At 38.1% G+C, this 121,896-nt stretch overlaps 1 protein-coding gene across 1 annotated transcript; it reads left to right on the forward strand.

Annotated features, from left to right (window-relative positions):
• Positions 1 to 21,575: 21,575 nt before the first annotated feature.
• Positions 21,576 to 101,113, forward strand: ARHGAP29 (Rho GTPase activating protein 29). The gene is made up of 23 exons (XM_068965629.1): positions 21,576 to 21,665; positions 40,067 to 40,303; positions 51,504 to 51,638; positions 61,677 to 61,773; positions 62,143 to 62,215; positions 64,326 to 64,374; positions 64,809 to 64,946; positions 66,082 to 66,146; positions 66,578 to 66,688; positions 66,812 to 66,892; positions 67,097 to 67,285; positions 68,046 to 68,183; positions 81,884 to 82,041; positions 82,508 to 82,644; positions 82,912 to 83,016; positions 85,668 to 85,766; positions 86,945 to 87,084; positions 87,367 to 87,555; positions 87,817 to 87,954; positions 94,545 to 94,777; positions 95,978 to 96,308; positions 96,439 to 96,547; positions 99,020 to 101,113. Exons 2-23 carry the CDS (start codon positions 40,099 to 40,101, stop codon positions 99,907 to 99,909), a joined length of 3,810 nt encoding a protein of 1,269 aa, XP_068821730.1. The 5' UTR covers positions 21,576 to 21,665; positions 40,067 to 40,098; the 3' UTR covers positions 99,910 to 101,113.
• Positions 101,114 to 121,896: the final 20,783 nt, after the last annotated feature.

Consider the following 121,896-nt stretch of genomic DNA (forward strand, 5'->3'; position numbering starts at 1 on the left):
ATGGGTAGTTGTCCAGGAATCTATTGTGGAAAACAATTTCTAAGAAGGCTCCTGATGATCTCCACCTATGGTAGTCATGCCCTTGTATAATCTCCTTCTTTTGAGTGTGGATAGGACATAGCGGGGCTTCCCTAGTAGCCCAGTCAGTAAAGAATCTGCCTGCAGAAGACCTGGGTTTTATCCCTGGGTTGGGAAGATCCCACGGAGAAGGAAATGGCAACCCACTCCAGTATTCTTGCCTGGGAAATCTCATGGACAGAGGAGCCTGGTGGGCTACAGTCCATGGGATTGCAAAAGTTGGACACGACTTAGCGACTAAATCACCAACACCAGGACACAGTGACTTGCTTTTAACAAACAGAACACAACAAAAATGTGGTATCATTCCTAAGACGAATTTCAAAACTGCTGGTTTCCATGTTGCTAGCCTTCTCGTAATTGCTCACCCTTATAGAAGCCAGCTGCCGTGTTGTTAGTTATCTTGCAGAGAGGCCCACGTGGCGAGGAACTGAGGGAATCTTCTGGCCAACAGGTGGCCAGGACCCAAGGCCCTCTGTCCAACATCCTGTGAGAAACAGTTCTCTGAACAACCACGTGAGTGATCTTGGTTGTAGGCCCTTCCTCAGTCGAGCTTGAAGAGACTCCAGCTCGGCTGGAATGTTGGTTGGCACCACGCGGGAGACGCTGAGGCAGAGGATCCAGCCAAACCACATCCCATTTCTAACCCACAGAAACTGTGAGAGAGATGTTTTAAGTTTCTAAGGTTTAAAGTAATTCGTAATGTAGCAATAGATAACAAATACACTTTCTTATCTTGGGCCATTTCTTCTTCTTCACAAAGTAGACAATTCAGGTGTGTTGTTTGCAACTCTGCCTGTGGGGAGGATTTTCTTTCTTCATTCTCTTTCAAGTCTGTTCCTGAGGGTGGCTGTAACGTCGTTGGTGCCCATTTTCAGCTTGCTTCCATAAGCAAAGCAGATTCATCCATAACTCAAGCTCAAGATTTCCCCTCTATTTAAGCTAGTCATAGAGGGACCCCCTCCCCTCTTAAGGCATAGGTAGGGGAACCTGGAGGAAGAGACGCTAGTGTAACTGTGGTTGGTGACCTGGGGCTCTAGACTATCCGCTCAGGGAGCTTACTTGTCTTGTGGGGCTGCTTGGCCTTAATCCTGGATGAACCAGCCCTTTCTTTTAATGGACTACCCCCAATTTTATCTGACTTTGTGACTTGGTGGGCCCCAAGTCATAAAGTCAGTATAGTCAAAGCTATGGTTTTTCCAGTAGTCATGTATGGATGTGAGAGTTAGACCATAAGGAAGGCTGAACGTCGAAAAATTGATGCTTTGGAACTGTGGTGTTGGAGAAGACTCTTGAGAGTCCCTTGGACTGTAAGAAGATCAAATCAGTCAATCCAAAAGGAAATCAGTCCTGAATATTCATTGGAAGGACTAATGTTGAAGCTGAAGCTCAAATAATTTGGCCACCTGATGCAAAGAACAGATTCAGAAAAAACTCTGATGCTGGGAAAGATTCAAGGCAGAAGGAAAGAGAATGACAGAGGACGAATTGGTTGGATGGCATCACTGACTCAATGCACATGAGTTTGAGCAAGCTCTGGGAAGTGGTGAAGGACAGGGAAGCCTGGCATGCCTCAGTCCATCAGGTCACAAAGAGTCGGACACAACTGAGTGACTGAACAACAGCAACAACAAATAACCCAACTCATGGATAATTATGGTACCTGGTGTCCCAGGGTCAAGCATTCTGTCCACCAGGGCTCAGCAACATATCAAGAACTATTTTTTCAATTTTATATTTTTATTTTTTCAAAGATATATAATGTGTGGCTCCAGGTGGCATGGCCATCTCCAGAACTCGAGGGGTCTCCACTGTGATTCTCCCACTGGGACTTAACTATAAATTCCTTTTTTCACCACTGACAACTTGACCAGCATGGGTTTGCTGGAGCGTATGGCCCAAGCGACCAAGCTGCTTGCAGTGGCCCTACTGCAGAGCCCCTTTACATTCAAAGCTGGCAATCTTTTCTGACACCAGTGTGTGGCTTGCCACAATATTCCTACGTTGCTTCCAGAACCCCAAAGGCTTCTTTCTTTGTAGTAGAGAATGTAAGATGCAGTAATGTTTCTTACTTTGGAGGCACATTCTAGCACACTCTTGACCACTGGACCCTGAAAACTTCATTGATATGGCAGATTTCTGAATCCTTGCAGGTTTTATTGCCCACCCTCTGGTGTGTATGTATCTGAATAAGATCTCCAGCATACTAACTCTCTTTGTTGCTTTTTCTTTTTTTCCCCTGATCAATATGATGTTATCAAGGTAACTACGTACTGAGAGAAGTCCAGCTCTCTTCTTCAAACCATATCATGACAAGCAGGGTAGTTAACAAAACGCTGGAGCAGAATTGTAACATTACTGCTCATCCCCTTGACTTTCTTTATCTCCAGCTTCAGTGTTTGTCAACATCAATCGTACACTTGAGAACAAGAGAAATGACCCCACTTAGATCCATGAATCCAACGGACCCACTGTAAACTGGGCTTCAGCTGGGACTTTAATCACAGTTATCTACCTATTATTTGTTCCTTTGTTTATTTCTCTGCTTTATCTCTTGTCGTTTATTCTGCAAAGAATATGAGCTCTTTGAGAGCCATGACTTTGCAGGCTTTAGTCTCTGCGGTATCTGCAGCAACTTTAACATGCCTGGCACACAGTAGGTACTCAATAATTGACTAAATCTATTGAATTATTATTTTAATTTGTATTGCTTTAATTATTATAGTAAGATTTTATTTCTTGTTCTGTAAACTGCCTTTTCTACTTAATTATCATTATCACTAAAAATGTAATATTACTAGTAATAGTAATAATGATAATAATATAGTTTTCCCCCTCTATTCTGGCCACAAGCAATGGCCATTTCCGAGCAGACAAAGGGCTGATCTAATCTCAAAGATTTGATTGTCTAAAGGTGAACTGGGCAGCAATCTGGGTTATTAGAGACTGTGAATATATCCTAACCTTTTGTGTTCCTTTAGCATCCTGCTGTCAGCTGTACAGAGGCACTTATACTTCATTATAACTGCCTTTTTACTTGCCCATTACTTTGCTAACATTATATTCCTTGAAGGAATGAACTTTCTCCTTTTATCGTGTATTACATCATATATAACCAGGAGCTAGCACAATGCCTGACAAAAGGCGAGAATGAATAAGTTAATTAAATGAATGTTCATGAATAAATGAATGTGCATGAATAAATGAATCAAGTCGGTCCACTAAGCAGCAAGAAGCAGATTATTTAGGTAAAATATATATTCCTTCTGAGCTTTGCTCTAAACTGATGCTCCATACTCAAGTACCAACATGGTAAATGATTCAGTTGTCTGACTGGATCATGGCCAAAACTGAACTCAATTCTGGGAGTTTTGAAAAGGAACTTTTTCTGGACTTTCACCCCAGGGTATTTATTGCTCTGTAGGATATTTGAAGAAACATCTATGTCTTTTGAAATAAACGTCTCAAAATAGAAAAAGAAAAGAAAAAAAACAAATATACTCTGTTGACAGACTTAATAGTTAATGCAACAAAAATTACCTTCTTACATATGTGGATATGCGTGCATTTATGCGTATCACCCATGCATAAATATATGGATTTCCCAGGTGGCGCTAGTGGTAAAGAATCTGCTTCCCTGGCTTGGGAAGATCCCCGGGAGTAGGAAATGGCAACCCACTCCAGCATTCTTGCCTGGAAAATCCCACGAACAGAGGAGCCTGGCGGGGTACAGTTCATGGGGTCTCCATGAGCTGGGCACGACCGAGCACACACGCACGTGAAAAGACAGAAGTTAGTGACTCAGGGATTTGTCTATACTTCTACCATAGAAGATAATCCTTTGGTCGTTTAAGTAGACCTACTTTAATTAAATATGCCAATATATGTATTCAACAAACATTCAACTGATATTGCCTGTATTTGCTGATCTTTTACGATATCCCAGGCACTGTAATAGGCACTTGGGATATATTAATGAAGAGAGAGAGAAAGAGGGAAACCCCTATCCATGTGGAAACATACAATAAACATAGTAAAATTAAATAGTATGTTAGATGATAAGTGCTATGGAAAAACAATTGTGCAAGATAAAGTGGTGCAGGGTGGCCAGCGTGTGTGTTGGTGGGAGGTGGGTGAGCGTGTGCGTGGCAGGACTGAGTGAAGGTGAAAGCTTGCAGAATTAAATGGGATGATCAGAGTAAGCCCCGTTAATAAGGTGAGATTTGACCAAAAATTTAAAGAAGGGAGGGGAATTAGTAAAGTGGAAATTTTTGAAATTAACATATCAAATGTTGCCTACAGGTCTTGCCATTTAATACAAATATTTTTAATTAAACAGAGTTTGAATGTTATATTCAAAACGAATATCTGAATTGACAGACATAACTAATTAAAAAATCAAAGTATTAAACAAAACTATAACTTGTGAAATTTACTAATCATTCTTTTCTGTTTGTCAGAAGAAGCCTATGTTTTATTGAAGCTTATAGAGTGTAAAAATAATTAAAAGAGCTGGAGAAAGAGGGACAAAGTAACAGGACAAATATCAACATTGCCAATATGCCAAAGAAATGCTGTGGTTTCATCTAATAACCTGAATATTCAGGCTCTTATTATATCATGAATTGAGGTAGTTTGAAGGGATACATTTGCTATTGGCCATACCCAGGGTTAATCCTTTTTCATGGATTATTTTTATAATTATTTCAAATAATACTTATTTTATGAAGAAGAAAATCCGATCTTGGAGAGATTATATAATTTGCCCAAGGTCACACATTTAGCAAGTGGCCAAGTCAAGATATAATTCCAGATTGGTTTGACTTCAAAATCTACCATTTCAGGCTTTACGCTGAACTGCCTCTCTACTACATTTTACTATTATATTTGTGTCTATGATGGGAGATAAAATGTAGGTGAGTTAAATATTCACAGGAAGAAGAAATGTACACAGGATTTGATAATCATCCCATACTTTTACCTCGTCCAAGAATTTAAGAAAGGGTTACTCAAGGTACAGGATAACTGTGATCCACATTCGAGCACTGTGACATGACAGCCACTGGAAACCAAGGCTGTAGAGCCACAGCAGAAGTGAGAACACACCGAAACACACTTCCCCGCTTCGGGATTATCAGCACAACCTTTCAGGATCTAAGATCCAGTTGCAGACTTTAGCAGGCTTTATTCTGGCAGAAAGACAGAAAGAAAATGCTAAACAGGCAACTGACCTATTTCTAAGCTATGGAAGTAATGTCAAGTCAAGAGAGGGTTGTGTCAGCCAAAGATGAACAAAGTTTTAAGGAAGGCACGACAGTGCAATGGAAAGATTTCCTGGACTGAAGCCAGAAGATCTGAGTTCTTGTCCTAGTTCTACCATTAACTCATGCAACCTTGGGCAAGTCACGTCACATTTATGAGACTTGGTTTCCTCATACATTGGATGCCCAGTGCTGTAAAGCCTACAGGAGGCCGATGAGTGCACTTCCTCTAAGAGCTAATGATTGTCACAAATAATTTATTTGTACATGTGTCTCTGGAACCACAAAGTTTGATTCAAAAAGCTTAGAATGGGAAACTCCACAGCACGGGAGGTTATGAACACTAAGAATAAGTTATTATGAACTTAGTAACTAAATGGCTAACAGATACTCCATTGATTCCAAGAATCCTCTTTGGAATCAGATTTATTTTATGGGAACAAGTTGGTTCTCCCAGACCCTCTTCGTTTTCTATACCCTGAACCCCACCATAATGTAGATGAAAAGAAGCAAAGTCCGCAGCACTGAAGGGCATTCTGTCCATGAAGTGTGGAGGAGAGAAAAGTGGAGGGGAAAGAGAAGAGAGGCAAGGAGATATCATTAGCTCTTAGGTGGGCACAGTAAGCACAATACTCAGGAAAATTTAGTCCCTCTCTAGCAGAAAGGGAGAGAGCCTCAGAATCCTATTTGAAGCTCTGATTACTCCTCACCATAGTTTGGAGGAGAAAGAATGCAGACTCTGTGGAGAGCAGTTTCTAGAGTAGCATGAGCTTCAGAAGGTCCTCATCTCTGTATGGGGAGGAGGGAGCCCAGGAATAAGCATGCTGGTGAAGGAGGACAATGACAATGCCCAGTGTCCCTTTGGCCTGGCCTTTGAGCCTGGCTGACTCGCTCCCCTGGATGTGTCAGTCAATCTGCCTGTGGAACCCACCGCTCTGCTAGTTCACCTTAGAGGGGCCAACCCCTCCTCTTATTCCATTTTCCTGAACTCTGAGGAGGTTTGGGTTTCTCTTCATCAAAAGCAGCTTGATCAGAGAGAATGCCACCGTGTGCCTTTCCTGTGCTGTGCTGTGCTTAGTCGCTCACTCAGTCGTGTCCGACTCTTTGCAACCCCACGGACTGCAGCCCGCCAGGCTCCTTTGTCCATGGGGCTTCTCCAGGCAAAAATACTGGAGTGGCTTGCCATGCCTTCCTCCAGGGAATCTTCCCAACCAGGGATCGAACCCAGGTCTTCCACATGGCAGGTGGATTCTTTAACGACTTGAGCCTGCTGGCTCATAAAATAGCCCAGAAACAAGAACAGTGATTTTCCCTAAAATCCCTACATCCACAGTCCTGCTTCAGTGCCAAGTCTGTAACAGCTGCTAGCGTGGATAGAGAGAACCAGACTCTCCCCGTGGATTTGGATTTGGTTTCACAAACCAAGAGATATCACCCCAACCTCTTGGTTGAGGTGTTCCCCATTACCTCTGGTGAACTAGCCCAGCCTTGTTGCACTTACTAAGGACATCAGCCATTCCACCCCTGAAGCAGTGGAACTCAGTCAGTTGCAAGTTTAAGGAAAAAGTCACTGGGGCTTGGGGAACAGGCAGCAACAGCAAGGAGAGGAGATGCCAGCTGTGTGCTGAAAGTGCTGTGGTAGCTCCCAGTAATTGATGATGTGGACTTGGGTAAGACTATCCCACAGGAGGATGATCAGGGCATTCTAGACAATGACTGATGGTTTGTTTCTTAGAATTTCTTTAGATCTGAGGGGCTGCCACTGTTTTCCACATTCCTTTCAAAGCCACGTCCCTGGAAAGGGTTTTCTATAAAAAGCTGGTCTGAGCCTGAGCTGCCCATGGTCAAGTATTAGCCCTTAACTTTTAGGGAGGAAACTGAAGGGGTTAAAATAGCCTATCTACATAACTTCTAGAGCAGGGTCAGAGCCAGGAAGAAGGCAGGGCCCTCAAGAATGCCAGGTCAGCCCTGCCCAGGCACCTTGTGAATACAGCCCATGGGGAAGCCAGACCATGCTGGTAATGCCAAAGCAGGAGGGGAGAGCCAAGGAGGGAACAAGGATAGCCTATGGTGGGCCAGGGGCCAGAGGGAAGGTTAACCAAGATGCTGATGCCAGAGAGAGACCCTTAACAAATGGGAGGCAGGAAGGACCACATGGAAGTTGAACAGGGAGAGGATAAGCCTGAGGAGCGAAATAGGGATTATTAAGATGAAACTGGCAAACTGCCACAGCCCTTCGGTGTACATTTAGTACACTCCCTTAATATCCTGGAGCAAGGCCTTGAAGTGTCAGTTTCTCACTAGACTTGCAGTGCAAGGGCCAGAGCTTGCTGGAAACAGAGAAGAAGCCCTGAGCCAAAGTGATAGAAAGTTGCCAGAGTCAGGGGCAAAAGTAGGGCAGAGGTGGCAATCCAGAGAAGATGATGGCAACAAGAGGCCGAGAGTATAGAAAATATTGCCCTACTTACCAGAAGTCGAAGTCAAAGGGCCAACTAACACAGAAGGGCAGCTTAAGAGAACGGCCTCACAGGCTCCCGGTTGAGATCATGAGTATGTGTGTGTGTGGAGGGGGGTTGGGAGGTGGGATAACGGATTAAGGATGGAGGATTGTGAGATGTAATGCTAAAGCTTCTAGGGAAATCTATCCAGTAGAGGTAGAGAAGAGTGAGTGGCCCAGCCTCAGGAAATGGGACAGGCAAAACATAACGTAGGAGGAGCGATCCCAGCTTGATGGTGGGGACAGGGTGGGACTCCCTTGAGCGAACTCAAAAGCCCATGGGAAGCAAGTGGAAGGAACTACAGAGGGACATTAGGGAGAATCACTTCCCAAAACCCCTGAAGCCCCTGCATCTCATATTTCAGCCAGTAAGCCAAAGATCATTCCAGACCTCCACTGACTAGTCCAGCAAGGGCCATTAATGTTCTTCCCAAATGGAGCCTTCTCAGTCTCCAGACGGAAGGGGCAGCTTTGGATGTCTGGGTACCAATTACAAATGGTGGAGATGAGATGAGGATGATGATAGAATCCAACAAAGAAAGATTCAGAGAGGAGCCAGCAAGAATTCCTGAGGCTCAAAGCAACTAATGGTAACACATGGGAGAAAGAATTCAAGGGCTGCTGTGGTGAGATGGCAATTCTGATATGCTACTGCCAAGATTATGAACAGGTATATTCTTTCCGAAGCCCATTTGGTGATATGTAGAAAGATCCATAAAAATAGGCCCACCCTTTGACCCAAAACTCCACTTCTAGGGATTTAATCTAAGGAAAAGCTGATGTGGGCTCAGCTTTACATGCAAGGAGGTTCACCATTGTGTCATTCATACTCAAGGAAAATTGGAAGAAATGCAAACATTCAAAGACAGAGAACTGATCTGGCAAAAGTAAAGAACTTCAGGAAAACGTACTATTATGTAGCCACACTACACCATGCTTCTGGCGAATCCAAAACGGCAGGGGAAAATAAGTATATTGTAAAATTTAAAGTGGAAAAAAGCGAAAACAAAATAAGTAAACAGAAGTAGAAAGTCGTAAGTTTCAAGAACAGGGACCCACTTACTTTAGTTAATGGGGAGTCTGAGGGTGGGGATACAAAGATGGTGTCTTCTAGGGATGTAGAATGTGAGAAAGGGAACACTCTTAACAGCTGCACAGCTGTGCTTCAGGGGCCAGACCGTCATTTAAGAACTCAAAGCCACTTTAGAATATAATGCAGCTTGGGTTATCCCGGCTGCCTGCAAACCTCTCAGCCTGACTCTAATGCTCTGCAAGCTTTATAGTGATGCAGCTACTCCAGGTCTCTGTTTTTACTACTCCTGCCACATCCAACTTCCTGTTTTCTTTTCTTTATCTCCTGGTTTCTGCTCCCTAATGGCATCTGCTACCTCATGGTTTCTGCTTTCTCTGTGTCTTTTCAACTTCTGTCCGTACTACCGACAGCAGGGGCTCTACAATGACCTCCTATTGAAACTATCCAACATAGGTCTTCTCGCTGCCGTTGCTTACCCTAACCCTCACTGGGTAGAGTTCACTTGCCAGGTTGCTTAATAGAACGCCAGTAGGCCTATGAATGGGCTGGTCTGGGATGAGACATCCAAATTTGGTTGAATCAGCTGAGATCAGGATGTGGGAGCTGTGACTAGCTTTCCTCTGAAGGGAGCAATGGACATTTCAGTACTCAGAGGATAAGAGATTTCTTCCCAATGCAGAGAGTCCATCCAATTTGAGGCAGATCCCAGCCAGAGGTTAGAGTAAGGCAGGGATTTACCCTTGGAGAAATGAAAGCTGGTGATGTCAGAATCCCAGGAGAGAAACTGAGTCAGACACCAATCAGATAAATAGGGTACACGTGGCAAAGAATGGGAAGAGACTGCTACAGAATGCACACGCCAATGCCTGTGACTCACCTCAGCCATATCAGATTTCAGGCTAGCACAGTATGATTAATGGTATTAGATTGGTAGAAGGATTCCCCGTTACAGCTAGTCTTGGTCAGGATTAGCTCAGAATTGAGCCATATTGAATCAACAAACTGGATGCCTCTGGTCCTCTGTAGAAATTCCACAGATGCTTTTGCATTATATAGGGAGAGAACTTTTACTCCCTGAATAGTTTGTTCTCTAACTAATGGTGAGTCATAAAATATTTCTTGAACTTTTGACTTATGAACTCTGAATTTAAATATTCAACACAGATTCCTCTGTTGCATCCTGAGAGGGAATTACAGTATTCAAATGGTTTTCTTTATGTGTATTAGTTTCCTGTGGCTGTTGTAACAAATGACCGCAAACTTGGATGGTTTAAAACAATAGAAGTGTATTCTCTCACAGCTGTGGAGGCCAGAAGCCCAAAATCAAGACACTGGTGGGAACATGCTCCCTCTGAAAGCTCTAGAGAATAATTCTTCTTAGCCTTTTCCAGGGTCGGATGATTGCCTGAAGTCCTTGGTGTTCCATGGCTGACAGCTGCACTGCTCTAATTTCTACTTATCTTTATATGGCCACCTTCACTATGTATTGGTCTATATGTCTCTTTCTCTTCTTATGTGGATTCTAGTCATCAGATCAGGGTTCTCCCTAATCCAGTATGACCTCATTTTAACTAATTAGATCTGCAAATACCTTATTTCCAAACAAGGTCACATTCTGAAGTTCCAAGCAGAAACGAATTTGGGGGAGGTGGTTATTCAACCCAGTATAGCATATTAAACATTTCCCAACCTCTGGCCAAATTAATAATGGAAAGAAAATCCTATGCTTTTCTTAGTCCCCATTAGATGAGGTCTGTTTGTTACTTGTATCTCTAAAATGGATACCAAATACAGAGATGACTGGGGTTATGCAACCTTAAATCTTTGACCAGCTGCCTAGCACCACTATAGATTCTCAAAGGGTCTGAGTAGAAGGTACACCTGGTAAATGAACAGTGCTTATGACTAAGTGGGACTTTGGCTCTAAACTCCCTTGTGGCCCCCCATTCCCAGAGATTTTGGCTGAACCACTGGACCTCTGACCTAAAGCCCTAAATAAAAGCAAGAAATTGTCTTCTTACAGACCCAGTCAAGAGTATAATTTTCCATAAAGACAAGAGGTCAAAAAGGGTTTATTCAAATGAAAAATGTCCCAAGGGAAAGAGAAAGTTGATCTTTCCACCTTGGGAAAGCAGCAGACACAGAAAAAAGACATGGCCTTTGGAGCTTTGGTGTTAAGTTTATTAGAAGTTCAGACCCTGGTTTCACCACTTACGAGTTGGGTGACCTCGTTCAGACTAATTAGTCACTTAAGTCTCAGTTTCTTCATTAGAACAATGGAGATAGCAGTGTCTTCTCTACAGACTTAAAGTAAGGAGTAAATAAGTAATGCATGAGGGGCTTCCTTGGTAGCTCAGTTGGCAAAGAATCTGCCTGTAATGCAGGAGACCCCAGTTTGATTGCTGGGTCAGGAAGATCCCCTGGAGAAAGGATAGGCTACCCACTCCAGTATTCTTGGGCTTCCCTGGTGGCTCAAATGGTAAAGAAGCCACCTTCAATATGGGGAACCTGGGTTCTATCCCTGGGTTGGGAAGATCCCCTGGAGGAAGGAATGGCAACCTACTCCAGTATTCTGGCCTGGAGAATCCCCATGGACAAAGGAACCTGGTGGGCTGAAGTCCATGGGGTCGCAAAGCGTCAAACACAACTGAGCAACTAAGCATGCATATAATGCCTGTTCAGTTCAATTTAGTCTCTCAGTCGTATCTGACTCTGCAACCCCATGAACTGCAGCACGTCAGGCCTCCCTGTCTATCACCATCTCCTGGAGTTCACTCAAACTCACGTCCATCGAGTCGGTGATGCCATCCAGCCATCTCATCCTGTGTTGTCCCCTTCTCCTCCTGCCCCCAATCCCTCCCAGCATCAGTCTTTTCCAATGAGTCAACTCTTTGCATGAGGTGGTCAAAGTACTGGAGTTTCAGCTTTAGCATCATTCCTTCCAACAGGGGAAATGCTAGTTACAATCATTGCAAGGCCTAGAACAACAGATTTAAGGTGTTCATATTATAATTCCTGATCCCACACTGATTTCTATGGCCCTTCCTAGGGCAAGAAGGCCCTCTCTTGTGGGAAGAAACCTAAGACCCTTTGTCACCAGCTACAAGAGAGACATGTTCTCCAAATAGGCAAACCAAAGAACACTGTAGTATCAGTCCGAGGTTTTAATCTAGAGGCTGCAAACTGGCAGCTCCCAGGCCAGATCCTGCTCCTAAGTTTTCTTTGGTCTGAACAAAATGTTTAAACTTTTGGAATTTGTTGGCCACTTAAAAAAAAAAAAATCCAAAGATGTTCTTTAACACATAAATTTCTGGCTTGAAAAATCAGAAGACCAGGCAAAACTTTACCTAAATTTTCCTATGACCAGACTGCCCATACACTGTATTGCACAAGTTGGCATATTTCTAAGAGCGAGAAGAGGCTCTTTTAATAATTACAGCTGAATAACAGATATTAATTGAATCTGCCTGAGGTGTCCCTGGTGGCTCAGTTGGTAAAGAATCTGCCTGCAATGCAGGAGACTGCCTGCAGGAGACCCGGGTTTGATCCCTGGGTCGGGAAGATCTCCTGGAGAAGAAAATGGCAACCCATTCGAGTATTCTTGCCTGGGAAACCCCATGGACAAAGGAGCTTGGTGGGCTACAGCCCATGGGGTTGCAAGAGTCAGACATGAATTGGCCACTAAACCATCAAGGCAAATCAGAATATATGGTTGGTTACCCTACTCATGCAGGACCTCAGTGATCTGGAACTAAGAGTGAATGCCTCTGTAGGGAATCTGTCTCTCTCAGTTGCCCCTACTTTCCGGGTTTTGAGTTTTAAAGTTTTATTTTAACTAACCTTTGTATATCACACCTAATAATTGGTCCAATATCTCTGACCTGGGCTTCTATCATCTTCCTTCTCTTTGAACGAAAGAGTGTGGAGTGAGTCACCAGTCGTTGTATATACTGGACTTCATTCAGGTGCTATCATGGATTCTGAAAGAATTTCCAATAGCATAGCAACATCTATATAATCTCATTTATGTCTTATCATCATCAGAAGTCTTATTAGTCAGTCCTTCTCTGCATCTATAGAGCATTTATCACTGGGGTATGGCATGTGTGTCATAATAATCATTTGTAGACATTGTGAGATTCTTGAAATGTCTTCTGAATCATATAAGGAAATTCTTAATTTTCAAGGAGCTCCCATCTAAGGCACTCCAGTGTTCTTGCCTAGAGAATCCCAGGGACGGTGGAGCCTGGTGGGCTGCCGTCTGTGGGGTCGCACAGAGTCGGACACGACTGAAGTGACTTAGCAGCAGCAGCAGCAGCCCATCTAAGCAATGGATTGCATTCCAAAAGTTTGCTTGTACATCTAGCGTAAAGAATCAAAAGGCACATCTTATAGAAACAATGTTGTTGCCCCCCACCTCACACACATATGCATGTGTGCGTGCTAAGTCACTTCAGTCGTGTCCAACTCTTTGTGACACTATAGACTGTAGCCCTCCAGGCTCCTCTGTCCCTGGGATTCTCCAAGCAAGAATACTGGAGTGGGCTACCATTCCCTTCTCCAGGGGATCTTCCAGACCTAGGGATGGAACCCAAGTCTCTTATGTCTCCTACATTGGCAGGAAGGTTCTTTACCACTAGCACTGCCTGGGAAGCCCTCACACACATATACATGCCCCAAATAAAATATACTATATGTATTATAAAATAAATAGACCATAGAATATCTGAAGATTCATGCTGTGTGCTGTGCTGAGTCACTCAGTTGTGTATTGTACCCTAATCATCCCTGGGTATTAGTAGTTGGAACTCTGTAATTAAGAAAAAGTATCTTCTACAGTATTCTTTTTTTTTAAGTACTTATTCTTGGACCCTCCTGGTGGTCCAGTGGTTAAGAATCCACCTTTTAATGCAGGGGACATGGGTTCAATCCCTGGTTGGGATTAAGATCCCACATGCCATAGGGCAACTAAACCCACCACCACAATGGATATCCCATGTGCCACAAGTGAGACCTGAACACAGCCAAAAAATAAATAAATAAATGTTCTTTTAAAAAGTTCTCATTCTTTAGAAATTCTGAATCAAGGCCAATGGTATGAGAAGTAACTTATAGGAAGTTTTAGTGACTGTCTCCTCTTATGCCCGCTTACATGTGGCATGTGGTTTAGTCATGTAGGTTTGTAGGAGAGGTACAATTTCTGTAAGAAATATCAAAGCTCTTTATTACCTAGAACACTTGATGAATACTGAATATGTCATCTTTTTAAATCAAAGTGGATTATTTGAAGCTTGCAGTGTTGAATACGTCTATTTAGAGCTGGTAGGGATATTGGAAAGGGTCCTGCTTGAGGAGACAGATGACCTTGCTTTGAGTTCAGTCCCTGCTCTTAGTTTGTGCAATTTTGGGTAAACAGCTTAACTTTATTAAGATACAGCTTTTTTTTTATAAGAAATCTGAATAAGAATGACAACAGTAACTCATATTTCACCAACTTGTTTTGAAGATAAATTGAGATAATGTAGCTTTGTACACTGTGAAATACTATAGAATCAATAACAATAGAAAAAGTAAATGAACACTGATCAAGCTCTTATTATGAACCAAGCACTGTGATGAAATTACTGTATTAACTAACTAGCCACCAACACTACCTACAGTGGCAGAAATAGTATCCTTAAAATTGTCACTCTCAAATCTTTCCCTACTGTGTACAAATGAAGAGACCAGGGCAACCCTTCCACTCTGAGCAGAAACCAATCAGCCTCCTCCCACTGAAAATACTCACAAAACACCGGGCTTGTAAACATCCTGCCTTCTGATGTTAATGATGATATTACAGTGGATAGGATGCTACATCCTGGTCTACACCCCAGAGTAGGAGTGATATTGACTCACTGCATCTCTTACGTATTACAAAGAAGATATGGCCCACTAAAAGAGTTGGATAATGGCAACTTTCAGCCAGACTTGGACTTGATATTTCTATGGAGTAAAAGAAAGAAATGGTCTTGAGTCCAGCTGGAATTCATTAATGGAAAAATTAGTTAATTACTTAATTTCTAGATCTTTGTGTTGTCTCACATGTTTGTTATGGCTGCAGTAACCAAGTGCCCCAGACAGAGTGGCTTAACAGAAATGTATTTTCTCACAGTTATGGAAACTTAAAGTCTGAGATCAAGGTGTTGGTATGATTGGTTTCTTTCAAGATGCCTCTCAACTTGTAAATGACTGTCTTCTCTGTGTTCTTGCATGGTCTAGACCTGGTCTCCCTTCGTCTTCACATGGTCTGTGTTCTAATCTCTTATAAGGATGCAGTCATATTGGATTAGGGCCTAGACTAATGGCTTCATTGTTACGTAAATACATCTTTGAAGACCCTATCTCCCAATACAGTCACTTTCTGAAGTATTAGGGGTTAAGACTCCAACATATGAATTTTGAGGGGATAAAATTCAGCCTACAACACTTTGTCTGATAAATCAGTGATCTACTTTGTTCTCAAGAAATTTCCCCAGTAATATCTCTATCTCCTTTATTTTTGCCTCCTTGGCATAGTCCTGTCTCACCCACTACCAGAGCCACCTATTACCTACAAAACAATGAAAAGCCCCCTCAGTTTTCACTGTGCTTCAAACACTGCCATTGCCATTGGCAGTTCCATTTCACAGATTTGTTGGTGCTCAAGAAAGCTTGTGTAAATTGAAATACCAGTTCTCTGTGAAACACGTTCAAAGAGTCCTTCTAGAATCCACTGTTCCTTAGAATCCACATTCTATGCTTCTAATTTCCTAAGTAACTCCAAGTTTTATATCAATACCTCTTGTCTACTGGTCTATTCACTTTCTTAGATTCCGGTCTCTTGGTAAACTTGTTTTATCTTTTCAATAACTTTTTTTCCAGAATGGAACTCCCCTGCACACACACGCACTGATCCTTAGTTATTATCCAGATGGACGATATTAGCCATCAGCTTGATATTGTTCATTCTAACCAAGAGAATTGTCTTCATCTATTTATAAGAGAGATACAAACCATGTTTCACCTTGCAGCCTAGCTCAGGCTAACTCAAGCAAGGCAACTGGCTGTCTTGATGCTTGTTTGTCATTCCATCTGTTCTCCACCCTGCGTATGCTAAGCTAATGGTTTCAGTTATGTTACATAACAGATATTTCATCAGCTTTTTGGTTATGCTTATGACCTCATGTAGTCTAATACCATGTAGCTCCTAGGAAAATTTAATTATACTGATGAACATCCTAAACTGAATATGTCATTGAGCATAATAAGTATGTCAAACCTTATTATTTGACATATTTATCAGTGGCAAAGGATGCGAATCCATCAATGATACTCAAGCACTATTTTTCAAGGTTTTTGACACTAAAGTTTAGAGACATTTCGAGATATAAATATTATAGGGTTAGTAAGTCATATAGTACTATTTTTCTCATATTTTATTTCTTCTAATTTAAGTCCTACATTGTCAGCTATTGAGATAGTTTCAAAATAAAATAATTTAAACCCAGATATCTACATGATTGGATAATAATAATTCTTCTGATGCTATAGAATGTGATAGTGTAACTAACCTGTTTTCAGCTTTTCCAAGCAGTCCCTTCTCAATCCTCTGGCAAGCATGCCACAGGCAGTCACCCCTCTATAAATACGCATTAGAAAGATAAACACTCATTAAAGTCCCTAGTGGTTGCATTGTTTCTCAGGGTTCCGCAATATTTATTCAGTGTGTAGATAAAGAAAGAGATTAGCAATGTTTCCACTGGGCTCTACTCCTTCCTGAAGCCAGCCAGCCAGCCTTCTCTCCAGGAGAAAGGCAGTAATCTGTGCATGTGTTTCAGAATGCCTCAGGACAACTTTCTACTTCAAAAGCAAACTGAGCTCCTCATTGGCTCCATGCTAAGCCACCCACTTTTTCAAGGGACATAATTTTTTAGTAACTTAGTAAGTCAGACCTCTAAAATAATAGGAGTAAATTTGCAGAACAAATTTAATATTTAAACATGTGAGTATAGCTTAAATATTTACACATAAACTAAGAATGATTCAGGTAGGGGCTCTGATCTAATTTCATAGACTTATGGACATTTTAAAACCTTAATTTGTCAATTAGTGTAGAAAGAGTCCTGGTCTTAGTTCCAGTCTAATTAGGCCAATGACTAACACTGTGATCTCTGGGAAAACTGAGCTGAGCTTTTTTTAAAAAAAACAAATAAAATTAAGGACAATGGAGTAGAGCTCTAACATCCTCTGGCTCTGAAAATTACAATATTCTTTCAGGGAAAACAGATCTCATCTTCCCATCTCATTAAGGTTTTTGAGAATTGGATGACATGATTACTCCAAAGCACAGCATCATCCATTGAGTAGAATATGTCGATGAGGAGTAGCTGTATTTGTTTTCTCATCTAGTGAGCATTTGAGGGAATAGATGAAAGAAAAACAACAGCAGAAAATGTTCACCTTTCCACTTTAAAGAAGGAAGGAAATAATTTAAGATTCTAGAGTTATTTATGGTTCTTTCAGACAAAGACGAGGTTAAGTAATTAAAGTTGGCATGTATTAGTATGTTGGATATAAGCAGCAAATATAGAATATTTGTCAAACAAAGTAATAAGGTCTTCTTATCTGATTAAAACTTTCAAAATGTTAAACTTATCTTTTTGAAAGATAAATCTAGTGTTTGGCCTGCTCAGCTCAGTTCAGTCACTCAGTCGTGTCTGACTCTTTGTGACCCCATGGGCTGTACTGTTCTTTAAACTACTTATTGATTGATTAATTCCAAGTACTTTTCCAAGGGCAGGGGATACAATGGTGAACAAAACCGTGTCCCTTTCATCATGGTGCTGACATTTCCACACTAGTGAGAGGAAATAAAAAATATACAAATAAGCTAATAAAATTTACCAAGTCAGTAGAGGGATATGTGCTATGGCATTTTCTAGCATTTAAAGCAGGGTAAATGATGAGGTTGCCCAATTCAAGAAAATTACAGACACCCTGTGCAATATCCAGAAGGACCTGAAGGACTTGTGACTTCTGGCTGCTAGGCTGTAGAGACTTAAAAACTACCGTGTGATTAACCATACACCTTTAGTTTTCATCCATGTACATGGAGTGCAGTTTGCTTGTATCTTCCGAAGCATGTGAATCTTGGCTCCCAGAATTACAGCCCATGCTTGATTTAATGCTTACAAGATGAGTCCCTGAACAAATAAAGTTAACTATTGTAGTAATCAATAAATAAGTAACTAAAGCAGGGTAAGGAAGATAGGGAGTGTCAAAGAGGGGAATGCTCTTTTCTATGGAATGGTCAGGGAACATGTCAATGACATGGAACATTTGAGGGGAGACTGAAAGGACGCAAAGTCAGGTATATGGGGCAGGGGAGCCATTCCAGGCAAAGGGAACCGCAGAGGCAAGGGGTATCAGGGGAATAACAAAAACATCAGAGGAAGAATAGGAGGAGTGATTCCCCACCATCTTTTCCTAAGAAAAGTATGGTCAAATTTATCATCATCCTAAGATCAGTTTTCATAAAATCCAATAAGAATCCTTTATGTAATCTCTTTTGTTCTGTGCCTCAATTTTTAATTTGAAAAATAGGGATGATAGTACCTCATAGGATTGTTGTGAGGACTAAATGAGTTACTAAATATAAAAAATAATTAAGACACTGTCTAGCACAGAGTAAATCCTGCGTGCTCAGTTTCTAAGCTGTGTCTGACTCTTTGTGATCCCATAGGCTGTAGCCCACCAGACTCCTGTGTCCATGGGATTCTCCAGGCAAGAGTGCTATAATGGGTTGCCAGTTCCTGCTCCAGGGGATCTTCTCCACCCAGAGGTCAAACCCACATCTCCTGTGTCTCTTACACTGGCAGGCAGATTCTCTACCACTGAACCATGGAGAGCTACTTATTACTATTATCATCATTATCTCTTATCTACAACCATGTCAATAATTCAACTTTTTAGGCCAATAGTATAATTTTGCACCAACCATTAATTATCTGAAGAGTTTCCTTACATGTATTAGGATATTAGGTAGGGTCATGGTACATGGTGACTCAAGCACAGAGGTTTATGTCATCAAATGTCTTACAAACAGCTTAAAATGACATAAACAAATTGGAGTTGAAATTTAATACCTTAATCTAGACATAAAACGAGTATGGTATCATGTTCATGTACTTAAGTTTTTTTAATTTTTTTTTTTTTCAGTCAGTCTTACTCACTTCCCTCTCCTCACAACAACACAGAATTCTTGGATCTTTGCAATGTCTTTCACATTCATCTCCAGCATGTGGGTCTGAATTGATTCCTTGTTTCTCAATCGCAACCATCACAGAATCAAGATTAATAACCTGCTTGGTGAGTTTTGTCCACTTTGGAATCTGGGGCCTTTGTACTCACTGTGGCCCGGCGGGCTCTCCATGGTTCTTTCTGAGGGCTCCCAGCAGTGAGGGGCAAAGACACCCGCAGTGACTGGGAATCTGCCTGCCTTTGGGCCACCCTGCCTGCTTCCACTGTCTCCTTCCCTCTCCTGGGCGTTTAGCCATGATTGAGGAGAGTCTGAAAGTGGGTTGAAAGTTCACTAACATAATAATCTCTGTGCTTAGAACAATGCCTGGCACAATGGAAGTACTCAGTAAGTATTGTCTGTGAGTGATGTTGTGCTCCCCTAAAAAGGCTATCACTGAAGCATGACTGGCAGGAAAAGCACCTGTGCACTGGACTCGCCTTCGGGTTGGGCTCCCATCTCTATCATGTACCTGGAACAGCTGCTTTCATTGTCAGCCCCTTCACCCCTGGCCACAGGGTAACTGGGACTGTCTTTGCTTTAGACATGTGGTTTTTGTGGCCATTACACTTAATTTCACTAGTCACATCAGGTTGAACAGAATTTACAGTAAACAAACAAACAACGGATCCTAGAATTTTTATTCCTGAGCCCATTGGTCAGTCCCTCAACAGTCCTCCAGAAAATACTTAGTACAGACCCATTGTGTACTGGACACAGACTTAGGTAACATAACACTATAGACCTCTATAATCTAATTAGTATAAGTAAACATTGGTACTAGTATCCAATGAAAGAGGGCATGAGAATCACAAGTGCCCTAAATATAGGGTTCCATGTACCATACTATGTTAAATAGGATGACTGATTTTCAGTGAGAACAGGAAGGCTTCAGAGTAAAGGTTGTATCCTGTGTATCATAGAAAGAATGAAGAACACTTCAGTTGGCAGAGTAGTCACGTGTTATTGATAAATACTATAATTATAAATAGCAGTACTACATCATCTGTCATGTATGTTACATTATTGATCCAGCATCCTGTTATGCCTCTGACTTGTGTTCGTTTGTCTCTGACTCCTTATGATCCAAAGCCGTGACCCTAAAGCTGCTTTAACCAAGACACATTTAGAGGTAAAAACCGGTTGGCTTTACAATAGCAAGTGCTGGGATACTATTATCAAGTTTGGTGGAGGTATTTGTTTCTTATTTTCTTTACTAAACACTTGAACTACTTGTCCCAGATAACAGATTTTTTCTTTTTTAAAAAAATTTATGAAAGTACAGTTGATTTACAGCAGATAACAGATTTTTGATGTTCATTCTTTCTCAGTTAATAGTTGTATTTTATTGTGAAATGAATTACCATTTTTCTGAGAATGTTTTGGAATATATTACTCCCAACTAATGAAGAACAGTGGAGATTATGGCAGATGCTTAATATATTTTGAAAAAGATTTAATGGGAGGAGAAGATTTGAGGAACTTTTCCAATTTCCGTTCCCATAATTTTACTTATTCAGTTAATATTCACAGAATGTCTGCTATGTCTTGGCATAGATGACAGGAAGGGTATTCTTGGTAGTTAAGTGTTACTAAGTACGTGAACTATTCAATAGAAACCCTGTATTTTTTCATTATGGTGTGTGATCCAAATCTAGATAAGTGGTTTAATTCTGGTTGTTCATTTTCCCTACAAGTGTTGATGAGTCCCATTAGTAAAGGAGCATTTAATGGTAAGAGCCAAGTAGAATGCTTAAGGAATCATGCATTCAACTAGCATCCATTGAGCAACTCCCACGAATCAGGTGGTATTCTACATAATGGTTGATGTTTTGCGTAAATTAATTTTCTGAAAATGACAGTCAAACAAAGAAAAGAGTGTGGCAATTTTAAACATAAAATGTATTTTTGTTCCTAAACGTATCGATAAGGAGGATGTGGGAAGGAGCAGGATCAAACAAATTGAACACCAAATTTCTGACCGTAAATAACTCACAATGTCCACCTGAGAAATGTGCACTTAAACAACAAGGACCTGCTTCCTACTGGAGGGTGTAAAAGGTGACTGATTCCTAAGGTTCCTCCGTCCGTCCTGCCACAAGCCGCACGGGGCTGCTAACACGTCCTGCAGCTATTAGGACCGCCAGCAGGCCAAAGCGCTACTGACCGTCGGAGCCCCGCGCGCTAGAGCCAGAGGCCGCCCCCACCTGCCGCCCGCGTCCGGCCCCGCCCCCTGGGCGCGCAGGCCAATGGGCTGGGCCCCGGGGGGCGGGAGGCGCGGGGCCGGGGGCGGGGCGGCCGGGGCCGGCGCGGTCGTGGCGGTAGCTGCAGGGGCGGCGGCGGCGACGGCGGCGGCTTGGCCGGGCGTCCGCGGGCCGTGGGGGATGGGGGCGGCGAGCTCCAGCCCTCGGCGGCGGCGGCGGCGGCCGTGAGTGTTGGGCGGGCGTCCGCGTTCGGGACGCGGGATGGAGCGCCGCGGTGAGTGTCGGGTGGCGGCGCTCGCACCAACCGTGGCGGCCGAGGCAGGGGTCTGGGGTCACCGGCGAGTTGCCGTCCAGGGTTCGGGCGGCCGAGGCGGCGGCCAGAAGGGGAAGCGACCGCGGGCTGCGCTGAGGGTCGGCGGCGGGCCGGGCCGGGGCCCACAGGACTCCTGGTCCTCCGGGAGGGGTCCTAGCGGATGAGGGGCGCGGCAGGGGAGGGAGAGCGGGGAGAGCTGGAGAGGGCGTCGCAGGGACCCGCGGACCCCGGTGCCCCAGTTAGGCGACGGCGTCCCGGGATCTGGGGAGGAGAGTCTCGAGGTGGACTTTCCTCCCTTTCCAGGTTCCCCTCGAGTGTCCTGCAGCCCCTCTCCCTTTTCTAACCACGTTCGCTCATCCGCCTTTAAGCGGAATTCTGGAAGGGGCTTCTTCACCCTCCCTGCCCCGCACTCTCTCTCCCCCCGGCACCCCCCACTTTTGGTTTCCTTAACGAGGTCTTCACTTTCGTGTTCCTTACTTGGGATCTTTTTGGAAGTTTAGTGCCTTTTTCTCAAATTTTTGTCTGACAAATGCGAAAGCTGAGGTAAAATAACAAGACATTTCGTGTTGCCTGTCTTCCTTTTCTTATCACATTTCGCCTCACCTAGGCCCGGGTGTTTGTTTATTTATTTATTTGGCGGGGGGAGCGGTAATGAAAAGTAGAAAAACACTCAGTTCCGCTTCTACCCAAGTGCCCGCTCCGGTGCGTGTCTGGCGCTCTTCACACTCCCTCCCTCTCCCACCACTCCGACCCTTCTGTCACACCCCTGTAGCTGTTTCTTCGCACGCGCACACACGCACCCGCTATCCCAGCCTGGTCCTCGGCTAAGCCCTGTGCTTTGCAGAATAGAAATTGACAGGCGGAGGATTGCAGCTCCCAAGAGGAGAGCAGGAGAGGGTATCCCTGTGAGTTTGTTTCCCGGGCTGTCCCAGGTCCCACAATCCAAACCTTGGCCCTAGGGAAGGCCTTCCTTTGCCTTGAACGAAGTAGCCGGAGAGTCTCCTTGTCTTTGAGCCCCCTCTGACATTTCCAGGGTCCATCTCGCTTTTTCATCATCACTCTGCTTTAGAGAGGAGGGTGAGGTTTGCTAACCAACTACGTTCATGGACTGTTTTTTTGTTTTGGTTTTGGTCGTTGACATCCTCTATCCACCTCTAATGGTGGATCTCTTAGGGACTGTTAGGAGGTGAAAGCTGCAACACGGCAGCGGAGCCAAAATAACCAAAGAACTATTTGTTTGACATTTACCTTTTCCTTTTCTCTTCTTTTTGGGAATTAGCTTCGTCCCCTAGTTCGGTTTGAGGAAGTGTGTGTGTGTGTGTTGGGAGGGGGGGTTAGTTTCCTGTTCAAGAAAAAGAATTCATAATTAAGTACGAAAGCGAATATTTAGAATGAGTAAAGGAATCGCAACAAATTATGGGTCTTGGAGATTTAAATCCCTTTCTTCAGAGATTTCTTCAGGCAGTTTGCCAGGAATGCATACTAGAAATGCTTCCTGATTGTAGGAACTAAGCAAGTGAGGAACCCGGACACTTAAGCTTCATTAGCTTTATGGTTCAAATAGCCTTAGTCTCCTGATTCTGAGAAAAAGTCTAGAGTGGATTTGAAGAGAAGTAAGATAGGTTTGAATTGAAAATTTTTCGGTTCCCAAATTGGCAGGAAGTAAAACTCTGGCTGAGATGAAGAAAGCACTGTTCATGGAATCTATGGTGGCTGGTCATTCCTGCTCTACCCACCTCCCTAAAATAGAATATCCACTAAATTATCAGCACCTTCTCTTCCCAGTGGTAAAAGCCCTTGATCTAGGAATGTGTGCTGCTTCAACCACTGCTGTTGGTCTCAGTTGTTAGTAATGCTTGAACAAAGCTCATGACCAAAAGGTTCCCTGGAAAGATTTTCATTCCTGTACCACTGGTGATTGATTCAGCATTCCCTCAGAAAATTTAGTTTGACACCACTTTATGTTAGACAAGGTCTTGTGAAAACTTTCAGTCTATTGGGTAGAAGCAGGTAATTTCAAATAAATAGGGCCCAAGACATAATATCTTGGGTTGCCTGAGAAAAGTATGTTGAATGTCCTATGGGAAAGTAAAGGAATGATTTATTTTCGGTAGAGGAAATGAAAAGGCTTTTTGGAAGAAGTGATGTTTTTTGTGAGATTGAAGTTGATTAAGAGAATGATTTTAATAAGCACAGAAGGCCAAAAGATCCTTCTTGGCAGAGTTGCTGGTTATCCTAATGCACACATACAAGGGTGTCATCGGTCAGCTTCTATGATTTTGCATTGATGGCTACTTTGTTTGTTTTTGATTTCCCACCTCATCTCCAGTGTAATGATGAGCCACAACACAGAAAGATACATCCCTGTGTAAAGAAATAAGGAGGTTTAAAAGGAGGGTTAGCAACACGTTTGGATATGATGAGGATTTTTGTGGATGGCTTGTACTTTCTGCTTTGTCTTTATCTTTTACTCTGATAAGCAGGAGCCCTTTGATGATACTGCCTCCCTGGGATAAGTTTTTTTCTTTTTCTTAAAAAAATGCTCCAGTATTTATCCCTGATAAAGTATTCAAATACTACAGACTTTCTTTCTAAGGAAGAAGGTGGAAAATATTTTGAAAAATATTAAGGGAGAGAGAAAGTTGAATTCAGGGATTATTTCAGTAGAACTTCCTGCAATTTTGTGGGCTTCCCAGGTGGCGCTAGTGGAGAAGAATGCCTGCCAATACAAGAGATGTAAGAGATGTGGGTTCCATCCCTGGGTTAGGAAGATCCCCCGGAGGAGGGAATAGCAACCTTACAATTTTACTTTTAATTTATCTAATATTGCTTGAGTACTAAAATAGTAAGAGATTTTTATACACTATGAGTGACTTTTGACAATTGTATACACTCATGTAATCCCCATAATCAAGATATAGAACATTTCCATTATTTCTAAAAGTTCTCACATGCAGAACTCCCCCCACCTTCCACACTACAAGCCCATCACCAGGCAGCCATTCCTGCTTTTTTGTTACTAAGAATTAAGTTCATCTTTTCTTTGTGCCTGACTTTCATTTAGCATGATGTTTTTGAGATCCACCCATGGTTTTTTGCTATGTTATAGATATTTTATTGTTGAGTAGTATTCCCTTGTAAGGCTGTTAGCATTTATCTGTTGGCACTCGGATTGTTTCCAGTTTTTGACTGTCATGAAAAAAGTTCCTGCATACATTTGTGTATAGTTTTTGGATTAATGTATTTTTCATTTTGGGGAGATATATAAGGGAGTAGAGTTGCTGGGTTTTATGGTAAATGTATGTTCATGTGTATAAGGAACTGCCAGGCTGTTTTCCAAAGTGGTATGTACCTTGTATAACACCAATGTGTGGGAGTTTAGTTGCTGTACATCCTTCCTCTCCCAGATTTCACTCTAGCTGAAATTGAGAATTCCAGTAGACATTTAGTGGTATCTCATTGTGGCTTAAATTTGTGTTTCTCTGATACTAATGATGAGCACTATTTCATGTGCTTATTGCCCAGTTGTGTATCTTCTTTTTTGAAGTATCTGTTCAGATCTTTTACTAATTAATTTCTTGTGCTGTTTGTTTTATTATTGAGCTAAGAGTTCTTGATGTAATTTGAATACAAGTCCTTTGTCATGTATTTTCTCCCGATTTGTGGGCTTAACAGTTGTCTTTCAAATAGCAGAAGCTTTACATTTCAATGAAGTTTAGTTAACCAGTTGTTTGTTTGTTTGTTTGTCTGTTTAATGGTTCTTGCTTTTTGTGTCTACGAAATGGTTCTCTAGGTTTTCTATTCAAGTTTTCTTAGAATAGAGATCCTCAAACATATTCTTAAAGGACCAGATCATAAATATTTTAGGCTTACAGGCTACAGTACCTCAACCACTCAACTTTGCTGTTGTAGGGCAAAAGCAGCTATTGACAGTACATAAACAGTTGGGCATGGCTGTGTTCTCCCATAATTTTTTTTTATAAAAACATGCAGTTGCCTCTTCCAGCTCCAGCATTTAAAAGATTGATAGTATTAGATTATGTATTTAGGTTTATGATACATGTTGAGTTAATTTTAGGGTATACTCTGAAGTAAGGATCATTTTTTTTCTCGTATGGCTGTCAAGTTATTTCAGTACCATTTATTGAAAAGAACACCTTTCCCCCTATTGAATTACTTTAGCACCTTTTGAAAATATGTAGGTCTATTTCTAGACTATTCTGTTGATCTGTTTCACTCTCTGTAATAATATCATATTGTTTTGGTAACTGTAACTCTATAGTAAATCTTAAAATCAGACATTATGGATCTTCCAAATCTGTTCTTTTTTCAAAAATTTTTTGGCTGCTTCGATTTTTTACATATTATATACATTTCAGAGTCAGCCTATCAATTTCTGCAAAAACCTAGGAGAGATTTTGTTTGGGATTGCTTGAAATGACACATCACTTTGAGGGAAACGAAAGTCTTCAACAGTTTTCATTCTTCCAGTCTGTGAGCATGGCATACTTACTGACTGATTCACTTCTTTAATTTCTGGCCGCTGAAGTTTTATAGTTTTAAATTTAGGATGTTAGACATATTTTGTTAAATTTATTCCTAAAAATATCTGATTTTTTGATGCTATTATAAATGGTCTTTGTTTCTAAAATATCACTGTCCAATTGTTTGTTGCTAGTATTTAGAAATAAAATTGTAATATATTGGCCCTATATTCTGTGGCCTTGCTAAATTCATTTATTAGTTGCAGTAACTCATTTGTAGGTTTCTTAGAGTTTTTGAGGTATGCAAACATGTCAGTTTTTAATGAAGTGTTTTACTTCTTCCTTTTCAGTCTGTGTTTTATTTTTTTGTCTCTTGTTCTCTTGTACTGTCTAAGACCTTCAGTAACAATAGTGTGTGTTAGACCCTCAGTCATGTCCAACCCTTTGCAACTCCATGGACTGTATAGCCTGCCAGGCTCCTTTGTCCATGGAATTCTCCAGGCAAGAACACTGGAGTGGGTAGCCATTCCCATCTCCAGAGGATCTTCCTGACCCAGACATTCAACCCAGGTCTCCTGCATTGCAGACTCAGATTCTTTACCATCTGAGCCACCAGGGAAGCCCAGTAACAATATTGATCCTAATTTTAAAGTGGAAAACATAGATAGTCTTTCATTATTGACCAAGATGTTAGCTGCAGATTTTTTGTAGATGCCTCTTAAAAGGTTGAAAAAATTCCTTTCTATTCCTACTTTGCTGACTGCTTTAATCATGAAAGTTTGCAGAATTTTGTCAGATGCTTTTTCTGCATTTATTAAGATCGTCACATTTTTTTTTGTCTATTGACTATTAAACTAAGCTTGATTCTTGAGACAAACCTTTCTTGGTTCTAATGTGTTATTTCTTTTAAATATTGTTGGGTTTGACTTGCTAATACTGTGTTAGGAAATTTGATCCGTAGTTTTCTTATATTTGTCTGCTTTCAGTATCAGAGTAATACTGACCTCATAAAATGAGTTGGGAGGTTTTCCAACTCTTCTATTTTTTGAGAGTTTCTATAGGACTATTTTATCTAGTTCAATAGATTTCATTAGTGAGGCCATCTGGGTCTGCAGTTTTTCTTTGTGAGGTGTTTTAAAGTATGAATCCATTTTTTAAAGTACATATAAAGTTGCCCCAGATTTTCTATTTTGTGTGTTAGATCTGGTTATTTGTGTCTTTCAATAAATTTTTCCATTTTATCAGAGTTGAATTTCGTGGCAAAGTTGTTTATAATAGTCTTTTCCCTTTTAATATCTGTAGGGTCTGTACTGATGTTCCTTATTTCATTCATGATATTAGTAATTTGTTTTCTCAGTTTATTTTTTGATCAGTTCAGCAAGATATATATCTATTTAATCGATCTTTTCAAAGAACCGACATTTAGTTACATTGATTTCTCTCTGTTACCTGTCTTCCATATCACTGATTTCTTCCTTGTTGTTCAGTTGCTCTGTTGTGTCCGACTCTTTGTGACCCTAGCTTTGACTCTTCAGACCTTTGTTGGCAAAGTAATGTCTCTGCTTTTTAATATGCTGTCTAAGCTTGTCATTGCTTCTCTTCCAAGGAGCAAGCATCTTTTAATTTCATGGCTGCAGTCGCCGTCCACAGTGATTTTGGAGCCCAAGAAAATAAAGAAATCACTGATTTCTACTCTTATTTCTACCATTATTTCCTTTGTTTTACTTACTTTCTGTTCAGTTTGCTCTTTGCTCTATAGCTTGAAGTAAAAGCTTAAATCATTGATTTTAGATCCTCCTTTCTTTGTTTTTTATTGTTCAAGTATTTTATTTATTTTAAAAAACATTTTTATTTTATATTGGCATATAGCCAGTTAACAATGTTGTGATAGTTTCAGGTGGACAGCAGAGAGACTTAGCCATACAAATACATGTATCCATTCTCCCCCAAACTCTCCTGCCACCTAGCCTGCCACATAAGATTGAGCAGAGTGCCATGTGCTATACAGTAGGACCTTGTTGATATCCATTTTAAATGTAGCAGTGTGTACATGTGGATCCCAAGCTCCCCATCTCTTCCTCCAATCCTTCCCCCTTGGCACCATAAGTTTGTTCTCTGTGAGTCTGATTCTGTTTTGTAAATAAGTTCATTTGTATCATTTCTTTTTAGATTCTGCATATAAGGGATGTCATACGATAATTCTCCTCTGTCTGACTTTACTCAGTATGACAATCTCTAGATCCATCCATGTTGCTGCAGATGGACCCTCCTTTCTTTTTAATAAGGTTTCTAAAACAGTATATTTCTCTAACTACTGCTTTTACTGTGTAACTTACCCATTTTGAAATATTGTGTTTTCATTTTTATTCAGTTCAAACTATTTTCAAATTTGCCTTGTGAAAATGTGACCCATGGATTATTTAAAAATATATAGTTTCCAAGTATTTGGTGATTTTCCTCCTGTTATTTATTCTATATTTAATTTTGTTTGGGTCAGAGAACATACACTGTATGATTTCAGTTTTCTTAAATTTATTGGGACTTGCTGTGTATGGTCCTACATATATCTTAGTGAATATTTTATGTGTATTTGAAAAGACTGTGTATTCTGTCATTGGGTAAAATTCTCTATAAATGTGTGTCAGGCAAGTCAAGTTGATTGATAGTATTGTTTAAATTTTCTATATCCTTACAGATTTTCTCTTATTATTCTATCAGTTAATGAGAGAGGATTATTGAAATCTTAACTATCATTGGGATTTATCTATTTTTCCTTAATTTCTGTCAAGTCTTATCCTATATACTCTATTTTTAGGTGCATACACTAAGATAATGTCTTTAAGATGAATTGACTCTTACTATTATAAAATGTTACTCTTTATCCTTGTCTGATTAAAAACTACTTCTGCTTTCTTATGCCTAGTATTTACTTGGTGTATCTTTTTCTGATGTTTTACTTTCAACTTACTTGTGTCTTTTATATTTTACGTCTGTTTCTTACAGGCAGTTTGTAACTGTGTGTGTATGCTGTTACTTCAGTCATGTCTGACTCTTTGCAGTCCTATGGATTGTAGCCTGCCAGACTCCTCTCTGGTATTCTTCAGGCAAGAGTGGGTTGCCATGCCCTTCTCCAGGGGATCTTCCTCACCCAGGAATGGAACCCATGTCTGTTATGTCTCCTGCATTTTCAGGCAGGTTCTTTACCACTAGTGCCACCTGGAAAGTCAGTATGTAATTGAGTCTTACTTTTTTAGAGATTGTCCAGTTGTCCAATTTGACCAGTGCTGCCTTTTTATAGGGGTGTTTAGAGAATTTATATTTAATGTAATTATTGATATGATTGGGTTTAAGCCTATCATCTTGCTGTTTGTCTTTAATTTTTCTCATCTGTTCGTTTCTTTTCCTCTTGTTCTGCCTTCTTTTGGATTGACTAATTTTTTGAAATTCCAGTTATAGCTACTGTTGGCTTATTAACTGTACCTCTGAAGATTTATTATACATTTTAAATTTATTATAATATGCCTTCAAATAATAACATGCTATTTCACATATAGTGTAAGAACCTTACTTGCATTTCCCTCCTCTCTTAGTTTTTGTTATTGTGATACCTTTTGCTATTCTACATATGTTGTAAATGCCACACAAATTGCTGTTACTTTTGTTTTAAATGTCAGTATTTTTTTAAAAAGAGAAATTTACAAAATGAGGCTTGTGTTGAAGCTTCATTTGAGGTGAGTCTAGAATATTATTTTATTAGGGCTGGTCTCCACGTACTACTAACACATGTCCTTCAGGGATCTCTCCTTAAGTATTCATAGGTCTCTCTGCTCTGGGTGATGAAAACTCAGAGGTCTCCTAGCCTTGTGAGAGCCCTGGAAATTGTTCAGCTACAGCTCCTTGGAAATTCTTTGTCCACCCTTGTGGGGATTCACCCTGTACATATACAGCTTTGAATTCAGCAAGAAAATTAAGGAGTTGCCTATGCAAATTTCTGGAGCTCTTTCTCTGCCTACCTTCTTCCTCTCTGGCACTCTGCTGTACTGATTCCAGAGCTATGATTGCTCTTTCCTCAACGAGAGCACCACACTCTGTTTGGCTTCCTCCTTCTGTTCTGTGGTCTAGAATGTACCTCCAGGCAGAGAGTTGGGGTGACTTGTAGGGATCACCTCATTTGTTAGTGATTCCATCTCTGCAGGATCATGGTCCTGTGCTGTTTATAGTCTGATGTATGAAAATAATATAGAAGGACTTCCCTGGTGGCTCAGACACTAAAGCGTCTGTCTACAATGCGGGAGACCTGGGTTTGATCCCTGGGTCAGGAAGATTCCCTGGAGAAGGAAATGGCAACTCACTCCAGTACTCTTGCCTGGAAAATCCCATGGACGGCGGAGCCTGGTGCAGGCTGCTGTCCATGGGGTCACAAAGAGGAAAATAATACAGTAGAAGGGCAAATCTGATCTTAGTTATTCCTGCATTGATGTATTCAAAATTTTAAGACTTTTTTAAAATCTGGAAACTTTCTTTTCATCATTTTAGTGGCAGTTTATTTGTTTAAGAAACTGTTGTTTGCTCTATAAAATGGTGCACAGTCTAGACTTTACTGAGTGAATCCTGTGATATAATTTAACGTATTCTCTTGTCTTCTATATTGCTTATAAAGTGGTGATTGGATCTAGAGCAGAGTTTCTCAGTCTTGACACTTTGTGACTATTTGGGACTGGGTCCTGCTTTGTTAGGGGTGGAGGTAGGGTTGAGGGGTGCTCTCTTGTGCAGGCAGGATGTGTAGCGGCATCCTTGGCCTCTGTTCACTAGATGTCAGTACGATTCCTTCCCAGTTGTGAGAACCAAAGGTGTCCACAGACACTGTAAAATGTTTTTGGAACAATGTTCTATTATGAAAAGTAGGCTACCTAAACTACAGAATCAATTTCAGGAATATGAAGATCCCTACCCAGCAAAAATAGGAATACTTATTATAAATGTTAACACTGAAGAGAACACATGGGAAAGATTTTAACAGTATGGAAGTTGAAGGTTCACAGAGTGACAGAAAAGTAACATCACGGAGGATAAGAATTTCTGTTTTAGAAGGAAAAAATACTTGAGACAATAATAATGTAAAATGGTAAAAACAATTTTAAGATATTAGACTTCTACGATAGATATACAGATGGTTTTACTTTTTCTTCTTTTAAACAGTTTATGATTTAATTATAAACCAAAAATTTTGGAGTTGCAGAAAGGTTTTAATAGTGTACTTTTTCATACTAGAAACTCACTTGTGTGACATAAAATTTCTTTAAACAAAATGTAAATTAGGGAGAATTAATAAAATAACCCCTTTAATTTAAAAGTGAACTACAATTTTCGCTAATGTTTCCAATACCCTGTTCCTTACTAAGGAAAAAGAGTAGAAAAGATGACAGACAATTAATATATTTTTAAAAAAGATTTAAGAGGAGGATTGGGATTGAAAGACTTCTCAAAATTTCCCTCAGATAACAGTACTTATAAGTTAATCGTCCAGTATTCATCGAGGAGCCACTCTGCTGGTTCTGTGCACAGTAGTTGGCTGTTTTGATATCGTTTAAAGGTAGATCTGGTGGGAAGGGTCTTGAGGTTAACCCAGAGCAGATCCAGGGGGCGGACTTTGCTCTGTTGAGCTCTCTGAAGGTTACCCTGCCTCTACCTTCCATGGCTTTAGAATGCTTTCCTCTCTTCCCCGTTGATGTGCTTCAGTTTAGTCCTCAGTGGTTTCCATGATGAGTGTTTGTGGTACATCATTCTCTTCCAGTAGGGTTTGAAGGAACATTTGATTGTTAGATGTCCCCAGCGTTGTTAGTACTTTTAATCTTGACACAGTTATGTTTAAAGTTTAATGGGTAAGTTTTCAAAAATTAAATCTGCAAAATGATAGTAGAGTCCAAGTAATTGAGGAGCCTGAGGTTCTCATATTTATCTTTTCCAGTAACAACCTAGGCGCTTAATTAGGATCACTTGCCCAGAATTGTTTGGGTGTGAGAAGTGTCTGTCTTCCTTTTCTTGTTAGTGGGTAGTCCCCCTATTTCTCTTTCTCTTTCTGTCTTCCCATTCTGTCTCCATCTTATTTTCTCTGCCTTAACTTGTCCCTGAATCTTTCTTGGTCTTCTTTCTCTTCTCTCCACAATTGTTTCTCTCCCTCCCACATCTTTCATGGTGTTTTTCCTCTCCCTCCCTGCCATGTGCTCCTTTCTGTCTTTGCACACCACCGCTTCTACCTCACACATGAGGACCTTGTGCACAACATTGTCAGTTTAACTTTAATAAGGAACACAATCCTCTTTATTAAGGGAGTGGTGATTAATGGAGTAAGAGAGTACAACATTATTAATATACAGGTATTTTATTTTTTAAGTCAAAAAGCATTATATTAAGTATGATCCATATTTTGCAACCATGTACTATTGTTTAGTCCCTAAGTTGTGTCTGACTTTTTGTGACCCCATAGACTGTAGCCCTCCAGACTCTAGCCTTTCCCAGGTAAGAATATTGGAGTGGGTTGCCACTTCCTTCTCAACGCTAATATATAGGTATTTTAAAATAGATATAAAAGAGTGTTTGAGATGGAGTAACTTTCTTATATTTCTTCCCCAAACCTTTTCTTAGGATTTAATTAGGGTTGCAATGCTCCAGCCCCTTTTTGGCCTGGGATTCCTGACCTCTCATTAGTTTGTTTCAGTTCAGGGCATCATCAGTTTCCATGGTGCGAGTCCATGGCGCATTGTTCTTTTTAAGTGTGGTTAGAAGGAGAGTTTGGATTTAGGGTTTCCTTAGTATCTATGGCATGTCCTTGATACTGTTGTTTTTGAAGTTTGAAGGGGTAAATTTGTGTAAGTTGAATCTGAAAATTCCAGTGTGGAGCTAAAGTAACCAAGGAGCTGAATGTTTTCAGATTTACCTTTTATAAAGTAGCACCTGAAGGGCCAAATTTGCTTTATTTCCCCAACATTGTTTTTAGTAAAAGAGTTCAAAGATATGAGAGATGTTCCTCTTCTCTTTGCCAGTGAGTATTTTCTCCCTTTCTTGCTACTTCCCTTGTTGGCTCTATCATGCTCACTTCCTTTTTCTGTTTCTGGAAGTAGGTGGTCGCTCTTTTCTCTTTTTTCCCTCATTATCTTCTTTCTGCCCTCACTTGTTTCTGTCTTGCTTGCTTTTGCCTCTCTCCCTATGAGTGCAGCCCCAGTTTCCTCCTCCTCTTCTTCCTCACACTCACTTGTCTTTTTCTGCACTCTCCCCGTGTGATCATTGTTTTTCTCTGCCTCCAACACTACACTTAGCCACACTATCCTCCCCATGGGCCCTGTTTCTCCATCGGTTCTTCAGTTCTTTCTGAATGTTCCAGCATGAAGGTAACTGATAAGGCTTGTTTTCCTGAGTAGAATGATGTGGAAACCGATGTGCTTTTGGCCCCTGCTGCTTTCTTTAGTTATTCCATCTTTCTCAGACATTTTTTCTCATTCCGAGCGAGTTTGAGAGTGCAATTGAAGTAATATATAGGTCTAAGTGGGAAATAGGACCCTGTACAGAGAGTAGAGTAGTTAGTTGGTTTTGAGGAAGTTTATTTTTCTGAAAAGGAGTCAGGCTTGTGTTACACTTTTACCTGCTTTGGTTCGTGTTTTTGTTTTCTTAAGAGTTGGAGAGAGAGGAACGAGGTCGTCAAAAGAAGTACCTCATAAAAAAATATAGATTGCTTATCCAAGAAATTTCCGTTTGTCAGATGTAGTCATCAGGTGACCTATTCCTAAGGTTCCTCCGCCCGTTCTGCCACAAGCCACACGGGGCTGCTAACACGTCCTGCAGCACTCAGGACCGCCAGCCCGCCAAGGTGCAGCTGACCGATGGAGCCCCGAGCGCGTGAACCGGAGGCCGCCCCCACCTGCTGCCCGCGTCCGGCCCCGCCCCCCGGGTGCGCGGACCAATGGGCTGGGCCCCGGGGGGCGGGGCGGCCGGGGCCGGGGGCGGGGCGGCCGGGGCCGGGGGCGGGGCGGCCGGGGCCGGGGGCGGGGCGGCCGGGGCCGGGGGCGGGGCGGCCGGGGCCGGGGCGGTCTTGGCGGTAGCTGCACGGGCCGTGGCGGCGGCGGCGGCTTTGGCCGGCGTCTGCGAGCCGTGGGGGATGGGGTCGGCGGTGACGGCCGTGAGTGTCGGGCGGGCGTCCGCGCTCGGGACGCGGGATGGAACGCCGCGGTGAGTGTCGGATGGCGGCGCTCGCTCCAGCTGCGGCGGTTGAGGCAGGACACGGGTCACCGGCGAGTTGACGTCTACGGTCAGGGCGGCCCTGGCGGCGGCGGCGGGAAGTGGAGGCAACTGCGGGTGCGCTGATGACCGGCGGCGGCGGGCCGGGTCGGTGTCCCCAGGACTCCTGGTCCTCCGGGAGGGGTCGGACGGGACGAGGGGCGCGGCACCGGAGGGGGAGCCGGGAGGGCACGAGCGGTGGCCCTGAGCGGATGATGAAGATAATAAAAGCAAACACCTAGTGCGTCCCACGCTCGGCATACTGTTTCCTAAGTGCGCTACACATTTTGATCTCCTGAGAGTTCCACGATTATTTAATTTTTCAGATGGGAAAAACCTGTCAGAACACACAGACTAGTAATTGGCAGAGTGTGACTTCAACTCAGGCAGCTTTGCTCTAGAATCTGTGCTCTGTCGCTACAGAGTTGATCTGACCCCGTTCTACCCCACCTGCCTTGACAGCAGTCCTCTCTTCAGCTGGGTCTCATTCCCGATGTATTTTAGGATTTCCGTGGTTGCATTGTTTTCGTCTCTGTCTTTTGGGCTGAGTGAGGGGTTTTTCTTTCCGAGGCCGCGTAAGCCTCAGTGGTCTTTCCCAGTTCTGCCGCGGACGTTTTAAGGGCTGGACTCTTTTTTTTTTTTTTTGCCGTTTTGACGGCTGAATTTTCAAGCCTGAGACGTTTCATACTGCAGCTGTAGTAATTCACGAACCTCGTGTCTCCATGTTTATCTTTCTTGACTCTCTTCCTCAAGAGGGAATTGGGCTTATAACTTTTCGGAGAGCAGGATTGTTAGTTGCTAAAGGCGGGAACTGAATGCACCTTCCACTTTTCTCCAGGCGTCTCAGAGACGATATCTCTTGTCCATCGCTATCAATGCCGGACACACTTTTTGGTTTATCCATTTTCCCACTCTGTTTAAACGCTGGAATGGGGAACGTGGTCTTTGGCTTTGGGTAGTTTTGGCTGGTCAAGGGAGAGAGAGCCCTGCCGGTCAGGAATGCTAGACATTCTGGAGGCGTGGGAGGTTGGGCAGCTTCATCTTTAAACGTGCTGAGTTCTGACTGCACAGGAATGAAGTGTATGAGTATTGCATGCCTTCTTTTAGAAATTATTTGCATATTACTGAAAAAGTTTCCAACATTCCCCTCTTCTGTTTTAGTGAGGAGTGCATTTAAAAAACATAATCAAAGACCTCCAGGGTGAATTTTCCTGATTTAAAAAAAAAAAAATCTCTAAGATTCTTACCAATCAGAAATTGTGTTGAAATAGCAGATTTCTAAAATATATAGCAATTTTTCCTGAGGTAGAAATAGTAAGATTGGGAATTAAATACAGATATTTGAGGTTGTTTCACTTTTCAATTAGGCAGCCCGGTGCCTAAAATGAAAATACTTGTAAGGAGACATTTGGGGTGGAGGAACGTGAGGCAAGAACATTTGATAAACACAGTCTACTGATGTCTTGGAAAAGACACATTCCAGGGTACCAGAAGTTAGTGTTCACATTTCTGATGCACATATTACTTAGAATTTGGAACATATAGAGAAAGTAGTTTTGCACAGTAGTTTTCTCTTTGCTACACAGTGCTTGTGAAGTGGATAATATGTGTTTTTTTATATTGATGACTTGGAAGAGATGCAAGAGAATTAGAAGAGTTTCACAAATATTTTGCTCAACAATCTGTTTGCACAGTTCAAACTTCACTTGGAAGTCGTTTAATAGGCTTCCACAAAGTCAGTGACATTTCTGGAATTGTTTCCAGTCCTATATTTCATGGTCACAATTTACAGATATATTGTAATGAAGTCACGTGTTGCTCATTACTTACGTATGTCTACAGTCTCCTGCAGTAAAGCACTGCTAATGATAATGGCTAATGGTTATTGCATCTTCATGATGAACCAAGTGTTGTGCTAAGTGTGCTTTCTGTATTATTATCTCATGAAATTAAATTTACAGTTACAGTATCTGGTAACTACATTTTTTGTTCCCACCAACTAGAAGTTCATTTTGGGACTTGAGAAAGTAATGTGGATGATCTTGGAAAGTGTATATCCTCCAAACTTTCTCATTATCATAGTTCAATTTTGTGAAAGTTTGGATTAACTTTATGTTAACATTTTTTCAACTTTTAGTTTGAAATATGAAAAGTAGTAAAGTGTATATAGTAAAAGTAAAGTGTAGTACATTACTCACCATAATGCTGACTCCTCACATCCCCATCATTTTTGTTTGTTTACAGATAGTCTTGACTAAAAATGTTCAAGCATTTTTGAGACGCTCTATAACTTTGAGTTACTAATTTGACAGTTGAAGTAAATTAGTTTTACTGAGGTGGGTGATTTGTTTTATTTGAAGCTGGTGACATACGCTTTAAAATTTATAACCGTCTTTTTACCAGTGACAATGACCAGTTTTCTAATTTACTAAACTAAAAGCCATCAAAATTAATCAGAGTGGCTTTATTAAGTAAGCTGCAAAAGTGATAAATTAGGCTAATAGTCTTTAAATTAATGGTTTGTAAAAGAGCTGCCCAAACAAGACACTTGAGTGTTGTTTTGTTTTTGTTGGAGGGAGACTTAGGTATAATAGTGCCCCCTAAACTGTCCTAAGTTCATTTTAGAAGTTATTTACACATTTAAGAGTTAATGTTAGATAGGTTTGAAACTAGAGTGAATGTAGAAATTGCATTTCCAGAAATGATTTGAGGATAACAATATTGAATAAAGGACTTTTAAATGTTATTAAAGAAGTGTCAGGACACCTTATTTAATAATCAGAAGTAGAGGAACAGTAATAGAAATACCTTTGATTTCAGTCTTATATACTCTTGCCTTTACTCAACTTTATATGCCTTCTTTTTTGAAAGATACTATTTTAGAGACAAATTTTTAAAAACAATTTCTATTTTCCATTCAAGACACTGTAACAATCCAGAGTTAACCATTTTATTTCTATAAAAATTAATTGAAATTTTGTAAAATTATAAAGTTTATAAATTCATTGTAAATTGCTTATTCATTATTATTCATTATTCATCCTGCAAAATCGTTACTTATTCAGACAGTTTTGAGTTTTTCATCCCTCATTCTGCTATAAGCAGAGAACACATGGTTAGCAAACATTGGTCATGATTTCCTTGAGATTATAGTCTGGATAGGGAAACATGAATCATCTATGGGAACTTGGATAAGTGCAGTGATGGAAAGGATAAGATGCTATAAAGCATCCAACAGGAAATTCTGCTCTAGTTTGGTGGCGGTGGTGGTTATGAGGCAGGGGAGGTCCAGGAAGGTTTCTTTGAACTGAGATCAGAATGAGTAAACAAAGAGGAAGGAATAGTCCAGGCAGATGGAACTGTATATAGACAAGGCCCTGTTGAGTCCAACAGTTGGTGTTTTTCAGGTTGTAGGGACAGAATCCATAGTAAGTCTGAGAGCAATTTGATGGGTTACAACTGGCATTTTAAAAAATGAAATGGAACAGGAAAGAAAACATCTGAGTACATCACCTGGCTCCTTGGCCAGTATCTGTTTTATGTTTATGCATTTCTGCATGCATACACCACACACAAACATAACATACTTAATGTGTATACTAGCTCCTGATGTAAAATTATTTCCCACTACAAGTCATGGTAAACAAATATTATTGGAAAAATGAGAAAGTGGTGTGTGGGTGGCCAGAGTGCTGAGAGTGTTGAGTAGGAATTTGACTTCAGATGACATTGCAGAGATAGGTAGGAGGCAGATCTCATGTTGAACCTTGTAATGCACGATAGCTTCTCATTGTCCTTTGGAAGAGTTTTGAACAGAGAAATAACATGATGAGATTCATGTTTTGAAAGTGAATACCTTTGTAATGAGACACTACCTATGGAATGAACAAGAATGAATGTGGAAAAATCCTTAGGAAATTAGTAGCAGTAGCTCAGACAAGAAATCATGGTTATTTACCTAGTGTGGTAGTAGAGAGAGAATTAGATACAGTAAACAACTGTAGATGGGCGGGGGGTGGAGGGGGCGGTAATCTATGGAGTTGGGCAATGTATAGTAAAGAGTAAATGATACAATTTTATATCTTACATGTAACCCAGAAATGAATATTACATAAAACTTTCTACTATAAATTTCACAGAAGTCCTTAGTCATGCTACCATTTTGAAAGTATCCAAATATCTAAGACAAAACGTTTGGTAAATATTTCAATGATAATGCTTGAGCTAATTTAATTCCTCGAGTCATTTCCTTTTTGATTTCAAGAGATATAAACAAATTTAGGACTTTTAATTCCAGGAAGATAAAATGTAAGGATGAAGCAGAAACAGTAAGGTTTTCCTTGAGTTCCAACTGTGTACCAGGTTTAGGTGTTTTAAATGAAGTCTTAATTTTATGTTCCCTTTTAATCTTCACACAGCCTATAACCAAATTGTACAGGTTACTAAGTATTCAGCTAGGATTCAAATCTCAGTCTTTGTCATAACAAAGATTTTGTTTTTATTATATCATCACCCTGAAATTACCAAAAATATTGCTCCAGTGATCATATATTTATTTGTTCAGTCCAAGTGTGTCGTTGTTGACTCAAAGGACATGAGTTTGAATAAGCTCTGGGAGATGGTAAAGGACAGGGGAGCCTTGTGTGCTGCAGTCCATGGGGTAGCAAAGAGGCGGACACGACTGAGCAACTGAATAACAACAGTGTGTCAGATTTGTGGACATGCTTAGAACTTAATTTCAACAGAGAAGTATTCTTGATGAAAATGATAATCCAGAGTATGTGTGTGTATTGTTGTTCAGTCTATGGGGTCACAAAGAGTCAGACATGATTGAGCGACTAACACTTCACCAAAGTGAAGTAAGTAAGTAAAGTGAAGTTGCTCAGTTGTGTCTGACTCTTTGCGACCCCATGGACTGTAGCCTACCAGGCTTCCGCATCCATGGGATTTTCCAGGCAAGAGTAGTGGAGTAGGCTGCCATTTCCTTCTCCAGGAGATCTTCCCAACCCAGAGATTGAACCCGGGTCTCCTGCACTGCAGACAGATGCTTTACCATCTGAGCCACTAGGGAAGCCCAGAAGAGATGATTAACAGTTTGTCAGGTCAAACATAGTAATGATGGAAGGGAGATTGTGAAAACAGGCCTTTCTATTTTCAAACCTCATATTTCACCTTTATTTTTGAAGGTGATGTCATAGTGGGAGAATATGTTCTTCCATTAAGTGACATTTCAGAACAACTTTTATAGCTTAAAAAATTCTGTGCCCTAGGAATTAAGAGGAAATTTATTAAGAGCATAGATTCTGGTCACAAGGCAGATGTGGTTTTAAGTACCAATTCATCATTTATCAGCTGAGAGCTTAGACAAATCATTTAACCTTCAAATCACTTTCCTAACTTGGGAATTGAGAATCTGCATATCATAGACTTGTCAAGATTATTGGCACTTAATAAATGGAAGTTGCTATATTAGTATTACAGTTTGTTGTTGGTTTTTTAAATAGAATATTGAGGTGGGCTTTGAGCTGTTCATGAAAACCTGGTGTTATAATGTACCTTGGTTAATGAAATATTTGCGTTTCTCTCTTTTTGTCTCCCCTACATAAGGAATTCCATTTTTTTGACTGTTATGTGAAAGGATGATTGCTTACAAACAGAAAAAGACAAAGAAAAAACGTGTTTTGTCAACAGGCCAGCTCTCAACTGATGTTACAACTTCTGAGATGGGGCTCAAGTCCATAAATTCCAACGCCATTTTGGATCCTGATTACATCAAGGAGTTGGTGAATGATATCAGGAAGTTCTCCCATATGTTACTATATTTGAAAGAAGCTATTCTTTCAGGTTTGTCAACTCTTTTCCCCTTAGCCTTCTTATTGGATGGTTTTTAACATCTTAAATGCCAGCCTCACTTTCATATAAGTATGTACACAGTAGTAAAGCAGAGTATTCTGCTTTAGCTATTTTATATATGTTTTGCCAAATGTTTGATGTTTACAGTGTAAACTATGTTATAATCAGATACAGTGCAATCCATAGTAGAAAGCTTGGGAAGTGAGGGAACAAGACCCATTTGATATGGGAGATTTTTAGATATTTGGAATCTTAACCTTCTTGTTAATGGTAGCAATGCACTGATTGGTCTTTAATAAGCACACTAATAGTTTTAATTTACATTGTTAATACATCTGCCTAGATTCAGTTTTCTATATTGTTCCTGAAACAGTCTGAAATCACTGATTTGAGTGAATTTTTTCCTCAGAAGTCAAACTTAATTCTGTTTTGCTGTTCTCTTCCTCAAAAGAGAGTCACAGGATTTATTTTCTGTCTAGTTAGAAATGGATACTGGAGCCTGAGGCTTGATTGTCCTGAAATAAAGAGCTATATACATCTGTACTCCCTGACTTGATCTTAGTCCCTGTCTTTCAACTTTCTGTGCCTCTTTTATATCTAATTTTGATGGCAGTGGTGATTAATAATCATACAACTGATATTCGTTTGTAATAAGTAGCAGTTCAGTCCATATTCATAAAGGTATGTCTGGATGTAGAAAATGAAGTTTCCTGGTTATTTATATGAGACCTTTTGGGGTTTCATAGACATAAGATTTCAGTAAATATTTTCTGTGAATATAAGTTAGATACTCATTTTCTGATATGCATTCTGAAAAATAGAAACTAAAAAACCATGCCTTCTGTTTGTCATAAATACTGCTTTTAAGAATTTATTTCTAACCTACCTGTAACTTTCCATTTGAAATGCCCAAAATACCTGGACTTGAATTGTAGCCTCAAAATGTTAGTATTAGATTTACCCTTTAATGACAATCACGTAAGTCATTCTTTTGAGACTATATATATGTTTTTAGAAAAGAATTTACCTACATTTCTGTTCATTTTAATACTTGATTTTGAAGTCTAACTTTGGATAATTAAATGGTAATAAAGTTACTTTCTTATTGTGGAAAGATATTCTAAATAACATTAAGCATTATGCCAGTAACAGAGTCATTATTAAAATGACATATCTGCCATTTATTTAAAAAAGCATAGCTATGTAATAAAGGTTTGTTCTTAACTGGGTTTTAATTTTTTTTAATTTACATATAGTAAAATTTTTTCTTTTTGATGTAACTGGGTTAACTTTTAACTCAAAATTTATATTAATTGGCAAATGATTTACTTTAAGGTAAAATCTGATCTTATTTAATGTAGCAAGTAAAATAGGTTTCACTAATATAAATAAGATTTTTAGTTAGAATATCTGTTTTTGTTTTCCATAGGAAATTCTACATCATTTGGAATCTTTATCTCACATATTTATCCCCTGTTTCACAGATTTAAAATGGTGGTAATTTAAAACAAGTTGGACCCACTCCTTATATCCATAATTTTTTTTAATGAGTTTTAATTTGTAAGTAGACAGTTCATAGGTTAGGAAAGAAGAGGATTTAAAGTTGATCCTAAGTAAGAAGAAAAGAGGAAATTGGTAATAAGATAGGAAAGGGAAACTACCTTTTGAGGTAAAAAGATGTATATGGAAATATATTTTTTACAGAAAAGTAATGTTAAAAATCTGTAAGGATGTTGTTCTTTAAATAAAAAAACCAGTACTTCAAAATTTAGAATTTGAGTGTATTGCTAATAGTAAAAAAGTTTTCCATTTATGGTTGGTAAATTAATGCAAAAGACCATCTTTTGGGTAACTAGCTCTCATTATTAAGCAGTGGCCAGAGAATTTCCATTAATTTATCTTTGGATTGATTTCAATGCTTGATTCTTTAGTCAGAGTTAAAAGGATTTATGTGTGCCATCTCAAAATAAATCTTGGATTTAGCAAGAATTTATTTTCTATGTCTTTGCGTCGTTGCTATCAAAATCTGGAAATATCTTCTTTAGTCTGTTTGAACGGATAGAACCTTTCTGTTGTTTTCCTTAAGGGAGTGTGTATAAACAGCATAAATCAACCTCATTATAAATGACAAATGCCACGTAATAAAGTGTTTAATTTTGATCATGATTTTCAGCTTGTTAGAGTGTCATGCTATTTATTTAATAGAATTATTGCAAAAATCACATGACATATAATCTTTAGGAAAGCAGGTAAGAAGTTTGAATTCTATAGCTGTCTAAGGTAGTTTAATAAACATATGTTAGTAGACATAGGTCACGCTTTTGTCTCTGAGCACTGAGAAATGCCCCTGGACTTCTGCTGTTCTCTATAGTTGTAAACTGGCCAGACAACAAAGAGCTGTTTCATTTTTTTCTTTTGGAGTGAAGAGACCATTGTCGGTATTTGATTGGTGGCTTTGCCACTAGTTTGTCTTTTGCCTCCTCAAGAGGAGGGATGCCAAATTTTTGATATTGTTTATTACCTTTCAATTCATGTTGGTTGGCTATGAAAAAGCTAAAAAGTTGTCTTTTAAGAATGTAGCTGTGGGTATGCAAATCACCTTTGGTGTTATCTGCATACCATTTTCTTTATGTACTTTACCTGTCACGAAGCAGTGGTGTGCAAAATCATGTAACTGCTGCCTCAGGTGTGCAGTCATTGCTAAGGCTCGGTGTACATTAACAGCTTTGTGATAGGTTTACACCCACATTTCCCTTTCCTTGAACTAGTTATAGAGATTATTATAATCGTATATGATGCTTTACATTTTACAGAGTACTTTCACATGCAAACAGTATTTAATCACACAGTCCCCGCAAAGGCAGAGTTTAGCCAGTTTCATAGACGAGTTGTATGTATAATTTAGATTATGTGATTTCATCAACCTCTGATTGCTGATAAATAACTACTATTTCATTTGTAACCTAGAGGTCATGAATGCAGAATGGTGTGTCCTTGTCTCATGCTCTATTAGCTGCTTTACATGGCAGTATGATACTATAATGGAGAAGGCAGTGGCACCCCACTCCAGTACTCTTGCCTGGAGAATCCCATGGATGGAGGAGCCTGGTGGGCTGCCGTCCATGGGGTCGCTAAGAGTCGGACATGGCTGAGTGACTTCACTTTCACTTTTCACTTTCATGCGTTGGAGAAGGAAATGGCAACCCACTCCAGTGTTCTTACCTGGAGATTCCCAGGGACAGGGGAGCCTGGTGGGCTGCCATCTATGGGGTCGCACAGGGTTGGACACCACTGAAGCGACTTAGCAGCAGCAGCATGATACTATAAAGACACTGCTTAGTTTTCATTTCATTCTATTTCATGTGTTATTTATGTTGACTTACCCAATATGGTAGCCTCTAGAGATATGGCTGTTTAAATTTAATTAGAATTTAAAATTTAGCTCCTCAGTTGCAGTAACTGCTTCAAGTGCTTATTACCCATCTCTGATTAGTTGCTACCATTTTGAATGGTGAAGATATAAAAATTACCATCATTACAGAGATTTCTGTTGGGCAGTGATGGTATTGACGTTTGGTTTTCATCAATCTCTGGAATATTGAGATGAGTTTTTGAGCTATAAGTATTTTTTATTTTTATAGCCTGAAAAGAAAACCTAGAAAAAGTTGTTACTGGAGCAAAATTTTACCTAGAAATAAGAATTCTTGGAAATCACTTGAATTCTCCTTCCTTAAATTGCCTTTGGGATGTGTAGCTTTCATGCAGTTCTTTGATTTGAACCAGCAGATCACTTTCTAAGCAGTTTATACAAGTTGGTGAGATTGGTAATAAGGGATGGCAGAAAGAGCTCAGGAAAGAGAATCACACAATCTAGGTTGTAGACCCAGTTCTGCTATTGACTAGTTTTGGAATATGGCTTAAGTCATTTAATACTTTGTTAAAAATGAGATGTTTACACCAGATGCTATTGATATTATAATTCTGATTTAAAAATTGGAGTTGGAAATTCTACATTGTTCGGAATATTGACAGTTCAGAGCTGAAGAAGACAGCTAAGTATTTGTATTCAAACTATATAACACATTTTAGAGGACATCTGTCTCCCACCAATTTATAGGGTTTTTTAATGTGAATTTTATGATAACTTTCTTAAATGTGATGTTAATGAAAATTTCCCAAGTGAGCATGTTATGCTCATATTGCAGTAGGTGTTGATGAACTGATTACAGAAAATTGCTGTTGTTCAGTCGCCAGATTGTGTCTGCCTGTTCATAGCCGCGTGGACTGCAGTACACTAGGCTTCCCTGTCCCTCATCATTTCTTGGAGTTTGACCAAGTTCATGTAATGTCTGCCAAAGGACTCTCTGCCCCCTAACAGAGTTAAGATGTGTGTGCACTTTGTCTCTACTGTTTTTATTTACAAACAAAAGTAGAGAGCTTAATGTGGGAGATCATAGGACTGTGAACACAGTTGCTTTTGATATAGGGTAAGTGATAGTTTATTGATTCTCTGTCCGCTACTTATTTCTAAGAGGAGGTTACCTTGTGAGGTTTTTTTTGGTGGGGGGAGGTCTGTGCAGGATCTTTGTTGCTGCACAAGCTTTTATGTAGTTGATGCGAGTGGCGGCTACTCTCTAGCTGTGCACAGGTTTCTCATTGCTGTGGCTTCTCGTTGCAGAGCATGGGCTTTAGGGTGCTCAGGCTTCAGTAGTTGTGGCCTGTGGCCTCAGTAATTGTGGCTCCCAGGCTCTAGAGCACAGGCTCAGTGGTTGTGACACAGGGGCTTAGTTATTCCACGTATGTGGGATCTTCCTGGATCAGGGATCGAACCCGTGTTTCCTGCATCGGCAGGCAAATTCTTTACCACTGAGCCATCAGGGAAGCCCCCTTTAGTCTTATGTAAGTAGCAGATGTAAAATTTGAAGTTTTAGATCTCTTTCCAGTGCCTGGAGAATCCCAGGGACAGGGGAGCCTGGTGGGCTGCCGTCTATGGGGTCACACAGAGTCGGACATGACTGAAGCAACTTGGCAGCAGCAGCAGCAGCCAGTGTCATTATGGTACATTATGAATAATTACAGGACGGAATTTGCAACTTATGTTAAAATGCTGAAGGCACGCTGTTATACGTATATCCCCTGTGTTTAAATATAGCACTGCAGATTAATGTGTGTGCAGTACCAATTCAGGTTTAGGTTGCCCCACTGAGAAATAGTGTGTTCTGAATTCCAAAGATAAATGCTCTTCTAGTTTTACAGTAACCTTAAACTCTCCCTTTGTGATATACCTTCTCCATTCCCAAGTGAACACCATGTGTGGAAGTTCGAAATTTGGAAATCTGAAAAAGTGCAAGGCTTTTAATTGGGCTAGAGAGAATAGTGCACATTGCTTGCTTTGTCTAGTACTCAGTGCTTGGAAGTGTCCATTGCCATTATAACATACATTTGAAGAAAAAAATTGGCAGTTAAATCTAATACATCTTATAGATTTTTTGATTATGTAACTTTTAAAAATGGATTTTAATAAAAGTTTACTATTGTGACAATGGTGCCATGTTTTTCTGTTTTGTTTTTTAAATGGGTTAGGAAGGAAGATAAAACTTCATCATCAGTTTCGGATAAAGTTCTCTAATTGTTAAAAATGATTTCTAGTTGAAGAGTATATCACTTTTAATTTGTAAAAATGTAACTGATCTCATAAGTGACAGATTTTGATGAATTCTGAGTCCTAAATTTAACAGAATTGTGGTCAGAAATGGTATGTTAACATTCTAAAACTACTGAAAGAAGGAATTAAGTAAAAATTTTAATGTCATTAAATACTAAGTTCTGTTATGAGAGGGAAGTTCTGTATAAACTTTAAAAATCTGAATTGAAATCTTATCTTGTGGATTACCCCATTTTTTACACAGGAGAATGTGTAAATTTATTTAGGCAAATTACAGTGAGTATTAATTTTACCATTGTTGGCTAGTATTTTACTTTCAACCTTTATAATGTGCAAGAAATTTTGTGAAATATTGGAAACATAAGTTGCTAGTCCTCCTATTGTGTTTTTCAGAAGTAAACCTCTCTAGAAGTGATTTCTAATCATTATCGTTTAGGAAAAGCTAATATGGATGTTAATAGGTTATGGCTTAGTGTCTAGAAGGTACAAAATAAATCTTTGAAGAATGGAGTATGAAATACAGGTAGCTCATTTATTACACACGTGCCAGCTTTAGGAGATTGCTTTCTTCTTCTTCACTTACCTAGTACGGCTTACATAATTTAACCTCATTTGTAATAGTAACTGGCATATTCAGATGGAAGTTGAAGCCTGTTAAATCAGATTGCAGAGTATACCTGCCATTAAGCTATAGCTTTTTTAACCATGTTGATTGTCATGGTGACTAAGAACATAAATTCTAGAGCCAGAGCCCTGAGGTGGAATTCTCATTCTGCCACTATTTGTATATAACCCTGGGCAAGTTACCAGTATTCTCTTCCTCAGTTTCACATCTCCTAAAATAAGATAGTAGTACCTACATTATTGGGTCATTGTGAAAATTAAATGAGTTCATACTTCATATATGTAAGGCTCATAGAATAAGTCTTTTAAAATGTCAACTGTAACTATTTTTACAATCCCCAAGTGATTGGATAATGAAAGTTGCTGTTAAGGCTTCACTTTTATCCTGTAAATTCAGAAGTTATTACAGAAAACACAAAAATGAGTTTCCTTGTGATAAGTTCTGAAAACTTTTCCCCTCCTTGTTTTCATTGCTTTCCCAGAGAAGTTAAACTGAATTAATAAGACTGAGTTTAAAAATTATTGTCAGTTTTTATTTTTTTAAATCAAGGAAAACACCATGGCCTTTTCACTTATTTATTTACCTAAGTATTTCCATGAAGTGTTTGCAATATAAACACTGTGGTATTGTGTTAATGCATGAGAACCAAAAAGTGGAACTGGCTAATCTGTTCTCACTTGATAAGCTGAGTGAAGCAGAAAATAAATGGCACAAATGAAAGAAACAGTAAATTAAAATTCAGATGACCATATAGGGATGGTAGATAAGCAAATGTTGGGATACAGGAGTTTTACTCTTTTATATAGCTAGTATTAAACTTGATTGAACCTTATAATATTTGCATATTTAATACCTTTGTGCTATAATTTAAATCTTATTACCTTTACAATATGGCCACTATAAAACTTAAAAATTATCTTGTAATTATATGACTAAATTAAATACTATAATTTACTTGGTAGGTATAGAAATATTTTTATAAAATATATTCTTAATTATGTTTTATTTCTAAGTGGTTTACTAATTTAGATTTTACATACAAAATTAAATTGAAATTTAGCTTTAATATCTCTTTTTCATTAAAATATTGTGGAACCATATTGTAACTTGTTACTCAGTGTAATTCTGTGTGAGATAAATCTGTTTTCAAAGGTATTTAGTTTGAATGGCTTTCAGATTTAATAGTAATAGTTTGCATATATTAAGACTATAAAGCACTTTTGTTTCTGTCAATTTATTTGATATTCACAACAAACTTATAAGGTAACTTTATGAATTAATGATGAATCTGAGGTTAGAGAAACTGAGTTTTGTATATGGTCATTTCAAGGAAGTGGCAGATTAAGCACTGGAATGGAAGCTTAATTTAAATCTGTTGTTTTCTCCCACACCAATGAGCCGCATACCTTTCTTCTGTATTGAAAAAAAAGTAAAAGTAGTTCAGTTGTGTCCAGCTGTTTGCCACGGACTACCCCTGGACTCTAGTCTGCCAGGCTCCTCTGTCGATGGGATTCTCCAGGCAAGAATACTGGAGTGGGTTGCCATTCCCTTCTCCAGGGGATCTTCCCCACCGTCTGAGCCTTCAGGGAAGCCACTGGGGAAGAACAATTACAGTCTTTTTTGCTAAGCTCATTATTGCTGCTTTTGGTGGTTTGGAGATATTTAGTGTTGGTGAAGGAGCTGCCTAAACATAAAACTTTCTGAAAAAATAAAAGTTCAAGAAGCTTTTGCTTCATAAAAATAATTTGTGATAGCTTTATTCTCCTATAATGAAAAAGAACCTTGGAACATTTTTTAAAATTATAAAACATAATTAAGGGCTTGCTATTTTATAACGTCCCAGCTGAAATATTATCAGAATATTCTCATGTCCTAATAGTTATGTTAAACTCATCTACTCAAATACATAGGGGAGTTTATGACTCTTTGTACGGAGGGCTTTTTAAATTATCATATTCATTTCCATTGATTTATATACTTCAGAGATGTGTCCAGTCACAGAAAATAGGAATTATTTATAGAGTAATTTGAGATATTTCTGAAATTTCTCACGAAATAACTCAGTTAGTTACTGTCTTTCAGTATTTTGCTTTAAAACAACTTCAATATCTGTTTATAAGGGCTTCCTTGTAGGAAAAAAGGAATTTCAAATTGGTAGAACATCTATGTTGACAATTATAGGAATGTTCTGCAGTGGTTTTTAAGAAAAATTACAGCAGTCATTCTCAGGCCCCTCTATGCTGTTAAAAATTAAGAATCCTGAAGAGTTTTTGTGTCTGTGCACTGTATCTGTTACTGTATACTGTAAACCAAGAACATTGAAAAATATAAAATATGTTTTTAAAACATATGAAACACTAATAATTTTAAAATATATTAATAAACACATAATAATTTTGAAATATATTTATTTCCACATAGTTAATTTCTTTGATTCTGAGAAAGCCAGAATTTATTACCTTGGTTTATTTAGGCATTTAAACCATTAGTATTTTGTGCATATGTGCTAAGTCACCTCAGTTGTATCCAACTCATTGTGACCGTATGGACTGTAGCCCACCCAGCTCCTCTGTCCATGGACTCTCCTAGCAAGAATACTGGAGTGGGCTGCCATTTCCTTCTCTGGGGATCTTCCTGACTTAGGGACTGAATTCGGATCTCCTGCATTGGCAGCAGGTTCTTTGCCACTAGCGTCACCTGGGAAACCTTGTTTAATATCCAGTATTCATTTTGAATATTGAGGATTCTTGCTGACGACCCACAAAGATCAAGCTCTTTTTCCTGAGACCTCAAAATAAGACAATATTTTTACCTACTGTTTCCTAAGTATGTTAATATCTGTAGAAATTAATCTGAAACAGCACAGTAGGGGACAGGAATGACTGGCTTTCCTATCTCTCTTTTTTTCTGGGGTCGGGGGAGTGTCATGCTGGCTCCCACCATCCACCATCCAGTTATGCAGTTGTTCACTTTCAGGGTACATGTAGAGCAGTATCAGCATTGTTAACCTGAAGTCTCATCGAGAACTTTATCAACTAGAGTCCAGTGCGTATGTGCATTTCCTTTGCCTTTAATGTTATACTCTCCACTCATTTCCAAAGCTACTTAAGCCAGCACCTAATTTCTTGGGTTTATCTATTATTAAAATTTTTGGATGAATGAGTGGAATTTTTACTGAAGGCACTCTATTCACTCTCCTCCCGTCACTACCTGAACTATTCTTGACCTCTACCTGAGATACTTTTTGCCCTCATATACCCAGCTCCCCACCTTGCCTGCTCCTTTTATACTACTTATTTCTCGCTCTTGATAATGCTGTTAATGAATGGAATGTTTGATAGATAATAGAATTTTCTTTTGTTTTTTCATCCTGTAGATTTTCTTTCTAGTGGCTGTCTTTTAATATTTCTGGGAAATTTGCATAATTATAAAACACGTCTTTAAAAATGTTTTTTAAAGCTTTTACTATTTCAGTAGGGAGACAGTATAATGTTAAGAGCTTAGCTTTTAGAATTATACAGTCTGGGTTCAAATTCTGACTTGGTGAACCTAGATGTGCCTCAGTTCTCTCATATGTACAATGGAAATTTTTAAAATTATCTACCTAATAGAATTGATATGAAAGCTAAATGAGGTGATAGGCTTTAAGTGCTTTTAACAGTGCCTAGCACATAAAGAAGCATTTAATAAATGTGCCATTATTAAACACTAGTGCTATATGTATAAGTTATAGAAATGAACATGTTTGGGAACACATGTAAGAAAGATTTTAAAATTAAAAAAAAAATTAAAAAAAAAAAGTAAAACAATAATGCAAAATATAAAACAATAAAAAAAAAAAGAAATGAACATTACATCAGAGTATTGTGTTTCAGGTGGTTGTCTTTTCAAAGTTTTGAGGATTACTTCAGGGGTTTTAAAGGTTACAGTGACTATACTTTCTGGTTTGCCAGGAATGGTGATCCAGAAACATGCCTGTTTACTAGGAAGTGCCCCCCCCCTTTCACTTGCTAGAGTATTTTGGTTTGAAAGATAAATTATATGGTCACCTTATTTCCAAGGGTTATAAAAGGTTGTCTGTATGTCTTTGACCAGGACTACTATAAATGTCAGAGCAGGCAGGTGGGCGCTGGGAAGGAAGCATGCCTAAAAGAGTGCAGTGCTGCTGTTTCAGCTGCTTGTGGCCAAGGAGGATATGGGCCTGGTATAACCAGATTTTGATTTTTCAAGAGTAGGTGTAAATCTGGAGTTCTTGTAATGATCCCCCAGTTTTTCATCATTGGCAGTTAATTCAGTTTTTCTAAAAGTATAAAATTTCATTGAACCATATAAAGATCTATGCATTTTATTGTATGTAAATTGTATCAGTTTTTAAAATATATAGGTGAAATGGTGGTACTTACATATATGCCTGTGAGTTGCTCATTTCTGATATCTGATAATAGCTTAATGAAGAGTCAGTTCTTATGTGGTAACTTAACATATAAGTGCCATTTAATACGGGTTAATATTTCAGACATTTATAGGGCTTTAACTGTTACCATATGTATTAAAAAGTATGTTAATAGTAAAAACTGTAAGACAGGAAAAACTTATAAAGTTGCCGCAAGGGAAATCTGGAAAGCACATTTAGACAGAGAAAACTGCAAAAGGTAGTGCCTAAGCTGACTCTGTGAGTGCCTTTGAAATCTTTAGTGAATTAAAATGATTATGGAGTTTTTGAAGGCTAAATGAGTTGCATGTAATTGCAGTGGTGAAAATAAAAGTGAACATACTGTAGGCAAAAATTTTGGAGCCACTGCTTCCGTTTAAAATGTGCTCCCAAATGGTTTTTCATGGTTTATTTAGACTCTTGTAACATGGTTTGGGAAACAAATTAAAAAAATTTTTTTTCCTTTAAGAGTGTTTTAAAGAAGTCATTCATATACGTCTGGATGAACTTCTTCGTGTTTTAAAGTCTGTAATGAATAAACATCAGAACCTCAATTCTGTCGATCTTCAAAATGCTGCAGAAATGCTTACCGCAAAAGTGAAAGGTAAGAAAGACACTATTAACCGTGGGTTGGCATGAGCAAAAAGGATCCACATGATACATTTTGGTTCATAATGTCTGTGGAGCCATCTCTCATGGCGCCTGTATGATGTGTATCAGTAGGATACACATTGATATTTAAATATTCCTAAGTTACCCTGGAGAAGGGAATGGCAATCCACTCCAGTATTCTTGCCTGGAGAATTCCATGGACAGAGGAGCCTGGTGGGCTACAGTCCATGGAGTTGCAAAGAGTCGGACATGTCTGGGCAACTAACACACTAAGTTACACCTAAAACTCTTTTTGTCTTAAAAATTAAACTTTATTTGGCAGGAAACACTCTAAAAATACTAAGTAAAATTAACTAAACAACTGACATTTAAAATTTTTGAGTTTTTTGAAAATATGTATGCTCTTTTGAAATAAGTTACTGGTGCACAAAAAGTCTTTGTTATCTGAGGACAATTGATGTTGGAAAATGGCCGTTTGTAGTGACTCCACTTAAAGGGGGGAAACAAATGGAAAAAAGTAGACTTAATTGGTACCTTATTTTAAAATGTGGATAAATGAAACTAAAATTTATAAGTTTATCATATATGTGTATATAAATGTGTATGTATATATTACATGTGCTAAAATAAATAAGAATTAGGACATTACCCTTTGATGAAATAATTTGGACCAAAAATTGTTAAAATCTATTATTCTAGGCTGCATTATGTAAAGATTGAGAAAAATGAGACTAGAGACAAAGGAGTTCAGTTAGGAGATTATTGGAAATAATGGGCTAGAGGAGGGTTGACCATCTGAGCTAAGGCAGAAGCTGGGATGTGGTAGAAGTAGAGTGTGGCTGTTACAGAAGAGGAGATGGCTGTTGATTTGATGGAACATAGGACAGGTTGAGTGTTAGGGATGAGGCTGAAGTTTGAAGTTGAAGGTGGAGTGAACTTGGATTGTTGTTGACCTGAGTGGTGATGGAAGAGGATGACACCAACTCAGAGTGTGCAGACTGAGTAGAGGACTGAGTGTGAACTCCCAGGGACAGAGAGAAGGTGAGAAACAAAAGTAGGTAGACTATCTGGAGAACGATGTTACGGAATTTTAAAAATGTTAGGTTCTAAGAAGTGATTGTCAGTGTTAAATGTTAACCTGATAGGTAATGCGAATTCAAATAGTTTAACAATTTAGTTTAACAAGAGCTTAACTCACTAAAAGTGAGTCACCATGACTTGAGTAATGAATTGAGAGGCTGTTTTGGGGAGAGGGATTACCTGTCCTGAGTCTCGAAGGTCAGGTGAACATTAACTGGGCTAGGGCAGGGATTGGAACTGCAATTCTGGATGCTTGTAGAACTCTGGATGTGAAGAACATAATGTGATTGATATAGAGAGGGCAAAGGGCAAGTGTCAAGGGATTAGGCAGGAAGAGAAAAACCTTGTCAATACAATATAGTCCGTGTAATTAAGAACTGCCTTCCCTACTTTTTATGTAGATTTATCCTGTTTGCGTGGTTCTCTTTTTTTCTGTGTTTCAAGCACTGGAAAAATATAGATGGTTTCAAAGTGGATAGCTTCTGCTGTGATTCTTAAAAATGCTTAGTAACCAAATTTGTTTTAAAATAGATTGTTTATAAGCGCAATTTAATGTAAGTTAGAGTAATTTGTGTCTATAGATAGTAAAATTTCCATGCTTGAAAATAAGGATCACAGTTCATTCAATTGTTGTCAGTAGCTATTGTGTGTAGTCACGATGTCCTGGGGAAGGAGAGTGTCTGTATGGTTGATGTCCACATTCCAGAAACAGACTTCAAGAAAGTGACTTCTCCACTGCTTTACAGATCTTTTTTCTTTGCTGTAAAGCAATTTTTTGAGTATTATTTCCCACTAAGAGTGTCTTTACCCTAGGAATGATTGTTACAGTCTTACTTTTGTGTTGGATGAAATTTTGAAGATTACTTTGTTATTGGGGAATTTATTGTTTCAGTAGGACTCCACTTACTCTGTTTCAGTAGGACTCCATGACACTAGAAAACTAAAAATTGTGTTTTCTTTGGTGTAAGTTTTAAGTTTCTAAATGCCCCCCCCTTATATTATTGTTGAGGCCATCTAAAAATGTCATTGATACCTCAAATGAAAAATATTCAGTAACCTAGAAAATTGATGTCAAATTAGAGCTTATTTAATTTTTTCATTTAATCTTAGTTTTCAAACCCTGGAAAGGCCAGGATTTGAAGTGTAGAAACCATTTTTGAATATCATTGTTGTTGTTTAGTTGTTCAGTGGTGTTGGACTTCTTTGTGACCCCATGAACTGTAGCCCGCCAGGCTCCTCTGTTCATGGAATTTCCCAGGCAAGAACACTGGAGTGGGTTGCCATTTCCTCCTCCAGGGGATCTTCCCAACCCAGGGATTGAACCGCAGCCTCCTGCTTGGCAGAAGGATTCTTGATGTCTGAGCCACCTGGGAAGCCCTAAAGACAGTTAGATCAGGGAGGTATCATTTTGTTTGTGCTGCTCAGGGTATGAATGCATGAAATCTATGCATTTCCTATGCATAGTAATAACAGTTGCGTTGAAACAAAATTGAAATCCTTTAACTTCTCCTTTAGCTTCTCATTTTTTATTTTAAATGTGGGATTTACCTTTTAATAACCGTAAAAGAAAAATCCTTAGCTTTTCCTCATTCATTCTAATTGTGATTTGTATTTCCTGTGTCTTCTTGTTTCCAAGCAGGAAGCTCAGTCTGACAAAATATTTGCAATATGGTAAGAGAGATACAGCTTATTTGTGAAGCAGATAAAGACATGGTAGCACTCAGTAATTTATTTTGCATGTAGCAGTTGTGTTTTCATCATTTACAAGCATTTTGGTAAACCTCATTTGTAATATAAAAGGACAATTTTTAAGGTTTTTCATGATCTGTATTTTGCCCTATATTTAAAAATTGGCAAGCAAGAAAAGTAAGTTTTAATTATGTATCCAAAATTGTAGAAGCCTCACATGTTTTCTTTGTTTTGAAACTTAATTTTTTAATAGGCAGTTCATTCACATGATTCATAGTGCAAACAGTATAAAAAGGTATTCACTCAGTGAAGTGTCTTTCTACCTCAGACCTTAGCTACCCATTCCTTTCCCTAAATAAGCAACAACTATTACTGGTTTTTTATGTATCTTTCTGGAGACGTATTACATATACAAAAGCAAATAACAGTATGTTCTCTTTCTTATGCAAAGGGTAGCATTCTGCTCTTTGCTCATTGTTCTGAGTTAACTGTATATAAAAGGTCTTCTTCTGCTGTTATTTGTTTTTTCAAAGCTGCATGAATGGGGAGGGAGGTGGGAGGGGGTTTCATGTTTGGGAACACATGTAAGAACTAAAGATTTTAAAATTTAATAAAAAAAAAAAAAAGAAGAAAAAAAAAAAAAAAAGCTGCATGATATTCTGTTATATTGATGTACTATAATTAATTTAACCAGTTCACTACTAATAGATGTTTGGATTGTTTCTAATTTTTTTATTACAAACAATACTTCAATGAATAGCTTGTGTATATTCCTAGGTGGGTAGTTACTAGAACAGAGCACTTTTGCATCTATGTTTTTTATATTGCTAACATCCTCCATAGAGTTTCTGTCCTTCTGATAGTCATGCTGAAGAAGCTAATTTCATACACCTTTGCCAACAGAGCTGGTGACCAGACTTTGTTATCCAATCTGGTAGCAAAAACTGGTATCTCAGTATAGATTTGATTTGCATTTCCCTCGTTTTCGGTATAGTTGAGTATCTTTTCATATGTTTCAGAGCCATTTACACATCATTTTATGTGACTTGACTGTTGATTCAGATTTTCTTCTTGATGGTCTTTTTTTAGTACTGATTTAGTACTGATTTATCGGAGAAGGCGATGGCACCCCACTCCAGTGCTCTTGCCGGGCAAATCCCATGGACGGAGGAGCCTGGTGGGCTGCAGTCCATGGGGTCGCTAAGGTCAGACACGACTGAGCGACATCACTTTCACTTTTCACTTTCATGCATTGGAGAAGGCAATGGCAACCCACTCCAGTGTTCTTGCCTGGAGAATCCCAGGGACAGGGGAGCCTGGTGGGCTGCCGTCTCTGGGATTGCAGAGTTGGACATGACTGAAGCGACTTAGCAGCAGCACCACTGATTTATAGAAACTCTGTATAAGTGAAATTAGTCCTTAATCTTTGGTATAAGTTGCAGGTTTTCTTTAGTTTGTTTTTATCTTTTGAGTTGCTTATTTTATTTTGCATCTATATCTCAATCTTTTGTATATTTTTTGAGTATAAGGGAAGGATTTCCCTGCTTGCAGATTATAATAGCATTCGCCATTGTTTTTTCTTCTAATGTTTTCATGGTGTTATTTATTAAATTTAAATCTTTGATACATTCTAGAGTATCTATGTTTCTGGCTATAGTTCCTATTTTCCCCATTGGTTTAAGATGCTATCTTTATCATAAATACTCTACACTGTCACATATTTAATATCTATTTCTAGAGTTTATTCTCTCCCCTTGATTTGTTTAGTTATGTGTCAATACCTTGTTGTCTCCATTGTTTTATAGTGTTTTAATGTCTGGTAGGGATAGCTCCTCTTTCCAGTACTCTTTTTGTTCAGGATTTTATTTTTCCATAAGCATTTTTCAGTTGATTTGTCCTAGTTCTAAAAAATATGTGCTAGTATTTTGAAGGTGATTTGAATTAAATTTAAATTAATTTGTAGTTAAGTCTATAAACATAGATTATAGTTAATTTATAATTAAGTTTATAAATTAAATTAAGGAGCAATTTGTATATTCAGCATTTCTGAGAATATAGGATGCATGTAAGTTCTTCACGTTGTCTTTTTTGTTTCTCAGAAGCAATGTGAAGTTTTCATTTTATAAATCTTGTAGCTTTTGGTTTGTGTTTTTGCAATTTTCCCCATGCAAATGGTGAAAATTTTCTTCCATTTTATCTTTTAATTCAGCAGTTTTCAAACTATGGCCTCTGATTTATGACGTCACATTAATGAATTATAGCCAGCATTTTTAAAATATGAAAGTGAATTGAAAAGAAGTTTAAGACTTAAGGATGTTTCAGAAACTTTAAAAAATGTTATATAACTGTATATATAGTTATCTATTATATGTTTATGGTATACTTGGTCATGATGTGATGTGTATTTCTTACCAAAGGTTGGTTATTGTAAAATTGTTTGAAAGTTGCTGTTCTAGTAGAGTATATGTATGAAAACTATTCATGTGTTTTCTTAAAGAGATACTTGATGTGTTTTAGTGCTCCTTGTTGTGACTTAATAGGGAACCCAAGGGAGATATTTAAACTTTGCACAAAATTTTTTAAATTTGATTTTGAAGGTCAGCTAATAGAGAGGAGAGAGTGGAGACAGAGAGGCTAATTAGCAGGTTGTTAATAGTCCAGACTTGATGTAAAATGTTGTCTTTGAACTAAGTCAGTGTCAATAGGAATGGGATGGAAGGAAAAAACTTTAGAGACATTTTGGAAGCAAAACTAATCAGCTAGGAAATGTATGGAAAAGAGTAGGCTTGAGGGGCAGAGCATATGAGAAGATGAGAGTTTGGTTTTGTACGTGCTGAGATTGCAGTGCTGGTGGGTGAAGGCTAGAAAGGAGGGGGAGGAACGTATCAAACAGACCAGTGGAGCTCAGAGGGGAAACCTAGACCCGTGGTTTGAGGATTGTTTCCTTAAAGATACTGAAAGTGGGTGAGATTCTGTGGGGATAATGTATAGAGAAGAAGGCCAAGATGAGAACTTCAGACTGAGTGGAAACAACTGTTTGAAGCACAAATTGTCTACAGATAGATGAAGAACGTGAGGGTGCTCAGATTTACTAAACACAAAGTTCCACACCCGAGGTGCTTTACATTTGTTTTCTTAGTTCCTTTCATTTTACATATGAGAAATTGAAGTTAGGTGATGTATCTAGAGTAAAACCGGAAGTGATATGGGTCAGATGTAAACTCAGGTTTGAACCTCTGAAGTTTTGCTTCCTCTAGTTAAGTATAATATATTGCTTCTAAGCGAAATGCTTCAAGTCAGATGAAAGTGGTTAATACTTGTAGTAATAATAGCTGACATAATATATTTAGGATGTACTTCCTGTTAAGCTCTTTACATGGATTACCCATTAATCTCTATAGGAAATTATTATATCAGCTCCTGTTTTGCAGATAAGAAAGCTGGGACATAGAGAGATTTGTCCAAAGTTACATATGTATTAAGTGGTAGGGTTGTTGAGAGTTGCAGAATGGTCAAATAGGATGAAAACTTAAAAGGGAAAAAAGATTTCTAAGTTTGACTAATGTAGTTGCAGATTACTGACAGTGTTGTTGAGTGGTAGTGAGTAAGACATTTACTGAGTATTTTCTACGTAAAAAGCTCTCTTCTATGTTCATTCAGTCTTCACAGTGGTTCTCAAAATACGTATTATTATCCCCATTTTATAAATGAGGAAACTGAGGAACAGAACAGTTAAGCTATTCAACCTCATAAGAGATAGATTTAGGATTTAACTGAGGCATACTGGCTTTGGAACCCGTCCTTTTAACCAGGGGTGCACAAACTATTATTACTACCAGTGGGCCAAATCTGACCTGCTGCCTGTTTTTGTAGGTAAAGTTTTATTAGAAACAACTACTCTTATATATGTTTGACTCCTTTATACAGAGTTGAATATAGTTGCAACAGATTGTATGACCTGAAAAGTCTAAAATATTTACTATCTAGCCCCTTACAGAAGGAGAAGGCAATGGCACCCCACTCCAGTACTCTTGCCTGGAAAATCCCATGGACGGAGGAGCCTGGTAGGCTGCAGTCCATGGGGTCGCTAGGAGTCGGACACGACTAAGCGACTTCACTTTCACTTTTCACTTTCATGCACTGGAGAAGGCAATGGCAACCCACTCCAGTGTTCTTGCCTGGAGAATCCCAGGAACGGGAGGAGCCTGGTGGGCTGCCGTCTATGGGGTCGCACAGAGTCGGACACGACTGAAGTGACTTAGCAGCAGCAGCCCCTTACAGAAAAAGTTTTCCAACCCCTGATAACCATTAAACTAGATGAAAAGTCAAATCCTAGTGAATTCAGTCATTATCTATTTATAGAGGTTTGGCAGTAAAGAAATGCTGAATTAGGGTGATAGCTTTAAGGAGAAATATGGTAAATTTAATTTTTTCCCATAGGAAAGATTTGGGTATGTTGTTAGTATCATAAGAAATGTCAGCTAGTGGGAACTAGGGGAGCCTTGAGAGAGGAGGACAGAGGAGCCTGGTAGACTACAGTCCATGGGGTTGCAAAGAGTCGGACACGACTGAGCACAAGCGCAAGCAGTGGTGGTGTAGGGTTTTGGAGAATGCAGGGGAGAATGGGAAGATTTATTATTGGAAAGGAGCTGAAGATTATTCTTTGAAACCCAGGGCAGGAGCAAAAGAAGTGAAAGGATATTAGAGAGAGAGAGCTGTTTTGAAGTGGAGGCAAAGGCAGTAAGAGGAATTTTCAATAGATGGCTGTAACCTCATTTGAGTAGGGATGAAGGTAAGGACTGAAGATGGTTCAAATAATTGTCTTTTCACTACTTAACAGTTATTTTTTGAAGTCTCCTAGTCCTGTTTAGTGCTTTGAAAAATATGTTTATAAGAAAGGATGAATAATTACAGAATTCTGCCAAGTGTTATAAAGTATTTTTTTCCTTTAAAGTCTAACATGTTAAAATTAGGAAATAGAAGCAGGCTTTACATTTTTTTCTGGTATTCCATTTTAAATTATGTTTGAAGTCTACTTTCCAGTGCAGTTTTTAAGACAGCATTATTGAGGTATAATTGACCTATAATAAACTGCACATATTTAAGTTAAGGGTACAGTCTGATCAGTTTTGATGTTCATTCTCTTGTGAAACCATCGCAGTCCAGGTGATGCGTGCCCCTTGGTAGCCCCTCCCTTCTGCACCTCTTTGCCCCCACCTTCACCAACATTGATACAGTGTATTTTCATTGTGTTCAAAATACTTTGTAATTTCCCTTTTTCTTCTTTGATCCATGGGGTTATTTAGAAATGTGTTAGTTTCCTAATATTTGAGGATTTTTACAGAGATTTTCATTGTTTAATTCCATCTAGTCACAGAACATATTTTGCCTGACTTGAATCCTTTTAAACCCACTGAGACTGGTTTTATGGCCCATAATATAGTCCATCTTTGTAAATTTACAATGTATGCTTGAAAAGAATATGCTGTCATTGGGTAGAGGTTCTTTAAATGTCCATTTCATCCATGTGGCTGATAGTATGGTTGAAGGCTTCCATATCCTCTACTGATTTTCTTTCTACGGGTTCTGTCAATTATTGAGAGGGTTTTTGAAACTTCTGACTGTAGTTGTGAATTTGTCTGTTTCTCATTTCAATTCTATTAGTGTTTGTTTCATACATTTTGAAACTGTTAATTAGGTACATAAATGTATAAAATTATGTCCTCCTGATGAACTGACTCCATCATTATAAAATGGCCTTCTTTATCTCTGTTAGTTTCCTTTGCTCAGAAATCTGTGTGTGTTATGAGACAGTAAGTTTAGGGCAGTTGCAGAGCTTAGCACATTTATTTCTTGTATGTTAGGATTCTTGTTCTTTGTTGCTTGATAGCTAGTGTCTTGAAAACTGTTGTTTCATATATTTTGTATGGATTTCTTTCAGCTGTTTAGGTTATATAAGCTACAACCTAAACTTTGAGATATTTAAAAAATTATTTGTGGTGGTTAAGTTTTTCTTCATCTTTGTATCAGGAATATTTAGAGGAATATGATGAAAGGTGTGGACTTTAGCCCCTCGTGTCTATAAAATCTTGGTTGTAATTTCCTGAGGCTTCCAGGTTTGAGGTTTTAATTCATCCCTTCTTAGGAATCCTGGCTTCATTTTTAATTCTTGTTGCACATTAGATTCACCTGGGAGAAATTTTGAACAAATATCTGTGCTTCACCAGGCTTTTAAAATCTGAATCTTGGATGGTGGGCCTCAGGTTTTGTTTTTTTAAAGCTCCTAAAGTAAGTCTGATGTACAACCGAGCTTAAGAACAACTCTGTTTTAAAACAAAGTATAGCTTCCTCTCCACTTGGTTTCTCTTCTTCTAGTAATTGGCAGGGACCCTAGGAAGGGTGATTGGCAGGGACCCTAGGGAGGGTGGGATACAAGGAGCCAGTTGCCCCTTAAACTCAGTCTGAGTAGAACGTGGTGCTTTGAACAGTTTACCCATTCAGCCTTCACGTTTTATCTCTGTAAATTGTATCTGGGCTTTTAACAAAGGTGTGTAAAGACAAAGTTATAATAAAAAACTTTTTCCAGTTATGTTTCCTAATTTTCTTTAACAAAATGCAAAATGTTAGAATATCACTATGATAAACAAAAGACAGCTATATATCAATTAAATGGACCTCAGAGCCTAAGGACCTTACAAGAATAAGGCTTTAAAAAGGAAGAAATAAGGAATTTAAGATTCTTTAAGTATTGGGTGTTGTTAATATGATATGCTTCGTGTATAGGTTTTATGCTATGTCAGATGTATATATGCCTTTAGATATTGGTAATTTGTAGTGGAGAATGTACTTCATATTGACTTAAGTGGGTCACAGTGCATTTAACTGTTCTTTAAAAATGCTGTGAAGCAATAAGAGAAAATAGCACAGAGCTCTCTTACTGAGAGAGGGCTGATGTAACGTAGTCTCCATGACTCAAGATCGAGTGATTTCACATTGAGTCACTTTTTGGATGTGCCAAATAATGCAGTGTGTGTGGAGGAGTCATATTGGAATGCCAGCTACTTTTATGCAAGGTAATTCTTTTGTGTGATTTCTTCAATGAAGAACTTTAACATCATATTATTTTGTTTATTAAGGTTTTTTAGTTTCTGAATCTTCTAATGCTTCTAGAAAGTAATAGTGGATTTTTATGGGATTAAATTACTTTGTATAAATCTAGTTTATTTTCCCCCTTATTTATTGAAATCCCTTTTCCCTACAGCTGTGAACTTCACAGAAGTAAATGAAGAAAACAAAAATGATCTCTTCAGAGAAGTGTTTTCTTCTATTGAAACCTTGGCCTTTACCTTTGGAAATATGTAAGTAGAGGACTGTCATTTCAAGAATTTAGGGCCTGAGTGTCTCAGTGAGAGTATGTGTCATGATAATTCAGTATGTAAAGCAAAGTATTCACCAACATAAAATATTATCACAGCTTTGGAAACGCTATGTCCTGTGTTGCTATATTGCTGTATTTGGAAGTGTTTATAGCCATTCAGAAGCAGCATCCATCCGTGAGTGACTACTTAGTTTACGTGGATAGAGTCTTAGGAGTTTATATCTAAGGCTCTTTTAATCTAGATGACATGTTGAATGTACAGCTTGTGACAGAGCAATGTAATGACTTGTGTTTTGTCTTTGTGTTTTTAATTTCTATTTCTTTTTTTTTTTAAACTTCCCCTGGATAGCTTGACAAACTTCCTTATGGGAGATGTAGGCAATGATTCATTATTGCGACTGCCTGTTTCTCAGGAAAGTAAGGTAGGCCAAGTTTATATGAAAGCAAAGACTTTAATATTTTTAACTTCCTATTTTAATAATATCCTAATCTTAATCTCAGCGTTAGTCTTTGATAGTTTTTTAGTGTAGCAAGAAAAATAGCTCGGTTCATTTGAAGTATGATAATTTATGGCCAGTTTTGGGGCCAAAAATTTAGTTGTACTTTTGAAGTGGAACTATATCATTTTAAAAGAACATATCTGATAATTTTATAATGTCTTATGTAATGAATCTGTATGTCGTATGATCCAAAATTTTAATCAGTAGTTCTTAGCCGTTTTTCCTTCTTGATAGTGCCGCAGGTCTTAAAGACTGGTGGAAACTTAGAAAAATGATACAAGAAGTGAAGAGGGTGTTAATCTTTTCACATGCCCTACAGTTTGTTTGTTACCATGAAACACCTTATTAACAAAACTATAGGTCTTAATTCTCCCTAAGAGCATTGTTATAAGTATGTCAGAGAATTAGAGTTCTGATTCCTAGTTGAAGAAAAATACCTATAAAATAATAGAACATTAGGAATGTATGTAGAATATTGCTTTAAAGATTTATAGTAATTGTAGTAGTAATATTTTCATTTGAGTAATATTTTTTCACCAAATGCAAGATATTTAAACAGACTGCATTAGGGACATATGTCGATCATTTCCTGTTAAGGATTTCCAAAAGTATTGGAATTCAGATCCAAAAGGATTTCAACACATATTTGGAAATGTGCCAAGTACTTGTTATTATGTCAAAATAACATAAGAACTACAGCCTTTCTTAAATAATACAAAATGTGAATGACTACTTAAAGGCCATTTGTTATATGTACTTCAGTATTTAGAAAAAAAATGTGACATTCTGGAGTCATCCATTTGATGACTGAAGGAGGACAGTGTAGAAACCATATCAGAATTATGAAGTATTTCTAGATCTTTAAAATATTATGCTGTTATCTTTTATTTTTCCTCAATTATATGTTTCAAGCTTGCTGCTAATTTAGAAAGTGTAATAAAACATTCTATCAGTGTAACAGGGGTCTAAATAATTTAAATTTTAGGTGTGAATCATATGTCCTATTCATGTGCTCCTTCTGTGGCCCATGTTTCTGTGCGTGAGTGTCTCATTGCAGTGGCTTCTCTTACTTCGGAGCACAGGTTCTAGGGCGTGCAGGCTACAGTAGTTGGGGTACACAGGCTTATTTGCTCCACGTGGTGTGTGGGATCCTTCTGGATTAGGAATCGAACCCATGTCTTCTGCATTGGGAGGAGGATTATTTACCACTGAGCCACTAAGGAAGCCCCAAACCTACATCATCTTAATCTTTAAGATAAACTTATGAAGTGGTATTCTTATCCTCATTTTATGAAGGGCCAGAAAACTTAAGTAAGTATAAATACGTAGCTCAGTGTCATATAGCTACTAAGTGATAGAGCTTGACTTTAAATGTAGGTTTTACATGATTCCTTTTGCATTGAATAATAAGCTCTCACAATTTTGGTAGATAACATTTTCCTGCACTGTCTATTTCGGTAGCTGTGTGTCACATACAGTGCATTAAATTAAAATTTTAATTCTCATTTACATTAGCCACTTTTCAAATGCCACTTTTCAAAGGTAGCTGGTAGCTACTTTATTGGACAGTGCAGCTATGGAACATTTCCATCATCATAGAAAGTTCCATACTAAGCTGTCCAAAGGACTTTGCATGGCATGCTTATCATATAATAAAATGGTAAAGGATGGCTGAAAGAGAGTGTCTTTGTCTTCTGTTTAGATAGCAGTCTATTTAGATTGCTTCCATAACTTGCTGACTAATATTTTTGAGATCTTCAGGATTTAAAATTTTGAATGGATTCATTAATGCTGTTAGTAAACAAAGAGGTTTATTCATTCTTGGACCTTGAGAACTGCTGTTGTAAAAAGCTATATAGTTCTTATTAAATGTTCTGGCATTTAAACAGGCTTCTCAGGCTCTTTGAGTTCTAAATGCTTGAAATTCTTTAGTAGGAATTATCTCAGAGTAACAAGTTAGAGTGAAAAAATTTTGAAGCAAAGATCTGTTATCTTCTGCTGTAATCTTAAATTTGTTTTCTTCCTTTTAAAGTCTTTTGAAACTGTTTCTGTGGAATCAGTGGACTCATCCAATGAAAAAGGTAATGGTTGAGGTACTTAAAACTTTAGTCAGACATTTTACAGTTACTTTTGATAAATGTTTTGGATTACTTAATCTCCTTGCTTAGTAACCGAAAATATTTATTTTAGACATAAGATGAATAATATGTAAAGTTTTACACATAAAACTTAAGGGGAAAAAACCTACTAGAGTAGATAGTGTGATGATAGAGACTGATCAACAGTTATATAGGGTTTGTAACTTGATAAATAATAGAAATATGCAGTAAGATTTTAAAATGTAATTTGAAATTATTTTCAACTCAAGCCGTGACCCTTTGTTTCTGAATTTGTCACATTTTTTTCAACCAGTTCTCATTGAAAAACATCTTAGGATTTTAATGCTTCTTTAAAGGTTTCATGTTATGAGCTCATATTTAATATATACTTACCTTGACATTTTTTTTATTTTCAGGAAGTTTTTCTCCTATAGAATTAGACAGCATGCTGTTAAAAAACACTAATTCTATAGAACTGGCTTTGTCATATGCTAAAACATGGTCAAAATATACCAAGAACATAGTCTCATGGGTTGAAAAGAAGCTGAACTTGGGTGAGTTGCCCTTTGGGGCATCTGATTAACTCTGGAACATAAGAACTAAATTCTTTGTGATTCATTTTCTACAGACTGTAAATAATGATTCCAAATTAGTAGTGCTTTCATTAGTGAATAAAATCATTGTCCATTTTCTCTTCTTGAAATAGGGAAGGCTCTCCTTAAAATAAATATATTTATTGAACATTGAACTGTGGACCAACCATTAGATCTGGGGACACAGTGACAGTGTACTGTCTTTGCCTTTAAAGAAGTTATACTCTAATAAGCAAAAAGAAATGCAATCAGATAATATAGTTAAAGGAGATAAAAAACAACTATCAGATAAAAATCTAGCTATCAGATCAGAAGGCAGTGGAAACATACATAAGGAACTTCTTGATAGCTAATATTTTCCCAGTGTTTTACAGTTAACAAAGTGCTTTCACATTCATTTTCTGATTTAATCCTTACCAAAACCCTGGGAAGTAGGCAAGACAAAATTCTTATTCCTGTTTAACAGAGGAGGTGAATGAGACAGGGAATTTGCCTAAGGTCAGCAGATTTGCCTAAGATCATTTTAGTAACTGGCAAACCACAGAATTTACCCAAAACCTGTGCTCTATTACATTATTTGCCTTTAATATGGGATGCCCATCAGATTCACCTAAATAGCCTTAGAAACAGATAATAAACAGGCGTAGGCCCCAGTCCCCTAGAGAGGTGAAATCTATGCAAGTGTATTTTGAAAGTTTCCCAGTTGATTTTGATGAATAATTTCAATTAAGAATCATAGCTTCATACCGTGATGCAAGGTAGTATTTGTGATCACTTTTTAATTGGGGAATTTTAAAAAAATTCCCTGGTGGCTCAGATGGTAAAGCATCTGTCTACAATGCGGGAGACCCAGCTTCTATCCCTGGGTTGGGAAGATCCCCTGGAGAAGGAAATGGCAATCCACTCCAGGACTATTGCCTGGAAAATCCCATGGACAGAGGAAGCTGGTAGGCTACAGTCCATGGGGTCGCAAAGAGTAGGACACGACTGAGTGACTTCACTTTCACTTTAATTGGGGGATTACAGATAATTTTAGAGTATGGAGAAGAAAAAGTAAGATGGACTTACCTTCTGATGCCTTCTTTGACCTTTTCAGAATTGGAGTCCACTAGAAATATTGTTAAGTTGGCAGAGGCAACTAGAACTAACATTGGACTACAGGTAGGTGGTCAGTGAACTACTAGGGTTTTATACCAAGCAGTTACTCAGCTCCTGATAATACCATGTAAAATCAGAAAATTTTGTCCTTAATATAGGAAAGAACTTGAATGCTAAATAACCTTTTTATTGACAAGATAAAATCTTTTTAAACTTACAGAGATACTCATTATGAAGAAGCTAAGAAATTTACAGTTTTATATATATATGAATATTAATTATCTTGTTAGCTACTAATTTTGCTGACTAGTTTAAGAATTACTTATTATTAATTTTCTTCAGTATTTTTTCATATGGTCATACTTATGAATAGTCATTTTTCTGAAAAAAATTTAAACTTAAAAATTTCTTTTTTTGAAGAAAGATAACGGGGGAGGATCTAGACCTCTAGTACATTTCTATTGGAAAATTTTCTTTTCAATTTTAAATTCTAGGAGTTTATGCCACTGCAGTCTTTATTTACCAATGCCCTTCTTAATGATATAGAGAGTAGTCACCTTTTACAACAAACAATTGCAGCTCTTCAAGCCAACAAATTTGTGCAGGTAAAAATTTATATATACACTATACTTTTTATTTTTTTAAACAGCAGTGTACCTTTAGAAAACAGCTTTTTTCTCTCTCTTCTTTTTTTTTTTGTTGTTGTTGTTTTAAAATACCCTTGGCAGCCTCTGCTTGGGAGGAAAAATGAAATGGAAAAGCAAAGGAAAGAAATAAAAGAACTTTGGAAGCAGGAGCAAAATAAAATGGTTAGTATTATAATAGTTTCATCTATTTGTGAATATCTAAAAATCATGAGCAATCTTTCAGCATATATACCCTGGGAAGATGCATATCTTATTCTATAGTTTATCTAAAATGCAGTCATAACTGTCTTGCTGAATATGCTAAAGAGACTTGTACATTAGGATTTTTCTTATTTTGTATTTAATACTCTTTTTTATTCTGTGTAGCTTGAAACAGAGACTGCTCTTAAAAAGGCAAAATTGTTGTGTATGCAACGTCAAGATGAATATGAAAAAGCAAAGTCTTCCATGTTTCGTGCAGAAGAAGAACATCTGAGCTCAAGTAGTGGATTAGTAAAAAATCTCAATAGGCAGCTAGAAAAGAAGCGAAGGCTGGAAGAGGAAGCTCTTCAAAAAGTAATCATCTTTTTTGTTATTTGTTACTATTGAATTAGCAATAATCTGCTAAGGCTTCAGTTCTCAAATTTTAACCTGCATCAGGACCACCTGGAAGACTTGTCAAAACAAACTGCTGGGCCATGTCCTCAAAATTTCTGATTTAGTAGGTCTGGAGTTGGCCCCAGACAACTTGGATCTCAGAGAAGTGCCCAGGACTGCTGCTGCTGCTGCTGCTGGGGATCCACACTTTGAGAACCACTGTGCCAAGAGATTTTTGCTTATATTTTGAATATTGGGGTTTATTTGTGAAGAAAGTATCTCAGGGCAATCGTTTAATATTTTCTGCTTGACTGTTCAGGAGGTTCACCATTTAGGCAACTGGCTATATATGTGTACTTATTCTAGTACCTGCTAGCAAGACTAGGCAGAAGCTTTGTATTATTAATATTCATGAAATATAATTGATAAATTCTGTAAGAAGATTATAGGAAATGGTAAATATAAATAGAAAAGTTTATTAATGGACATTTATTTTATAGACAGTGTACTAATTGTAAATTATGCTTAACTATTCATAGAAGTCAGTTGTCCTTGAATTGCTGACCAAAACAGAATATTTCTCTTTAGGAATATTCTATCTAAAACATAGAATGTTTCAGAACTTTCATGCATAAGCCATTTCAATCATTTAAATTGAGCTTTACTAGAATAAGTATATTTATTTTAAAATATAGATTCAGCGAACCAGCGTCACTTTTTTCTCTGATAACTCCTAAAGGTAGAAGAAGCAAATGAACTCTACAAAGTGTGTGTGACAAATGTTGAAGAAAGACGAAATGATCTAGAAAATACCAAAAGAGAAATTTTAACACAACTCCGTAAACTTGTTTTCCAGTGTGATCTTACCCTTAAAGCTGTAAGTAATTTCTTCAGTATTTCAAAGAGAAAAAAAATTAAGTCTGTACATCTGTAGATATACAGACTGTATAACCTCTAGAATACTTGATGAGTTGCAATTCTTACAGGATTTAATTTCTGAGATTATAGGAAAGTTTAGAGTTTGAAAGTTGACTCTCAGTTTTTAATTCTAGTATGTGGTTTGAGCTCTTATCTATTCTCTTCTCCATGGATTGATGATTTGTTTGGTTAAAATTGAAGGGTGAATGTTTGAAATTGCCTGTAAGCCACTCTTTCTTGGGTTGACTAACAAAATGGATTTAATCCCTGAAACATCTATCAGCACAGTGAGATCTGTTCTCCAGAATTTGAGTAAACTAAATATTGAAATTGAACCCAATGGTTTATTTGAAGACAAGGCATTCATGTATCTCTTTAAAATGGCTTTTATTAAAAATTTATGTGCAAAATACAGTCAACTTTCCATATTCATGGGTTCTACATGAGTGGATTCAGCCAACTGTAGATTGAGAGTATTCAGGGGAAAAAAGATTTCCAGAAACTTTCAAAAAAGCAAAACTTGAATTTGTCTGCATTGGTAACTATCTACATAGCATTTAATTATATTTAATAGCTGTTTGCATAGCATTAGGTATTATAAATAATGTAGAGAAGATTTAAAGTCTGTAGAAGGTTATGCCTAATTTACATGCAAATACAGTGCCATTTTATATAAGGAACTTATGCATCCATGGGTTTTTGGTATCCATGAGTGGTCCTGGAAACAATTCTCTTAGATACTGAGGGATGCCTGTACTTGTTTTTGGCATACATTTCACAAGTTTTAAAGCATATATAAATTTCTATAATCACTACCGTCACAGTTAGGATTCGAAATAATTCTATCACTCCAATAAAATTTCCTCATGGTACCCATTTGTAGTCACACTCTCCACCTATCCCTTATCCCTGGCAAGTATTGATCTGTACTCCATCTCTGTAGTTTGATCTTTTCCACAGTGTCCCATAAATTGAATTATAATATGTATCTTTTGAAGACTGGCTTCTTTCACTCAGCATAATGCTTTTGAGATTCATCAGTGTTATGCATGTATCAATAATTCATTTCTTTTTATTGCTGAGTAGTATTCCACTGTGTGAATATACCGCAGTGTTTATCCATTCACCAATTGGACAGTTGCAGTTTGGGGTAATTAAGAATAGAGTTACTATGAATAGTCATTTACAGTTTTTGTGTGAATGTAAGTTTTACATTTCTGGGGTAAACACCGAGGAGTGAGATTACTGGGTGGTACGGTAAATGTTTGATTTTGTGAGAAGTCGCCAAACTGTTTTTAGAGTTTTCCATTGTAACTAGCAATCTGTGAGAGCTGCAGTTGTTCTGCATCCTTCACAGCACTTGTCAGTTGTTGGTTTTATGTTTTAGCTGTCCTTAGGTATGTAGTGGTAGTGATTTTGTTTTGAGAATGACTTATGATATAGAGCATCTTTTAAAGGGTGAGTGTGCAATCTCTGTTTTGCCTGTTCTTTTGGATTATTTTCTTATTGTTGAGCTTGCATATATTGTCTTCCAGTTTGAAGCTTCTCTTTATTCTTTTAGCAGTGTCAGGGAACAAAAGTTTTAATTTTGATGGAATCTTACTTAACAGTTTCTCCTTTATGAGTCATGCTCTTGGGTTAGATAGAGTGCTTTATCTAACCCAAGATCTCAAAGACTTCTTTGGTTTTCTATAAAAATTTTATAGTTTGATATTGAGAAATGATCCATTTTGAGTTAATTTTTTATAAAGTGAAGTATAAATTGAAGTTCATTTTTTGCATATGGATGTCACATGAAAATTATACTCATGGAACTTTATTTTATAGTGGTGACTGAATGTTGGCATGGAGAGGTCAGTGTCATTGAAAAATGGATTACCTAGATTTCCTGAGAGAAGGCACCAGGATTGGTGAAGTAGAAGCATGAGGGAGGGGAGAAGCAAATATGAAGCCTTTATTAGGTTTTCTGAGGGAAAATCTAGGTAGGACAGGATAAGCAATATAGGATTGTCTAGTTTGAGTTATTCCAGTGGGCTTTGGGGAATAAGGATGGCCTGAAACAGGGAATAGGAATTGATACCTGACCTGGAATGATTTAGGGCAGGGGAAAATACTGGCTTGGTGTGTGAGAGTTAGAGATGGTTGGAGTTACATGTGAAAGACATGTGTGTCCCCAGCTAAGAATTGGCTAGCATTCAGAGGAACAGAAGTCCCCAGTCAGCAAGTTTTTAAAGATATTAAATGATCATAAAATACAGAAAATAAAAAAGGTGATTAATACTTGTTTGCTTGTTCTATTACCATTTGTTGAAGACATTGTATCATCACCAGTGAATCGTCACCATTGAATTGCCTTTGAACCTTTGTCAACATTCAATTGACCATATTTTTTAGTTCTATTTCTAGATTCTCTATTTTGTTCTGTGGATATATAATATATATGTATCTATCCTTTTGTCAGAACACTACTATATTGATTACTGGTGTTGTCTAGCAAAGTCTTAAAATCAGTTACTATGTTACTATAAGTCTTCCAGTTTTATTCTTTTCAGAATTGTTTTGAGTATTTAACTCTTTTGTAAAAATGTTAGAATCAGTGTGTCTGTATCTACAAAAAAAAAATCTTGCTAACATTTGAATCGGAATTGCATTAAATTCAGCTTAGGGAGAATTGACTATATATGTATCATCCTAACTATGTATCAGTGCAGTTCAGTCTCATAGTCATGTTCGACTCTTTGCGACCCCATGAATTGCAGCATGCCAGGCCTCCCTGTCCATCACCAACTCCCGGAGTTCACTCAGACTCACGTCCATCGAGTCCATGATGCCATCCAGCCATCTCATCCTCTGTCCCCCTTCTCCTCCTGCCCCCAATCGCTCGAGCATCAGAGTCTTTTCCAATGAGTCAACTCTTGGCATGAGGTGGCCAAAGTACTGGAGTTTCAGCTTTAGCATCATTCCTTCCAAAGAAATCCCAGGGCTGATCTCCTTCAGAATGGACTGGTTGGATCTCCTTGCAGTCCAAGGGACTCTCAAGAGTCTTCTCCAACACCACAGATCAAAAGCATCAATTCTTCGGCGCTCAGCTTTCTTCACAGTCCAACTCCCACATCCATACATAACTATGTATAGAGTTCTCCAATCCATGAACACAGTATGTGTCTCCATTTATTTAGGTGTATATTATTTTTAATCAGCACTTTGTAGTTTTTAATGTTTCTTTCCCATGTTTTGTTAGATTTAAACCTATGTATGTATGTATATATTTATTTGAGGGGTTCATTGTTAATCTGATATAAGTACATGATATTTGTGTACATGTGTATATGTATATATGCATACACACATGCTTATTTAATTTCAAATTCAGTTGTTCATTGTTACTGTTGAAAAATATGAGTTATTTTCGTATCTTGATCTTGTATTTTGCAACCATGCTAAACTCACTTATTACTTTTAGGAGCTTTTTTTGCAGAATCATAGGGTTTTCTTACATAAAAAAATCATGTTTTCTGCAAATAGGGACAGTTTTCTTTCTTTCCAAACTCTGTTCCTTTTTTTTTTTCTTATTACACTGGCTAGATATTAAAATTCATTGTTGAATAGAAGTGGTGAGATAAGACATCTTTGTCTTAATCTTAGGAAGAAAACACTTAGTCTCTCACCGTTAAACATGATAGCTGTAGGGTTTTTTAAAATACTTACTTTTAATTAATCTATTTGGCTGCACAGGGTCCTAGTTGCAGCATGAGGGATCCTCAATCTTCGTTGTGGTGTGTTGTTCAGTTGCTAAGTCATGTCTGACTGTCTGTGACCCCATGGACTGCAACACGCCAGGCTTCCCTATCTTTCAGCGTCTCCCACAGTTTGCTCAAATTCATGTCCATTAAGTCGGCGAGTCTGTCTACCCATCTCGTCTTCTGCTGCCCACTTCTCCTTTTGCCTTCAATCATGAGGTCTCTTTAGTTGTGGCATGTGAACTCTTAGTTGCGGCAGGTGGGAAATGGTTCCCCGACCAAGGAGCAGACCCAGGCCCCCTGCACTGGCAATGCAGAGTCTTAGCCACTGGGCCACCAGAGAAGTCCCTGTAAGATTTGTTATTTTTTGAAGATACCTTTTATCATGTTAAAGAATTTCAATTTTTTTCTAATTGTTGAGAATTTTGTCATGAAAATATTGGGTTTTGTCATATGATTTTTTTTTTTTTTGCATCACTTGATGTGATAATAGAGTTTTTCTTCTTCAGTCTGTTAATATGATGAGTTACTTCATAATACTGATACTGATATTTAAGTTTTGATCTATCCTTGCATTCTTGGGATAAGCCACTTTTGTTTGTGACACATTGTTCCTTTTATAAATTGCTGGATTCAGTTTGCTGATATTTTGTTGAATAGTTTTTTCTTCTCTGTTTATGAAAGATATTGGTATTCTGGTTTTGTTTACTTTTTTTTTTCTTATACTGCCTTTATCTGATTTTGGAATCAGGGTAATTCTGACCTCATAAAATAAGTTGGGAAGTGTTGCTTCCTATTTTATTTTCTGGAAGAGATTGTATAGAATTGGTGTTATTTCTTTAAATGTTTTGTGGCATTTCCTGGTGGAAGTAGTTGGCTTGGAGTTTTCATTTTTTTGGAAAATCTTTCCCTGTGTATTCAGTTTCTTTTGATATAGGCCTGTTTGAATTTGTTCTTTTTTACGTGAACTTTGGTAGTTTGTGGAATTAGTTCCACCCTTTCATCTAAGTTATTGTATTTATGTGTTGTTTAGTGTGTATTTAGTGTTGTTTATAACTCTTAACCTTTCAGTGTCTCATTGAGCTGTAGTGATATCCTCTCTTTCCTCCCTGATGTTGGTAATATGTGCCTTCTCTCTCACTTCCTCTCTCTTTGGTTAGTCTGCCTAGAGGTTTATAAATTTTGTTGATCTTTTCCAAGAGACAGCTTTAGCTTTCATTGGTTTTTCTCTACTTTTCTTCTTAAATTTTTTTTCTGCTTTTTTTGGTTCCTTTCTGCTTACTTTAGGTTTATTTTGCTTTTAGTTTTCCTTTTAGTTTCTTAAAGGTAGAAACTTAGATTGTTCATCAAGACCTCTCTACTTTTTTAATATAAATAGTTAATGATTTTAATTTCTCTCTAAGCACTGCTTATCTACATCCCACAAATTTTGAATTTGGATTTTCATTTTTATACAATTCAAAATATTTTCTAATTTTCCTCAAGACTTTGATATTACCTGTGGATATTGTAGAAGCTTGTTTAATTTCTAATTATTCGAGGATTTTCTAGACATTTTCCTGATATTGATTTCTAGTTTAATTCTGTTATAGTGAAACAAATACTTTATCTTGGTACTGTTCATGTATTCACTTGAAAGAATGTATATTCTGCTGTGGTTGGCTGGAGTAACCTATAAATGTAGATTAGTTCCTCTTGGTTTATGGTATTATTTATTTCTTCCATATCTTTGACGATTTACTTTTTGTTTCTGTCAATTACTGAGAAAGGAGTTTTGACGTTTTTAGCATACTATATATTTTTAATTCTTTCAGTTTTTCCTTTATATATTTTGAATGTCTCAATTGCTTATATACACTAATGATTATTATATATTCTTGGTGAATTGGTCCTTTTATCTTTATGAAATGTGTCTTTTTATCCTGGTAATTTTTCTTGCCTTTTACTCTACATTACTTAATATTGATAGAAGTAGTTAAGGTTTCTTTTGAGCATTTTTAGCATGGTATATCTTTTTCCATTCTTTCACTTTTAACTTAAACACGTATTTTACATAAAGTTATTATAGCATAGTGTTCAGTGTTGACTTTTTAAAAATCTCCATCTTTTGAGTGGAATGGTTAGACCATTTATATTTAATGTTAAATATATGTGCAAATTTAGGCCTACTATTTTTTGTTCTCTCTTTGTACCTTATGTTTCCCTTCATCTGTTTCTCTTTTGATGCCTTTTTTGTATGAATCAACAATTTTTTAGAATTACATTTTAATTGATCTATTTAATTTATTTATTATAGACTTAATTTAATGTTTTATTTATATATTAGAATTATATTTTAATTTATCTAAAATGATTGTCTAAAGTTTATTGTATATATTTTAATATATCTATTGGGTCTTTGATTATATCTGTTCATTTGTATAGTGTTTTTTCTTTAAATGGGTGCACTAAGATTATAATGGCTGCATTTTCAGTTTACTTTGAACTAATATTTTACCAAGTTCAAATGGAATGTAAGAACCATACCACCATATAAGTTATTTTATTCATTTTTTGTTGTGGTTGATATCTACATACATTGTTGTATGATCTGCATACATTGACAACCTTACCAGACAAACTCACAGTTTTGGTTTTCAGAAGTCTCAAAGTTTAGAGAGTTTAAGAGAATAAAACTAGTCTTTGAATTTATCCAGATATTTACCATTTCTGTTATTATTCTTTCATTCTGAGGTTCCATCTTCTCTCCCATATAATTTCTCTTTTGTCCAAAGAACTTCTTTTACCATTTATTCTATAGTTGGTCTACTGGTGATGAATTCTCTTGGTTGTCTTTCATCTGAGAATGTCTATTTCATCTTCATGCATGAAGAATATTTTCACTGAATTTAGAATTCAGTTCTTTTAACACTTTATTTATAAAAATGTTATTCCACTGCCTCTGGCATCCAGAATTTCTATGCATAGAAACTTGAATCATTGTTCCGCTAATATGGAGCATGTTGTTTTTCTTTGTCTGCTTGCAAAAATTTTTCTTTGTCTTTGGGTTTCAGCAGTTTGATTACAATGTATTTGGATGTGGCTTTTGTTGAGTTTCTCCTGTTCTTAGATCTACAGATTTAACTCTTTCAATGTGTAAGAAGTATTTGGCTATTTTTCCTTCAGATTTTTTTTTTTTTTTGGTAACAGTCCCTCGTCTTCCTCTAAGACCCTAAAGACTCAAATGACAGACCTTTTGTTATTATCCCACATGTAGGACCTTTTTTCCCCCAATCTTTTTTTCTCCTGATAGTTTATGTTGTTCTACTGATCTTTCTTCAAGCTCAGTGACTTTTTTTGTTGTTATCTCCATTTTTCCATACAGTCAATCCACTGATTTTTTTTTTTTTTTGGAAATTTTTTTAGTAGTAAAATTTCCTCTTGTTTCTTTTTTATGTCTTCAAATTCTCTGCTGAGACTTCAGTCTTTCCACATTTTGATATTGTTGGCCCTTATTTCTTGAAATGTACTAATATCTGCTTTAAAGTCTATGGTAATTCAAATAGCTGAGTCATCTCAGTGTTGGTATCTGTCTTTTTTCTTATGAGTTGTTGAGATTGTCCCAGTTCTTTGTATGACAAGTAATTTTTAATGATATCTTAGGCAATTTCAGTATTACCTTATGTGACTCTGGGTTTTCTTTATAACCTGTATTGAATGTTGATTCTTAAAAAATTTAGCAGGCTGTTGATCCAGCTAGGTTCACTCTTCAACTAAGGACTCCCTTTGAGGCCTTCTGGCTGGGAAACTGAAGTCAGCCTAGTCTGCTGCTTTGAGAGCTGAGTTGGGGAAGGATAAAGAGAAAGAAACAACAGGAATTTCAGACTCCTCACTCTTCAGAAACAGTTACAGAAAAGAATTCCCTCAGCTTTAGACGTCTGTTCTGCTGCTACTGCCCTCACTCACACTGCCACAGGACTTCATCTTAGGGCTTGGGGCAAGAGAGAAGACAAACATACAAAAGAAACTAGAGAATTTCCCCAACTCTTTCAGTCACATGTATTTGAGTAGGAGTAGTGTACTGACTTGGAAATACTAGCAGGAAAAAAATAACAGGAAGCATACCACGGATTGGTCAAAACTTGATTTGTAGTTTGTTTCCACAATCTACTTGCTGCCATTTACTTTTCAGAGCCCTCAGATAGCTAATCCATGCATTCTGTCCAGGGTTTTTAGGGAAACTGAGTGAGAGACTTTGGAAGTGAGCTTATTCCATTTGAATCACAAACCTTCCTTATAATATTTCTGGGTGTTTAAAATTGTATCTCATTTGTTTATCAAATTCTGATTAATTAATATGTGGTTAATTTACAGAGTCAATTTTAATAAAAATATTTAAAAGAATTACAAAATCCCAGGATTCAGAATTCCTGTGTAAGTTATTTAAGCCAACTTTTTACCTTTCACAAGTCCTTTTACCTCAAACAGTAGCTAATGATAGTTAAGATTATGTGTTTGCCAGTGTATTGAGCTGTTTGTCTTCATTAACTCATTTAATTACCACAAATCATATTGGGTAACTATAATTGTTTTAAGCTCCATTTTACTGATGAGGAAACTAAAGTGTAGAAAATCTTTCTTCTCCAAGTGTATTCCTTGTACCAGTCACGTTCTCGTTACTTTGGAAGTACTATGAGGAATGCAGAATTTTGGATTTTGGCCTAGACTTTTGATATCAGAATCTGTATTTTGAACAGGATCCCCTACAAGATTTATTGCACATTAACTTTTTTGGAAACAAATGTTTAATGTAGTTATAAACAACTTGATATCAAAGTCACCCACCATATAAGTTGGAAAGCCAGACTTGAAGAATGACTTCAGAGCTGTTGCTTCTAAATACTATGCTATCTTGCTGTGAATGATTACCCAGCCTTGATTTGAACAACTCCAGAATTAGTATGACATGTATATTGAGCTTTAAAAAAAAATCCGTTTTCTTATAGACCTTTCAAGTTGTGCTGTATTGATATAATCCCTCTTCCACAAGATAGCACTTTAAATATCTGTCCCTGGACTTTTTTTCAGACTAAATACCCTCAAATCTGACTACTGCATATAATATAGTTTTGAGTTCTCTCATGAGCTTAATCTTATTTGTCTGCCTCCATTTAAAAAAGTGATGCTGTTTGGTGATCCAACAATTATGATTTCTTTTAATTTGATGTGATATAAATAAGAAGTTACCTAATTTTGTTGGAGAAGGACATGGCAACCCATTCCAGTATTCTTGCCTGGAGAATCCCATGGAGCCTGGCAGACTGCAGTCTATGGGGTCGCAAGAGTTGGACATGACTGAGCAACTAAGCACACAATTTTGAATATAACATTTGTATTTGTTAATGCCTATTGTTCAGTTGCTAAGTTATGCCCAACTCTCTGTGACCCCATTGATTGTAAGTGCCAGCCTCCTCTGTCTTCCAGTATCTCTTGGAGTTTGCTCAAATTCATGTCCATTGAGTCAGTGATACTATCTAACCATCTCATCCTCTGCTGCACCCTTCTCTTTTGCCTTTAATCTTTCTCAGCATCAGGGTCTTTTCCAGTGAGCCACCTCTTTGCATTAGGTGGCCAGAGTTTTGGAGCTTCAGCTTCAGCATCCGTCCTTCCAGTGAATATTCAGGGACCCCCCTAAAGGGTTGATTTCCTTTAGGATTGACTGGTTTGATCTCCTTGGAGTCCAAGGGACTCAGTAGGGTCTCTTCTCCAGCACCACACTTCGAAAGTATCAGTTCTTTGGTGCTCAGCCTTCTTTCTTTATTGTCCTACTTTCAACATCCATACTTGACTACTGGAAAAACCATAGCTTTAACTATATGGACCTTTGTCAGCATAGTGATGTCTCTGCTTTTTATTTGCTGTCTAGGTTTCTCATAGCTTTTCTTCCAAGGAGCAAGCGTCTTTTAATTTCATGCCTGCAGTCACCATCTGCAGTGATTTTGGAGCCCAAGAAAGTAAAATCTGTCACTGTTTCCACTTTTTTCCCTTCTATTTGCCATGAAGTGTTGGGACAAAATGCCATGCTCTTAGTTTTTTAAATGTTGACTTTCAAGCCAGCTTTTTCACTCCTCTTTCACCCTCATCAAGAGGCACTTTAGTTCCTCTTCACTTTGTGCCGTTAGAGTCATAATATGCATGATGATACCACTATTGTGATTGCCTACTATTTATTTAAAAGAAATATACAACAGATACCCGCTCTCAAGGAGTTTTAGCATTTATCTAGGGAGAGAGAATTAATACATCTGAAAAATTGTAGAGCAGTACTTATCCGTGTATGAAGTAGACTTTGAGGTACAAGTTCCCCAAACTTGAACAAATACACAAACTCCTGAAAATCACTACAGCATGTAATGTATAGTCTGTTTATGGGAAGTTTCTCCCTATGTATATTTGTGAGCAGAATTTCTTATTAGCTGGAGTTCTTTTGAACCAGTTTAATCAGTTTTACTCCTTCTCTATGACATCATTCACATGCAAATCTAAGCAGATATCAAATCCAGCATTCAGTTCTTGAATGTAGGTGCTTTTCCCCCAAGGTAAGAGCCATAATTTTCTCAGATTTCTTTGTTTTCTTCTCCATCAGAGAAGAATTGGGGAATTTTTGGTGACCATTTTGCATCACCATCTCTCAAATTGTTTTCAAAAGAATTTTGTTCTCACTCTAAGATCTATTATTATTACATCTATCATTGAAAAGAAAACAAAGTCATCTGAAATATAAAGATGCTGGACACTCAGTTATATTCACTCACTATCTTAAGGAAAATACATAAGTCAGTCCCAGCAAAATTGTAAGTTACATCATAAACATCAAGAATTACTCTGTATTGAATTAGGAAGTGTTGAAGGATATGAGATGTAGGATAATTACATTACTTAGGGCATTTCCAGGCAGTTGAGTGGCTAGGACTCCGTGCTTTCACCGAGGAGGGAAGTGAGTTCAATCCCTAGTCTAGGAACTAAGATCCTGGAATGCATGTATCTTGGCCCCCCAAAATTGCATTACCGTGAGAACAAGGAGAAATGACCAAACCAATTACCAAAGGACTAATTAAATTAACGGACTTTGAAGGATGGGAAACATTAGCACAAGAGGTTTTCCTTTCCTTTGAAAGAACATTCATGAAAATTTTATCTCTTTAAAAAATGTAGGACAGAAATATTGAACAGAAAATTTTAGATTATTGCTAATGTATATGAAACTTTTCCCATTGATTGGAAATTATGAAATACTCTATTTCAGCAACTCTCAGAAAAATTTGTGCTAATCTGTATGCCCATGGAGTAACTAAAGATTAAATGTAGATGATGAAAGCTGGGCATAGAGTTGAAAATCCTCCGTTCTTGAGTGAACAGTAACAGAAAACATGCAGGATTTCAGTATGACTTTGACTGATAACACTTTCTACTACTATTCATTTGGTCATTTACCCTTTATGAAGCACTTAGGCCACTGTGCTGTTATTCATTGGGGACCTACAAGAAAAGGACAAAGTCCCAGACTCAGGAGGGGATTAGGGGACAAAAAGATCTTAGAGACATGATGATTTTTGAAGTACCCATGAGCCACCCCAGTGAAGATTCCCAGCAAGTCCTGCAGGATCTACCCCATGGGGACTTCAATCTTCAGCATTTCTGTTAGGTGAGGGAGAAGACTGAATAATTTAGGGAAAAGAGATTTTAAGATTGGACTTCTGGTACATATAAGGCTTTATGTTTAAGTACCCATAGACAAACATCGGAGAAGGCAATGGCAACCCATTCCAGTACTCTTGCCTGGAAAATCCCATGGGCGGAGAAGCCTGGTAGGCTACAGTTCATGGGGTTGCTAAGAGTTGGACAGGACTGAGCGACTTCACTTTCACTTTTCACTTTCATGCATTGGAGAAGGAAATGACAACCCACTCCGGTGTTCTTGCCTGGAGAATCCCAGGGATGGCAGAGCCTGGTGGGCTGCCATCTATGGGGTCGCACAGAGTTGGATATGACTGAAGCGACTTAGCAGCAGCAGCAGCATAGACAAACATTAAGTGGATGAGTTGATTGATTATGCCTGTGTATTTATTTGACTTTTTTTAATTATTAGTGTTTCTAACTAGATTTAAAAAGTATTAAAAATGGACATACAGTTACCTTTAGGATCAAGAGAATTCAGTTCAGTTTACCATTAACCAGAGAATTCCCAATTACAGCTAATTGTTGGACTTAAACTTTACCATCCACAAGCTGAATTTCCCATGTTACTTGAAGGAGGAACTAGTGATTCTATTATGTGCACTTTTCAAATACTATTTATGCTGATGCCTAGTTATCCTTGGAGAATGCCTATCTACCTTGGAAAGGACTTAGAGTCTAATCAAAAGTTCAACATATCATCTGGTAATCAAAAGAGATGAAGAGGAAACATGGCAGTCTTTGAAATAACATTAAGCTGATCGAAATTTGGCATTCATTCACATTTCCCGCAGAGAAGTGGGAGTGGCATTTAGAAAAGTCAGATCATGTTACAAATCCTGTGCTGTGCTGTATGTTGTACTTAGTCACTCAGTCCCGTCTAACTCTTTGCAGCCCCATGGACTGCAGCCTTCCAGACTCTGACCATGGGGATTTTCCAAGCAAGAGTACTGGAGTGGCTTGCCATACCCTCCTCCAGGGGATCTTCCCAACCCAGGGATCGAACCCAGGTCTCCCGCACTGCGGGTGGATTCTTTACCGACTTAGTCACCAGGGAAGCCTCCACTGGCTTCCTGTTGTACTTACCTTGGTTTAGATGCCGTCTTCCCTGTTTGGCTTTATCTCAAAGTGAAACTCCACACTGACCTTTCATCTGTTTCTTGCGCATGACAGGTTCTTTCTTACTCACTTTTGCCCTGGGGTCTTTGCACTATCTCTTCTGTTTGTATTGATTTTCTCCCTGGAACTTCTCACTGGTTCTCTGTTATATCAGGTCCAGTTCAGACACTACCTCCTCAGAGAGTCGTTCACCAAACTGTCATATCAAAAGTACCCTTTTGCAAACACATACCTGATCATATTCCATAACCTGACAATCTTATATCATTGTAGCAGTTTTCAGTACCAGAAATTATCTTACTTAATTTGTCCTCTGTCTTCAACTCCCACCCTCAGGAAAATGCAAACTCTTATATGAGGACTGGGATTTCATCAATTTATTTGCTGTAATATACCCAAAACTTGGATTTTTATGAACATGAGAGTAGTTAATTCATGTACAGTTCTCACGATGGACCTGGTATATTATAAACACTCTGTCTGCTTATTTTTGTTGTTGTTCCTATAAGTGGCAGTCGTGACAAGTAGGCATGTTAGGCATTTGTAGAAATTCAATGGAATAATTATTTTGAATAGATTCAAGATAGTACCTAATTATAAAAACTGAGTGCTGTAGGACACATTATAAGTATAAAGCATTTCTATTTTTATAGGATTGAAGAAGTGAAACTCAAAATAATAGTGCTCTGATTGGAATTTTTCCTCCATGTTTTTCAGTGTAAACAGTTACGGTCAGACCATTAGAGTACAAAGCTGGGATCATCAGAAACACATCCATCTCCTAAAATTGTGAACCTGTAGGGGCATGGGTTGTGTTTTTAAACCTTTCAGATTAAAGCCAGCTTTGCTGGAAATGATTGATCCTAGATACTTGATTAAAACTACTTTCCGCGCCCCCCCTGCCCCAATTTAGTCCTTGTACAAAGTCAGGTGACATAGTGTGCTCACGATGATATTCACTGTTGAATTCTTCACTGTGTGGCCTTTTTCTTGGTACTATTACTTGAAATAAATGTGTATGTACATAGCATTCTCTGTAGCGTGACTCTTTTACCTTTTTGTTTTGTTTTGTTTGTGACCATAGGTAACAGTTAACCTCTTCCAGATGCAGCACCTGCAGGCTGCCTCCCTCTCAAGCAATTTACAATCTCTCTGTGATAGTGCCAAACTCTATGACCCAGGCCAAGAGTACAGTGAGTTTGTCAGGGCCACAAATTCAGCTGAAGAGGAGAAAGTTGATGGGTGAGAATTAACATATAGAAGAAATTGTTTCTCGATATAAAATCTTTATTGCTGAGTTTACTATCTGGTGTCAGGTGGTGTCGTTTCTAACACTGACAGCATTAACTTTAAAACTTTCTGAATTTTTAAAATATTTAAGATGTAACTGACTTAGAGTAAAGCTTTCCATTTTGACACAGAGCTATTTGAGATTTAGAAATCCACACAGGTTATACTTGAAAAGTTTAACCGTGTTATGAATAATTGACTGTATTTTTGCTCCTCTTTTTCAAGTTTCAACTGTAATAAATAAAAATGATTAATAAGTTTTTTCACATCTTTTAAGAAGTTCAACTGTATAATATGTTTCTTAATATTTAGTTTATTTAATTACTCTATTCGTTAAATTAACAGATATTTCTGAAAATAAAGTGGGCTGATGATTTGTCATTTTTCTGTATGAAGAATTTTATTTGGGTTTTCTTAGGAATGTAAATAAGCAATTAAGCAGTCCTCCCATTTCTGGATACGGACCTTCTGACTCTTTAGAAGATGTTGTACGCCTTCCTGACAACTCTAATAAGACTGAAGAGGACAGATGCTCTAACAGTGCAGATATAACAGGTAGTTTTTCACACTAAAAAGAGAACTAATTCATGAAAGCTAAATTGTTTAAATGTGATCATTAAATGAGTTGCAGGTCTGGAATTTAAAAATCAGGCCTTGAATTATAACCTTATGAAGCTTTATTCATAGTTGTGAGCACTGTGCCTGTCAGCTGTGTCACACTGTTAGAGAAGTTTGACTTGTCTCATTTTAAATAATGTCAGTATTTTGCCTCATGAAATTCATCTGTAGCCAAGTTTGACTTTAACTGTTTTTTTCTTAAAGGTCCGTCTTTTCTAAGGTCATGGACATTTGGAATGTTTAGTGATTCTGAGAGCACTGGGGGAAGCAGTGAATCTAGATCTCTGGATTCTGAATCTATAAGTCCAGGTACATAAGTATTAAGTCTAGAGTGAAAATTCAGTGAAAGATGAAAAGATTCCTTTTTGGGGATATCTTAGCTACTTTATTTTCCTTTTTCTTTTTTTTTTAATTGAAGTATAGTTAATTTGCAATATTGTGTTAGTTTTAAATGTCCAGCAAAGTGAATAGGTTAGACATATGTTTAGGTATATATCTGCATACTTTTTGGATTCCTTTCCATTATTGTTTATTACAAGATACTGAATATAGTTCATTGTGCTATACAGTAAGTCCTTGCTGTTTATAACTATCTTATTTTTATAATGAACTGTCTTAGAGAGAGAAATATGTACATGTATATGTACAGTTTAAATAAAAATCATAGAACAAACCCATACATATTCAACACCTAGCCTAACAAAACATTATGAGTATATTAGAAGGCCCCTGTGTATACCTCCTTGATAACCTTGCCTTGTCACTCACCAGATGAACCATCATCCTGAATTTTGTTTATCTTTCCCTGGCTATTTTAAATATTTTAGTATTCATGTAGTTGAGCTTTGCCCTCTTTGGAATACTAGGCAGACAGAATCATATTGTTCTTTTGTGACCTCTTTTATGAATTCTGAGATTCCTATTGATATGTGAGAAACTGTCTTTTATTTTATGCTATATGCTGTATAGTTTTCCATTCTGTGAACATAATTTATCTTCTATCTTTTGGGTTGTTTTGTAATTAATCACTGTAATGAGTCATAAAATGAATACCAGTTCTTGTGCCTGTGATAACTTACTCATTTTTTATAAATGTGCTTTAAGATACTTTGATAAAGATAATCTCATCCTCTTTAGAGAGGCAGAATAGATGTTTTGAATGCTCTATTAATGGCTTCAAAGAGAATGACTTGTAATACAGCTAGCAAGAGAAGAATGGGTCACTTGAACCCTTGAGGTTATTGCTTTCCATGTTCTTTCTCCTTCAGTCTTCTACCAAAGACTGCTCCAATCCTGTTCTTCCTGGCTAAGTTTCTTTCTCCTAGGATCTTGGCATTCCAGGAGATACGTTATAGGATTTAACCTTCCTCAAAATAAAAGACTAATGACTATTTCTTTGGTGTTCTACATAGTTCAGAAATTTTATTCATGTAAATATATCTTTGACTTTAAAGTTAGAAATGACTTCTGTGTAGCACTGGGGTTTACAGGCAGGTTGTCACCAACTAGTTTGAGGCCTACTTTAAAATTATCGCTGTTCAGGAACACTTTGGAGATGTGACTAACTATTTAACTGAATATTTATAATCAGCTTTATAAAAACAGGTTCTAGCTATTCCCATAAATTTAGACTCAGTCTGGAGCAAGCCCTAAATTATTTGGAATCCTGTAAGACTTCATGTGATAAAGATGAAAACTTGGAATCTGGTCACATGATAAATGGGTAAAGACCCAAGGATGCGTAGCCTTGTGACAGCCATCCTCAGACACTGGAAGTGGAAAGGGATGAGAGTCAGAGTGCTTTGTGAGGAGACATGTGACCGGGGCTGGGATTTATAAGTGGTAGGTTTCTGCTCAGTAATGAAAGGAAGTCATTTTTACAATTGCTGCTGCTGCCGCTGCTTAGTTGCTAAGTCATGTCTGAGTCTTTGCCACCCCATGAATTGGGTGTTTCCCATTGGGTTCCTCTGTCCATGGGATTTATCAGGCAAGAATACTGAAGTGGGTTGCTATTCCCTATTCCAGGGGATCTTCCCAACCCAGGCGTCGAAACTCTATCTCCTGCTGGGCAGGGGGATTCTTTACCACTGAGCCACCTTGGGAGCCCTTGTTTTACAGTTATAGTAGTTTTAAAATGAACATGTGGCTTCATGATCTCTTAGTCATTTGGGGACACATTCAAAAGAAAAACTAGATGACCACCTTTTAAGCATAGTTTGAAGAGGGGAAGGAATCTTTCGAGAGAGAGGAAGTGGTTTAAATAATTAGTGAAGTACTTTCTAACTCTGAACTGAAGACTCTTAAAGCCGTGAGCTAAATGTAAACTTCCACTTAGAGACAGCCCTGTTTGTAGGGTCAGCACGGAGCAAATAAACCTCATTACCTGGTTGGGCTGCTTCCGAACACGCTTTGAGACAACTGGTAGGTTCCTTGGCTGACAAGTTATGTCATGAACTCTTAGCTCCTGGCCAGGATCATTGTTCCTGGTTCTCAGGCTCCTGTCTTATTAGTAACATAAATGTGATGGTACTGTTATATTGCTGTGTTTGTAGATTTTTGTATATTTTATTATAGAAAGCTTTAGGGTACACTATATTTCTTTATCACTTAATTCAACAAACAAGTAATGACAGCTTTACTATTCCGTCAGATATTAGATATAAGGCTTGAATAGAAAATACTCTCTATTCTTGTAGAGTTTATAATCTCTAACACTATCAGAAGTTGACAATTGAGGTCTCATTGGAATGTGTGACCCTCAGTTTGTTTTAGATTTATTTGGAAAAGTCAGATTTGGCTCATTGTCTTTTGTTCTCAGTAATAAGTATTAGGACCCTGTGTATCCACAGTCTGAATGGAAGCAAATGTTGATACTGTAGCTAATAAAACAGCATGACTTGCGTTATTCAAAAAATGCTGTCATTACCTATTTCTTAAACTCTCAATGAATTTTCTTTTAGGAGACTTTCATCGGAAACTTCCACGAACTCCATCCAGTGGCACCATGTCTTCTGCAGATGATCTGGATGAAAGAGAGCCACCCTCCCCTTCAGAAGCTGGTATTACTCTCACCTGAATCACATTTCCACTAAACTAGTTGAATCAGTAGCACTGCATGATATTAGGAAGAAGTAGTATGGTTTAAAGAATTACTTTACTGTGTATTAAACAAAAGGCATTATATTGACTTAGATATATCCCAACAAATTATTTATGAGTTCATAGTGTATTAATCAAATGTTACAAATAAAAATATAAGAATAAGCAGGAAAACTATTAGAGCTAAAATGTGTTGGTGTGATGCTCAAATAGGCTAGATATTTTTTAAAATATATATTTATTTATTTTTGGCTGCATTGGGTCTTAGTTGTAGTATGTGGGCTTGGTAGTTGCCCCATAGCATGTGGGATCTTAGTTCCCCCAACCAGGGATCAAACCTGCGTCCCCTGCATTGGAACACAGATTCTTAATCATTGGACCACCAGAGAAGTCCAAAAGGCTAGATATTTTTATCTTTCAGAAACTTTATAGCGACTTAATTGTTCAGAGTGTACAGAAGAAATTCTGTTTCTGAGAATTTCTATATGAGAAAATCCTCTTCAAAAGAAATAGTGTAAGAAGCTAGGCAGGAAAAGTAAATAAAATACACGTACTTCTTGAGGGCAGGGAAATCTATGGATATGGAAGGACATAAAAGAGCAGTCAGTTACGTTAATGGCTTCACTTGAGACCTCCCGATACTTGTTTTGGCATCATTTTCTAAAATAATACAGAATACCTGACCTCTGGTAGGATATTTATAGATAACTACTATTATCTGTAATTTTATAATAAATCAAGTATAGCTTTATCATTAATGCGAATAATCCTGACACACTAAACTCATAGAGCTAGTTTTCTTCCAAACTTTTATAAGGTCCTTCTCTAAGAATGTAATGGCGCCTGTGAAATGAAGGTCTTGTTAATAACTGTAAATTTTCTAATTCTGGAAACCTTGTGCCATGGTATTTTAGAAGTATGTTATTGGTTTGATGATGATTTTTACTCATAGCTTAAATGTTTGATGAATGTGTGCCTTATAAGGGATCTGTACATTTGGTGCTTATTTTGATGTTACAGACTAAAGTCATAACTTTTTGTAGTCTTATTTAAAAATCTTTTAAAGTGTAGTGTCATGTGGTATAGTTTTTTCTGTCCTGCTAACCATTCTTGTATACTACCCTGCTTCTGTTGGAAGGACCCAATTCTCTTGGAACCTTTAAGAAAACGTTGATGTCAAAGGCAGCTCTCACTCACAAACTTCGCAAACTGAGATCCCCCACCAAGTGCAGGGATTGTGAAGGCATTGTGGTATTCCAGGGTGTTGAATGCGAAGAGGTAAGATCTTTCTGAAATTATATTAGCCCTTTTATCCTTTTTGCTTTATACATTTTTGATATTAATTTTACCAGTTAAGATCTTTTGCAAATGTATTTTTAAAAAATTGAACCACAGTGTTCCTTCTATACTTTTATATTTTATTTTGCTAGCAAATGTATTTCAAACCCAAGTAATACCTTTTAAACTCATTTTTGTTATTTTATCACTCTACCTGTAGTTTGTCCTTTTGTGAACAGATTTAAGGTGAATTAACCATTTTAAACTGTCATTTTCTTGTAGTGTCTCCTTGTTTGTCACCGAAAGTGTTTGGAAAATTTAGTCATCATTTGTGGTCATCAGAAACTTACGGGGAAAATGCACTTATTTGGAGCAGAGTTCACACAGGTTGCAAAAAAGGAACCAGATGGCATCCCTTTCGTACTCAAAATGTGTGCCTCAGAGATTGAAAATAGAGCCTTGAGTCTACAGGTACACTATAATTTTTAAAGTTAATAATTTTAAAGCATAAATGTGATTTGTTCTAGTCATAAGGATACACTAAAGGAGAACAATGCTCTCAGTTTTTACTAAGTAACTGAATTTATTCAGATTTATTTGAAAAATATTACCTTATTTGGTCCTAGTTTTTTTCCTAAAATATTAGTAAGAATCAAAGTATATTTAGCTATATGCATTTAACCATTTGTACTGAAGCAGAATTTTTTGCAAATTTTTTTCTCTTTTCTCAAGGGAATTTATCGTGTATGTGGAAACAAAATCAAAACTGAAAAACTGTGTCAAGCCTTGGAAAATGGAATGCACTTGGTAGACATTTCAGAATTTAGCTCACATGATATCTGTGATGTCTTAAAATTATACCTTCGACAGGTAAAGTTTTTACCATTGAAGCTTACCATTAAATAGAGTAAAAATACAATTTGCAATTTGCTGATAATGTTTGCTGCACACATTTTTCATTGATATAAACCACATCAATATCTTTCCAATTATTAAAGTACAGATCAAAGAGTGTATAAAATGTATGTACAATTTAAAGACCCATAATAATAAAAATCCTCATTTTCCATCACTTAGCTCCTTAAAATAGAATATACCTGTACTTTGTAGAAGGCCCCTATATGCCACTCCACAGTTGCAGCCTGCAGCTCTACCCAGTGGTGTTTTGTAACCGTGTTAATACCTCCCTGTCTTTTCTTAACTGTTTTAATACCTGTTGTGTATTCCTAAATATTGTTCATATATTTAGGAATAGTGGTTTAGCCACAAAGTTGTGTCCAACTCTTGCAACCTCATGGACTGTAGCCCTCCAGGCTGCTCTGCCCGTGGGATTTCCCAAGCAAGAATACTGGAGTGGGTTGCCATTTCCTTCTCCAAGGGGAATCTTCCCAATCCAGGGATCAAACCCAGGTCTCCTGCATTAAAGGCAGATTCTTTACCAACTGAGCCACAAGGGAAGCCTCACAATATATGTACAACAGAATGTATCAAGTTCTAGAAAACTGAGTAGAAAGCATAAATCTAACTGTTTAAGGAAAGTTTACTATTCACACTGTTATATGAAGGATTCAGTAGTGGTTTGGCTTTAGTTTCGCTGATATTTTAAAATAGCTATTGGGGGAGGTTAGTGATCGAGGTGTGAATGCATTCAGGGAACATGAAGTTCACTATGGTTGGGGCATCAGTCAGGGATATCCTATAAGCTTAGTACTGCAAGTCAGCAGGAATGTGGTTAGCAGTGAAGTGCTTTATATTTTCTCTTTGTGCTCACTCTTGTACACGCTTGTTGCAGGAGTAGGTCTGAAAAAAATGCTGCTGTGGTGGATTAAGTGGCCATAGTGTCTCAGGCAGTAGCTCATGGAAGGGTTGCAGGAAGAATCAGCACTTTGTCATGATAAGCCAAGTTCAAAAGATCTGGGCCAGGGCCAGCTGCATTCTGTCCTTGGGTAAAGCTCTGTCTTTGAGTGAAAATGATGACAATTGCAGAGAGCATAGTAATGTTGGTCCTCAACATGTCCAACTCAGGAGCTCTGTTCTTCTGGGTCCTTTTTAATATGGGAAGAGCTGTCATCCTGGGATCTCTCTTCTCCACTCTTTTCTGTGAGGAACACCTGTCTTCTGTGTCATGTCTTCTTGTTTTTAATTTATTCTCCTGTTTTGGTCAGGGCCATCCTGGAGCAAAGTGGACTAAGACTAAACATTTGAAACTGTTTTATCTGTAAATGTCTTTACTTTGCTTCCTTGAATAAGAATGGAAGAGTGGGTAGTAAGGAAGGTTATAATATTCTAGGCTGGAAATTATTTTTCTTTGAAAATTTGAAGGCATTTTTTAAAATTGTTTTCTTTGAAGCCTAAAATCCTTCTCATTCCTGACTATTTATATGTAGCCTATTGTTTTCACTCTGAAAACTTGTAGAATCTTTTGCTATCCACTATCCTCAAATTTCACAGCCTATGCTTTGATATGGGTGTATTTTCATCCACTCTTTCAGGCACTCCACAGTTTCTGTCATTCTGCTTAGTTGTCCTTTAGTTCGTGGAACTTTAATTTTCTGGCTCTATTTCTCCCCTCCATTTTCTCTGTGTTTTTTTTTCTGGAACTTGCATTTGGATACAACTTGCATTGGTTCTCTAGCTTCCTTCCCTTTTCCCTATTCTTTCTTTCTTTTGTTTTTGTTTTCTTTTAATTCTGTCTAAAAAGTTCCCTCAGCTTTATCTTGCATTCCTACTGTAAACTATTTCATTTCTGAGATCATGTGTTAATTTCCAAGAATTCTAGTTTTTTGTCCTTTTTATAGCATTCTTTTTATTTTATTGAATGCAGTATTTCTTCTACCTGAAATATTCATAGTTTTTTTTTTTAAAGAATTTTTTCTCTTCTCAGCTTCTAGCCCTGTCCTATAAAAATATAATATGGGCTTTATATGTAATATTTAATTTTTTAGTAGCCACATAAAAAGAAACAGTGAAGTTAAATTTTAATATTTCATTTAACAAATGGAAAGTATCTGAGCATCTAATCAGTAATTTTAAATAATTAATGAAATACTTATCTTTTGTGGAGTTTACTGGGTCTTTGAAATCTGGTGTGTATTTTTCATTTAGAGCTCATGTCAGTTTGGAACAGCCATGTGTCCCCTGCTCAGTAGCCATATATGGCTAGCAGCCACAATATTGACAGCAGAGTTATAGGCCTTTGATTTGGTTTTTTCCTATTTATTTTTATTTCTGTCTTCTATAGTTATCTCCTTAAAATGAAAGCTTTGGGAATTGAAATCTCTCTGGAAGCTTTTTTAATTGTAAACTATTTTAAAGATTTTATTGAAGTATCATTGATCTACAATGTTGTATTAATTCCTGCAAAGTGATTCTGTTTTTACATATATATATATATATGTGTGTGTATATTTTCTTTCTATATTCTTTCCATTATGGATTATCACAGAATATTGAATATGGTTCCCTGTGCTACTGTCTGGAAACTCTTGAATGCATGAAGACTTTGAAGATTTTGAACTTTACTGTAGTGAGTGTAGTGTTATCTAAGAGGGCTGTTTGGGAAACACCTGGCATTCGTATGTCTAGGTCTCTGCTTGTGGGCTAATCTAATAGCACAGATAAGAGTCTCCCTGCCTATGGGTATGGTTCCAGAACTCTGGGAGCCTAGTTAGGTAAGAAGGCTTCAGCAGGCATGCAGTCACTAAATCCTTATTTAAGATAGTTACCCACCTGTTCCTTATGCTTGGCATTACCCTTCCAGAGACCTTCTGTTTTACACTGCCCAGAGAAGAAATTTCCAGTCTTCTGAGGTTGCTCAGGAGCATGAACTAGAGGTAAAGATCTAGAATTCTAATGCTTTTTGGATAGCTCACTCTTTGCCCAAATTAGAGGACCTAGTCTGACAATCCCTGAGTTTCCTTCAGTTCAGCTCAGTTGTGTCTGACTCTTTGCGACCCCATAGACTGCAGCATGCCAGGCCTCCCTGTCCATCACCAACTCCCGAAGTTTACTGAAAATCATGTCCACTGGGTCGGTGATGCCATCCAACCATCTCATCCTCTGTTGTCCCCTTCTCCCACCTTCAATCTTTCCCAGCATCAGGGTCTTTTCAAATGAGTCAGCTCTTCACATCATGGCCAAAGTATTGGAGTTTCAGCTTCAGCATCAGTCCTTCCAATGAATAGTCAGGACTGATTTCTTTTAGGATGGACTGGTTGGATCTTCTTGCAGTTCAAGGGACTCTCAAGAGTCTTCTCCAACACCACTGTTCAAAAGCATCAATTCTTCGGCGCTCAGCTTTCTTTATAGTCCAGCTCTCACATCCATACATGACTATTGGAAAAACCATAGCTTCAACTAGACGGACTTTTGTTGGCAAAGTAATGTCCCTGCTTTTTAATACACTGTCTAGGTTGGTCATAGCTTTTCTTCCAAAGAGCAAGTGTCTTTTAATTTTATGGCTGCAGTCACCATCTGCAGTGATTTTGGAGCCCCAAAAAATAAAGTCTGACACTGTTTCCACTGTTTTCCCAACTATTTGCATTGAAGTGATGAGATCAGATGCCATGATCTTAGTTTTCTGAATTTTAAGCCAACTTTTTCACTCTTCTCTTTTACTTTCATCAAGAGGCTCTTTAGTTCTTCTCCGCTTTCTGCCATAAGGGTGGTGTCGTCTGCATATCTGAGGTTATTGATATTTCTCCCAGAAATCTTGATTCCATCTTGTGCTTCATCCAGTCCAGTGTGTCTCATGATGTACTCTGCATATAAGTTAAGTAAGCAGGGTGACAGTATATAGCCTTGACATATTCCTTTTCTGATTTGGAACCAGTCTGTTGTTCCATGTCCAGTTCTAACTGTTGCTTTCTGACCTGCATACAGATTTCTCAAGAGGCAGAGTCTCCTTCAGTTCAGTTCAGTTGCTCAGTCGTGTCTGACTCTTTGCGACCCCATGAATCGCAACATGCCAGGCCTCCCTGTCCATCACCAACTCCTGGAGTTCACTCAAACTTACGTCCATCGAGTCGGTGATGCCATCCAGCCATCTCATCCTCGGTCGTCCCCTTCTCCTCCTGCCCCCAATCCCTCCCATCATCAGAGTCTTTTCCAATGAGTTAACTCTTCGCATGAGGTGGCCAAAGCACTGGAGTTTCAGCTTTAGCATCATTCCTTCCAAAGAACACCCAGGGCCGATCTCCTTCAGAATGGACTGGTTGGATCTCCTTGCAGTCCAAGGGACTCTCAAGAGTCTTCTCCACCACCACAGTTCAAAAGCATCAATTCTTCGGCAGGAGCCTCATGGGCTGCCGTCTATGGGGTTGCACAGAGTCGGACACAACTGAAGCGACTTAGCAGCAGCAGTAGCAGCAGCTTTCTTCACAATCCAACTCTCACATCCATACATGACCACTGGAAAAACCATAGCCTAGACTAGACAGACCTTTGTTGCCAAAGTAATGTCTCTGCTTTTCAATATACTATCTAGGTTGGTCATAACTTTCCTTCCAAGGAGTAAGCATCTTTTAATTTCATGGCTGCAGTCACCATCTGCAGTGATTTTGGAGCCCCCCCAAAATAAAGTCTGTCACTGTTTCCACTGTTTCCCCATCTATTTGCCATGAAGTGATGGGACCAGATGCCATGATCTTCGTTTTCTGAATGTTGAGCTTTAAGCCAACCTTTCCACTCTCCTCTTTCACTTTCATCAAGAGTCTCCTTAGGATCTGGTAAATCATATTGATTCTCTGTTTAGAATTTTAGCTTTCTTAGGAGTGCTAAGTCAGCACATGTTTATGTCCTCTTCAGCTTGCGAAGTGTTTTTTGTCTCCATCCCTGTTCTCTTAACTGTATGTCAGTGGGATTGTAGAAAGGAAAGAAATTAGGTACAAATTGGATGTACCATGTTAGCCCAGGAAACTTTTGATATCTCTTTAACCACATTTTATATGATTCTCAATTGAGAAATGGAGACAGTATTTTCAAATAACTTTTAATCTCACAATGAATCATCCTTTATTTCTTCTAGTCAGTCAGGGAGAGGAAATAAATGGGGTCAAATACTACCAGCCTTCAGTCTTCCCAGGTGGCTCAGTGGTAAAGAATCTACTTGCCAGTGCAGAAGATGCCAGAGATATGGGTTCAGTCCCTGAGTCAAAAAGATCCCCTAGAGAAGGAAATGGCAACCCACTGCAATATTCTTGCCTGGGAAACCCCATGGACAGAAGAGCCTGGCGGGCTACAGTCCATGGAGGTTGTAAAGAGTTGGACATGACTTGGCAGCTAAACAACAACAACATACCAGCTCTTGTTCTGTGCTAGGAATACTATGGGACCAAAGCTTTAGTGTGGAAAGCCATGCTCAGTTCTTACAGTGTTAAGAGAATAGCCTTTATTTTACTCAATACTATGTGGGAAGTCTGAAGCTCCAAGAATGACCTTCTTCAGATCCTCAAATGGTAGAGGTAGAAATTGATCTTGATATGCCCTCTTTGGGACCAGCAGGGGAAGCTGGAGAAGTAGGTGCCGACCTCACCACAGATAATGTAAGACATCAGCTAGCAAGAGAGATGGTGTATATTTTATCACCACACAGTGCAGTCATTGAAATCAGTTATGCCAGTAGACAGATCAAGGTGGTATGCCTGTGGACAGTTTGAGAGAGGAACTTTATCTTTTGACCTGCTTATGGCAATTAAAGTGGTATTTAAAAATTAGATGACAAAATTTTGGCAGTGTCTTCTTGTTAAGTCATATTGTCTTTTGCTAATCTTCAGTCAGGTCCAGGTAAAACACAAGGACCTTATAGCATTTTGTTCTCTCTGTCTCCCGTACAAACAGAAAATAAGTATTTTCTATTTAATTTGATATATATTGTACATTATTCTGGATTTTTTTCAATAAGATAGCTGAAGATCATGCTGACTTTGGTGCAGTCTTGAATGTAATTGGTATAGAGTATCAGTTTTAAAATCCCATCATGCAGCTTTAGGTTTAGAGTGTTACTTGATTAGTAGTTAACTCATTTTTAATGTGGATATGCTTATGGTGACTGTAGCTTGTATATCTATGGATATACTTGTAGATCATGCCTAGCAAACATACATGCATTTCTTTTTTTCTTGTTCTAGAGTTTAATTTTTTTTCTTCTGGTTGTATTGAGATATAACTGACATACAGCACTGTATAAGTTTAAGGTGTACAGCATAACAGTTTGACTTACATCATGAGACGATTATCACAATAAGTTTAGTGAAATCCATCATATGTAGATACAAGGTTAAAGAAATAAAAAAATATTTTTCCTTGTGATGAGACATTACGTACATTTCTAACTGTGGATTGACCTTAAGTCCTGTTACTCTAAAAAGGATGTGCTAAACCACTCAGTAGCTATTCAGTAAATTATTAACAGTGAAAAACATGAAAAGAATGATATTTCTAATGTAATGTTATTTCTTTAGCTCCCAGAACCATTTATTTTATTTCGATTGTACAAGGAATTTATGGACCTTGCAATAGAAATCCAACATGTAAATGAAGAACAGGAGATGAAAAAGGATAACCCTGAGGACAAAAAATGGCCCAGTACATCTATAGAAATAAGCCGAATCCTCCTAAAAAGCAAGGACCTTCTAAGACAATTGCCAGCATCAAATTTTAACAGCCTTCATTACCTCATAGTTCATCTTAAGCGGTAAGAACTTTCAATAAGACAGGCATTGATATGGGTGGATAATGGGTCAGTTTTTTTGGTTTTGCTTTTATGGTTTATTTTTTTAATTGTGGTAAAATACACATAACAAAAATTTACCCTTTTAGCCATTTCTAAGTGTACAGTTCAGTAGTATTAAGTACATTTCACATTCTTGTGGTATTGTTTTTAGACTGAATATTTCATTTCTAATATGTATGAGGGAAAGGGAGACACTTTGTATATGTTCTTGGAGCCAACATCTTTCCGTATATGTTCTTGGAGCCAACATCTTTCCGTCAGATGCCTGTTCTGTGCCAGGCTCTGGCTGGGGAAATAAGGATGCAAATGTCAGGTTTCTTTCATGTGTTCTGCTGTGAGCTTGAGGGGCAGACCCGCACAGAAGTGCAGTGCAGTATCATTCTTATTCTGAGGGTACTTTGCTTAGCATGCAGAGGAACATGGGGGAGGGAGTCATGAGTCAGAGACGGTAACCCTGAGCCAGACTTGAAGAATGGTTTGCTGATGTGCAAAGGGGCAGTCCAGGCAGAGACACAGGAGATCACTTTGCTTTAGGGGACATAAAAGAAGTTCAGTTCGGCCACAGTCTAGCAAGCAGTAGCACAAAGTGAGCTAGGTGGAGTCCTGGTAAAGTCATACATGCCTGGCAGATGAATTGACTGTCTTCTTTCTGTACTCACTAAAGGATTTGGGGCCAGGAATTTAATGTGGTCAAGTTTGCCTGTTAGGTCTTTCTAGCAGCTGTATCGAGAATGGCTTGGAGGAGAGGTACTTAATTACTTCAATTCAGGTCTCCTTGAATAGTCAGAGAAATAAAAGGTGGCGAGAACTTGAAGTAAGGCCAGAGCAGTGGGGTTGGCAGTGGAGCAGCAGAGAGATCTGTAGGATCAGCTAGGCTTGAGGACTAGCTGTGGGCAGTGAGGCAGAGTTTCCACCATAGGTACCAGGGAGGAGCAGTGTTAGGGGTATTTTTTTTTTCCGCTGGTAAAACTTTACTGATTCCTTCTACTTATTTATATTTAATCCTAATACCGTGAAACCCAACTTGCTGTGTGGTCAGCATTTAAGCAAATAAATAGATCCTTTTCCTAGATTTCAACCCATTTTTCCTCCACCTTTCCCAACCCATAATAAACTGCCATCAAGGAAATCTAATACAGCTTTATGTGTTCTTTGTCACAGAGTTGTAGATCATTCGGAAGAAAACAAAATGAACTCAAGAAACCTGGGTGTGATATTCGGACCAAGTCTCCTCAGGCCAAGGCCCACAGCGGCTCCTGTCACTATCTCCTCCATTGCTGACTATTCAAATCAAGCACGGTTGGTAGAGTTCCTCATTACCTACTCACAGAAGATCTTCGATGGGTCCCTGCAGCCACAAGATACAGCTGTATGTAGTGCAGGTGGCATCGCATCTCAGGTTGACCAAGGCTATCTTCCGAGGTCTCTGTTATCACCAGAAGAAAGAGATCCAGAGCATTTTATGAAGTCATTGTTTTTCTCTTCAAAAGAAGTGAGTTTTGCTCATATGGAATTATGTTGGAACTTTGTAAAGTTTAATGTTGTAAGTTGAAAATCTTTGAACTGTTTATTTTGAAGTGTGTTTTGCTTCTTCAAGTTTAAAAACTATCTTCTATCAACAGGATAGCCAAACTACAGAAAGTGAATGCAAAAGTTTTGAATCCACTCCATCATTTGAGGAATCAGAGCGAAAGCAAAATGCATTAGAAAAATGTGATGCATGTCTCATTGGTGAGTGGCCATGTAAAATGCATGCTTACTGACTTAAAACTGTCCCAGTAAACCATGATTAAAAGCCAAGGTGAGTGAAGTTGAAAGAAGTCAGAGGAAGAAAGTTCTTTAGTAAGTGCATCTTTTCCAGACGTTAAGAATGCCTTTTAGTGTACCTTGCATTTATATGAATGCCATTCTTTTCAGTAATCCTTATAAAAAGACATCTTGGAGTTCATAGGGGTGTTTTGTGCTCTTTCTGAAAATTTTTTTTAGTTTTGCAATTAATGTATGTCAAGAATGCAGAAATGTTTTAAGTAGTATGATGATTCATTAGCATCTTCTGTAACCATAGAACATTGTATTGATCTTACTACTTGTAAGGAGTCACCTAGACTCCTCAAATTCAAAAATTTTAGATTCAAAAAACTCAAAAATTTTTTTCAAGTGCCTTTTCATATCCCCTGTCATTAACACATTGAGCACACATGGTATCTTTTTATTTCCTTGTCTGTAGTCATTCACTGTATATAATTTTAGTTGCAGCGATTGGTGGCATCCATTTGTGGAAAGGCTTTCATTTGTTACTGTAATTCTGTACATCACTAAAGCGAACTTGCAGGTTTTTTTAAATGTAGTCATATATGTTAAATTTCATCTGTAATTAAATATTAATGATGACAGCCTGACAAGATATGAAAAGCAACGGAGCCTGCTCTGTGCTAGGCACTGTTCTTATTGTTTGATTCTGTTTATCTGATTTGATCTCAGAAACAGTTCTGTGCTGTAATATAGATAGTATTAACCCCTTTCAACCCATAACCTAGTAATCTGAGAGAGGTTAAATAGTGCCAGAGGTCATGCCCCTAATTGATTGTTCAGTATTTGAACCTATGTTGATGATAATTTCACTATTCCATTATCTAGGGCTCCCAGTTAGGAATTTCATTTTTTTAGTGCCTGTACCACTTCATTTATATAATAGATAAATGAACACTTTTCATGATTAGATCATTTAGGCCACATATCATCAAAGATACAAGTAGGATTCCTTTTGACAGGTGAAGACACTGAGGGTCAGCAAGATTGCCTTGCCCAGTGCGAAAGGGGTAGAGTGGAGCTAAATCCAGATGCTGGGCTTCAGAGTCTGCACTCCTATCCATTACACTGTAGTTTTTTCCCTTAGAACTTAAGAATGCACTTTGGTGCCTGCAGTGGTTTGCAAAACGTCCTTTAGGATGTTCTATATACCTGGGGGGAGGACCTGGGAAATCAAAATAAGAGAGCATTGCCCTGGAAGCCCAGGGATGAGAGGTTCACAGTAAGGAGCTATGGAGGAAGGTCAGATGAGGTGATAATTGTTAAGTCAGTCTGATGGGCTCCTGTCTCCAAACCACTCCTCAGAAGAGGAGCATGAGCAGAGGGCTGGAATTTACCAGAAACTGGGATGTGTTAGGGGAGATGCTGCAAAAAAAGGACAGGGTTTGAAAAAGTTCAGGATTCTAATTTGAGAAAACATGGACCATGGGTCCAGACTTGATAGAAGAGAGAGGGAAGAACATCTGGAAGTGAACAGTGAATAGGGAGAATGGCATTTTCCACTTAAAACTATTCAACTTAGGATGAATATTATAGTCCATTTATTAATTGATCATATAAGGGCCTCTGAGGCATTTAATATAATACCTTCTTACTGTGGGTTGAGTATAACTGTGAAAAGCAGATGGAGTTGGAAAAAGCCTTGGGATTCAGCGTATACTTATATTTGGTTGGCGTATAAATTGGTGTAACTTTTCTGAGGGTAACACGCCAATATCAGCCTGTTGAAATCATGACAGCCCTTTTAGTCAGCACTTATGGAGAAGGAAATGGCAACCCACTCCAGTGTTCTTGCCTGGAGAATCCCATGGACGGAGGAGCTTGGTGGGCTACAGTCCACGGGTCGCAAAGAGTTGGACATGACTGAGCGACTTCACTTTCACTTTACTTTATTCATGGGCTTCCCTTGTGGCTCACCTGGTAAAGAATTCACCTGCAATGCAGAAGACCTGGGTTCAGTCCTGGGTTGGAAAGATCCCCCGGAGAAGGGAAAGGCTCCCCACTCCAGTATTCTGACCTGGAGAATTCCACGGACTGTATAGTCCATGGAGTCATGAAGAGTTGGACACAACTGAGTGACTTTCACTTGTTCATACATAGCATATAAGCTATTGTACATCAGTAAGGGTGTTTTTTCCCCACAACCTGAAATGAATCTTGTAGCTATTTATTATATTTATTTAAATAAATATAGACTTCTAACATTTTAAATCAAAGTGTGCCTTTAATATTTTATGAGTATTTTACTTCTCTGCCTAGAAAACTAAAAAATAACACCGAGAAAATACATGAAGACTCTTGTTTTGAGAGGGTGTTCATCTCTAACTCGTTTTGATACTCTTGTTAACTGTATACCATAAAGTTTGATTTTAAAATGAATCTCTTCCTTTACAGACAACAAAGGGCGTTTGCTTGTAGACCAAGAACTTGAGTCAGCATCAAGAAAGACAGAAGATGCTTGTAAAACCTCCAGGCTGCCTACTCTGAAGTCCGATAGGGAAATAAATGGTGTTGAGAGGCATCTTCCAAGGACCAGGATTAGACCTGTAAGTTTGCCAATAGACAAAGTACTACTACTTGCTAGCTCTCCTACTGAGAGAAATGGCAGAAATATGGGAAATGTAAATTCAGACAAGCTTTGCAAGAATCCTATCTTTGAAGGAGTTAATAGAAAAGACACCACAACTGTTGTTTGTTCTAAATTTGATGGCTTTGATCAGCAGACTCTACAAAAAACTAGGGAGAAACAGTATGAACAAAATGACCTCACTGCAAAGACTGGAATGATTGTGCCCAGTGCATTCCAGGAAAGAGGTGTGACACTGAACATCAGGAGCAGTGGGGACCACCCAGTCAGCATCACCCAGCCCAGTAAGCCATACACAGAACCTGTCAGGTCAGCAAGACAGGTGTCAGAGAGACGGTCCTCTGACTCCTGCCCTCCTGCTTCAGTCAGAGCACCCAGGACACTGCAGCCCCAGCACTGGACAACATTTTATAAACCACCTGCTCCTGCTGCTAGTGGGAGAGGGGATGAGGAGAAACCGGTGACACCCTCCATAGCCGTGCCCCCTGGCACAACGCATGCTCCCCAGGAGCACGTGCTGAAATCAATTCCAGGGTCTGAAAATGCATCGGCTGAGCCTGTGCACCCAGTTAGTAGGCCTGAAGAGAAGGCTGAAGAGCGAGAGCAGCCTGATGTACCCACGGCGTGTCAGAGACCAAGGCTAAAACGAATGCAGCAGTTTGAAGACCTTGAAGATGAAATCCCACAGTTTGTGTAGGGTTGTCAGAATTCAGTTTTTTCTCTTTTTGTTGTTTTGTTTTGTGGTATTGTGTTTGTCTTCTGAAAGAAATTTTTGCCAGGGCCTCTCTTGTATAGGATTGCTAAATTGTGGAGTTAGCTTTTTGTCATTGTATTGTGTTATCCTGTGTCAATTTTGTTGAATGGCAGAATGTTTTGATAGGGCCCACCTGTGCCTCACTGGAATTTTATGTATTTTTGAAGTTGTGAATAAATAGACTCTCAAATTTTTTTAAAGTTCAGTTGATTCCCCATAATATGGTCCATTTAAGTGCATCCCTAATATATGATATAGCTCTCAACTAATAGGTGCAATTGAGGGAAATCAGCTTTATTTTTTGAAGTTGAAACTACATGCTTATTTATAAAAGGAATGTTTCTGAGTGCAAGTGCTTGAAAGATCTTTATTTGGTATGATTGTTTTTTTCACACAATTTTATATTGTATCTTTGACCATTTATGCTTTTGTGGTAAGTGTGTTAACATTTTATTTTGCAATTGGTGATTCACTTAACTTTTTCATATTTACATCATGGCCAAAAGGCTTGCAAATCTGTATTTAATTCCATTTTAATTAATTGCCAAATTTTGCATGTGGTAGCCAGCTTAACTGTACAAAGAAAATACATTTAAACATGTTTCTAAGTTGTATAGTTTAGTCATGTCTTATTTGGTTTTAGATAGTACACATTTAATAATTTTTCACTTTTTGGCTTTGTTCCGCATAAACTTCTGTTCAACAGTTATGAACCTTTTGATATTTTATATAATAGTCCAAAACAATGTTTTAAAATTCAGTGTATTTCCTTTTAATATTATCTGGATTTTTAAAAAAACACTTCTTTTGTTTGAAGTGTTTTCACTTATGAATAATTTTATGTGCTTTTTCTACCTGGATTTATAACTATTGACCATGTATGATTCAGGTGAATCATACAGAGATTTAAAGTTGATTCTAAGAGTATAGTTCAATAAGCCTCAATGTTTGGAATTTGAGAGGGAGTGTAGATGATTGGATATATTTCATTTATATTTCCCAGTTTTTTAGAACTAGCTCAGTTCTGCTAGTTTCTTGGTTTTGTCATTTTGCATAAAATAGGATATAAAAGGGACAAAAAATAAAATAGCCTCTTTTTGTATGTGTGAATTATATTTGTAACAAATGCTTTTGTATGACCATGTTATACTTGATAAAAATATATATATTAACCTGTTAAATTATTTCAAGTTCTTGTGGTTTCTGTGAAATTGTTGCCACTTAGGGTGTAAGACTTTGAGGTTTATTAACCATTGGCTTAGTGGTAAACACTTGGAACTCATATGTCCTCTGACTGCAGCATGGAGTGCATTTTATGGGAAGTTGTTTTATATTTTTATAGAACATTAAGGACTAGGGATAAAGAATTACCCACCCTTTTGTATTGGAGCCTTGTTTGTAGTCCTAATTGTTTTAAAAATGTAGAATTGTGTTGGTATGAAAACCTAAAAAGAACATAAGAGCCAATATTTAATTGCGTTCTTTCTGCATGCTATGAACTCTGCTGAGTTCCTTGTAAATTATTTCACGTTTACAGCAGCTTATAATGGGTAGGTAAGTACTTTATTATTCCCATGTTACAGATTTGAAACTGATGTTTAAATCTACTCTGGTTTCCACAGACATAAAAGTTGAAGTCAGGTCTCAAACACAGGGCAGTCAGATCCTGATGTAACATTGGCGCTCTTAACTACATAATTACTAAGTAATATCAGGTAGTGTTTAACAATAGAAAATGCACCTTTGAAAATTTTTAATTGTGGTAGAATATGCATAACATAGAATTTACCATTTTACCAAGTGTTAAATGTACATTTCAGTGCCGTTAAGTACACTCACGTTGTTCTGCAACCATGACCACTGTCCATGTCTAAAATTTTCTCATCATTTCATTTTGTGACTCAGAAAATGTGCTTTTTAAATTTTTAGACTTTTTATTCATAATTTTTTCATGATGTTCATAGAGTTTTATGTTTATTTTAAAATTTTTCCCTTTAGTATATAACCCCCCCCTAATTCACATCTCAACACTAAGTTATCTTCTTTATTTTTCCTTTGTGGACCAGGTAAAAAGAAGAGTAGGGTACACTGCAGGTTGCTTCCTGGTGGCTCAGTGGTAAAGAATCCACCTGCCAGTGTAAGAGATGCAGGTTCAATCCGTGGTTTGGGAGGATGCCCTGGAGAAGGAAATGGCAACCCGCTCCAATATTCTTGCCTGGGAAATCCCACTGGCAAAGGAGCCTGGTGGGATACAGTCCATGGGGTCACAGAAGAGTCAGACACGACTTAGTGCCTAGGCAACAATACCACCACGGGATAAAGTCCTCAGGGATATCCCTTAGGCTAATCCTACTAGAAACTACTAGGAAATCGCACCCAGGTTTTCAAGTCTTTTATCTCTTTTCCTAAGGAGCACAAAGCGGATACAGCAACTCTGGAAATGGAATGTCATGAGTGACCTGTACCTTCTGCCACATTTGTTTAAGGAATACCAGCCGGTGACCTTTCACTCAGTAGAAAATGTACTTTTAAACTCTTGCTCAGTTGTGTCCGACTCTTTGAGACCCCATGGACTGTAGTCCACCCGGCTCCTCTGTCCTTGGAATTTTCCAGGCAAGAATACTGGGGTGGGTTGCCATTTCCTCCTCCAGGGGAACTTCCTGGCCCAGGGATCGAACCCGGGTCTGTTGCATCTCCTGCATTGGCAGGCTTATTACTGCATAAACTCTTAATTTTCTTTTAATCTACTGGGACAAGCCAAAGAGTATTTCATCAACAAGTGGGCCCTCTGTTTCCTCTCAATTTTTAAGCCTCACAAGTTAGAGTTCCACTTTTGACTCCTGTCTGTCTTGAGGGCTCTCTGGCATCTTGTCCAGCTGAAGCTATCAGTCTGTAGATGTTTTGTGGTTTCCTAGGACATTAACAAGTATCTCTTGGGATGTTGCTGTTTCCAGAGTACCTACAACATCCACTATGCTCTGCTACCCAGTAATGTGGTGGCAGTCATTCATTAGAACTTGTTTTATGTCACATGGAAAGAATGTGAGCCTAGGGAAAAGGCAAGAGTTGGGAGTCCTTTAAGAGCTGCCAGACCACCAGAAAGCTTGTGGAAAGCATACTGTTCAAGATTCTAAGAAGTCATTTGTGAAGGGTTGATCATAACTTCCCTAGATAGACTTGTTTTACGATGGTGTGAGTACTTACATAGAGCCAGACATCCTGGAATGTGAAGTCAAGTGGGCCTTAGGAAGCATCACTACAAACAAAGGTAGTGGGGGTGATGAAATTCCAGTGGAGCTATTTCAAATCCTAAAAGGTGATGCTGTGAAAGTGCTGCACTCAATACTCCAGCAAATCTGGAAAACTCAACAGTGGCCACAGGACTGGAAAAGGTCAGTTTTCATTCCAATCCCAAAGAAAGGCAATGCCAAAGAATGTTCAAATGACCACACAGTTGCACTCATCTCACACACTAGCAAAGCAGTGCTCAAAATTCTCCAAGCTAGGCTTCAACAGTACATGAACCATGAACTTCCAGATGTTCAAGCTGGATTTAGAAAAGGCAGAGGAACCAGAGATCAAATTGCCAACATCTGTTGGATCATAGAAGAAGCAAGAGAGTTCCATAAAAAACATCTGCTTTATTGACTATGCCAAAGCCATTGACTGTGTGGATCACAACAAACTGGAAGATTCTTAAAGAGATGAGAATACCAGACCACCTTCCCTGCCTTCTGAGAAATCTGTAAGCAGATCAAGAAGCAACAGAACCAGACATGGAACAACAGACTGATTGCAAATTGGGAAAGGAGTCCAACAAGGCTGTATATTGTCACCCTGCCTATTTAAGTTATATGCATAGTACATCATGAGAAACGCTGTACTGGAAGAAACACAAGCAGGAATCAAGATTGCTGGGAGAAATATCAATAACCTCAGATATGCAGATGACACCACCGTTATGGCAGAAAGCAAAGAACTTAAGAGTCTCAATGAAAGTGAAAGAGGAGAGTGAAAAAGTTGGCTTAAATCTCAACATTCAGAGAACTAAGATCATGGCATCTGGTCCCATTACTTCATGGCAAATAGATGGGGAAACAATGGAAACAGTGAGAGACTTTATTTTTTTGGGCTCCAAAATCACTGCAGATGGTGACTGCAGCCGTGAAATTAGAAGACACTTGCTTCTTCTAGACACCAACCTAGATGCATATTAAAAAGCAGGGACATTACTTTGCCAACAAAGGTCCATCTAGTTAAGGCTATGGTTTTTCCAGTAGTCAGGTATGGATGTGAGAATTGGACTATAAAGAAAGCTGAGTGCCAAAGAATTGATGCTTTTGAACTGCGGTGTTGGAGAAGACTCTTGAGAGTCTCTTGGACTGCAACGAGATCAAACCAGCCATTCCTAAAGGAAATTAATCCTGAATATTGATTGGAAGGATTGATGCTGAAGCTGAAACTCCAATACTTTGGCCACCTGATGCAAAGAGCTGACTCATTTGAAAAGACCCTGATGCTGGGAAAGATTGAAGGCGGGAGGAGAAGGGGGCGACAGAGGATGAGATGATTGGATGGCATCACTGACTCTATGGACGTGATTTTGAGTAAACTCCGGGAGTTGGTGATGGACAGGGAGGCCTCGTGTGCTGCAGTCCATGGGGTCACAAAGAGTCAGAGACGACTAAGCAACTGAACTGAACATGCTGAGAACTTAATTAGAATTTATGTGTATTTAAAATTACTTTGAGTGCACATTTTAAATTACTTTTGGCAACAGAGATGAAGATATGAACCTTGAAAGGGACTTGTTGCCTAGAGGTCTCAAAAGCAAATAGAATCATACATTCTTGATTTTAAAAATTTGAAGAATTGACAAAATATACAGAAGATCTTTGTGGAAAAAATTTTAGACTATATCAAGAGGCATTGAAGGAGGTCTTAAATGTTATAACATTTTATAACTATGTTATATATGGATTGGAAGTCACAATATTGTAAAGATATTCATTTACCTCATTGATAGATTCATTGTGATCCCATCCAATATAATTTTTGAACCATCTGAAGGTTGTATAATGATGCCCCATTAACACTGCTTGAGTGATATTTTCTTAAAACAAGAATACTCATGCATAACCATAATATGACCATCAAAATCAGATTAACATTGACATATGGAAACGGCAAACAGCTCCAGTATTCTTGCCTGGAAAACCCCATGGGCAGAGGAGCCTGGCAACTACAGTCCATGGGGTCACAATAATGGACATGACTTAGCGACTAAATCACCATGACTTCTAACCAACAAACCACATTCAGATTTTGCCAGTTGCCCCAATAATGTTCCTCTCTGCTCTAGCATCCCACCTAGTCCAGGATCTCATGGTGCATTTTAGTTGTCCTTTTTTCCTCTTCAATATGAAACAATTTTTCAGTCTTTTCTTTCATGACTTTGACACTTTGGAAAAATATAGGCCAAGTACTTTGTATAAATGCCTCTCAGTTTGAGTTTATCTAATGTTTCCTCATGATTAAACTCAGGATATATACATTCCCTTCCCCCCCCCCCCCCCAGAAATACCACAGAAATGGTGTTGTATTCTTTTCACTATATCATATCAGGTAGTGTACCATGTCAAGTTGTCCCATTGCAAATAATACTAACTTTGATCACTTGGTTAGGATAGTGTCTTTCAAGTTTCTCCACTGTAAAAGTTAAAAGAACTTTGTGAGAAGATTCTTTGAGACTGTGTGAGTGTCCTTTTTCTCATCAGATTGTCACCAGTTAGAGTCCAATAACACTTCTTGCCTGAATCAGTTATTACTATTGTGGCTGTCAAATGGTGAGTTCATTCTTTCTTATGTTTTGACTGATGTTTGCTCATTTGTTTATCCATCTCTATTAGCGGACTCAGATTCCTGCTTTATACAGTAAGTTACGTTACTGTCATTTATTTTGATACTGAACTTTCCCTAAACTTGGTCTCTTGAAATTCAAGCTCACGTCTCTGTCCTTTTGACTCTTGAAGTTTTTATTTTTGGTGCATCAAGGTGTCCCAAGCTTAAAGTATTTTTTTCCCCTCCTGCCTTAGTCATACTTCCAAGGACCTCTGGTTCCTTTAAATGGGGAGTAGTATATGGAAACCAAGAGCTGAGAAGTACTTCTTGCTACTCACAAGTCATTGGTTTTAAGCATGATTGATGGACAGATTAAAAAGATACATGCATGTATACAGTATATGTGTTTCTATTGTATAAATTGAAACCCTTGACTTCATATTGATACCTTCATTTCTAATTCAGTATGTCAGGGTTTAATCTAGTCTTTTCCTTTCTATACTTGTAACTCTTTCTCTCATAGTGAAAAACCTGACTCCATAATCCTAAAGACATTATTTGCCTACTCTTCATGTTCCAGCCCCCTGCCAGCACTAGCTGCTGCATTGATTCACTAGCCCCAGATATGTCAAGTAAGTCCTCAGTCACTGCTGCACTGGTCCTGACCACACTGCTCCCTAACATGCCACTCAGAGCCCTAGCTTCAACTACAAGGAAGACCAGGCCAGCTGAATCCTTGACTCCAGTGATGTCAACCCTAACCATGACATTTTAATTCCAGATCTTGGTCATCTGTCTGAATTGACCCCAACCTAAAAGGAAGGAAGGGACAAATTCATGATCTTTTGATAAAGAGCAGCTATTAAAGGCTGTACACTATCACTCTACTTATTTAACATATGCAGAGTATATCATGCAAAATACTGGGCTGCATAAATATCAAGCTGGAATCAAGATTGCTGGGAGAAACACCAACAACCTCAGATATGCAGATGATATCACTCTAATGGCAGAAAGTAAAGAGGAACTAAAGAACCTCTTGATAAGGGTGAAAGAGGAGAGTGAAAAGTTGGCTTGAAATTCAGCATTCAAAAAACTAAGATCATGGCATCCAGTCCCATCACTTCATGGCAAATAGATGGGAAAAAAGTGGAAACAGTGCCAGAATTTATTTTCTTGGGCTCCAAAATTGCTGCGTACAGTGTCTGCGGACATGAAATTAAGACACTTGCTTCTTGGAAGGAAAGCTATGACAAACCTAGACAGCATATTAAAAAGCAGAGACATCACTCTGCTGACAAAGATGTGTATAGTCGAAGAGAGCCAGTAGTCATATATGGATGTAAAAGCTGGACCATAAAAAAGGCAGTGGCACCCCACTCCAGTACTCTTGCCTGGAAAATCCCATGGATGGAGGAGCCTGGTAGGCTGCAGTTTGAGGGGTCGCTAAGAGTCAGACACGACTGAGCGACTTCACTTTCACTTTTCACTTTCATGCATTGGAGAAGGAAATGGCAACCCACTCCAGTGTTCTTCCCTGAAGAATCCCAGGGACAGCGGAGCCTGGTGGACTGCTGTCTGTGGGGTCGCACAGAGTCGGACATGACTGAAGCAACTTAGCAGCAGCAGCAGCAAAAAAGGCTGAGCACTGAAGAATTGGTGCTTTTGAATTGTGCTGAAGACTCTTGAGAGTCCCTTGGACTACAAGGAGATCAAATCAGTCATTCCTAAAGGGAATCAATCTTGAATATTCAGGACTGAAAGGACTGATGCTGAAGGTGAAGTTCCAATACTTTGGCCACCTGATGCAAAGAGCCGACTCACTGGAAAGGACTCTAATGCTAGGAAAGATTGAGGGCAAAAGGAGAAGAGAGTGGCAGAGGATGAGATGGTTAGCATCGCCAACTCAGTGGACAGGAATTTGAGCAAACTGGGAGATAGTGGAGAATAGAGGAGCCTGGCATGCTATAGTCTATGGGATCTCAAAGTCAGACACGACTTAGCAGCTGAACAACAGCTATTAAATATTTGTTTATTGAATTAACTAGGAAAAGTTTAAAAATGAGTTATTATACATACCAGAAATGTCTAAACATGGATTTATTTATGAACTACATATAAAGTTTTAAATTATGATTTTGCTTTTTGTCTCAAAATACTTGGGAATAATTTTAAAGTGTTAGTATTTCCTGTATAACTAAACCATATCACATATTTTGCTGTTTCTTAAAATCAACCAGTTTAATTACTCTGCATACATTAAATGAGCATACTTTTTAGAAGATAGAGTAAAAGCAACTAATTGTCCATGTTTCTGAGTTATATGTTTTATTTGGATTCTTTGTCAGCTTTTAAGTAAGCAGCAAATAAATAATATTCATACAGCACATGGAAACCTGGCATAATTGTTCTGCCCACTCACTATGCAATATCATGTCTTCCTTATAGTGTTGAAAGAATTGAAGGGATGGAATAGCACTGTGAATAGATCGGTGAGCTTTTGTCTAAGGAGTGCTGATTAATAAATGAATATGGCTCTAAAATTAAAAAATTTAAGACTAAGTGTGGTAAGACCTTATTTACTATAGTAGGCACAGAGCCTAGAGTATAATAGTTGCTGTCTTCTAAATCAATTTTCTATATCTTATTTCACATCAGAAATTTGCTTTTTGAGATCCAAGGAAATAAAATTTTTCTTATATCCAACTATTTTCTTCCGAGTTGTGACTAGTCAGTTGCCAGTCAAATCAGAACATGTAGTGATTAAACACAGGAGAAAGCAGTGAATCTTCCATCTACAAGTTTAGATACATACTTAATAATTCAGAATCAGAGTTTCAAATGATTTTGTTTTAATTGACTCATAAATGCATAAGTATGTATATGGGTGTATGTCACATATAAAGAATAATTGTAGAATGAATTCCCATTAACCCTCAATCCCCTTTATAGAATGTTAAGAAGTCACCAGAGCCCCCTCCCTGATCATGTGACAGTCATTCCCTCTCCCCTCCCAGGTGTAACTGCCATCTTGAATTGTTAATCATTCTCTGACTTTTTAAAAAAATTACTGTATAATCCATGTATTATGTAATTTTGCCTGTTTTTGAAGCTTTTACGAAAGTAGAATCATGATTGATTCTTTTGTGGCTGGCTTGCTTACATTCACCCTGTTTTAGGGATTAACTCATGTAGATGTTTGTAGCTGCAAACATTTTTCCTGTTTTTTTTTTTAAACTGAAGTGTTCCTGTGGAAAATACATATGATTTAGTATTCATCTAACCACCGATAGATATTTCATTTGCTTCTGATTTTTCATCACTATCAACAATGCTGCATTGAAAACTTAGTCTTTGCTTTTTTTTTTATTTCACTTAAAAAAAACCTGTTCTGTCATTATATCATTTAATCATTACCATAGCAGGTATTCTTAACTGCCTTTTATCAGATAAACAAATAGACTTCAAAGAGATTAAAAAACTTATTACTGGTTATAACCTAATAAGAAAAGGTAATAGGACTTGAGCCCAAGTGTCTTTATTTCAGGCTTCCTGGGTAGCTCAGCTGGTAAAGAATCTGCCTGCAATGCAGGAGACCCCAGTTCAATTTCTGGGTCGGGAGGTTCCCCTGGAGAAGGGATAGGCTACGCACCCCAGTATTCTTGGACTTACCTGGTGGCTCAGATTACAAATTCTGTCATTTCTTAATTATTTCATCTTCATTTTTTCAGCCAAAAGCTGTGACATATTGTGTATAAAAGTTTTCAGGCTTTTATATTTTTGTTTCTAATTGCTAGGATATTGAAGTTTAGGGTTATCATATCCCAACATCAAGGTCATTTGTGAGTGTATATGTGTGTGTGTGTTTTATTTATTTGGTTAAAACAGGTCTAAAATTGCTGAAATTTTCCTGGGTTATAGTGAGTTTTGGAGGCAAATTTTGCTGATAATGAGAGAACAAAAGAGCAGATAACAAAAAACAGTTCTACCCCTCCACACTCTATCTCAAAACAGTAGTTTGGAAAACAATTCTGTAATGGAGAGCTGCTGAGGATTCTTTACATAGAGAGAATAGGGTTTGCCTGAGATCTTTTGCCATCTGCTTGTAATGGGGGAAGGAGTCAGCAGTACAGGTGAGAAATGGGCCCTAAATTAAGCCACTGGCTATGGGGATGATGACCTAAATTCCAACTTATTTTTAGGAACATAACTGACAGGGATTAGGGACCCATCATGAATGTGGAGTTGGTAAAGGTTGAGGATGGACTTGGGCTGGGTGGAGAAAGACGTACTTAACCTGGAAGCCAGAACATAATACCTCTCTTCATTATCCTAAGTGAAAACAATTTAAGTTAAATATCTTACTTGCTCCTTTAGAAGGATATATTTCCATCACTGGGTGTTAAACAGAGGCAAATTTCATTTCAGTACACTCCAAGGAAGTCATTTTATCATTAGAATTTTTTTCTTTAACTTTACAATATTGTATTGGTTTTGCCATACACTGACATGAATCTGCCATGGGTGTACATGTGTTCCCCATCCTGAACCCCCCCCCCCACCTCCTTCCCCATCCCGTCCCTCTGGTTCATCCCAGTGCATCAGCCCCGATCACCCTGCATCATGCATCGAACCTAGACTGGCAATCTATTTCACATATGATAATTTACATGTTTCAATGCCATTCTCCCATATCATCCCACCCTTGCCCCCACCCACAGAGTCCAAAGGACTGTTCTATACATCTGTGTCTCTTTTACTGTCTCGCATGCAGGGCTATCATTACCATCTTTCTAAATTCCATATATATGCATTAGTATACTGTATTGGTGTGTTTTCTTTCTGTCTTACTTCACTCTGTATAATAGGCTCCAGATTTTGAATGGAATGCATTAATTTGTGATTTGCTGAGCTTGCCCAAACTGGAAAAGTGTTCAAGGCAAAAACAAAATAGCCTCCTACTAGGATTGTTACTAGGGAGGAAATTGGGCTAGATGATCTGTAGTCTTTTCAAACTCTGATCATGATTCTGTGACCTTGAATTTAAACTGAAGGAGATGTTTATTGGTGCTGAAAATCCTAAAATCACTGCATTAAGCGATTTCAGTATTTTCAGTATGCCACTGTTCTTGATGTCAGCAAACAAGCATTTAAACATTACCTACAGGACAGAAAGTGAAGAAGAACTAAAGAGCCTCCTGATGAAAGTGAAAGAGGAGAGTGAAAAAGTTGGCTTAAAGCTCAACATTCAGAAAATTAAGATCATGGCATCTGGTCCCATCACTTCATGGCAAATAGATAGGGAAAAAGTGGCAGACTTTATTTTGGGGGGCTTCAAAATCACTGCAGCCATGAAATTAAAAGACACTTGGTCCTTGGAAGAAAAGCTATGACAAACCTAGACAGTGTATTAAAAAGCAGAGACATCATTTTGCCAACAAAGGTCCATCTAGTCAAGGCTATGGTTTTTCCAGTAGTCATGTATGGATGTGAGAGTTGGACTATAAAGAAAGCTGAGCGCCAAAGAATTGATGCTTTTGAACTGTGATGTTGGAGAAGACGCTTGAGAGTACCTTGGACAGCAAGGAGATCCAACTAGTCCATCCTAAAGGAGATCAGTCCTGAGTATTCATTGGAAGGACTGATATTGAACTTGAAAACCCAATACTTTGGCCACTTGATGTGAAGAGCTGACTCATTTGAAAAGACCCTGATGCTGGGAAAGATTGAAGGCAGGAGAAGGGGATGACAGAGGATGAGATGGTTGGATAGCATCACCAACTCAATGGTCATGAGTTTGAAGAAACTCCGGGAGTCGGTGATGGACAGAGAGGCCTGGTGTGCTGCAGTCCATGGGGTCACAAAGAGTCGGACACAATTGAACTGAACTGACTGACCTACAGGACATCCTTAAAGTGCTAGGGGAAAAATGTTAACTAAAAGTTCTATATAGAGTTTAAAATATCTTTCAGATACAAAGATGAAATATAGATGTTTTTGGCAAACAAAAAGTAGAGTTGGTCACCAGCATGCCTGTGTTAATCAAAATTCTATAGAGAGGTCTTTAGTCAGAAGGAAGCTGATCCCATATGGAAATACAGAAATGCAGGAAAGAATGAGGACTGCTAGAAAGGTTGAATATAAATGAATATTGACTGTTAATAAAAATAATAGTAATGTGGAGTATAAAATTTATATAGAGTTAAAATATATGGCAACAATAATGGAAAAGTAAAAAAATGGAAGTATGAATTTCCAGCATTATCAGGGGCAAATGTACTAATTTGTAATAAATGCAGTCCAGATGTGTGTTGTAATGTTAAAAAGAATGGTAAAATATAGGGAGAGGGAAGTGAAGTATTAGTATTGAGTAATCCAGAAGAAGACAGAAGAAAGTAAATGAAAGAGTGTATCAAATGGAAAGCAAATCGATGGTAGATATGAAAGCACTTAAATCAGTGGTTATGTCAAATGAAAATAGACTAAATACTCCAAGCAATAAGCTAATGTTATCAGACTACGGAAGAAAATAAAACCAATGTATTAATACATCCTGTTTACAAGAGACGTAACCTTAAGATGCACAGAAGGTGCAAGGATGGAAAACGATGAACCATGCAACTACTAATGAAAAAACAGATGTAGCTATACTGCTGCTACTGCTACTGCTAATTTGCTTCAGTCATGTCCCACTCTGTGCAACCCCATGGACGGCAGCCCACCAGGCTCCCCCGTCCCTGGGATTCTCCTGGCAAGAACACTGGAGTGGGTTGCCATTTCTTTCTCCAGTGCATGAAAGTGAAAGTGAAATCACTCAGTCATGTCTGACTCTTCGCTACCCCATGGACTGCTGCCCACCAGGCTCCTCCATTCATGGGATTTCCCAGGCAAGAGTACTGGAGTGGGTTGCCATTGCCTTAACTCTCCCTGTATTCAAATATAATTTACATTTGAAACATCAATGTAATTTTCCACCTTGATTTCTTAAAGGGAGAAAAACATGGTTATGTCAGATGCAAATTGAAAAAAGGATTTGATGAATTTCAACATTTATGATAAAAATTAATAGCAAACTATGAATTGTTGAGTCACTAAGTCGTGTCCAACTCTTGTTACTCCATGGACTGTAGCCCACCAGGCTACTCTGTCCATGGGATTTCCTAGGTAAAAATACTGTTAGCCATTTCCTTCCCCAGGGGATCTTTCCGACTCAGGGATCAAACCCATCTCCTGCACTGCAGGCGGATTCTTTTCACTGAGCCACCTGCAGAAGCCCTAAACTATGTATGCTGCTGCTGCTGAGTCGCTTCAGTGGTGTCCGACTCTGTGCGACCCCATAGATGGCAGCCCACCAGGCTCCGCCGCCCCTGGGATTCTCCAGGCAAGAATACGAGCGGGTTGCCATTTCCTTCTCCAATGCATGAAAGTGAAGAGTGAAAGTGAAGCCGCTTAGTGGTGTCTGACTCTTCGCGACCCCATGGACTGTTGCCTATTAGGCTCCTCCGCCCATGGGATTTTCCAGGCAAGAGTACTGGAGTGGGTTGCCATTACCTTCTAAAACTTCCCTAAACTGATAGAAATACAGATCTATTTAGTGGTAAAACACTGAAAGTTTTACCCCTGAGATAGAATACCCGCCGTTACTACTACTATTCAACACTGTTCTAGAGATTCTAGACATGCAATAAAGGGGGAAAAGAGAAATGAAGGGCATAAAGATAGAAAAGGAAGAAATAAAATAACTATTTGTTTGCAGATGATACCTAGTTATTTACACAGAAAATTCAAATGAATTTACCAACTATTAGGAAGGAGATCAGCCCCGGGATTTCTTTGGAAGGAATGATGCTAAAGCTGAAACTCCAGTACTTTGGCCACCTCGTGAGAAGAGTTGACTCATTGGAAAAGACTCTGATGCTGGGAGCGATTGGAGGCAGGAGGAGAAGGGGACAACAGAAGATGAGATGGCTGCATGGCATCACTGACTCGATGGACGTGAGTCTGGATGAGCTCTGGGAGTTGGTGATGGACAGGGAGGCCTGGTGTGCTGCGATTCATGGGGTCGCAAAGAGTCGGACACGACTGAGCAACTGAACTGAACTGAACTAAAGTAAATTTAACAACCTTATCAGGTCAGTACTCAAAAGTCATTAATATTCATATATAAACACCAAATAGAAAATGGAATTTAAAATTAAAACATCAATGAGCTAGGAAATCTACCATGGGATATGTAGAGATGATTATACATTGAAATAATCGATACATATACATTTGTATGTATAGGTATATACATATACATAAACTGATACATACACAAATATATTGGATACAATTTAAAGAATTAAACGGGGATAAGCCATTTTCGTGAATTAGAAAATTCAATATTATGAAGATTGGAGTTCTTCATTTGGAGTTCTCACCAAACTAGTCTGTACATCCAACTCAGTCTTCTTTATTTGTGTTAATTTTTGACAAATATGCCTTAAGATACTTCAATAAAGATAGTGTCATGATCCCCAGAAAAGCAGAGCAGGTGTTTTGAACTTGCCTAGTGTCTTCAGAGAGGATAACTTGCCATGGAATATACAGCTAGCAGAGAAGAGGTGGCACATGAACCCGTGGGAGTCACTGGGACATTTTTTTTCCTCCTCTACTCTTCTACCAAAGACTGCTCCAGTCCTATTCTTCCTGGTTAGGGTCCTTCCTCCTAGAATCTTGACACTGCCAGAGACATGCTATAGGATTTAACCTACCTCAAAATCCCAGGCTTTGTGTGTGTGTGTGTTCCAAGTATTGAAAAAAATGTGGAAAGCTGAAAGAATGTGTGCTTAGTCACATCCGACTCTTTGTGACCTCATTGACTGTAGCCAGGCTACAGTATGTCAGGCTCCTCTATCTATGGGATTTTTCCAGGCAAGAATACTGGAGTGAGTTGCCATTTCCTTCTCCAGGGCATCCTCCTGACCCAGGAATTGAATCCATGTCTCACATCTCCTGCATTGGCAGGCGGATTCTTTACCATTGAACCACGTGAGTTCTACATGTTATAGAAAATTTATCCTTGTAAATAAAGCCTTTGAATTTAAAGTCAGAAATGACTTCCATGCAGCACTGGGGTTTACAGGCAGATTGTCAATAAATACTTTGAGTCCTACTTTAAAATTATTGCTGTTCAGGGACATTCTGGAGATGTGAGCCTAAATAGTTAACTGAATGTTTGTAATTATCTTTGTAAAAACAAAGTTCTAGCTACCCCTAGAAATTAAGACCCAATCTAGAGCAAGCCTTAAATTATTTGGGATCCTGTAAAGATTTTTCATAATAAAGACAAAAATTTTCCTAGCATGTGAGAGTTGAGTGAGTGGTGTTAATCACATCTTCTTTTGGTTATTCATTGAATAAGGCTTTTGTTTCCTTACTGTCTCTCTCCTTAAGCTAAGTTTAATTTCAGAAGGAAGTTTTTAAGATTTATTCATTTGGGGCTGTGTTGGGTCTTTGTTGCTGTGCTCCAGCTTTCTCTGGCTATAGCAAGGAGAGCTCCTCACTAGTTGTGGAGAGCAGGCTTCTCACTGCGGTGGCTTCTCTCGTTGCCGGGCGCGGGCTCTGGGTGCGCGGGCTCGGTAGGTGTAGCATGTGGGCTCAGGTAGTGGAGGCACATGGGTTCAGTTGCCCTGCAGCATGTGGAATCTTCCCCAAAAAGGAATCAAATCCATGTCCCCTGCATTGGCAGATGGATTCTTAACTGCTGGACCACCAGGGAAGTTCATCAAAGAGAAATTTTTTTAAGCTGGTAATCTTATTTGGGCTAAGCTATTATCTGACAGAAGGCTCCCCATAAAAGAAATGTGACCAGACCTTCGCAGGGTTTCCTCATTGTTGTCTGACTTCCTTGGACTCACTCTGAAGTCCTTGCCAGTCAGATAACATTTGAAGTATAATGTGTCATAATTCAATGTATAAAACCACCGACATACCTGTTGGCAGTGGAGAGGGAGCACTGAAGACTTGTGGAACTATAACTGATTTTAGTGACCTATAACGAATGCGGAGTTGGGAAAGGTGAGACCGGAGAAGAATAAGGTAGAGAATCTTCTAGAAACTGGTCACATGATAAATGGTTGAAGACCGGGGGATGCATAGCCTGGAAAAGAGGAGAGCTGGGAACATGACAGTCACGCTCAGACACTGGAAGGGGAAAGAGATGACAATCAGAATGCTTGTTTACTCCTGTAGGGAGACATGTGACCAGGGCTGGGATTTATAGGTGACAGGTGTCTGTTCAGTAATACAAGGAAGTAATACAAGTGATACAAGGAAGTATTACAAAGAAGTAATACAGCTGGAATAGATCTAAAATGAAGATGTGGGGGACACATCCAAAACAACAATTAGATGACCACCTTTGAAGCATAGATGACCACCTTTGAAGCATACCAGCGAATAATCTCTTGGGAGAGAGGATGTGGTTTAAATAATTAGTAAAGCACTTTCTAACTCTGAACTGAAGATTGTTAAGGCCTTGAGTTAAGTGTAACCTTCCACTTAGACAAAGCCCTATTTGCAGGATCAGCAAGGAGCAAATAAACCTCATTACCTGGTCGGGCTGCTTCCGAACATGCTTTGAGACAACTGGCAGAGACCTTGGCTGACAGCTCATGTCCTATGAGCTGTCATAGGACAGGATCATTGCTCCTGGTTCCCAGGTTCCTGTCCTACTGGCAACATAAATGTGGTGGTGCTGTTGTATTTCCATTTGTAGATTTTTGTACATTTATTATAAAAAGCTTTAGGGTACATTGTATTTCTTTATCATTTAATGACAATTTACCATTTATCATCTATCCACTAAACCAGATCATAGAAACAAAACAGAAACGAAAAAATACTTCCTGTCCTTGCAGATCTTACCACCTAATGTTATCAGCAGTTGGCTGTTGGTTCTTTTTTTACATTTGGAAAAGCCAGAATTGTTAAATATGGCTTTTTTCAGGAATGAATAGGAAATTTCTCTGTATACAGTCTGAGAATAGAAAGAATATTTTATATTGAAACTAAAAGAGTATGATTTGTTCCTAAAATACTGTTATTACCCATACCTAAAATTCTGCAGTGAATAATTAGGAGAGTCATGTCCACAATTTTAGGAAACTTGTTGAAAACAATCATGAGCTCTAACTGAGCTGCCCATCTGCTGTCCATCTAGATCTGAGTTGTCAATACAGTAACCAGAAGCCACATATGGCTACTTAAATTGAAATTCATTAAAATTAGATAAAAATTTAGTTCCTCAGTTATAATAGCCACATTTCAAGTGCTTAATAGCCACATGTGTCTGGTGGTTACCATATTTGACCATGAAGATTTTGTACATTTCTATTATGGCAGAAAGTTTTATTGGTACTGACCTAAAGAACCATTATATTTAGAAGCTGGATTTGAAGATGTTTAAAAACACAAAAGCATTTGATAACTCTAATATTTATTTATGATAAAGACTTTAGCATACTATCAATAGAGAATGTCATTAAAGTAGTTTAGTTTCCACTAAATGACTTGAATCAGCAGCAATACATGATATCAGGAAAACAGATACTACTTTATTCTGTATATGTAAAATATATCTTGATGGTTTGTACAAATATACATTGATAATGTGTTAATCAAATATTACAAATTCAACTACAAGGATACCAGTAAACTAATTTATCTAATATGTTTTATAACAGATGAGAAATTTTGCCATGAATCAATACCAAGTAAAGGATGTGTTGTGTAAGTGAGAATTATCCAGGACCTATCCAGTTTCATAGTTATGTATATTGGTCTCACTGCTCCAAAAAAAGGGTCAAACTAGACTTATGAAATCACTAGATGTTATTTTTTAATATGCATTTGCCTGTGGTCTGATTTCTGCTCATTATGCATACATATGAATATTTTTATTTCATTAAATATACCATTTTATTCACTTTTTCTTTATAATTTATTTAGTTTCAGAGTTCACACATGCTGATAGAAAAGACTCCACTGTTAACTGCAGTTTTATACACTAGTAGAACTAAATTCCATTTTATATTGTTCTGCAATCTAGCATCAATAATGAAAGCTAGCATCAATGATAAAATAGTATCAATAATCAGTGTCCAAAAGGATGGTGACAAAAAACAGCAATTTCCTACTTGCTCTATTCTGCATATTGTGCTAAGTGCTTAATTCCATTGATTTTATTTCATATAACAACTCTGAAATATTTTTTAAAAAAAGGTAGAATTAACCCCAGTAAACTCATAGTCCAGCAGGCCAAGATCAGTTTCATAAGATTCCCTATATCATGCCCCTACTAAATTGTTCAGTCAGGATGTGGAAACCCAATCTGATTCTTATATATATGTTTATTTCACTATTCCATTACCTAGGGTTCCCAATTATGAATAATAGTAAATGCCTTTTTTTTTTTTTTAGTTTAAAAGGCAGACATTTCTATCTCATGATTGTAGAAGCTAGTAAGTTCGAGATCAAAATGTTGGCAGATTTGATGTCTGGTGAGAACCTTCTTCCTGGTTTCCATAATGCCATTTTCTTAATATACCCTCAAATGAAGGAAAGAGATTCTTTATATACCCTCACATGAAGGAAAGAGAAATGTCACGTTTTAAGTACTTACAATATACTAGATAATTCTAAGCACTTTTCATGATTAGATCATTTAGGCCACACATTGCCATAGATACAATTATGATTCCTTTTGACAGATGAAGACACTGAGGGACAGCTAGATCACCTTGCCCTGTGCAAAGGGGCAGAACTGAGCTAAACCCAAACACTGGGCTTCAGAGTCTGCACTCTTATCCATTGTGCTGTGCTGTGCTTAGTTGCTTAGTCATGTCCCACTCCTTGCAACCCCATGGACTATATAGCCCACCAGGCTTCTCTGTCCATGGGGATTCTCCAGGCAAGAATATTGGAGTGGGTTGCCATGCCCCACTCCAGGGGATCTTCCCAAGCCAGGGATCGAATCCAGGTCTCCCACATTATGGGAAGACTTTTTACCAGCTGAGCCACCAGGGAAGCCCAAGAATACTGGAGTGAGTAGCCTTTCGCTTCTCCAGGGCATCTTCCCGACCCAGGAATCAATCTGGGGTCTCCTGCACTGCAGGTGGATTCTTTACCAGCTGAGCCAGCAGGGAAGCCCTCTTATCCATTACACTGTAGTTTTTTTTCCTTAGAACTAAAGAAAGCACTTTGGTGCCTAAGGGCATCATCGACACAATGGACATGAGTTTGAGCAAACTCTGGGAGATAGTGAAGAACAAGGAAGACTGGTGTGCTGCAGTACATGGGATCACAAAGAGCTGGCCACGACTTAGCAATGAACAACAGTCAACTGAAATGCATCATGTCCCTTAAGGTATTCTATACTCATGGGAAAGGACCTGGGAAATCAAAATAAGAGAGCATTGTACTGGAAGCCCAGGGAAGCTCCATAGTCTCAGGTAAGAAGGAAGATCAGATGAGGTAATGACTGTTAAGTCATTCGGATGGACTCCTGTCTGCAGATTGCTGCCCCCAACATGTGAAAGAAGGACCTGGCAACAGTGACAAGGATTGCATGCTGTGCTCAGAGCCAGCTGAAGTTCAAAGCCAGAGTTGTTTGATGTTTTTCAGCAATAAAAAGGATTGTGAGCAAAGAGCTGGAATTTTCCAGCTGGGAATTTTTCAGGGAAGACTTAGCAAAAAGAGTCAGGGGTTGAAGAAGCTCAGGGAACCAGTTTGAAAAAACATGGACTGTGGGTTAAGTCTGGGAGTAAACTGTAAATGGGGAGAATGGCAATTTTTACCTAAAATAAAACTATTCACTGATTCATGTTGAGGTTTGACAGAAAACAACAAAATTCTGTAAAGCAATTATCCTTCAGTTAAAAAATAAATTTAAAAAAGCTATTCAGTCTTAATCAGACAGGATGAATGTTACAGTCCATGTATTAGTTGATCAGATTAAGAAGGGCATCTAAAGCATTTAATATGATAGCTCTCACTGTGCTATGGATTTGATGTATCTGAAAAGTGGATTAAATGAGTTGACAAAAGCCTTGGGATTCAGGGCACATGCATTTGGTTGGTGTGTGAATTGGTGTAACTTTTCTGAGGTTAATTACCAATATCTGCCTATTGAAATCATGACAACTCTTTGGAACAACAAATTTACTTCTGTGAATTTGTCTTATGGAAATTCTTACTGAAATTTTTATAAATAGAACTTCTCAGAAGGAAAGTATTTTTTTCTTTTTTTAAAAGCATGTTTTGTAGTTATTTGTTACATTAATTTAATTACAGCGCACATACATAATTTTACAATTTTACTCAAAGTGTATTTTTAATCCTTTAATATATCTTTAGGGATAGGTATTCCTATTGAGTAGGAAACAGTTTCTGTCTGCTAAGTAGAAAGAAATATTCACTAATTCCTATGTACTTTTTAAACTGAGAACAACTTGTTTTAATAAATTATCTCTCCATTGTTCTGAGAATGAGTCCATCTGTCAACCCACACTTTTTTATTAAGCATCACATGTTTGATTTTGATACATAAAGTGATGATCCTTTCTTTTTTTTTTCTTGTCAGATGAACTTATTTGCAAAGCAGAAATAGAAACCCAGAGGTAGAGAACAAACTTACAGATACTAAGAGAAGGAAGCGGGTGAGATAAATGGGGAGATTGAGACCGACATATATACACTACTAGGTATAGAATAGGCTTCCCTTGAGGCTGAGCTAGTAAAGAATCCACCTGCATTGTGGGAGACCTAGGTTCAGTCCCTGGGTTGGGAAGGTCCCCTGGAAAAGGGAAAGGCTACCCACTCCAGTATTTTGGCCTGGAGTTCCAGGACTGTATATTGGAATTCCTAGAATCCCATGGACTGTGTAGTCCATGGGGTCAGAAAGAGTCCAATACAAATGAGTGACTTTCACTTTCATGTAGGGAGTGGATAACTAATGAGAACCTATTGTATAGCAGAAGGAACCCCACTCGGTGTTCTGTGGCAACCTAAATGAGAAGGAAGTCCAAAAAACAGGGGACATATGTATAAGTATAGAGGATCGCACAGTTGCACTCATCTCACACGCTAGCAAAGTAATGCTCAAAATTCTCCAAGCCAGGATTCACCAGTATGTGAACCGAGAACTTCCAGATGTTCAAGCTGGATTTAGAAAAGGCAGAGGAACCAGAGATCTAATTGCCAACATCTGTTGGATCATCAAAAAGGCAAGAGAGTTCCAGAAAAACATCTACTTCTGCTTTATTGACTATGCCAAAGCCTTTGACTGTGTGAACTGCAACAAACTGTGGGAAATTATTCAGGAGATAGGAATACCAGACCACCTTTCCTGCCTCCTGAGAAATCTGTATGCAGGTCAAGAAGCAACAGTTAGAATAGGACATGGAACAACAGACTGGTGCCAAATCAGGAAAGGAGTACATCAAGGCTGTATATTGTCACCCTGCTTATTTAACTTATATGCAGAGTACATCATGAGAAATGCTGGACTGGATGAAGCACAAGATGGAATGAAGATTGCTGGGAGAAATATCAATAACCTCAGATATGCAGATGACACCACCCTTATGGCAGAAAGCAAAGAAGAACTAAACAGCCTCTTGATGAAAGTGAAAGGAGAGTAAAAAAGCTGGCTTAAAACTCAACATTCGAAGAACTAAGATCATGGCATCTGGTCCCATCACTTCATGGCAAATAGATGGGAAAACAATGGAAACAGTGAGAGACTTTATTTTGGGGGGGTCCAAAATCACTGCAAATGGTGACTAGAGCCATGAAATTAAAAGACGCTTGCTCCTTGGAAGAAAAGTTATGACCAACCTAGTCACATGGCATCCCACTCCAGTACTCTTGCCTGGAAAATCTCATGGATGGAGAACCCTGGTGGGCTGCAGTCCATGGGGTCATGAAGAGTTGGAAATAACTGAGCAACTTCATTTTCATGCATTGGAGAAGGATATGGCAACCCGCTCCAGTGTTCTTGCCTGGAGAGTCCCAGGGATGGAGGAGCCTGGTGGGCTGCTGTCT

The sequence above is a fragment of the Capricornis sumatraensis genome, chromosome 2 (genome assembly GCF_032405125.1).
Source record: "Capricornis sumatraensis isolate serow.1 chromosome 2, serow.2, whole genome shotgun sequence".
NCBI lineage: Eukaryota > Metazoa > Chordata > Mammalia > Artiodactyla > Bovidae > Capricornis > Capricornis sumatraensis.

What these genes read in the sequence shown, in the direction of transcription:
- ARHGAP29 (XM_068965629.1), top strand. Translation starts at nt 40,099, where the DNA reads ATGATTGCTTACAAACAGAAAAAGACAAAGAAAAAACGTGTTTTGTCA. An exon ending in AAGAGGAAGCTCTTCAAAAA is followed by an intron (nt 67,286 to 68,045) that starts GTAATCATCTTT and finishes TAACTCCTAAAG; the next exon opens with GTAGAAGAAGCAAATGAACT. An exon ending in ATGTGATGCATGTCTCATTG is followed by an intron (nt 96,548 to 99,019) that starts GTGAGTGGCCAT and finishes CTTCCTTTACAG; the next exon opens with ACAACAAAGGGCGTTTGCTT.